The sequence below is a fragment of the Helicoverpa zea genome, chromosome 7 (genome assembly GCF_022581195.2).
Source record: "Helicoverpa zea isolate HzStark_Cry1AcR chromosome 7, ilHelZeax1.1, whole genome shotgun sequence".
Lineage (NCBI taxonomy): Eukaryota > Metazoa > Arthropoda > Insecta > Lepidoptera > Noctuidae > Helicoverpa > Helicoverpa zea.
This window is the reverse complement of record NC_061458.1, coordinates 4,325,628-4,469,806: the sequence shown is the minus strand read 5'-3', so window position 1 is coordinate 4,469,806 and position 144,179 is coordinate 4,325,628. Positions and strand designations below refer to the sequence as shown.

Here is a 144,179-nt window from a genome sequence, read left to right as displayed (position 1 = left end):
TATTTAAATTGTAAGTTAATGTTAGTACAAGCAGGTACATTAATCGAATTGGACGGGTACAAGTAAACAGAACAGACATGATATTTTTTTGTGTGAGCGCCCAGTATGTTGTGACTTGATTAATATTTAGCAGGACATTTCAAAATAAGCTATGAGACCATAAATGTTACGCAATCATATGAAAGTAAAACTATTAAATTATTGTTTGAATTCTAATATGATCTGTCTTACTTTTTTCTATTGATCACCAATTAAATAAATTAGGACTAACAGAAGAGACCATTAAAGACTGAATATTATCTGATATTTGACTGAATATTATCGGAAATTGTTACTGCCTACGGGCTTCAAATTAGCAAATTAGTAAATAAAAATTAAATAGTTTCAATTTAGATAGTTAATAATAGTCTTTACTGTTTTGTTAATTTAGTTTAGGTAAAAAACAAAAATGTAGATAGTTTTTATTACTGGAAATATAAGGCTTTTTTATTTTATTTTATTTTATTTATTATCTGATATTAAAGTAACTAAATTAACCTGAATGATTAAGTTACTTCAGTAAAACCAGTCGATAAGTCGTGCAATTGGAGACAAAAACTTAGGTTTAATTTCTAAAAACAAAACGGAAAAACATGTATAACCCAGAACGAAATGCTTAGTATAAGCAAAATTGCACACGAAAACAGGGTTATTTAACTTTATGCTATATACTCTCCAAATATTCCGTACTCAAACAAAATATATCTTGTCTTTGACGCATTGGGATGCGTCATAACAAATTTCTGGAGCCGTAGCTAAGTTGGTGCAAGCCCACGAGACCGGCGGAGGGGGATGCCGGGCGGCGCCCCCACCACCCTCTATTTCCCACGCAACGACCTTTGTGCCTCGGCGATGCACTTTGACAGACTTTACTAATTCAATAGATGGACGCTGTGTGGCACGGCTCTTTCCGTTACATAATTATATACTTTGTTTAACTTTACGCTGGATAAGGGTAACCTAGCTGTTTATTAAACAGTGATTAGTCAGTCAAGCGTTGAATATTGCAATTTTACGATAGAGCTTTTTCTTTAGTTCACCTGAATCACGAAAAAAACATACTTTAGAAAGTAAGTAAGTAGGTAGCTTGCAAAAAGTTTTAAACAATACAGTTTTTATTGTGTCTTTCGGTACAATCCGTATCAGCCTGTGATGTACCCAAACCGCTACATTTAGAGCCATAAAACAAACATTTTGTCAAGAGCAGACCAATTAACAACGTATTATAACAATGAGTAATCTCATAGTCGCATCTGTAGCAGGTAGCATTATACATATTTGTACAAGTAAATTGGTGTAACTACAGCGTGGCACACGGGAACGCGGCGACGACGAATTACGACTATATCGCACGTGCGAAATGACGACACAAATGTATTCTGTTATATTTAGGTACCTTGCAATTATTTGTATAGGTATTACTATACACTTTGCTCACCTATAATATCATGTTGGTACCTATATTGTGCTGAAGACTTTGTATGATGTCCAGATAAGATAATTAATTAAGTTATCCGCTTTTCGAATTAAGTATTTCGCCCAAGAGCTTTAAGAAGTCTTCAACCAGAAAAACTTTCTGAAACAGTTTTATGCAAAAGTCGATTATATCTTTCAGGTCATATTATAAAAAGCTCATATAATTAAGCTTCATGGTTTTGCATATTGCATTTAATTCTGCTCTTGGTACAGATAATATCAATAATTATATAGCGTAGGCCCCAAGAACTATAAAAATATGTATCAGTAAATTCTTTACATTGTTTAATGCAAAGTGCCTACTTTCGGGAATGAACTGTTGACTGGAATATCAGAAAGTAAGCCGGCCCCGACGTTCATAGTCGAATAATAAAAAAGCAATGATATTTTATTCTTACGGGACGGTTTTGTCTGTGATCCTTCTGGGTACACTTATTCCATCAAAACTAGTGTAAAATAACAGTGCGAAAGCTGACTATATTGTTTTATAACCCATAAGAAAATTTAATGATTATTCTAAAGACAAGTATACAAAGCTGTATCAAAGCGACGAGCAATAATTACTAGATATATCCCAAATAAATTGGGAGTTTCCCCGTACCATCAGACTAGTGAACAAGGTAGCGACAAGCATCGTTTGCGCGGAGGTTCGGGCGACGCTCGTGGGGAGGTTCGCTTGTTTTGGTCTGTTTGGACCGAGGACGGCCGCCACACAAAGACGACGACCGATCCGCACACTAATTCAAAGGAGATCGATAGTGCACCCACCCAGTATGCCCTTTCATGTAGACCTCATCATGCGCCGCGATAATTAAAATGTTTTGCTCTCGATAAATATTTGGCGTCGCTAATTATTTATGCTGTTTTGCATTTACATGTCGTGTACCTACGTATTTGTTTTCCATTATTGGCGCCCAACACCAGGGCAACTAACAGCTTTATAATGTAGGTACTCACTTAAACTTAGTTTTTAATTTTATGGAAGTATGTACTTACACGAAAAGGTAGTTAAGAAATATTATACCGAAGCAGTTATGTCAAATAGTAACAAGGTCTCTAACAAGTGTTTAGCCTGTCAACTTGTTATTCTAACAAATTACCTGCGCATTGAAAACGTAGAAACCACCTGCTTTGTATTTACGTAGCATTACAACGAAAATGGAAATTTCTCGTATCATAATAATATTACAAAACGTAATACAAAATGAAAGTGTTTTAGTGCAGCAGATTCATTTCTTCTAAGAACTTTGAACGACCTTCGAGGAGGGTGGTTGTTCAAGTTTCAGTTTCAGTTGCAGAGGGCGCTCTCCCTCCCATCTTGGAAAATTTGCATGATTAAACGCGCTGCCTTATAAGAACGCAAGTAGAAATAACTAATTTAGGAATACAATAAAGCACACGAAAGCTCTAGAATACCTAGCGAAGCAATGCAGCTGGGAAAATTAAACAATAACAAAGAAACATTTTTGTCTAATTAAAAGTAAAAGCAGGCAAAAGAAAGTAAAAAAAGTATTTCCCGTATGCTGAAACCCCACCGTGCATGTACATCAAATTCTTACATCGATACGGCAATAAATTAAAGGCAATATCGGCAACATTTTGCTGTTCCAAAATTGGAATCCACAACAAAGGGACGTCAAAGAAACTAGCAAGTGCACGCGTGCAAGCGGGGCCGGGTATAAAGAGTGAGCGCAGCACGGCCGAGGAGCCTCGTGCGTCCATTACCCCCTCCCAGTGGGGGCGGGGGGCTGCCGAAAGTGCGGGGTGGCAAGTGTCTCGCTCACACCCAAAGATGCATCGAGTTTCTGGACGAAACCGCACTGCCGCTGCATATAATGGTAATGAATTTCGTCTCCATTTTATTTAATACGTACCTATATGTTAGCTATTGATTTCTCCTGAAATCTCGACATGTTTTACAAACATTACGTCCGTTCCGTTGCAAGCTCTCTTCATTTGAAATTCTGGGTATGTACTTGATGCTGCTTTTATGTTGGATATTGGAATATCACTTATCAACGTTTCTGAAATGCTTCAAAGAGATTTCACGTTTGTTTCCGATATATTGGTATATAAACCTGAAACATACTGAACTTATGAAACACTTAAGTTAGTTTTATCTTAGAACACTATCCTTGTTCGTACGTACAATGACATCCACCTAACTACTGCACATAGTCGTATTTTGTTAAAGTACCTACCCCAGTCACGACATGCCCCTGCACCGATAAATCGCATTATGGCCCACGTGTAGGGAATACATTTTTAATCTTGTTTCCTTTATATCATGCGGCTCAGAAAAGCGGTCGGTGGGTAGAGCGCTTCTGAAAACTACCTTTCTAAAAACGAGGTTTGAAAGCTAAACGGTTATTTCTAATTTTCATTGCCATCTATCGGATAGCATTAGTTACCACAGTTAGGAAGGAATATGAAAGTTAAAAAAATATTTTGAAATTCGGTACCTATTGACTCAAACATTTTAGACTTTAAGTTGTAAAGTTTTCTTTGCATTTAACTTATTGCAAGTACTAATATCTCACAACAAAGCTAAGTTGCTAGACCAAAATGGAGTGCACATTCAACACGTAAACATATCCTCAACGTTACCAAAAACAAACACGTCAAAACAGCGCGGTAACGTTAATAACGCTCACGTTGCCATCCATAGCCCTTTTCATTCGGCACGAGCCGGTGCAGCCTGTGTCAAAGCACGTAATTAGTATTTAGGAAGGTGGTAAGAAAGGCGAGGTCGTGGGCCAGACGTCGGGTATCGATCCGACGACCTACCCCACGCTCTACCTCCCAAAAGGGTGAGAGGGGGAGCCACGCACATCGAGCCACCAATTGACACACTTAAGGTAATACTTGGCACTTACGATGTCGCCTCACCGTAGGTATGGTGGCCAGGAAACAAAGCTCCTGTGCCAAACTGCTTCAAATATCGGAACATTTCTCTTACCAGCTGAAACTAAAGAAAACGGGAACAAAGAAACTGCAAGTCACTTCAAAAAAACAATCGGATAAACCGAATCATATTGAATCTACGATTATTGTTAGCGGAGTAGCAGAAGTAGCTGAAAATTACAGAAAGCTCGACCCAGTTGGCGCTGAGCCCGCCCGTACATCGGAACATCGCGCACTTGCTTATAGAAGATACGTATCTATTTTATTTAACCTTGGGGAACTGTAAACAAATTATGTACACTGCATTTGTATGACTGCGAATTGACAGAAGTATTAGCGTACTTGCATTAACAAAGGGCTTTCATTCGATAGGATAAGATAAATTAATATCTTCCCTAAGTAAAAAAAGATAAAGTAGTGCAATAGAAAATTGAGTAAGAACTTAGATGTCATTAGGGTGTAAAGAGTTGAGAACCTAAGAGAAGTCGATAAAACCGTCCTTGTGCCACGGACTAGACAAAAAAAAATTACTGGTCCGTGTTTTGTGCAAATATTATTTTGTGTAGTAAATTCATCCTAATCTCTCTATTTAAAGTCAATAGAAGATATTTCACAAAACTTCGTGTTTATCCTTGTCTTGAATATATTTTAAATTCAAAGTAATTTTCGTCGAATGTGTTGTGTACCTACCTTCGTGTCTCTGCATCCTATTAGGTTTCGTCAGTCGCAATACCTCTAGAGACACCCTTCAGGTATATTAATAGACAATGACGCGTGCATATAGCCGAGGCATCTTAACCACCGCCTGTACTGTGCCAGGTAGGTACTCCCACGTTTGTAAGCCGTTGTTACAAAGGTGCCCCTTTGTTTTAGTAATAAGTTGCTGCATACTGTACTTTAGTTATATTTTAATAGTATTTATGAATATAAATAAAATTTTAGGTAGGTACCTACATTTTATAAGGAAACAAAGGTTTGTAAGTATGAAACTCCCTAATGATGATTCGTTTTAATTTTATATCGAAGTTTTCTTCTCAAGGCTTTATTTAGACACGGCACCGACAAAACTCATCAAAAACACCTACTTAATTCATAGCACATTCAATTCCTTTTATCTCGGTTTTCTCAAAACTAAATTCTCTGTTCTTTATAAAGGCAATTTCCGCAAAAGGAATTACTGGTGAAAATAAGCAGAGCACGCAGATTGTCCGGAGCGACGTCGCGTCGGAGCTGCACTTTGGGTTGAGGGTTGGGGGGGGACAGACATCAGGGAGGAGGGTGGTGTAAAATCACCCGCAATCATTTATACCCGAACTGCCTGCAGAATTACTAGCCGTCACTAAATTCACGACACCACCCCCTTGCACCAACTTTATTATGGCTTTCTCTCACAGTATAAAATTGAAATTGATACGAATTATTATTTCTTGGGATTTGCGTTTGCGTTATAGTTGTTTGCTGTTTTGAAGTATGTTTTTTTATAAATTACTATCAATAATTTTACATTAAAGTATAACTTTCAGGTTCGGGCAAATTCCTGGTGTGGCGATTACCGAGAACTTATCTGATTTCTGATAAAATGAACATGGTATGCATGTTGTGTATAATGATGTTTTATTTAGCTACCTACTCAATTCAATTTTAATTGAAAAATTATATCCATTTATAAACATCACATAACGTGTGTTTATACATAACTATTGCGGGGAATTGTTGTTTCGGTTAATTTAAATTGTATTTTTGAAACGTAAGTATTATCTTAAAACTGCTCCACCACAAGACATTCTGGAAGGTTTAATACCAAATAGAAACGAAGTTTTTCGATTTACCTACCTAAAAACACAAGTCAAGTACATAAGTACCTCCCTAAATCCCACTACCATATAAGCTTATATACCTACACGGATGTATTACATATACCACCCCCACACAAGTACATAGGTACATTGACAGCATTTGAGAGGCACGAGGCCACGTGGTGAGATGCGACGTAGCTATTTGTGTCAGGAGCTGTACCCGTGACCCACTTCTCAAACACCCCTTCCCGCGTACACTAGCGAATTGTGAGTACCGACACTGCCGTATATTTTGGTCTAGGTTATGTCAAGTTATATTGCCGCCATTACTGTGTTTTATGTTATCCTTGGCTATGTCGTAAGTGAGGCGGCTTTTAAACAAGTGCGAGTGTTGATTTTGCTTGAGATTGACAAATTGGATTAAATTATTAGAAACAAAAATACCCGCCTGCATGAAAAAAAACTCAATAAACGAACTGAAAAAGCCTACAACTCAATAAACAAGTTGAATAATCGCAATAGGCATGGCGAATAAGAACAGGAATTAGTCCGTCATTTAAATAACACTTAACTAATAGACATGTTTTTTTTTTCTCACAAACAAATAAAAACAATGATAGGACAAGACTGAATTTTGCGTTACGTCACTTTAAAGTACAAATTTTACATAGACGTGACGTCACGAGCCCCCACTCACAAACTTTGTTGAGTAATATCTCAGTAAAAATTTAAATTTTTTGTTAATATAAAAAATAAGTGTCTAATACTTTTGCCAATCTAAAATGTGGACTAATTAGAATCACTATTTTTAACCCTGTCGTCTCGCCTATTAGGGGACTGTTCTATGGAAAACTTCTTCATCTAGCTGCGAGGTCACCCGTCTACGGTTGCAAGTTTCTCTTTCACGCAAAAACTGCAGACTGGTTTTTGATGAAACTTGGCAGTACTCAATATAGCTTATCTACATATCAATATTATCATTCTTCTTCGACCTGCCCTGTTCCCAATTTTATTTACGGTCGGCGCCAACATTAAGTTACGCTAAGTTACGGATAAAAAAAAACTTTTTATAGATGACATATGTAAACCTCCGGGGGCAGCAGCTAGTATTTTTTAAGTATAATACTTAAGGCGAAATAACGATATCTATAAGGTATTATAAGTACATAAAGCATTGAACATGTTTCTACTTAATTGCATGCTATCATTAATGGAATTTTCATGAGCCGTGGCTTGTTTATCCGCCGCTGATCCCGCCAATTACAGAAGTACCAGACTGGATAATAGCGCCAGTTTATTTTTAATTCACTTTTAATTTTTTCGCTTCTGATTTCACACGAATCATACTTAAATATCTTAGCATACCAAATTACACGTCTACCTAATTCGTGGCAAGATGCACTTTTACATAGAATGCGCTTGCGCCGGCACGTCGGAGCTAACGGTTCAAATTAGCATTCATAATGGATGGTTCGCACCGACTGCAGTGTCACGATAGCCTCTAATTGTGATACCTAATTAAACTGAATAACATAATAATTGCACGCGGCTCACACCGCCGCCGGTGATCCAACCGGTAAATTAGCCGCATTCATTCGCCAGCCAGATAATTGATTAATTAGTAAGTTCATGTATATACCATTTATCGGCAACTTAAGTTTCCGGAAACTGGCTCGATTTTTGGCATCTGATTACACTTAGAATATTTGATCTCAAATGAAACAAACATAATTTATATCCTTAAATAATACTTTTTACTTATAAATGTCAAGAGTTGTGTCTAGCACAAAATTATATTCACATAAATTTAATTGTACAATCAGAATGAAATTACTTCTGTATGTGTCTAACACATATAAATATACCTTCATAACACTGTTCGAATAATACGAAAACTTAACATTTGTCCACAAGTTCCCTCACTGGCAGGTACATATATTAGTCCACTAGGGGCCATGGAGTTTCTTCAGTACTGATTCTATATCAATATTCTGAATATTTGTAGAATTAAACAAATAACTAGCTTCTGGTTTCGTTTTTTTACTTTCATTGAAACCGTCTTCGGAGCTATTACTATTTTGCAATCTTTTTCTTTTCTTAATGTCAGCTTTATCCTTAGTATCTACTTTTTCCTCTTCTAATACTATTTCTATCTCAGTAATTGTCCGTTCTTTATGGCTTGGGCTATTGACCTTTAGAGGAGTATCTAAGCTTGTGAGTGTGGAATCAAATATTTCGTAGCACTGCGTTTTGTGATCTTTCATGGGAGTGTATAACTTATCTATATTTGATATTGAACTTACAGCTACTTCTGTTTCCATGAAACTATATCCCAATTCTCCTTCATTATCTGGATCATTACTAAATAACGTAGTACAATCTGTTGCTCTTAATCTAATCGCTACTCCGTCGTCTATGCACACTTCCATAGTAAACTTATCTTTCAACTTAATAGCCTGTTCCTTCCCTCTATCTTTGGCGTCACTACTACATTTAATGTAATTACGACTGTCTTCGTGACATTCATACACAGATAATTCGAATTCGTCATCCGACTCAGCATCTTGCACTATCTGTAATTCATTCGTACTGCTTGCATCTGGATCAATACTCTTATTTGATGCGTGATCGTTTTTCTTCGGTTCAGTAACCACGACCTGAGTCTGACATGCTACCTCTATGCTAGGCGAATCCAGCAAGTCTCTTTCAATAATTTTTGCAGTTTCAGCGTCAAAGCCTCTTTTAATTAAATCTACTTGCAAAGTGCCGAGTTCGGGTTTACTGTTAAGAGAAGTTTCAATATACTGTTTTATTTTTGTTATATCTTCACTTTCCGTTTCTTTTGGTTTAGCATCTTGGGAACCGTCATCGGACCACCTTAACGCTATTTGTTCATTATCGGAGTCGTGCGAGGACACAACTGAAGCTGTGTTCGGTTCTGGCATTATGTTATGTTTAGCAGACGCATTAGTATCCGGCGATTCATGACCAGAACTTTCCGAATTAAACGTTTTGGTACAATGCAGTTTTCTAGGCGTTGATGATTTTCGACGCGATTTTGTAGGAACAGGATTTACGACGGGAGTAATATGCACTTTCTTTTCTTTAGCAGTCGGTTTCTTTTTTGTTTGGGGTTTAGATGTATTATTCTGTGAAAACACGTCTGTTTTCCTTCTTGTTCTTTTACTTGTATTTGCTTTCGTTGGAGTCAACCGTCTTGGTTTTATTTTCATGAATGAATTTGACTTGTCTTTTTTCATTGGAGATATTTTTAGTTTTTTGCTCGATTCAATTTTTTTCTTAGTTTCCGATTTAGAACTTACTTTTATTTTACTACATTTAGGCGTTTTAACATTAATTTGTGTACTTTCCATAGAAGTATTGGCACTTGTAGAATCACTACAAGAAGAGGCTACATCGGTTTTATCATCATTCACTTTAGTTTTAGTAGCACAACTATTGACGTATGACACATTTTTCGTACACTTTCTAACTGGTCTCGAACTCTTCTTATTATCATTTACTACATCCTTGGACTCTTCGACGTGTGGATCCTCTTTCGATGATGTTACTGGGCATTCTACATCCACGATTCGCAAATAATCTTGCTCATCTGGTTTATAATAAGAGCCTCCGCTAGAATAATCAGTTGGCCGCGATGAGTAAGAAGACGGCGTGGCGATGGCAGGTTTGGGAGTATCAAAGAATCGAGGTGTTGGAATACTCATAATCTTGATATCTGAAATAGGTTCATCTGGCAACACAGAACCTAAAAATTTTGGTGTTTCCATTTGGATATCATAGAGAACTTGTTTATAAGGAGTTTCGAGAAATTCTGATATGTTTAATCTGGCACCTATTTCATTATGCAAGCATAATCTCTCAGCTTCAGGAGTATCGTTAATTTCTTCATTGTTAGACTTGTTCTGATTTTTGCTGCTTTCAGCGTTAGCTGGTTTAGTAGTTTCGGGTTCTGTGTTTCGGTTAACATGTACAACATTGAAGGTCGGTTTAACAGAATTGCCACTTTCAGTACTAACTGTCGATTGCTCTTCCTCTTCTTCTAGTTTCTGTTTTTTCTTTGATTTCTTAGGTTTGGGTGACAATTTCCTTTTACTGCGTGGTTTTTTATCTTCAATTTTATCTGGGGCTTTATCTTGTTCAGGTTGAATTACAGGTTTAATAGTTTTAGGTTTTTTAGGTTTAGCTTTGGATTTCGGTGGTGGCTTATCTTGTTGAGGCATCGCAATTAGAGCGCGCAAATCAGCATCCCAATTACTTTTCTTCTTTGGAATTGGATTACCATCATTACTGTTTGTTAGTTTATTGTACTGTGAAGTTTCAATTTTATGAACCTTCACAGTACTCATATCAATAATGTCATTAACACTAGTTCCTGTTTCGGGAAATACTAAATGAGAGCTTCTGGTGACCACAACTTCAACAGGGTTATTCTCAGTTACTTCGTTTGGTTCGTTTGGGACTACTTCATTTATAGTCTCATGTAATATTCGCCTTGGAGTAGTGAAGTCTAATACTCTGATATGAGAATTTCGTCGCGGTGTAGATGAAGACTTCCTGACAGGCGCCATGCCTTGAGGAGTTGTCGTTTGAAGTGAACCTGATATGACATTATCTTTTGGAACCGAAGCATTTTTCATTACATCAACCGTTCTTACTAAACCAGGTTCAACCGCTTTTACTAATCCAGGTTCAACCGTTTTTACTAAACCAGGTTCAACCGCTTTTACTAAACCAGGTGCCTGCGTATTTTGTTGTATATTTGAATTGGAAGACTCATTGCTAGGTTTAGGTGGACCTCCAGTACTGCTAGATGAAATATCTATTACTAGAGGTCTAAGCACTTTTGCCGTCGAGGGTTTCGTTTTTGTTTTTTGTAACTTTTGTGTCAGAACAGGTTTAGTTTGAGTCAAGTGCGGTGGGGGACCTGTAATATATAAATGATAAACCGATAAAACTTTGAAATACTTAACATTTTATCTCATAGTAATTTGACTTTGTAATCTTACCTGATGCTGGCACAACTATGATAGTAGGCATTGCCATTATTTCATCCTTTGTGTAGTTATTGCTTATTGGTGGATGGTTATGTTTATAAGCTGGTGTACCATTTATAACAATTGTTTGCATCAACGGTGTTGAAGTAGCATTATTTATTGCTGGAAATGGTTGGTCCACTTTTACGTCGGAAATTATTTTAATTTTGTTATCCACGCCTTTAGGTTTAATAACGGGATATCGATATTGGTTGTAATTTTCAAACCCTAAATTATCACCACTTTTTGATACATCATTCAAATTGTTACTTAGATCTGTATTCTGATTGCTAGCTACTGAAGGCCTGAAAAAATAAAAAATCGAATATCTTCATTGCCTTTCTGCATCACTCTTTTCATTTAATATGTGAAGGCTAAAACCGAAGTGCGACTACATCTAACGTTTAGCCAGATACATTTTTAACAATTTCTTACGTACTTCGTCTATGTATGTACTACCCTTGTGTACTCCCTTATTATATTTACTGAAAATTTACACAAGCATCTTTGAAAAATAATTAGATATTATCTGCTAATGAAAGATGATCTCTGAAAGATCAGTAGGAAGAGACAAGATGATATGCAATAATCCAAAATTTGTTGTCAGTGTTTTACTTAACTGAATCTAAAACATAGCTCTAGCCAACGAGAAATCGGTTACGCCTGACCTTTGCTACAGGTGTGCACCTACATCAACTTTAATACTGCACTAAAGTGACTACACTTGTAATCACTTTGATGAAGGCTACACATTATTCTTACCGAAGATATAACTAAGTTAAGCTAAATACGGCCGGTTACACCCAGCTGTAGCTCTAAAACCGGTTAAACCTAGCTGTAGCCGCACTTCGCGTTTTAGCCTTAACATGACACATACATACATTGTTTATCCGGAATTTCATATGCAATCAAAGTGATACGTGCGGTTTAAAAAGTCATTTCAATGACGGTTTATGTATTTAAAAATACTTTTTAAAAACTTACATAGCTATTGAGGTTTCCGAAGTGCTTGAATCAGGTACAGGATTATTCCGATTTTCGTGAACTAAAACAGCAAGGATATAATATTATTCATCAATTTTCTGAAATATTGCTTCTTTCTGCTATTTAACATCTTTAAATACTTACCACAAACTCCAGAAGCAAAGTCTTGGAATGAGATTGGTATGCTTTTGTTCAGAAGTTCTGGCTGGGACATACTAAAAACCCTAGTATCTGCTTGAGACTTATTCTTACAAACTTTATTCAGAATTTTATTGAATTCTTCAATCTTCTCTCTGCATTCAGGATTTTCAGAAGGTTTTGTCTGCAAGTATAAATACATCTGATTTTTAAATTCATATGTTAGCTTAATTGATATCAAAACTGGATGCAACTTTATTAAATATTGTGATAAGATGATAAGTACACGATTAAGGCATTATCATACCATATGGTTTTTAGATAATACTGCACATTTGAAGTGACATACACAAATTTAAAACTTCTCTAGAGCAATTGAGGTGCTAATTTACCTCTGACTGATCTACATTAATTCATCTGATTTAATAATATGTATTGCAGAAGCAAACTTTTGTAGAAGATAATGCTTAATAGCCATAAAAATTCGCTTTGCAGGTAAATGCAAAAGAAATGTTTACATAAACGCATGCATGTTTTCTTCCTGGCAAAGTTCCAAGCTCCCCAATATGCAATAGTTCAAAATTAGTAACAGACACTCTTGTTGCCACATAAGCATGAATATATTTAGATTCACACACCCAAACAGATCATATTTTTAATGTTTAAATATTCATATTACACTTCCTTATCATCTGTTTATAGATAATACCTAACATTCTGTTGCATATTTTGTGATATTTTAATTATTATTGAGCTCAAGGAAGGCAAAAACCAGTTTTACACTCTATGACCTGTACTCTATGACCAGTTACTTGCTGAATTGACTAAATTTTGAAAAACAAATAGTATATTTAAAGTACACAATAAACTTACCATTGAGTTCAAAGAATGTGTAGACTGACCACTTGGTTTTATCTGGGAGCAATGACTATTAGAGTTTAACATATTCAGTCCGTTGTTGCTGTTGTTCAACATACTAGAAGATTGCTTTGTAATTTCACTTACTCCTAAGGTGGCCTCACTAGTTTCTTTCTCAAGAACTTTGACTTGTTTCTTTCTTGTTGTAACATGATTTCCTGTAAATAACAATAGACAAATGAGTATTTTGAATATCTACATGTTATTTTTTCATTGAGTTCAAATTATAAGGCAGCTTTAACTGAAGTCACATTCCAAATACAAACCTGGTAGATCTTCCAAAGCTGTGGTCTCCACTGAGCTCTCCAAAGTACTTCCTTCCACATAACTGGCTGAATTGACAGTAGATTTGTGTTTATTTTTACAGGAACACCCAGACAAACTCGATGTGTTACAGACTTCACAGTCATTCTGCTTGGAATTACCTGATGCATTCTGCTTCACCAAACTGAAAGGGGCAGAACAAAATAAGTATTTATGGAGCACTATAATTACGTTATATAATTGTTAACAATTAAGCATTTGTTTTAAATGTTTCATAGATAACCTAAAACTCAAACTTTGCAGTTGCAATATCTGATTAGTTATTGTACTTATATTTAAAGAAACTAGTTTTTCAAAGGCAATCCATCAGTGTTTCTTATTATGCATAGATTAAATGAAAGTTACCTGTACTTCTCAATGGAGGAGTCCTGTGCTTGTATTTTGCTTATATCTATATTGTTCACTAAGAGCTTAACAACGTCTAACAAATTAGTACATTGCACCACCTTTTTCCTTAATGCTAGTGGCTTGCAGGTTTCCACTGAAAAAGAAAAACATTAGAAGCGAAGCAGTAGATTCTTGTGCACTAGCATTTTGATGGTTAAATCAAGAATGGAATTAATCTAGCAAAGGTTTTTTGTGAATATAATGTAAAGGGACAAGTCTTCTGCATTCTAACATGCATTTTATCATATATCTGATAGTAAAAATTACCAGTCAATTATCATTTATGCTCAGTGGTGGTTACTTTTAAGGACATATCTAAACATACAACTTTTACTACCTAAGTTACAAAAGGATTTTGGTTTATAGTATGTATTGTATTGTAGGTATTTAATGTGGGCCACATTGGTTTACAGAACCAGGCATAGTAAAATGACACCCTGTTATGTTTTTCTGTTTATCAATTACTGTTAACCTACTAATAGTCTAGTGAACTTTTTGTAAACAAAACTCAGAAATAGGTGTTCACAGTGTACCAGTGTTTAGTGAAATGTTTCTCATTAGCCATCATCATCATCCACTTTAGTCCAACTTTCTCCAATGACCTTTTCTAAAGGACTTCTACAATACTACTATTCTGAGATGCTATTGGACATTAGCTGCTTTCTAATAAGCTTTAATTTTACTGTTCTTTCTACTCTGGGATGCACATGTTCAATCATCATAAACTGTATACAATGAACAATACTAAATTGGGTTACTATAACTGTGACATAACACAAATTGCGTGTTATAAACATGTTTAACCAGATAGGGGCATACAAAAGCTACACAGAAGTATCAGTGTTCAAATTTCAATGCATTTCAACGACAAAAAATTAAGTACGCAGTGGGGGAAGCACCCCTATACTAACCATATATTTTAACAGCCCTATACTCTGCCAGAATATTCTTGAGTGATGTCATAAATATCCTGTCATATTCGTTTCTGAGAGCATCCAGGTAAGGACTTGCTTGTAGAAACTCATCGTAAGCAGTCATAAGCTGCTCCTCCGCAAGATATCCTAAAACAAGAAACAAAGAACTCAAACATCAGTCATCCCGTCCGTTAATTGGGATCATGTTCCCGCCAAATAGTCAACATACCAAGAACTAGCTTAGCCAAATCTTGTGAAGGAAACGGTGGTAACGTCATTTTAAAAGAAAAATTAACACTACACGACCTTAATTACATGCAAATAACGTTAAACTTATCATAAAATTAATAACAAAATCACAAATAAACACGCTCTAAATTCGTGCACAAACACAAAACACACAGACTGCCACAGATATAGTAAAATAAAAATATGCAATAACAGTTAAAACTACACAGACTAAAAAAAATAAATTCTTGTAAGGATTTGTAGGATTACTTAAAAGCATCTATATAGTACATAAGTATAACCATTGGATACATAGCACATTGAGCAGCATAGTAGCCTATATAGGTAGGGTACTCAAAATGATTCATTATTGAATGACAGAAAAGGATAAAAACGTTTATTTCAAAGAAAAAATAGCGGAATGCCACATACGTTTCAATCGTAATCGAGTCGGGATTGGATCGCAGTCGAACGTGAATCGTATGTTGTTTAAGTAAAATTAGGAGAATCGGACCCCAGGTGGAAGGAAATCAGGCAGAGCAAGTTCTTAACACCGTTTGTCCATAGAGGCTACACGAGCGAGGAAGCTATTCCTGCTTTAAACAAAGAAGATGTTCCGCTAGCAGATCGAGATCGAGGGAACTCGAATTTTACGAACCAGTTACCTCATTTTTGAACACATTTTATTCGTTAAAGTGTGAGGAATTTTACACCCCAGACGGAAATTTAAGTATGTTTATAAGTACCGCACTCACTTTTTACTATTATAAGTTAACATCAGAGAAACTCGACCCTTCAGTTTTTGATGTGTTTGTTTATCGATAAATAATGTTCATTCATTTTCAGTTTATTTTTTAGATTAGGCGATGTCACAAATCGACTACTTTTTAATTTTTGACAGATGAGTGACATTGGCATTAAAAATTAAAACACCAATTCGCCATATTTGCTATTGGTTGGTTTGGTAGCCATTTTTCAATAATTGTTAAAATTTACGCGTTTGTAATTTTGTATTTGTAATTCAGTGATCACAGTCTATCATTTTTGACTATTAACTAGTTTTGTTTGATTTTGATAAACATGAGTAACACAGCATCAACACCGCTTTTCGCATGTTCGCGTTGTTTCTCAAGACACCCTTTCGAAGAATTATCAACTGGTGAACAACTTTGTAAGGTACGTACGTCACTTTTAATGAATACAAAATATAGTATTGATCTGATTATTACTTTCTATTTTAATGTTCTTGGGCAATACAAACGGGATTATGTGTGTGCGTCATAATTTACTGTTATTTTGACGTCAGTAAGTGACGCGATTGTTGTGTGATATTTCAGGAATGTCGTGGATCATTCCCAGTCGTCAAGTGCACGTACTGCCGCTCCGAGTTTCAACAAACAAGGTCAGTGTCACCTGCCAAGGCATGTGCATGAATTGCGTATCAGGGCATAGATGAAGTTGCAATAACTATCTAGATCGCGACATTCTCTCGTATACGTATTTAACAATGGCCAAACATCACAATCAGCTGACATAGTAACAGCCAACTGTACTGGTTGTAAACCAGTTTTATCCTTACATTTATTCTGAGTATCAGTTGCTATTTTTACCTACTTTATCTATGTTATCAAACAAATCAGCTGTGTTTCCAAATAAATCTATAATTTAGATATCTCTATTTTGTAGCAAGTCAAACACTTCATCAATTTGTAAGAAGTGTGAAGCCAATGTTAAGGCTTATGGCAAGCCTACAGCCTGTGAATATTGTAACATCATTGCTGCGTTCATTGGTAAGCATATTATACTAAATTAAGCAATTTGCTTATTGTTTTAGGTAAAACATGCTGTAGTAACTAAAGTTGATCCTGTTTATTTTAACTTTTGCCAATGATGAATTCTGTTTTTTGGCCAGTAACATTTGAGCAACTTTGCATATCGACAATCCTACAAACTAAAGTTGAAACAAAGTTAAATAAATACTTTTTTTCTAACTAGGGTAAATACGCCAAATGTCGGCCAGGTTGCCCAAACTTCGGCCGTCTGTACATTTTCAGCTTGCATTCATTCAAAAGGTAATTAAGTGTTAGTTTTGCTCCTCGAATTGCAACCTTGGTTTATACTCTATACGTACAAATCGTTACTATCCGATTCTGTCACTTATTCTTCTCATACTGAGCGTCACTAGCGATTGCGCCGTTGAAACATCAAATTCGCACGTAAAGTAGCTTACTCGAAGTGAATACTCACATTTTGGGGATTGATATTAGAACGATAAAACATTTATTTATTTTTGTTTTAAGCTTGATTATCACTAATGGGTTATTTTTACTATATTTTAAGATAGTTTTTTCAGCGTTTTGCGTATATTTTTCAAAGAAAAATAGGAGGCCGCCATTAGGACAACAGTTTTGACTTAAAACCGGAGTCTCGGCCGTGGCCGACTTAAAGCAAATGCAGTCTATTTTATAAATTCCTATTGTACTAATTCCGTTGGCTTAACAAGAGAATTTGCAAAGCTTATAGGCAAATAGATCTATTTTACGTTTAATAGCCAAATAATGGCCGGGGTGATATTAGTTGAATCTCGAGAAATAAGGTACAAGAAATAGGGGCCGACATTAGAATCGTAAATAATCGTAATGTCGACCAGCCTCGAACTCAAGCGCCACTATACAGGCTGATGAAAAAATACTTTTATATTTTTTCATTTTCTCAAAATGAAATAATTTATTTATTATAATTCATTATATTGTATAGGAGTTAAGTTTAAATGTAGGAGTTGACAGTATTGTAGGCATGTTTATGGTAGCTTTATAGTTTGATACTTGCTATCTATTAAACCGTTCTTATTAGCTTAAAAAATATAAATGGTTGGTCGTGAATACGACTTTTTTTGTTTAGGGGAAACAAAAAAATATTTTACTATAAATTAAACAAATACAATTACAAATGTATACTTAGTATTATATTATAATTCTGCTAAAATAAATCATGTTAATAATATTTGTCACTGCCTTAATTTAAAACAGCCTATACCCGGCCGACATTTGGAAAAAACGCGACCGACCTTGGGCCGTGAATGGCCGACTTTAGGGTTTTTCTGTTCTCGACGTTTCTAAGGCTTATTACTTTTTTCTTTTCGTAGAAATATCAATCTTATGCCTATAAACATGACATAGATTAATCAAACTATCCAAAACCGCATCAGAAACTATCTTTCGTTGGAAACTGACAGTGCTATAGCGAACCGCAATCAGAAAATCGCTAAGGGGGCCGACATTTGGCGTATTTACCCTATACAAAGGCCACAACAGAAGTTTTGTTTGTCATTGCAGGGCAAGTCTATTCCATTACAAACAAGGCATTGTTTGGTACTTTTGCTCATTAAACATTGTCAATAACTGTTACAAAATATTTCAATTGACTCCCCTTATAGTGGACAGGAAACAATGCTGCTAAAATAAATAACGAATAAGCATTAAATACCATGCTTGTTCAAGGATTTCTTAGAAAATTTATTTCAATAATACACTGGCATTCAAAACAAGATTACAAAATGTTTATGTCTTAATTAAATCTGTTAAATTTTTAAACTGTGTACATATAGCATATGGAAACTCCACTTTACAAAATAAGGTAAAAATAAATTAACTAATTCGTTGTAGGTAATGCTCATGAATGGCAATATGGAAACTCCACTTTGCAAAATAAGACAAAAATAAATTAACTGATTCAAATCTTAAAATTAAAATAAACAAAAGAGTGACGGAATATTAATGGTTTTGGACGACTAACTGCAATTCCAGTAGCTTTGGCGATACATGTTTCTATTACAGTTTGAAAGTTATGTTCTGACACTCCATTACAATTAGGTAACAAATGCCAACGGTGCGCTAACTCTGAGCGCAAGTATGGCCCAGCCGTTACCTGTGAGCAGTGCAAGCAACGCTGCGCTTTCGACCGCCACGATGATAGTAAAAAGGTATAAAATTTTCTGTGATACATTTAGCAATAGGTCTCATTATTATACATCCAGCATCCAATGAAACATGCCACTGCAGTAGCATATATCCATTCCCTCAAATCTACATTAGACTGTCTTTTCACCTAATTCATTTAAATTAGTTCTCTAGTTTCGGTGTGAAAGCGTGACAGATTAACAGACACATAGTAAGGATTTATCATAACACTTGCCAAAAACTATTAAACACAATTTATCATTTATAAAGTAAAGCTGCAGCATTCAATTGTTTATGCAAATTAAATAACTAACAATTAGATTGTTTGAGTTTTGACCTAGAAGTTTCTAGATTACGATCAAGGCTAAGTCTCAAACAATGAAGTAGTTTGGAAACTTAATGCCATTTTATGTGTAATTGTATGAGTTGTTAGCTTCCACCTGTGATTACAGTTAGGACCTACTTTCCGCACATGAATAAAAAAATAGCCTATATTTTATTCTGATTAAAGCTATTTAATATCTTCCTTAATTAGAGGGCGCCTGTGCTTGACTATGTGACGATTAAAAGCTATGTTACGGCCAAGTTTCATCATAATGGTACATATATTTTCATTTGTCTAACCGCCCATTTGACCAATGGGAGCAACTGCCCTTAAGTATGTACTTTAAATGTGCTATGTAAAGTCCCGCTTATGAATTTCCAGGTACTATTATTATTTAGGTTTTTCCTGCTATAAACATGATTTGTTCAATATTCGTTATATTCAGTGAAACGCTACGAAAATAGCAATGTTCTGGCTTTTGCATCTTCTTTTTAATAATCCATTAAGAAAAGCAAATGTTTAACTTGAAAAATCTACATTTTCACCTCATGTTGAACATAAAATATTTTTAATAGCTGATAACAAAATGCCACAGGCATGTTATTACAGATTTTTTCCAAACATTGAAGCAATGTAACTTTTTGTATGAACTGTGTAGGTATATTATTTATGGCTTTATTCTTATCAATACTTTGAATTGTTGAACTGTTTATGTACAAGTTTCCACATGGAATCTGAAATAAACTCTTCTACTAGTACATACTAATCTCTTAGAAAAGAAATTGTAGGTGCCTAGTATTTTTTATATTTGCTGAATACTCATCTAAATAACAAATGGACTGTATATTGTTGCAGGTGGATGGAAAACTATTATGTTGGCTTTGCACCCAGTCCCTCAAGAGGGCGTTGGCCAGGACTAAGCAGCATCTATCATCTGTGGACAAACACAAGCACAGGGGACACAAGTAAGTAAATAAATATTTGTAATGCTTACAGATTCACATTGTTTGGCAGTGTGTAAAAACCAATTAACCAACAGATATCTACTAGACCGAATAAGTGTGTTGTTCTTGTGCCTAATATTCTATAACATAAATTAGGAATGTATCTAAAATTGACAGACAGAGTTCAATATCATTAGTAACACCTACCTTAAGTTACCTTATTCTAGGAAGTTCTAATGCTTTAATAACTTGCAGATCCAGGAGCGGCCACAAAGAGAAGCGTAAGTCCGACATGATGAAGTCAATGAACTCCAACGACTCATCGCTAAACGACTCGCAGCCATCGGAGAAGAAATCCAAGATGAACCCAATGCAAGGTAAATGTCATTCAATAAGCATTTTATTTTAGCAGAATTAATCCATTTCAATTTAAGGAATCTGCAGACGACTTAGTCAAGAGTTGGCCGACTTTAAATTAAAAGGCTACTTGTATTACGTAACGAGGTTGCATAGGTAAGTGACGTCACATGCCACGTTGTGCGAACGAGGCTTAATAACATCACTTTTGCAAGCTTATTTTACATTTTTCTGTTATTGTTTTCGTAATATTTATACCGCGACACGCTTCGCCATAAGTAGCATTACTTAGCTTTTCTGTATATTGAATCAACCAATAAGCTATACTAAATAGTCCGCCAGTGTCGTCTTTCTAGTATTGTTCGCATATAAGATTAAGCTTATTTCCTCATGAGAACTCTCACCTTCAGCCACCTACATTTTAGTACCTGAAATTCTTGTACATAGATTCTTGATTTATAGTTCGGCCATTCAGAGAATGCGTTCCTGACACGTCGCGATTGAACTGACGACGTAACTTTGCAATGGCGTTGCAGTTACGATAAAAATATTTTTGCTGGTTGTTTACCGTTTTAACAATTGAGGAGCATTAAAACAACATTATTATATCAATAATCAATGAATGTAGTTACGTCGTCAGTTCAATCGCGACGTGTCAGGAACGCATTCTCTGAATGGCCGAACTATAGTACCTACTATTAATTCTTCTTTCTGTTTCGCATTAAACTCAACAAACGTATTTTGCATGCACGAACCTTCCTTTTTTACTATTCTGTTATAATACCCTCGTTGTGAATACAAATAATTTATAATTTAATTTTCTTGTTTTTTTCTTAGTTGTATTTCGCTCCATAGGTGAACTGGACCCCAACAGTTCAGACCATGTGGTAGCGATGACTCAACTCAAGGAGACAATTGCCAGCCTACAGAAGAAAGTACAACAGAAGGATAATGAATTACTTTCCAAAGACAAGTTGGTACGTATTCTGCCGTCGTTATTAAGAAAGGCACAACTAACATTTTACAAATGTTGAGAAAATCGAGTTTAAAATATTTTTTGAATTTTGTTAAAAAAAACACGTTTCAAATGTGTTTTTTGAAATTGTTAAAATGTAAAAAATTGTGTTTTTTTGGTATGTACACAACGATAACAATATTATATTTTAATTTAAATGGATATATTTAATAATTAGCATTATTCTTTTTAACTTAACATAAAAAATAACAAGAAAGGAGCAATGTTATGTTGAAAAGGCATATTTTCTTAATTGTGTCTTTTCATTGTAATTTTTTAAAATGAATATATAGGAGCAGAAAATATTAGAATGAATTCATAACGCCGATGTGCCTTTTTTATATAACATTTATTAGCGTAGGGGTAAATAGAAGGGCATAACTGCCAGTTGTGACTTTTCTTTCTACATTAATTGCCAAAATGTTCGTTCCATTAAATATATCGATAGTAAAAAGGTAAAATAAAAGTCACATCATACAATATGCCTTTTTATTGTAATAAAACTTAAAAAGTGATGTAGTTGCGCCCTTTAAGCTTATGCTATCTCTGTTTATTTTGCAGCTAAAAATCCACAAAAAATCAGGCAGATAGGCCTTTTTTTCCTGATTCCGAATATGTATATGTTATGGACCATGTGATTAATTCGGGCATTATTTATAATGCCCGAGCATTATGAATAATGTCTAGCTTTATCGGGCCAAGTGATTAATAACTATCTTAACTTCATTATTTATCACATTGTACGGGCATTATTATATTGCTACATGACAGTTGGGCAATTTGATAATAAAGCTATATTTTATGCGGTGCGAGGGTGGCAGTTGTTCTAATAAATAAATCCTGTTACTTGCTACATATTTTATGATTATTGTTTTAAATTATATGTTCTATTTTAATGGGAAATTATAAGTCTAGCCACAAAACTATTAATTGGACAATTGTCATCTAATTTACTAACTCGGCCTCGTTTTTCGTGATCGCATTTTTCTTGGCTCGTTTTTTTATGGTAGAATTTAATTTGGATTCAAAACATTGTATTAAAAACTGAACTTAGTGACGAAAACGAATCGCTGCAAAACCGACTCCACGTAGTCTTGTCTGCCCTACCCCTAGAGTGCAATTCAAAACCGCGTAGGCACGGAGGGGCGAGGCGGCCTGCGAGCTGAGGCGCAGGTAGTTGAAGCGCTCGCCGCCGCGGCTGAGGCTGGCCGGGAGCCGGCCAGCAAGCCGAAGCTGCGGTGGTGAGCGTGAAAACCATCTGCGACGATAAGCTCGCATGGGACCGCCGGAGCCCCGCAGCGCCGGAGCCGTGACAGAAGCCATGCTTGCTGCATGTTGCATGCTTACTTCTATACTCTGTCAATTGATATGGGATGTGTTATATTTAGTTTATTTTAAGTTAAATGTCAATAACAATAAAAAAATGAAATTAAATATGTTTGTATTACTTTGCCCAAAAGGTCACGGGCAATATGTATAGTGCCCAGTGAATTTGATACTTTGAATAATTATTATCAAATTGCACTCTCATATTGGGCATTATTCATAATGACCGGGCATTATGTATACTGCCCAATTTATCACTTGGTCCATAACATATATAACTCATTTTGACAAAAAATGTTAGTTGTGCCCTTTTTCGGTACCACGGCAGTATTATTCACCAATATTGAAATATTGTAATGGTTTTGTAAAAAAATACTTGACTAAAATATGCGTTCTATAATTTCAGATTACAGAACTAAAAGCTCAGCACCTAAACAACACACAGGATCTAAGGAATGAAATGAAAAACAAAGAGCGACTTAACGAAACAAAGTTTAACCTTATGAATACTAAAATACAGAATCTTTTAAAAGAGGTTGCAACACTAAGCAAATCTGCTAAAAAAACTAATAAGAATACGAAAGCGGCGCTAGCGAACACAGAGAACAGCGGCAGTGGCACAGACAGCCCGAGCACCAACTAGAACAATTTTAACCCTTTCATTTCTAGGAATATTACTTGAAAAACAATGGAAACATTTTCCTCTTATTTTTTTACTCTACAAATGGTTTTATTTGTAGACTTTTTATAATGATAAGCGTAAGTAGGTTTCAATTTGATGACATGTTAGTTTTTAATTTATTATGCAACATTATAAACGTTTTTACCGATTTAACTGAAGTACATTAATGTTAATTTATCCAGTAGCGTCAAACTATTGTTACGTGTATAAACTGATGCGGGTTTAAAAGGTATTAAGTCTATGACTACTCGGTTATCAAAGAGATGATGATAAATATTTGGAGATTATTTTTTGTATAATTTTTCATTCGACTCTCCATCAGAACTGAACAGCTTAGCAATGTTTTATAAACCGTATCATTATCGTTAATAGACAAATGCATAGATTAGTATAGTGCACAACCTGATCCTTAGGTTATTATTCTGTTTTATAGAATTTAATAGACTAAATTAAAAAATCTGTATCATATCGCATTTTATTTTTATTTTTGTATCACTTCAGTTTTGTTATTATTCCTAAGTAGTTGTACAGTCTTGTGACAATGAATGTAGCGTATACCTAATAGGTAGATCACTTTGTATTTTAACGAATACAATATTAATTTATTGGCAAACATATGTCGATGTGAAATAAAATTAAGAAATCGAAAAAAAATGCGTGTCGAATTAAATGATTGTTAGTTAATTAGTCCGATGAGAGGAAAGAGGTTACAAGACGTGGTTTTGTAATATTGTTGTCTGTATTTATTCTAATTCTAATATAGACGAAATTCGTTGCAGCTGTCAATAGCAATCAACGTTTTATTTTCCCCGAAACCGCGAAACTGACTGATTACATTAGCAACAACCACTTAGTTTTGAAGCATTCTTTATTTGCTGCTGCGGCGAACCTTCGCCTATATTTTAATTAGTTTTGTAAGTTTTGAGTATACATTATCATGTTAATTAACCTCTTTCGTCTAATGGTGCGTTCATATTGCTAAATCATACATCAAGTTACTGATTGGAATAAAAGTTCCTCTTTCACCAATGTGAGCGCACCCTAAAGTGATCATAATATCCCCGGACTGAATAAATTTTGTCATATCAATGTTAACAATAATTATGTTTTATGAATATACAGTGTTTGATTCGATTCGATGTATGTGTGAGAAACATGTAGACTTAATAATATTCAAACGCGACACTAGGTACATACCATATTAATGAAGGCCTTAAATTAATACTACATTTGTATAATTGGAATAGATCACGGCAAACATACATTTTGTGCTCTTAAATACAGGAACCTATAATTAAGAACAATTTGCATAAACTACAATAAGCAAAATATTGCTGTGTTGAGACTTAATCATTTGTTAATTAGCTGAAATAATATTGATTTAGGTTAATTGAATAATGTGTAAAATAAAATGTATTTCATTCATTGGTTAAGAGTAAAAGTATTCAAAGCGTATATTGTACCCACGAGAAACAAGACAAGAAATTATAAAAAGATATTTGAAATTCAGTAGCCGTAAGATTTTATTGTTTACGAAACATATTTTGTGATAATTTTTCGAGTGCTTTCAAGCAAACTTAATATTTTACCACGTGACGCACAAAGCGACAAATAATATGCATTTAATTAAATAGTAAAAGATACAGATTATAGTGTATCTGATATCGGAGAAGTATCACGGAAGTATATGTTATGAAACAATATGTGTTACAGCTATGCAGCCCTAGAACTGAGCGAACTCACACAGGTGTCTCATTTTGTAAGTGTAGGAATTCGCTTGCTTTATTATTTAGTTCTAACCTTAACCTTCCGCCATGTTCAAAGAAATACGATGCCAATGCACTTTTGCACGTTGTCAATGCCTATAGTCGTTGATAGCAATACTCACTTGACTTGAAGTCTCTTCTGGCGTTCAAAAGGTTATTAGAATTAGTTTAATAAAGCTGCCCAGCTGTAATGCTCTTAAATAAATTGAAAGTCGTGATAAAGTTACAAAAGCATCACTGAACATAAACTCTTTTTTTAAGTTTCTAGACAATGAATAGATACGCTATCGGCTGATATAACCTGAGTAAACGGTCGCTTTGACATATTTTTTCTTTACAATACAAGCCAAAGAATTTAAATTCTTTGTAGATAACAAATGCATCTTATTAGGTGAATTCCTAATTAGTAAAACTTTTTAATTAATGTCCATATTAAACTGTCACGTGTGTTAATGTTAAGATTAGAATATAAATTATTGATAAACAATTTCAAAAGATGTTCGTATAATATAAAACAAATTCTTAATGCTGTGGAACAAAATATTCCAATAGAATTATGACCTGAGAAAAATAAGTATACTTGTTAGTGAAAAATGAACGAAATAAAGTGTAAAAGTAAATAATTTATTTTATTTATGTTACAGCTTTTATATTATCATTTAAAAATAGTTCGCAAAAAGTATTTACATATTGCTAATTTGCACCACTATGCGCAAACAATTTGTGTGATGATGACTGATGGCAGTGATAATGCAAATCTCTACGTTGGACAAGAATATTTTATTTATTTAAATCAGACATCTAAGGCCCATCTATATCTATACCTACATAAATGTGAATTTAGATTTCAAACCACATCAAGTCCAACATGAAGTTAGCTTTTATTCTTATTTAAAAAGCAGGGGAAGTATCTTTTACAATATTTTACCGAATTGAATCAAGTCCCTGTAGTTTGACATGTTATATTATCAAAACGCAGCAAGTCGCACTGAGCCAATTAGAGCGACGTGATCGTTCAAAATGGCGCCCAGTTGTGTGTTGATTTTGATTCAAACTGCACTAAGTCCAGTATTCTGTTAGATCAAATAAAGCTAAGTCCGAAGGACATGGTTCATTTTGACAAAATAAATCCAAATTAAAAATTCGTTTTTCTCGTAATCTTATAAAAAAACATAGAAACAATGATAGAAAGGATGATAGAGAATCCGATTTTTGATAGTCACGCCACCCTCAAAATCAGATAATAAAAAGTCTTACCCGAACAGAAAAGAAAACCACTTTTTATGAATTAAAGAATTTTGGACATACTTTAATTTGAAATCTAACGTCACATGTAACAGAATGATAGAAAAGTCAAAACTATACATTGAATATATTTTTTTTGAAGGGTGATCTATAAATCGATTCTGACGTTTGTTGCCCGTGGTACTACCAATAGTACTACCAGTAGTACCACGGGCAAATTTTTCTTCCCGTAGTACTACCAAGCGGTCTGGTAGTACCACGGGCAAGAAAAAACTACCCGTGGTACTACTGTCAATATTTTAGGTTTTTTTCAACCCTTTTGTTGTCACAGTTGATGTTGTCATCCTAGAAAGAGAATTGAAATATATATTTTTTTAATGTGGATATATTTTGGTACTATTTCGTAAATAGATCTGGTAGTTGTGAAATTTTTCATTGCTCAAAATCGACAAGAGTCAAAAACACTTAGTTTTTTTTTTCACAAATCAGAATTGAATACCTTGATCTCGTGGGATTTACTTGATGTATTTTATGCTATCCTGGTACTTGGTCAGCATTTCCGTCTGGACATTGGAATACTCAGGTAAGTTATGCTGTCTTGGTACACGGGGAGAGCAGTTGCATCGAAATTCCGAGATTGGTAGGTTTACTTTTTAACTCCGGTGATTGATAAAAAGTTACGTGTTGCACTCGAGTGCAAAGATTTTTCACCTTGTGCTCTTTTGATTCTTTCGCTATCGCTCAGGATTCTAAGTTTTGAAACACTCGCTACGCTGCTGTAGCGAGTAGGCAAACAGTCAAAGTCCGAACTTATTTCAAATATTTTTATATACATCATCATCCTCCTGCCCTTATCCCATACAAATATTTATTTTAGGCTCATGATTTTTCAAAATAAAAAAAAAATAAAAATTTTAAAAGTAATATAAAAAGTCAAACAAAAATAACAAAAAAAAATATGTAAGAAAGAGTCACCTACTCCAAAATAAATTATAACAAAGAAATTTATTTGAGAAGAGCACCAGTTGCGAAGTGCACCATTTGAGCATGATGTATAATTTGAGAAGTGCACCAAATGCGTCAAATCCTATGATTCTTTCACTGTTAGGAAGCTACACTATCTGCGCTGGACGCAAAGTACGTTTTAAATCTAATTTACAGAAGACGGCCGAAACAAAAAAGTAAAGTACTAGGACAGCATAACTTACATGTTCATATCAATACCTACTCAATGCGGTCGATAATTTTAATGAATAACACTACCTACTTAATATAATACTTATCTACTTAATATAAATAAAATGAAAAACGTAAGTAGATATATAATTCTGATTTGTGAAAAAAAAACTAAGTGTTTTTGACTCTTGTCGATTTTGAGCAATGAAAAATTTCACAACTACCAGACCTATTTACGAAACAGTACCAAAATATATCCACATTAAAAAAATGTATATTTCAATTCTCTTTCTAGGATGTCAATATCAACTGTGACAATAAAAGGGTTGAAAAAAAACTAAAATATTGACAGTAGTACCACGGGTAGTTTTTTCTTGCCCGTGGTACTACCAGACCGCTTGGTAGTACTACGGGAAGAAAAATTTGCCCGTGGTACTACTGGTAGTACCACGGGCAACAAACGGATTCTGAACCCAAATATGTAGTTTTTAGAATTTTTGTGTTTGTCTGTAGGTATGTCCGGAGTAAACTCAAAAAGAGTTACTGCACGGATTTACTTCAAATTTTGCATGAATATTGCTACGAGGTCGGATCAGGACATAGACTATACATGATCACGCTATCACCTACGGGGGATGAGCATTGCACCATTATTTCTGCTAACGTTTCTGTAACAGCGTATGCAATAATAACACAAATTTGAATGTTGTACTTATATTAGTTATCGGCCTACAATAATAAATTTTTACACAGAAAATCACGCATTGCACATTTATTATGTTGTCATGTGAAATAATACACCACGCAAACGAAGTCGCGGGCAACAGCTAGTAGAAAATACAATACATAAATATAACATTAAATTATACATCTATATATATAAAAGAATGTCGTCTTAGCTTACGCGGTGTCCTGCGTGAGCGACGAACGCGACGCGACGCGACGCAACACGACGCGACGTAATGCGACGCGATGCTATACGCGACAGATGTCCTACGTGATTTTGGTCATTACTTCTCAAATCATGGAGAAGTTGTGTTACAATTTTGCTTAAAAGTTCATATTTAAAGTACAGACAGCAACAATCTTCCAACTTGTTTGTACTAATAAACGATTTCTTTAATATTTATGTTTTTTTTGTCCCACAACAATCAACGCTTCTGAATAGTTCGCGGTGTCGCGTCTGGTCGCCCTCAAAACAAGTACGCGTTACGTCGCGTCTCGCCGCAGACTGTCACATAGGCCGCATGTAGGGAATTCCTTTGAGTTGATCGCGTTCGTCGCGTTCGCAGCGTCGCGTCGCGTCGCGTTCGTCGCTCACGCAGGACACCGCGTTAGTTACTAAACGTTACTCAAGAACGGCTGAACCGATTTAGCTGAAAATTGGCGGGGAGGTAGTTTAGAGCCAGGAGAAGGACTAGGATAGGTATATTTATCACCATCCGGCTACGGGAAGCAGTTATCTCGGGACGCAGGTGAAACCGCGGGCGGAAAGCTAGTATTTCATATAAATAACTTAAAACTAATGCACCCTTAGTAACGGCGTCGTGTTACGCTTCTGAATGTTAAAAGTATTCATAATTAAACCGTTATATTTCTCCTGTTACTATGCAATTTTGAGATTAAGTATGTAATTGCAATTTAGAGATTTAAGTTTAATTAAGTATGTAATGCTATTGTATACTTAACTATAGAACTAATTCTAAAATTAGCTTGGTACGCTTCTGTTTGACGGTCAGCAAAACTGACACACGATAATAACAAAAATATAGCAAAACATGTTTCGTTACAAGTGTAAACAATGATGTCTTTTATTGGGCTTAACGACACGTTTCACTCGTAAAGGCTGACGCTGTCCATCATTCACCATCGACTCATTCTTATTATCAGTTATTGTTTCAAATTCCTTCCAAGCTACTCTTAAAAACAACTATAATGAACAATATGAACATGTCGTAAGGAATATGAAAAAATAGGGTTGTCAAAACTTTTGAAGACCGTCCAGCGGCCCGATTCTCCTAATAATGAATCGCAATAGCAGTTTTAACCATAACGGACATTCTGCTACTAATATAAGACCAATCGTATTCCAACGACATTCGATTGGTTTGCGATTGGTCTGCCATTTTGGTATATACGGTAGTTAATTTAATTTAGGTATTTTATTTACGGTAGTTATTTAAATTAGGAGAATTGGGCCCATGTCTTGAATAAGAACAGTGCCTTGGTTGGGTAAAGTGAATGATATATTTTCTGTCCAAGCTGTTTATTTCGATGATAGACTTGCCCAACGGCTAGCAACGAGATCGAACACGTGAACCCACTCCCAGATAATTACAATTTTTACTTCGTTTTAAAACGAATCATGTTTCTTTAAAAATGCAACACCTTTGAATCAGTCTAACTTCCTGTGCCGCTTGTTATCACCTAATTTTTTGACAATACGTATGCGTCACGGTTTTTATAGTTGCAGCGCGCAATGCCCATTCAATCTCTGAAATTCTGTCAATGTGCTCCGTTTCATTAACTAGACGATATTTTGCAACGTAAATAATAATGGAATCATTGTTCTTCTCTAGCCCTTTGTAGGCCATCAAACGTTACCGATGGTTTTTCAGACGCGCGTATTACGCGAGTTAGAATCTTTAAAAACGAACAAATAAGCATTTACGACGCAGAACACACACACAACTAAATAGCTATCTACCTACTTACTGGAATGCCGTGAATTCCATTACTGAATAAAGCTAGTAAGGAATCTAATTTTACGGCAGATACGAAATACTTGAGCAAAACTATTTTTAAGCAATATTAATCTATGATGACAACCCGTGTTTCATTTTTAAAGTAAGTTCTGGCACCCGGCAAAATTGGATTCAATAAACGTCTGTCTAAATGAGGTCCGCTAAGCTATTCCACTTCCAGGATAAAAAAGGATATCTACCTACTAATTGGAGCGATTAAATTGCGCATTAAACTTCGCCTCAGACTCGTTAGTAAAGTTTAGATACCTGGTAAAATTGCAGAACTCATGAACTCCACGCACCCAAGAAAAAATCCAGCGAAATTCTTAATCGGTAAGTCGTTTAGTACTGAGTTTTATTTAGGTATCTAGGTGTAGGTAGGTGCCTTCTTAACCCAGTTTTCTCTAAGGCGATATACTCAGAGAAAAAAATAATAACAATCTGTTTATTCTTCTCTCGACCTCTATGATGAGTAAAAACATACTAAATTCGGTATACTTAGGTACAAATATTACCAATGTCAACATACGGAACCGTGTCTTTAACAACAAGTGTTTGAACACCGTTTTGTACTACATAGTAGTAGTATATAACTGAAGTAGCCTTGTTTTACAATCAAATCGCTGTCTCGAATTAGTCGGTTTGCCAGTCCTAACAGTTGTGCCTATCGGAACAATGGGGTTGAGAGTGCTCTTTATTTTGTCTTTCATTGCTATCGTACAATGCAAATGTTAGTTCATGTTATCGATATTGCTAATATGTTGTTTGAATTTTGGGCCAGTTTCAGTTAAAGGTTATTTTTTGTGCATGTATAACCGCAGTTTAATAAAAGAATCTTGTTGGTTTTAGTGGTACCGTTGTCATGTAAACAAATCCGTGCGTTCGTCGATGGCCACAATTCCCGACGTCTTCAGGTAGCCAAAGGAAAACTGCCTGGACAACCGGCTGCGTCTGAAATGAAGATGATGGTTTGTTAAACATTTTGTCCTTTAAAATGTACTGATTTATATTTTTATATTTACTAATTTAAATATTTAATAAATGAAATGTTTACCTACTTAAAGTTTTAAAATTGAGTGTGTCAGTTATTTAGCTTTTGATTTGGAGTTCAGATGCATAAATAAATAGGAGGGTACCTACCTGAAAGCGTTCTGTAAAAATATTCAGCGTTCAGCGCATTAAAGTGCTATTATTCAAACATAGGTATTGAGTTTATTTTAACATTAAATTAGGTAGATCACTTAACAAGTGCTTCCATATAAATATATAATAGAATTCTACAGAATAACAACGCGTAGGTAAAACGTGTAGGTAGGTATGTAAGATGTGATTTCATGAGGTATCAATTTGACTACTCTGTTCCCAGGTATGGGATGAGGAGTTGCAAGCTAAAGCGTCGAAGTGGGTGATAAAAAATCTTAATTATCACAACCCGGAGAGATCTGTCCGTAAGTATTTTATTACCTACCTATTAGGTATAATTAACTCCTGTCAAAAGTAAGATGTGTTATCCAGGGTGTTAGTCGTCGCCAAGCAAAAGGCGATTCTTGATGATGTCGATGTGCCTGATGTAACAGAACTTCAAATCCCTTATTACAATTTCATTTAAACTTTTTTGTTGACTCTTCGTCCAAATTGTCATTAAATTAAGAGACATTCTGAAATGAGACACAAGTTAACACAAGCATTCAAGTAACTGTAAGAGTAGGTATGTAATCACTAAGGAGTACCTACGTGGTATCCATTGTGCTTTAAAACCGTTTGCTACAATTATAATGTAGGTATTTGTTGAGAGAGATATTCTAAAAGTTAGAAACAATAGAATGTGAGTTGGCTTTTTTAATTTTTTAAGTGACTTATTATACGTCTGCTTAAGAGGTAGGTATACTAATTAATTTCGTTTAAACAACAGTTGGGCTAGCATATTATTATTTTGGTACTTACCTGCAACAAATTAGTGGTAAGAAAAAATATTAAAATAACGAATAGACTTATTGTTTCATACATACCACATTATGCTTACCTTGAATATGGTTAGGTATTTAGTTGGCCTACAAAATCCTTCTTTGCAAACGGATACCTACTTACCGGCAATTGGTGGAGACCACTTCCGCAATTTTTTTTCTTGCAATAAAATTGTTTTTTGCAGAGTCCGGAAGATTTAAAACAGGTGAAAATTTATATTGGTATTCCACAACCGTTAATAGATACGAACTGGAACCAGATTCCGCTATTCAGTCGTGGTTCAGTGAAAACGTAAACTTCACTTTTGGTCCTCTACAGCCCAGCGATTTTGATAACTCCAAAGACTACGATATTGGACATTACACTCAGGTTTGTATACCTACTTATCATTTTTAACCGACTTCCCAAGAAGGAGGAGGTTCTCAATTCGTCGGGATTTTTTTTTTAACTTTAATAGAAAGGTGTAGTTTTAGCTCAAAACAAAATTAATTCCCAGATGGTGTGGGCCAATAGCAATTACCTGGGTTGCGCAATATCCCAACAGTTCAAGAAGGGGTGGAACAAATTCTTCGTCGCCTGTAACTACGGACCAGAGTGAGTTCTTCAAACATAATATTTAGTAGGACACAATTACTATTTACTATGTTAGAACCTCAGATCAAAGAAATAGGTTAGAACAAAAAAAAAAATGTCATGAAACCTCACTTTTACCCCTTTTACCACGGTTTCCAGAAACATGACACAAGATCCATGATCCTGCCCCACAAATCTTTTTTATTATATTTCCATCCTTTATTTTTTCAGAGGTAATTATTTAGGTAAAAAGCCGTATAAGGTGAGCGATGGTCCTAGTGGAAAATTAATCTGTGGCGCCAAGAATTGTGACCAGCCATATGGCCCAAAATGTAGAAAATTATAACACCAGACAATGTGGATGCTGAAAATTAAGTTGTGTTTTAAGGTTTAAACTTTAATAAAGTATATTAATTTAATAGAAACTGGTTTTATATGTACCTACCTATAGTTCATTTTTCCAAACATACGGTTTTGTCGTTTGATAAAGTTAGTGTTTGATTTGGGCATACCTACCGTATATTTTTTCGTAATATGGCTGAAAGCGGACAAAATAATGGCAAACAAGATTTCAGAGCTTTAACATAGATTACTAGTATTAACTTATAAATATCTAATGTACCTACATATAACGCATCTAGTTAAATATCTCCGGAAAAACCGTTAAAAACTACGCATAACATCAGCTTTTAGTGAGGCCCTACAAACTATCTACTGTTATAATAAATGTTGCAACTGAATGCAAGGATTCCTCGAGTGACGTGTGAAGATGCTGCCACGAAGATATTTTTAGAATATCAATCAATCAGGTCAGTTTTTGTAGCAGATATTGACCTTACCACACAATGAGATGAGGAAAACTTATTGAACTAGAATAGAAGCGTTAATTAATAAATTCCTAGATACTTAGTGGTTATTTAAATTGCCTTCTGGAGTCGTTTACAAATAGATTGACGTTTGTATGCGATATTTCCAATTATAGCTATCATCGCTGTCAAGAAAATTAGATTATCAATTAAGTAGAAGTAGCTGCTATAATGCCTTGAAATAGAGTAGCGTCAGCTGAGATCGCGCATTGAGTAGTTTACCTACATTGCATTATTCAAATAGACTATTCGTGAGCCGTACTTACTTAGGAATCCTTTGATTTATATACTTATAACGCGATCTCTAACAGGTTGAGTATTTTTTTCAGCGTCACCAGATAATAAGGCTACCTAGCCTATGAGGTCAAGGTAGAAATATCTACGTTAATGTTAAATACTAGTTATCTCTAGCATTTTGGGTCTTATCATAACAATGCGTAGGTTGGTACCTACAATAAGGTAAAGTAATTATGCAATCTCATTAATGACTTCGAAAAATATACCTACACAGATATATCCGACGTTGCGTCTCGAAGTGAAATAAATTAAATGAATGTGGTTTAACATACTTTCACGCATAAATAAACATTTATAAACCCAGGTTTTATATTACAATAGGTAGGAAATGAAGGTACCTACCTACCTATAAGAAGAGGGACGATAAAATAAAATCATAATTAGTTTATCAATTAGACTTGAAGGTCTTAATGTATGAGTAAATGAGTAATGTATGGTATGAGTAACGTAATCTTGCCTATATCGATAACGTCTACTGTTGTACTTAAGTGCCAAATAAATAACACATTAATTAAATCAGTCGATATTATAGGACCTAGGGGAAAATACTATTTACCTACATGTGAACCACCCTGTATCAATCAAATGATATATTAAGTTGGAATTATCATAATCGTCTCTAATGATAACGATAATTCTATTTGTTATCGAAGTTATTTCGTTTAGATAGCGCAATTAGGCTATCGAATGCGCGTGTGATATGTTAATTTGTTCAAAAGAAAATATATAAAATGGTAAGTAAACATTTAATATTGTAATTTACGGTTTTGTACGAAATACAGATTGTGAAATTAGATACCATTCGATACCAACATTAATTAACATAAAATAAGTTTTAGTTAGTGATCTTACCAGGTACTTTAAAATTTTCAGATTATCTTCCTACTATTCCTCAGTGTATTTTCGCCATCATGGGCGAAGGAGCCCAGGCTCGTAGAAATGTCCCTGGGAATAGACATGAAACCCCCTGAGGAGTTCAGCAGACTGCCTGCCAGGAACGTTAACACAGCATGGACAACTATGCCACTAGACCATTTCGATCATCAGAACCCTACCAATTTCTCTATGGTAGGTACGCTAAATTTATTTGGGTCCCTTTTTATCTTCTAGAATTTCACAGTATTTTTTGTGTTCTCCAATTAACGCGATAACCAACTTGCAAAGTATCACCAGCTTGCTAGTGATACTTTGCAAGTTGGTTGATTGGTTTTCGTGTTTTTTTTAATCAACTACATAAAATATGGATCCTAATACTTTAGGTACATAGAAAATTATAGAAACACAAAAAACTTATCTTTGGACTTTTTAATACCCACTCTCAAACATACAATGACACAGACTTATGAAAGTACTTGCATAGGAAGCTGCTCATATAATATTTTTTTGTCGTGAAATTACAGAGGTTCATGTTTAACGAACAATTCTTTGGTGGCGACGGCTATCCTATATTTATCCTGGTCGGTGGAGAATGGGACATACTTCCTGGCTGGTTAATGGCTGGAAACATGTTTGAGATGGCGAGAGAGAACAAGGGGTATCAAGTTTACACGGAACATCGCTATTACGGAGCATCTAAAATCTTTGCGTAAGTTGAAATCCATAGAGACACTTGTAGGTTAATTCGCACAAGGACAAATAAAAAAACATTTCTAAAAGCTAACATACTGTAACACCACTTGATTCGCGTTGGGAGTTAACATGCGCTGCGAAGCAGCCGAAAAAACGGGCAGTGTTCCTGTCTTCAGTATATTCGCTACGCGGCTACGGCGTAGTCAGAACTGGACTACGTGATTTTAACTTGCGTAACATACAAACAACTACCTAAGTTAGCATTATTATGAAACTGAATTACTACCTCAACCTTGATTGATAGGAACTTCACAGCGGAAAACTTACGATTCCTCAACATTGACCAAGCGCTGGCTGACCTCGCGTACTTCATCACGGACATGAAGAAGCAGCCGCGGTTCGCAGATAGCAAGGTTATACTGTACGGAGGCTCATACGCTGCCAACATGGTCATGTGGTTCAAAATGCGCTACCCGCACTTGGTGGTGGGCACGGTCGCCTCTAGTGGCCCTATCCTGGCGAAAGTTGATTTCTTTGGTGAGTACCTACTTACTCATGTTATTTTACCAACGATTAGGATACGACCGCGAATAAACGTACCCGTGACCATGCCCTGCAACTGCAGAATAGAAGAGGATCTATGTATTATCATGCTGTTTTATTTAATTTTAGAATATCTGGAAGTGGTACATGAAGCTTTCTGGTTGGAGGGTGGAGAACAGTGCATAGCTCACATTCGACAAGGCATCGAGGAAACAGTAGCTTCGATGCAGACTGAAGAGGGCAGGCGCCGCTTGGAGCAAGCTTATAGGCGAGTATCTCATATCAATGTCTTTTCTTGTGTAGAAATGAAATAGGTACATAAGGCATTTATTATACATATTTGATTTCAATTAAGTTTGAAAAGATTTACATTAATTTTAAAAATTAAAAATAAACTTATATATACAACTTAAAACTAATACATGCTTGCTCCTCATCGCTGTCACCGGGTAATGTACCCAGAAGGCTGGCAGCATTGCCACGTTGGATGGCAATGCTCAACCTCTGTGCGAAATAAAAGCCAGCCCTTGGGTCACGAGAAGTGTCAACAAGGCGCTTAGAAATTTCCTTTGCAAGCGCGTGAGCACTCGGACCCCACGGCCCGAGAGTTTCAACCCCAAACGGCTCAAACATGTAATTCCCGATAAGGCTACTATATTTGCGCCGTTTGAGGTCTTCTGCTTGTGAAGCGGCGGAGCCGACACAACACGCAGTTCTAGGAAGATGGGATGGCGCAAGAGTGTCGACGCAGGTCGCGTCCCACACTAAAGTCCTACCCATCTTCCACGGAAATAGCGACATGCCGTCTGGTCTCTTGCCATCGTCGCGTGCCAAACCATTTGGTTCAAGTACGGCTGGCACGCCGACGGCAACAAGAGCCCGACGGATCACGTCGTTGATATTCGCATGTCGTGGTATGCGGCCCGCACTCCGGCTGCACGACAGGCCGTGGTGACCGAGGCTGCTGACAGCTTCCCCGCAGTGGCAGCGGTGAGGAGTGCAGCATGAAGCACCCAGACGCAGGCAGACAGCGAGTCTGAAAGTGGTGTCGTCAAACATGGTGCCTATGTTTGCCGACGGAAATGCGTGAAGCCAAAGACCTGACTCCCATTCACCCACAGCCAGTAGGCGTGCTCGCTCCGCAGAAGTAATTGACGTATCAATGAGATTTTTCCGTATTACTCTGCAGAGCGGCTCATCCCACTGTCTCTGGGAGGATGGGTTGGCGGGTAGATCGGTATTCGGGCATGTGACTTTCCAGGCATTAATAGCCTCCGCCAGGCATGGCACCTCAAAATTGATCAGTGTAATAGGTAGGATTTTCCTGATCAATTTGTCAGTGCCATGGACGGAGGAAATAAATGCCGGTAAACTAATACTGGAAATTTTGCGGACGCCAAGCCCTCCCATACGGATGGGAAGTGTAGCTTGAGACCAAGCTTTGTCGTCCAAGGCCACATTTAAAATTGATGAAAGTGTGTGTCGAATTATTTTATCAATTTGATCCAAAAGGTTGATGTGCTTCCATAAATGAGAAGCACGCAAGATGTAGGTTAATTTGGGGCCAAAGCAGCAGTATCGTAGGATGGTGATGGCTGAATGTATATTAATTTTGAATAACCTTTCCGAAATATCATTGAAATTTTGAATTTTGTTCTCAATAAAATCCGAAAATGACTCTTCTAGTACTGGTGACCCCAGGAGGCAAAGAGAACTTTTGTCTATTATTTTTATGCCATCGGCTACTGCGTTAAAATTTTGGAGTGTCGTCTGTCTGTCGGTTGTGTCAGATATAAATAGTTCGCATTTGGAAATGTTTAGGTCAAGGCCAATGTTATGGAGTTTGTCTCTTAGGAAAATGAAATCATTAAGTACGGTATCTCTGTTGCCTCCCAGGGTCCCATCGTCGAGATACCAGACGTTAAATTCAGAATTTAGTTGCCGAATTATTGGGTTAATTGCCAAACTAAAGATCACAGGCCCGAGGGGATCACCTTGTTGACAGCCAACAGCGGATTCTAATAGGTTGTCCCGATAAAGTAATTTGGTTGGATGTCTGTAGCACTGCCAGAGGAAACTAAAAATTTGGGGTATTTCTTTTTTGGCTTCTGCCAGCAAGGTGTCCCTGTTCACCGAGTTGAATGCGTTCTTAATGTCAACCTTCAAGATGACATCTCCGTTCCCATAATTTAGGTAGGTCGACAGGGCGTGTACGGCAGCCTCGCAGCCCCCTTTCGAGCCATAACCTAGCTGCAGGGGCTGAAATTTTTCCGAAACGTCCTCACTATAAAATTTACAGCAGATTTTGGCTGCCATACGACGATAGGTGGTCCCCACGGCAATTGGACGAATACCGCCATCCTTCTTGCGCAAAGCACAGAGGTTTGCTCCATACAAAACGTCTATGACGGTTTCGTCCACCTTGCCGGAGAGCATAAGGTTGGTCAGGGCCGTAAGCTCCTTCAAGAGCGACTCACCTGCTTCCCCGGCGCTTGGGCAGGTGAGATCCTTCAGGTGTTGCGGACTCAAGCCGTCGAGGCCGCCTGCGGAGCCGCTCCTGAAGGAGCCTATGGCTGTGACCAGGTGTCGACCTGAAATTGTGAGGGTATGTGCGTCTGAATCAGGAGGGTCGGGAAAAGAGAGGCCATCTGCTGGGGCTGGGTGTTTACTCTCCAGAGCGGAGAGCGTGTCTGGAGAACACGGAGCCACCACATCACTGCTAAAGAGAATTCTAGCAGCCCCCCGAATGTCACCCTCGCCTAGCTTTGATTCCACTAGGCGGGGTATATTAGAAATTCTTTGGGTCGGTAATTTGGTATCGAAATCTTCTTGGCCTAAACTTACGCAGTTGTCTTTAATTTGTTTTGTCAAGGACTTTTTGTTTGCCAAATTTTTCTGAACGTGTAAAACTCTATATGGGAAGGTGAGCAATTGCTCCCAAGCACGTTGCGAGTTCTCCCGTGCAGCCAGGCGAACACAACCTGCCAAGTGTTGAGCAACCAGGGGCCTGGCTCCACGGGGAACCCGCTTTAATACCGGAGTTGAGTTTTTTAATTTAGATAATTTTTGCCAGAAAGGATCGGTGGTTGGTGTCGGGTTTGTAGCGGTCGCATTAGCCGAGCCTGCACATTGGGATTTGTGGATCTTCCCAATGTGCACGCTCAAGCCTCGCTTACCTCTGAAGAAACGAGCTTGGGGGCACAGGGGGCATCTCTCTAGGGCATCCAGTGATCCAGAAGATTGACATGCACTATAATCCATATCATTCCCGCTGCGCATCTGCGTGCTGCGGCTCGTTTTATTTACACTTATAGGCTAAAAACACTAAAAACACTAATATTACAAGAAAAATAAATCCAAAATCACACAAAAAAAGTCAAATTGACGGCGTCGCTTTGGCGCTGTCAGGGGCCGCGCCGCCGCACCGCGTATAACAGCGGCATCTCGGCACAGGCCTCGCCGGCCAGTATACAGCAGCTTGGAGCTGTCCAGCTCGCCGTGGAGTTTATAAAATATTTTACATCGGAAATCCAGATGTAATTTTGTTAGATTGTAAAACTATGTTACGATGTCTTCGTATTTTTTCACCAAATATTACTCATAGGTTTTCTTTCCTTTTTATATTTGTACACCAGTAATGGTAAAACATGTTGGTTCAAACCTAAATATTTTTAGTTATATTATAATTATAATTTTAATTTGTTTAAAGAGACATTTGTTCTTCAATCGTTGCTGTAAGTGTCCAATTCAAGGTACATAAGCCTTTTCCAGAGGTTTTATATAGTATTAGCTCCCATTGTTATGCTGATTGATAAATCAATTTATAAGTCATAATTAAACCCTTCCTCCTGTGTTTTCCTGCAGATTGTGTGAACCATTGAACTACGACAATGTGTACGATCTGGGTCAATTTTCGGGGCTCATAAGCTGGACGTTCTCTACATCTGTACAACAAGCATTCCCCGGGTCGCTAATTTCAATTTGCAATAATTTTAACGATAACACTTATGGTGAGTAATATTTTCGTAAAATTTATCGAATTCATGGTTAGATACTTTGCAGATTGGATAGGATTGACGGTTGTTTATATAGATCTTGTTGCTAGCTAAGTATATTAACAGTTTCACCCTTTCAGAGATGTACGGCCTAATAAATTAGGTAAAATGTTCATAACATGTTAATATTAATTTTTTTTTTACAATGCATTGCAGGATCGACTCCAATGGAAAAAATCGGCGGTTACATAGCCAGAATTCGGAATTTGAGTAGCAACTCGTGTTGGCAAATTAATTATCAAAGTTTCCTTGATAGCTACATGCTTCCTACAAATTGTAAGTGTACATCTTATACCCCGCTTGGAGTTCTTTCTTTCGTTCCCCTTATTAACAATAACATCTAGTCCGCTTAAGGATTAGGGAAATTAGACTAAAGCTTCAAACTGATCTCAGAAGGAATATGCACTCATAAATGTACCTAGGTAATAAACTCGAACAATGTATTCAAAAACTTGGGAGAATTCGACGTTACCACTCTTGACCCTTATGGAAAATGTTACCTTCTATCTTGTCTACAAAAATAATAAAACGAAAATCATGATTTTCAGCTCGTGCCTGGTACTATCAAACTTGCACCGAATACGGTTTCTATCAGACGGCGCCAACATCGGGCACAGTGTTCGACGGTCTCAAGTGGCTTAGTTTGGATTTCTATGTCGATATTTGCAAAAAGATTTTCGATGAAAGGTGGGTAAGATAGAATACAAGCTCAGAATCGCTAGAATATCAGCTATCATTCCTATTATTGTTGGGACTTCAAACAAGAGTGCGTTCATGCGTTCTCAATTTTTTTTTTTGTAAATGAAGCAACTCAAGATTGCATTTCGTTTTACAGATTCGACGAAGCTTTCGTGAAAGCCGGAGCTGATAGAGTCAATTTAGTTTTCGGTGCCCTCGCGCCTGAAGTAAAGAATACTATAAACATTCATGGTTACATCGACCCATGGCGGGCACTCGGCGTATACAAAGAAGATGTTTCCGATACATCACCTACTTATACCGTAGACAGGTAAGTTCATTAATAAATATATAACTCTAGACAAGTATCTTTGCCGCTCAGAACTTGGCTGCTATGCTAGTTTCTGTGCAAATTAATATACATTAAACAAAACACCTGCGCAAGCGCATAACATGAAATGGCTGACGTTAGAACAATAGTCGTTTATGGAGAGCTGGGGCCCGATTCCTCTAATTTTACTTAAGTGACATACGATCCACATTCGACTAAGATTCAATCCCGACTCAATTACGATTGAAACGTATGTGGCATTCCGCTATTTTTTCTATGAAATAAACGTTTTTATCCTTTTCTGTCATTTAATAATGAATCATTTTGTCTGCAAATGATTTACGATTGCAATATGATTGTAGAGCAAACTACCGTATAGACCAAAATCACCAAAACAGCAGACCAATCGAATGTCGTTGGAATACGATTGGTCTTATATTAGTAGCAGAATGCCCGATATGGTTAAAACTGCTATTGCGATTCAATTTCTATTCGATGTTGACATTATTAACTTAGGAGAATCGGGCCCCTGTAGTGTACAGTTCAGAGCAGCCAAGTTATTTCGGTGAGTTCTGGCAGTGAAAAGAATTTTCTTATGAAAGCCATATGCAAACGATTTTCGTCCATTTTCACAATCACATACAATCGAATGTTTGTTTGTAGTTACCAGGCTGCCTATTTTACAAACAATACTAGTTTGCTATGTGGTCCGAATATGTATGCATATCTGTTATTGGTTTGCACGTGACATACCGTACGAGATGTAAAAGACCAATATTTTTAATTTTTCAGGGCATCTCATTGCTTTGACATGCGAGCTTGGTCTTCATCAGACACAATTGCGATGACAGCAGTACAGCAAAGAGCTAGAAGAATTGTAACTTCCTGGCTCTCTTAGATACCTTTGTTTCAAAAAACGCTCTATGCAATAAATTACCTGCATGCTGTACCTATGCATTTAATATTTTTTATAAGAACAGTTATGTATCGTATATTTTTTTTTGTAAATATCTACAATCTTTTACTTATAGTTTTCAAGCATTTTCTCGTAATAATTCCCTGTATCAAACAAAACTTATATGCTTAGTGTTTGTAAACAATAAATCATTGCAACTACAAAGTGTAAGTGGCATGGCGTTAAATAAAAGCTTGGGTTTTTTCTCCCGCTAGTATTTTGGGAGGACATAATTTTATTAAGTTTAAATTCCACAATCTGACAAATTGATAATCCACAGAAGTTAATTAGAAACTTTAAACAGGTCGAAGATGAAACAGATCAAAAAATATAATCGGAAATACTCACTAACCGTCCTAAGCAATAGTTTAAAACTATGTTAATTCCTAATGTCAAATGTACGGTTAGCATTTCGCCTAATTAAAACTACCGGCGGAATTACAATTATTACAGTAAGGAGTAAATGCACAGTGCACTACTGCCCTGGTCTGGTCGGTGTGTTTTCAAAATGGCTCTTTTCCACGACAATCCTTTTCGGAAACACAACACAAATTGTGCTGCGCATGAGATGGAAACTAAGTCGGTTACTAACCTTTAACAGGAAGCAAGTCAGTGTATTTCGTCTAATATTGGAAGTCCTAATAAAACGATTAGAGTGCCCATCTCCACACAGCACTAAGTATAATTTGCAGTGAAGCGAGGAACAGCGGAACCGGCGGTCCTGCCGCCACTCGCTCGACTGTGACGCAACCAGGGGAGTAGTCTACTCTACCGATAAATCATAGCTCTTACATCGTAAAGCGTACAGTGAAGAACATTCGAGAGTGTAGGCAGTCCAAATTTAAATTGTACATAAATATAAAATCATATTACTTCATGTTCACTGGAAAGTTCATTTACTTAACTATAAAAACAATCAGGCAGTGTAAAAAGCAAACAAATTCATTTATAGGAAACTGAACACGTAATCTTAAATAAATAGGACTGCCATTTTAACCCCTGAACTAACTCAAATTCAGAAATGACGGCACCATGTTAAACCTATGTGTCTAATAATCTAGAGAATACTTAAATATATAGTGAACCTCGTAAATGCAACTGTCACGTGTTGTTAGAGCGTCGCATACAGTTCCACTGGCGAGGTTCAACACGAACATATTAATGTCTAAAGAGAGACATCAGCAACATTCCCTGCGCCCTCGCTACAATTACACACGTAGATTAAGTGTTTATAACATACTGGTGAAAATATTTACAATGGTCTAGTGCTTAAGTTTCAAGTCATTCTACAACCAACGGTTTGGGATTCTCCCATGGAAAACCTTCTCGTCCGAAGTGACCATAAGTACTGGTTCTCTGGTATATGGGTGCTCTGAGGTTCAATTCCCTGAAACAGAAAATATTTAATATTAGCATTTTATACAAAATAATGAATAACCAGCCACAATTCAAAACATTGGTAAGAGAACTCACTTGACAATTTTGCCCGGTCGTAAGTCGAAGTTCTTTTGTACAATAGCGAGCAGTTGCTGCTGTGTCTTGTGGGAAGTTCCGTAGTCAAATACAGTGATCGACAGCGGCTCAGCTACACCAATGGCGTATGCGACCTGTCAACAACATACATTTTAAATATTGAATATTGATAATATGAATGGATGACGTTAAAAATTGTCATTTTCAGAATAGAGCTAGTCAATAGAACATTCGAGATAATCATCTGCATCTGCATAATGAATGCGTGTCAAAGGACAGATGATTGAACGGGGTTAAAGTACAATGCGGCGCTAATAGACAACCGTAACAAATACGTCAACGGAAACGCACCGCTGCGTCACGACACGACAATACTGACGAAGTGTGACGTACACTCATCGCCACGAAATTTGACGCAACATTTATTTGGATCGCCTACATCAGAGGTGATTGCCTCAAGATAATTTGTCTGAGTAAACAATGACCACTGAAAGTACAAGTTTGAATCCGTGGAGTTTATTAATCTAGACTTTGATAAACGTTATGACGTACAGTGTAGCAATGTGGTACAAGTTTTTGGGTAATAATCACCTGCTAGTAAAGTCAGACATACTGGTTTGTAAAAGAACCGTGCACTTATTTTGGCAATTTATTATGTGGGTCAGAAACACGAGCAATACCGCGTTGCGGTTAATAACCTTTTTCGTCTGCGCTTTGTTAGAACATGTAGGACACGCTAATATCATAGTATTTAATCTGTTCGCTCCTAAGGCTCATTGTGATACAGAATATAGACTACCCAGATTGTGGTTTGACAACCTGTGTCCGTAAATAATGGCTAGTTACGTCAAAGAAGTAAGTTCAAACTATGATATTTTATTATTATTTATTTTGCAAAAAAGTTGCAAACACGTAACATTTTCATAAATAGCAAGAAGAAGTCGGTATTGCCTATCTGACTACATTCAGAAGAAACTATTATGAAACAAACTCAAGGGCCACATAAATCTGGTGGTAATTCTGGACTGTGGACTCCCTAATAACAGATACCCGACCTGAATTCAAGAGATAGAATCCTTGAAAACCATGTGCTATAGCTTACCTGCACCATGCAGCGGCGGCAGAGGCCGGCCTTGACGAGCGACTTGGCGACCCAGCGGGCGGCGTAGGCGGCGGAGCGGTCCACCTTGGTGAAGTCCTTGCCGCTGAAGGCGCCGCCGCCGTGCGCGCCCCAGCCGCCGTACGTGTCCACGATGATCTTGCGTCCCGTCAGACCCGCGTCCGACTGCGAAACATATCATACATTATTACAACTTTCCTCTATACTTGTACCTTGTACCATGGAGAACAAAATTACTAGCGGAGATATAATAACGCAAAATCCAAGAAAGTAGCGCGCCAAAATGCAGATGTTCGCGAGACGAGCATAGTTACCAGCTCTGCCCTCGTACGTCTTCTTTGGAAACCGCCCATTTCTTTTAAACCAGATTACTAATTAATCAATTGACAGATGTATCAAGATACCCGAACGCCTCGTTAGTATTAGGGTTGGTCACACGTACTGTCCCACTAATTGATCTACAAGAAGACGCCAGACCTACCTGCCTAATGGCATTTCCGCTAATCTTTTAGGGCTCTAAAACTATTGAGATGATTTGAAAAATTATTTTATTATTGGGTAGCTTGACTATCTCCAAGTAACCATATTTTGTGCAGATACGAGGAAAAGTTTCCGAAACCAAGGGGAAACAAATATATTGTATAAATCTTCGTACAGAACGATAGATTAGATCAGGTGCATACAATTTTATCACGCGGGCCGACTCCTGCCCCACGAAGCATTAAAAGTGTATTTACACGTAACTGACTACAATACACTAGAACGCCTTGTCTTAACTAAGCTCTACGATCATTTGTTGATTATGTAATTTATTTTGCAATGTATTAAATATTTATTTTTTATTTATTCTTATATATTGATGAAATGGTAAAAATAAGATTATTAAAATAAAATATAATTGAATATTCGAAGAAGCCGAAAATCGATCTCAGTGGCGTGCACTTGGAGAGGCCTGTGTCCAGCAGTGGACTGCGATAGGCTGATGATGATGATGAATATTCTATTGCTTTTGCTATGTTACATACCTGTGGTCCTCCAATGATGAATAGACCGCAAGGGTTGATGTGAATGACAGTTTTCTCATCGATGTAGTGAGCTGGGATAACTTCCTTAATAACCTTCTCCCTGATCTCTTCACGCAACGTCTCCAGAGTGATCTACAAAATTAATTTCAATAATCAACTGTTGTAATCGCCATGTCGTCACAGGTCACGGCCTACTATTATCAGATGTTCCTTGTTTAAAGTATAACATTACCTACGAAACTTACTTTTTATTACACAAGCATGACGTAATTAGCTGATATGTAGCCTAAAAACTTATCTCCATGAAATGGATACATTAGTGATGCTATGATTCACTTGTGCGTAAGGTTTATCAAGAAAATTACTCGTGTGCTAAGGAAATTATTCACAGATGATAATGTGATATGACGAAATATTTAATAAAAAGTATGTATGCTATTAAAGAAATAATTGATTTTTTCTTTATGTTCCGTATCTTGATTGTGTTAAAATGTTTATGACTTTGGGTGCCTGCATAATGAGTACATTATGTGAGTATTTGTACCTTTTCTGAGTGTTGCAGGGAGACAACGAGAGTGTGAACTCTCTGCGGCACTGTGGCGCCACCAGCGAACACGTACTCGCAAGTCACCTGTAACAAATCACAACGTTTATGTATGTAGTTTAATGTAAATGGTAATGGTAGTATATAAAATAATTAAACGGAGGAGGAAGGCCAGATTGTATTTGCAGCATTAGCTACAGGATATTTTTAAAATTCGACTGATTATGTGATTCGTGGCCAACAATCCACCCACATTTTGGTAAAACTATTAATTATATTATTACCTACATATTTCAGGAAGCAACTGACTTTATTCCAATTCAGAAATGAAATAAAAACGTATATCACATTGTATTTTTGTATTTAGAAATACTTTTTTAATTACCTTGCATTAAGTTTACTGTTTTAAAATATATACGAATAACACATGAATAAATAAAACGTACATGTAAAGATAAGAAGCGCGTAGAAACTACGACTTAACATTTTTACATTCTCATTGTGTGGCGCTCATACATACTCCCACTTATAATAGACGATCTCAAATGTCGCTTGACACTGGTGTCAGTTTTATCACTCACTCATTAAACAACAATTGAAATATTAGACATTGATTACGTCATGTGATCTTTTGCATGAACAGGAACCACATTATAAAGAACATGATACTCTTGAGTTTTGTTTAGTAAGCTCATCGTAAAATTCATTGTTGAACATGGTGGGTCCCAAATTAAAATATGCATGGCAACTGGGCAATATGAATAAATAATTTGAGTAAGTATATCAAAATATTCCCTTCCCTATTTTGGATTCAAAGGCTCTACCATCTCACGTGTGATATTATACCAGAATATGATCAAGACAGGAAAAACACCAAAGTGACAGAATTATTGAAGCAGTTCACCGTTACTTGTTCTGATTTACAAGGCTTAATTGGCCTGCAGAATACCTAACTGTCTCGACACCAATATGCATCAATCAAAGCTACTTATAATGTTGCACAGCAATAGGGTCAAAGAGCGAAACAATGTATTGTTACATTGTAGCAGACAATTAGCCTTTGGCTATTGAAATGACCTGCTGGGTCTGCTCAACTTACAATTTCGCACCATGCCAGCTATGTATTTTAAATTTTTCTAGGGAGTGAAAGACCATAAAATTATTGTAATTCTTAAGAAAAAAAATGGAACCGGAAGAAGTATCATAGATCATAATTATTATGACTTTAAGCCTAAAGTTTATTCTTGTTTATGACATTCTATAAAGATAAGGTAAGTTTACAAAAATAAAATAATCAATAATAATAAATTTTAGCCTTTGACATAAGTAAGCATGCCAAATAGCTGCAGAGGTCATACAAATACTTTTATCTTGAGTCAGTATCAGTCTGTTTGATACAAATACAGTGTTTTAAACATTTTTTATCACAGTTACAGTAGGGGCAAGTAAACATTACAGATACAGAATATGCATGCAGTAATTATTTACCTGGGTCTTTGAATCCGGGCGGGCCCACCAGAACTCGCCGTTTCGTCGTAGTTCAGCTATTTTCTGGTTGAGTCTGTGTGCAAGCACAACTGTCAGAGGCATGCATTCTTCAGTTTCATCTGTTGCATAGCCAAACATTAATCCCTGGAAGAAGCAAATAAATTTAAAATGGTATACACAAATCACTGTAGGTTTGATTTTGGATTATTAGGTATTTTCATAATCTCGATTTTTTTATTACAACCAATGTTTTTGATTGCACACAATAAATATTACAAGAAAATCACAAGACACCCAAGAAGCAAGGTAATAAGGAAATTTAGTTATCCTCAACATTGCACAATAATTGCAAACAAATTTTCACATGGATTTTTCCCAAGTGAGAGGTAAGAAAACATTATACTTGTGAATCATATTTATCAATCGCATAACTAAGTTACAAGTGTATTATATGAAATCATTGAATGTTTCCTGGATTTTTGTTAGTGATAACCCTCACTGACAATTTATAGATAGTGGCTTAACTTTTGTCAACTTTGTTAAATTTTGAAATGAATGAATACCCTTTTTTTAATAATGCTCTGCACTGAATACCCAGTTCATCCCAAATGGGTATATTAATGTTATGGTTAGACATGATTATTTGAACATACCTGATCTCCTGCCCCAACTTCGTCATCATTTCTGTTCTCATGCACACCAGCGGCAATGTTTGGAGACTGCTGGTCCAAGGCAAGCATCACGCAGCAGGTCTTGTAATCAAAACCTGATCCCAACATGCTTATTTTAGTACAAATTAATGGCAAACTTATGACTATGATTATAGAGGATCAAATGACACTTTGTGCAGTCAGACAAACTATTAAAATATTCATGCACCATCATATTATACTGTCTGACAATTGTAATGCATTGTGATTGACAATTTATGATTTTTATGACAATAGTGATTTATGAAAACCCATAGTTTTTATCATATTTCATTCTGTAAATCATGCAGAATGTAAACCGAATTATAGTCCACAAAATAGCCAATAGACCCAAGAGTTGTTCCGTGCAGCAATTCTTATTCAATTTGTACCTGATCTCCAGCCCCAATATCTAATTCCTCTCTTTGTTGATATACTCCACCAGCTATGTTTGGACTTTGCTCTTCAATAGCCACTAGTAAATTTAGTGTTCGCCAATCAAAACCTAGTGTGCACGGAATAATATTCATACATTACTATGAGGGAAGTTAAATTAGAATTTGTCTACATAGCACTGGCTAAAAGCCAAAGAGCTGCATCTGTGTACCTCTGGTAACGATCAGTGGTCCAAGGATAATGTTTACATACCTTTGGAGGAGTCATCATAGCCAATGTGCTTCACCGTCTCTCTGACAACCTTTTGGTAGTCAACATTAGCTTTGGAAGTGATTTCACCGCACAATAGCACCATTCCGGTTTTTGTCACCGTTTCTGATAATAAAGCACCATAATTAGCAAAACGTATTACTATATTTTTATGGAATAATATGATTTCACGATATTATGACACTTACCGCATGCTACTTTTGCGTCAGGGTCCTGCCTCAGATGTGCGTCTAAGATAGCATCACTAATTTGATCGCACATTTTGTCTGAAATAAAACAATCATAATAAATAGTAAATACAAGAAAAAGCGCAAGTGTATAATTATCATTAAATTTCAACGTTGTTTGGCCCGGACCACGTGTTGCGATTATTTTGACAAATGTAAATTGCGATAATAGCTGCGAGAACCATGATGTAACAAAACATTGCCATTGAATAAAGCATGTCAGCAAGAGTGTGTTATTGCCGGACAATCCCTGCTTTTCTAGCTCTACTGCAGGTAATAATGTAAACAAAAGAAATCCTATTTATACTTTATCTACGCACATGCTAAGGCGGCCATTTTTCTACGAACAATTCCTGCATTAGTAGTTATTGAAGAAAACTAACCTGGGTGGCCCTCGCCGACGGATTCTGATGTGAATAAAAACACTGATCCTTCTTCCATATCATAGCTGTGTCCGTTTGTTTTTGCGTATCCATTCATTTTTGAGGTCTCCGGCATTCTGAATTTAGAGTTAGCTCACAAAAATAACCCGAAAGAGTCCCCTTGAATTAACACTGTGGAAAAGAGGTCTGGTTTGTGATCGCGCCGATATTTATAAGGTCGGAGAGGCGCCACAGAGCAATTCTTATTCACCAATCAGAATTCTCGCAGCCGATGGTGCTGAACGCTGCTATTGGTTGAAATCTGATGTTTTGATTTTGTATAATCTGGAAACCAAACGCGGTAAATTTTGAACATTCGCATAATTGTATTTCACAATTTAAATTGTTTTTGTTGATTTTTTGCTGTATAATGCGCTTGGAACTGAAGTAACAATTTTAGAACACATTGTTTATTTATCTAATGTAATAATCACTGCAAATCGAAATAAAATTAAGTAACACACTGGAGTTATTTAAGAGTAAAATGAAAATAACAGTCATAAAATTTCTTGAAATCGCTTATTGTGCTTCGTAAATATTTATAGAGATTTAAGACATTTATTATCTTAGGGATTCTGTTCAAATTATACTCCATTCCATTATTTCACTTAATTGCGACTTACATAGATCCTGCGAGAATGTTATCATCCATACACACGTGGCAATAAAGGTCAAAGATAATAATAAAATGATCGATACAATAAGAAAATAGATAGGTACAAATAAGTAGGTACAATAGATTGTTGGTAATCTTTCGTTCCTAAAACGAAAGATTTGCAACGTCAAAGGGGCTGTTTAAAAATATAGCATTTTATTCAGGTTCTTAATTTCCGACTGACTACTTAATTATTTACTTTATTTATTCCTTTATTTCAGGCAACTAGGGCCCATAAAAATGCAAATACACATATATCGTACATTACAATACTTAATAACTAATAGGTACATACAAATTCACCATACCAATATATTTACACAATACTGCATACTGTTACTGTTGCACAGAGCATTTATTGTACAAAACAAACAATGAAATAATATAATTCTGAATAATTTAGTTTCTTTAAATTCGTATTAATCTAAACTCAAAAATACTGGTCAGATTGGGAAAAGTAAGTAATTCTAAGTTAATAATTTGGAAATAAAAGGAACATACCTGTGAATTATTTTTTTAAAATAAAAACTTTGCCGTTTCACCACAAAATAATACTGAAAACTTAGCACCACTTTATAACCGAACCGTAGAGTATTTATATTGGTATAATATTTTGCTAGATTTCTATTAGTAAGGCTTGGTAGGTAGTTTCCCACAAGAAATCTCGTCGTCAACTGAGGGCAAGTTTGTTGATTCATCTGTACTTAAATACTAACGACTAAGCATTAAGTATTCGTTTAAGAGTTCGCGACTTTTTATCGAATCATTGTGTTGAATAATATTAAGATAAGTGAGTAGTGTTTAAAATAATTTAATGGCATTTTCGCACGTTCAGTAATTAATTGGGCCACTATTCATTGACTGGTGATTCTACCTATTCATTAATCAGAGTTATTGCATAACAAAAAAATATGAATTTTCTCGTTTTCATCCATCTATTTTACTTAATTCTCGTGAAAAAACATAAAACTATTTTAAACGACATTTTAACACAGAAAAGATCTTCAGTTACAGGAAGGATTATTTTATAACAAATATTTATTATCAGGAGGAAAAATAAGAATATTGGAATAAGATCTTGAGGTAAGCATGTTAGATAAACTAGAATTTCACCATTTCATTGCCGAAATTGCGGATCGGTTTGCTTTTCCCAAAAAGAAAATGTTAGGGAATATTTGAGATATTTTCGCCGTTGGAAAGTAGTTGAGGGGTATTTAATCTGTCTCTATTTTTTTTCTGGTTGATAAGTAAACTAAGTAATTTATGCATTTTTGAGCAGTGGTGAGTACCGTGGTACCTACATATGGTATTATTCAAAAATAAATAAATATCCTCATAATTTGGTTCTTAGGCGATTAGTATTTATCTAGTGTCTAAAAATACTTACAACAGTGCGCTACTTCTTACTTTAGCATATAATGATAAAAGTTAATAGGTACGGCTTTATAATTTAGCGCAACTACTCGACTAGCATAGGCACAAGTAAGTTCCTAGGAATAACATGTTTTTTTTAATAGTTGACCTGTAAACTGTTGGATTATATAAAGCAAAAACTAATACCCCTAACTTTCGATAACATTGTTCTTTGTTCTATCTGAACAATCTACTGTTTATTTAACTCTACACACACTGCGTCACGGGATCTTGTTAGACGGACGTATTGCTTCCAAGTACCATTTAAAGTATAGAATAAATATTTCAATATCAAATTAGTATATTATTTCTTTTAATCCCATACCTCCTATAGGTTATGGGCCCAGTGCGAAAAAGGACATTTAGTAGTGAGAACATTCAGTAGTGCGTAGTGACAGTAAAGTGCATAGTTGTAAATAAAAATAAAGTTGTGACAATGGAAAAAGTGAAAAGAAACATTAAGCCTTTTAATGGAGAAAAGTACAGTGTATGGAAATTTAGAATTCGTACACTGCTTTCAGAGTTAAACTTGCTCAGTGTTATTGACGAAGAAATTCCTGGAACGCGATCCGCTGAGTGGGAAAAGAATAATAAGGCAGCCAAAAGTATTATAGTCGAATATTTGGCGGACTCATATCTTAATTATATTAATGAAAATGGGACTGCTCAAGCAGTTTTTAAACATTTTGACGCGATCTATGAAAGGAAAAGTGTAGCAACTCAATTAGCGCTGAGAAAACAATTATTGGGATTAAAATTAAAAGCCGATATACCCTTGATCAAACACTTCTCAACATTTGACGATCAGCTGACAGAATTATCAGCTGCTGGAGCTAAATTAGAGGAAACGGACAAAGTAGCTCATTTATTACTTACTCTCCCGAATACATATGATGGCGTTATCACTGCAATTGAGACACTATCTGAAGAAAATATCACTCTCGGTTTTGTAAAAACTAGACTATTAGATCACGAAGTAAAATTAAAAAACGAGAGTCGTGATACCAGTTTAAAGATACTCCATGTTGAAGAAAAATATAATAAAAACAGATACAATCGCACAAAACAAAACTATTTGAAGAATACAACATTCAAGAAAACAAACAAACAAAAATTTGTGAAATGTCATTACTGTGGACGCAAAGGACACAAGAAACAGGATTGTTTCTATTTCAAAAGACAGACAAATATACAAAACAATGCCCCAGAAAGGACAAGACAAGTCCAAACTATTGCCCTGCAAGAGGGAACGACCTCGAATTCTTCTTTTTCAGGATTTGCGTTCATGACAAGCGCATACCATTATGAAAAAGACCACTCGACAATTAAATTCCTATTAGATTCAGGAGCGTCTGATCACATCACAAATAGAGATGATCTCTTCACATCGTTTGAATGTTTAAATCCTCCTTTAAAAATTTCAGTAGCTAAAAACAATACATTTATTTCAGCAACTAAAAGGGGAAACATAAATCTTATCAGTCAAACAGAAGTGCAAGGAATACTGGTAGGTTATGAACCCAATGGTTATAAAGTTTGGAATACAGAATTCGAAAAATATGAAACTGTAAGGGACGTTGTAATTGATGAGACTAATTTTATCGAATCTAGGCCTTCATTACGACCTGAACGGAGTAATAATACATATTCCCAAGACGAAACTGATAATGACTCCGTAACAAAATCAGTGTCTTATAAGTCTCATAGTTCTGGCCCTAAATCAGATAGCTCTCAATCTGATGAATGCAGTACAAGTAAAATTCGAAAAATCGGTAGTCATGAAATACCGAATGAACCTGAAAATGAATCTGAGAGTAGTTTGAAACACAAAAATCAGGATAAACCTGATGAATTTTTAAATTTACGAAGAAGTGAAAGACTGAAAACATGTTCGCGTAAATCATATAATGAAAATGACTATGATGTCTATAGTGCGTTATCCATCACAAGTAATATACCAAAATCATTAAATGAAATTAAATCTCTGAACGATAGGAATCAGTGGGAAAAAGCAGTCAGAGAAGAACTCAATTCTCTTTAGAAAAATAATACATGGACATTAGTACCAAAACCATCAAATAAAAATATTGTAGACTGTAAATGGATATTCACTATTAAAAATGACGTTTCAGGTCAACCTTCAAGATATAAGGCACGTCTTGTCGCTAGAGGTTTCAGTCAAGAATATCTTAGTGATTATAATGAAACATTTGCACCAGTTGCTAGAATAGCAAGCTTTAGATTCTTAATTAGCTACGCAAATCAATATAATTTACTGATTCATCATATGGATGTAAAAACAGCATTTCTAAATGGTACACTAAAGGAAGAAATCTACATGAAAGTTCCTGAAGGTGTAAAATGTAAAGATAATTACGTATGCAAATTAAACAAAGCTCTTTATGGCTTAAAACAATCAGCTAGATGTTGGTACGAAACATTTGAACAATGTCTCAAAGAAATAGTTTTTCAGAACTCCCCAGTAGATAGGTGTATATATATGAAAGGTAAAGGAGACATTTCTAAAAATATTTACGTAATCTTGTACGTCGATGATTTGGTTATAGCATGTGCAGATTTGCAAACAATGAATAATTTCAAAGCATATTTAATGACTAAATTCGAAATGACCGACTTACACGATATCAAATTATTTTTGGGCATTAAAATAGAGAGACACCATGATAAAATTACTTTAGACCAAAGTGCTTACATTAAAACCGTTTTGAATAAATTTAATATGAGTGATTGCAATCCTATAAACACACCGATGGAGCTTAAATTAAACTATGAAGCTCTTAACGCTGATAAGAAGTGTGACGCACCATGCCGTCACCTGATCGGTTGTTTAATGTACATTATGCTTTGTACGCGTCCGGACTTAAGTACATGCGTAAATATTTTAAGTCGGTACACAAATAAGAACAATAAAGAATTGTGGTTATGCTTAAAGCGAGTTTTAAGATATATCAAAGGCACAATTGATTTGAAGTTAACATATACAAGAAATAATTACAATAACATCCTAAGTGGATATGTCGACTCAGATTGGGGTGGCCACGATTGTAATGATAGGAAAAGCACTACTGGATATGTGTTTAAATTATTTGATCAAAATACAATTACATGGTGTACAAAGAGACAAACATCAGTAGCGGTCTCGTCTACTGAATCCGAATATATGGCTTTATATGAAGCTGTTAAAGAAGCATTATGGCTTAAGTCTCTGGCAGAAAGCATAAACTTAAAAATTAATAAGCCCATTATTTTATATGAAGATAATAACGGATGTATTAGCATAGCTAATAATCCAACAAGTCATAAAAGGTCCAAACACATAGATATAAAATATCATTTCTCTAGAGAACAAGTTGAGAAAAATGTAATAAAATTAAATTATATTTCCACAGGTAACCAGTTGGCAGACTTGTTGACAAAACCTTTACCAGTCGTGTCTTTTATAAGACTGAGAAAAGGATTGGGTATAGAATAAGTTTTAATTTAAGTACAATTTCATTATGAAATGGTCTGATCAGGTTTTTCTGGGTTTTCCCTGATCCTGTGCAGCAAATGTTGGACCATTATTGTACAGTTGTCCCAGACCTTACTTGGAAGTATAATATGTTACGTCGTATTTATAAGTTGGTATTCACTTTGTAATGTTGAATTGTAGACTAGATACTGTATAGTAAACTAACGAATGACTAAAAGTTAGGGATTAATTTTTGAGGGGGCGTGTTGGATTATATAAAGCAAAAACTAATACCCCTAACTTTCGATAACATTGTTCTTTGTTCTATCTGAACAATCTACTGTTTATTTAACTCTACACACACTGCGTCACGGGATCTTGTTAGACGGACGTATTGCTTCCAAGTACCATTTAAAGTATAGAATAAATATTTCAATATCAAATTAGTATATTATTTCTTTTAATCCCATACCTCCTATATAAACATACGTAACTTCTCTTTTATTACATTCGTTGATAATAACCGGATCGAGGGCATGACAATTTCTGATGTAATTTAGTAAATGTTCTGCATAGACGTCGTGTGGATAGCTTCAGATATTTCGATGATAAACAGTATGGTTAACTTAAACAAAGTGGCATGTTAACCCGCAGACAAATTAATTTAATAAACATATTTATATAGTTGTGTTATAAATACCATTTTTTATATGCGGAGCATAAATACGAGAGCCCTATTAGCAAATCTGAAAAACGCTGAGTAAACACGGAAAGTTTCCGATGCCACCCAGGTGAGCCTGGATGCATTTAAATTTTGACAGTTTTGAGATTTGTACTTTTTATACATTTTTAAGCAATTTGTCTTATGTACCTACCTACTGTGTAAAGATCAATGTCAGACGTCCATAGTAACTTAGGCTCAATAAAAATATTTCATGTACAGTGAAAATTCTTACAGTTTTTTGTGTAGTTTAATGTCAGAAGCTTTTCTATGTTTTCCACTTTTGCATTGAACTTCTCAAAACCAAATTATTCAAACGAAAAACCTGAACTCGATAAACAAAATAATTACTTATTAACATGATATTTTCTTTTGGAAAAGTTCTAGGTAGATAACAATTAACTATTTTATAAGAAGTTAGTATTTTATATGTAAATTGTTGTAGTAAAGAACTTTGTGTACGTGAGAATTCAGTTTTAAAAGTTGATTGGGTGGGCCGAAACCTGACATTGTTCTTTGAGAAGTGGTGATGAAACGGGGAGATGAATACCTACTTTTCACAACTACCGCGGTCTTATTTGTTGCTTAGTTCTATTTCTTCCACCTTAGCATATAGGTACCTTGACTTTTATTGTTAGTTTCCCGTTGGAGTTTGGAGGAAGGAAATCCCCACCACCTAATACCGAGCTACCTATCGGTAACTGTTCTACTTACTTACGCATTATTATGTACTTTCTTGTATTATGTTTCCTTGATAAATATTTGCATTATTTTTGCTGACTAGGTACATCTATCTGTACTTATTATAGGACCATTGGGAGATAGATCTATGCGTAAATTAATTGAACAGATATTGCCCGTGGTGTCACCCGCGACCCAATAAGGAAACTTCCACCTCCTGCACTCATTTCCAAGGCCGTAGGTCCAAAAACACATATTATTCGAAAAAAGTGCCTCTTCAGTTCCTATACTTTGAAAGCGCAAGAAAGTAAATACCCTCCGTAAAGATAGGATCGATTGTTTGTTGAGAGGAAGAATCTATACAAAACTGTAGGACCTATACTTAGCTATGTGGACCTAATGCCGGTACCTTAGCAGGCGACGCCAAAATCGATCGACTAACAAGGCAATTATTAATAGCAAACGTTACGCCCTCCACCCCTGTTAATTTAGAACGCGACGTTATTTTTTTGTAAGACGTAAGTAAGGAGGTTCGTTTACCGAAGAAACTCGATACATTGTTTAGACTACTTACCAAAATACTATTACCAAAAAAACCTGAAGAGTAAGTACTTACGTAAAATTTTGATAGGAAAGTCGCTAACACACTTCAGTGATGCTGCTAGACAACACTTTCACACAATTCTTCTTATATAAAGGAATGCATATAGTTTTCATAAAGAATCAAATAATTTTATTAAATATTGTTAAAATAACTTGAGCAAAAATGCACCGCAGCTAACGATGGCTCAAATTCTGCAACAGGCGTGCAATGTTAAAGGTTGTACCGTAGAAGGTACCGACGCCGATGGAGAGAAAATCAAATTTTACTACAGCTGCTTATAATTTCCACTTTTCAGTTAAGCGTGATCCAGAAAGTGCTGATAAGGCTACTTATAACAGGAAGTTAGTGTAGGTACTCGCGGAATCTGCGGAAGAATCTGGATTCCCGCGGCCCCGCGCACACGTGCAAGGAGGACACAAGGGGGTTTTAGCCGGTAGGAGTCCGGCATACCCCTCCGCCTTTCCCCAGGCGGAGGAAGTCCATGAGGATTTCCCCCTCCCAAAAAAAAAAAAAGGTACTCGCGGAATAGATAAGACGGCTCACATCTTAAACATACTAACACACAAACAGCATAGTCATCCTTTTGGACAAATGGCTCATTGATTAAAGTCAACAACGATAAACTTTAAACTTTCAAATACAAAGCTATCGCAATAATATTAAATATTTTGATTCTGACGCAACTTTATTTGCAATTGATTGAGAGTCATACCTATCAAAAGCCTAGATTACATATTTTTGTACAAACCGTAGGAATACCTATACCTAGGTATAAAGCATTCATGCATGGTGAGAGAATTCTGATTTTTTAGATCTACGCAAACTGAGAAAAAGGGTTGCTCTTAAGGGATTCTGGAGTACAATTGCTGCTAAGTCCAGCTTTCGCTTAAGCTGTGTTCGCTACTGCATCTGTTCGAAAAAACTAGCGTGGATCTTTTTGTGCAAAATTCTCTTTTCCAATCCAAAAAAATCTCAATTTCCAATCCAGATACCCCAACTTGGCCGCTTTCACAGTCGCCTATCGTAGTATGGAGTCTGGGGATCTGATCAAGGTTCTAACTCTTGCGAAAGCTGGATTAAGAATATAATGTGAAGAAAGGTTCAACTTACTGTGATATTTGATCAGTGAAAAGCATATGATCCACGATGATCGGTCTTTGCTGTGAAGAGCACGACGCGCTGTGATTTAAGCCCGACATGACTTTGTAACGCCTGGTACCAGAGTTTAAAAACCTTTGTGTCGTAAGTCTAAATCTGCTAAATGGTATTTCCACGACTGTCCTCTGCCTTACAGCACTTAGACTAGGAAAAGCACTAATATTTAGCCGCAGTTTGTTGCTGGAACCCAATACCAAGGGACTCCGAAAAAATTCGAATGTGATGACGGCTGTCATAAAAACAAACAATGCAGATTTGTTTTTTTTTTTATATGACAATGGGATAGATTATAGACAAACATAGGTACAAACATAGATACTTTAATATTTATTATTACACTACGCTGAAAAAGTTATCGCATACTGCTGTTATTGTAAGGGTTGGGTTATGTTTAAATCATAATATTATATTACGTCAGTGTTGTCAACTACTTATTTCTCTTACCTTGCTCCTCTAGTTATAATATGAAGGTTTTGTTTTGGTTCACACACGTTGCTATCGGGATTTAATCAGTGCGTGCATGGTTGACTTATTATGTAGATATTAGGCCCGGTTCATATTTAAAATAATGACGTCGGTTAACATTAGTAGTAAATGGGTCACGAATGCTGCAAATAAGTACATAACATACATAAGTAATTGCTAGAATCTAGATTATTTAGAGAATAAATAACAAACTAGACTATGGTCAACATTCTCAGTGTATTCGATATTAATAAAATAAGTAGATGCTGTAAAACAAAAAAAATCGTCACATGTGAAAATTCTGGCCTACACGCTACCTTGTAAGGTGCGCTACGCATTTAACCGTAGCTCAGGCGTAGCGTGTAGCACGGCTACTGGCTACTGTTCTACGCATTACCATAGAGTTAACATTTAATTATACATAGTCTATTGTTTATCCATTTTTATAATTATAGTTATGTCTGTTTGTTATTGTATGTAAGTTGAATTGTATTCCTGCCGTACAAATAAATGCAAAAAAAAACTGAATTTATAATTTTTGTATGCAAGAGATTCATGATTGTATTATGACTGTATACTATATGCAATGCTAGGGAGTGTGTTTGTAAGTTCTTACTACATATCTAATACCTAAATACAATATCAATTATGAATATGGAAATTACATGTTTTGATCCAGTCATGCGCATTGAAGAATATTTTGTTATTATCTTATTTAGTTAATAACATCATGACGAGTTTGATCATTAATTAGTTCAAATACATCTACGTAGTGGAAAGTGAATAGTAATTATTGCTAGCTCATTCATACATGACATGATATTTTCTTATTAAGTATACATACTAACATATTTGTATTTAGAATAAACAGTAGGTACTTTAGGCCAAGGTTTTAACATTATGATTTATCAATTAGTGTTCAAGTCATGACCTAACTCTTATTTATCAATATCTCTCTAAATTATGCATGAAATAGAATACCAAATATTGTTAATAAATATTTATATTCCAATAACGAATGATATACAAAACTGATAAGAGATCAATTATATAGCAAGTTATTAGCGGTATTTAAAATGCACTATTAGATAGTATAATGATGTGACTCATACAATTTCAGGATTTCAAGTTAAATCCAAAGCTGATTTGCGAAAATTACTGAAAACAAACAAAACCAGTCATTAAAGAATGCTTATGGATATACTTTTGACATGGTTTATATAAGTAAAATAAAGAGTAAAGAAAGTGAAGAGCGTGAAGTGTTTGAAAAGCTCAGTTGGAAAGCTACACTCTTCCCAGTAACGTAGGCTTATATTTTATCCCACGGGATGCGGGAAAACGGCTTGATAAGTTTATGCTCAGTTTATAGTAAATACTGAAGAACACTTAGATAATATTCTCTTGTATGTAAGTGGGTTCAAAGGTTCATAACCACACGTGTCCCTATTTTGCATTTCAGCTTTCAGTAGCTATCTATTTCTATTAGTTTGTCTATTCCTTACCTACTCTATATTTATCAATGATCTTAGAACGTAGTTTTTTTTCTATTACATACATTGTTGTATGTATTAGTTTAGTTTCAAATGCAAAGTTCATACAAACATATCAGAGCGGAACTATATAGAATAGGTGTTATTTTTGTGATTCATTAAAATGAAAAGAAATATGAACATTGTTAGGGCACTATCTAGATTGAACAGAAATAGCCTGAAGTAGTTTAAGTGATTCACGTGTAGTTTAATATTCAGTACACAAGGCCTTTACCTCGAAGTGCGTATAGGCCTTTCGGCCTATACGCACTTCTTCCAGTCTGCTCCGATTTCCGGTACCTCGGTTCGCTTATTCAGGGCGATGGCGAAATAGATCGGACAGTTACGCACAGAATTAACGCAGGATGGATGAAATGGCGGCAGGTAACGGGAACAACTTGTGACCCTCGTATTCCCCTTAAACTTAAGGGGAAAATTTACAAGAGTATGGTCAGACCTGCTGTCTTGTATGGATCAGAGTGCTGGCCCACAAAAGCGACGAATGAAAGACAATTGCATGCGGCAGAGATGAGAATGTTAAGAGGTATGTGTGGAGTTACGCGAATGGATAGAGTGAGGAATGAGTATATAAGAGGAAGTTTGAAAGTGGCGCCGGTATCAGAAAAACTGCGTGGAAACCGGCTGTCGTGGTATGGGCATGTGATGCGGAGGAATGAGAGTCATGTTGTGAGGAAGGTGATGAGTATGAACGTGGACGGATATAGTGGAAGAGGAAGACCAAAAAAACGATGGATGGATTGTGTGAAAGTAGATATGGTAAGAAAGAATGTTACTTGTGAGATGACGGGAGATAGAGGAGTATGGAAGAAGAAAACATGCTGCGCCGACCCCAAATGAAATTGGGATAAGGGCAGGAGGATGATGATGATGATGAAGGCCTTTACCTCGAATTAGCATCACACAGTGTAACATAGTGTTTCTGAGTTATCGTTATTAGTAATATACAACCTGGGGTTACCGATATTTTGCAGTTTGCCATGAAGTGAAAAATATTTAGAACCACATAAAGGTAGTGCGTAGTTGGTTTTTTCCTACAGCTATTCAATTTGTGGTCTCTGGGCATACAATTTCAGAAGTGCCTTATGTTACAGGTAGGTTAAAAGAGAAACGACTTTTTTACGATTGTTTTAGGGTACAAAAATCCTGGTAATTTATAAAATCGCTCGTCACCATATGATTATGTAAGACCCTTACTACACTCTTTTATATTATCTATCTACTTACATTCATAGGTTACAAACACATAATACATAATACAGGCCCTATTTTTAATTACTTTGCTAGAGTAATAAACTTATCAAACACATTTATTGTTATTGTTGTTTATTTGCCCCATATCAAAATAATTTTAAATACCTTCAAAAGTTGAATCTAATGTTAGCTCCTATCAGTTTTGACTTCAGCTTCTTATCTGGGATGACGAATAAATTGCTCGTACGTGATTTCCGAAGATCGAAGACATTGACCTCTGGTTTGGCAAGGTCACTGATTGTATTCGAAGAGCTCGTTATCACGTCTTTTGGTTTTCAGAGCACACGCAGCTATCTATGACTAAAAGTATAATGAGTTTGATGAGCGTTAGGTTAGGTTATAACATCATAAAATACTGGCCAAGTGTGAGAGGCTCGCGTGTCAAGGGGTTCGTGGGGACCATCGTAAAGCTTCAAGTACCAAGTTAGGCCGCATCCAACCCACGAAAAAGATTTTAAAAATCCAACACTAGCATTAGATTGAGGCCAAGAATCTAAAAAGAAAACTTTTCATGAACTTCTCAAGTTTAATATTCCAATAGTTTATGTATTTGAGATAGGATCAATAACTCCCATTCTAACTACCCTTGGTTTTACGAAAAAATTATATGCTCTCGCCCTCGATGTATCAACTTTAAGTTCAGAAAAATATAGGTACCGTTGGCCTATTCTTCTTCTTCTTGCTTGTTATCATTCGGTTCCAATACCCTAAAATATAGACAGTCAAAACAAAGAAGCTAGATTAAACACTAGATTAGTAACATCTACAAAACTGCAACATTATTAAAAAAAAGAATACCTATATAGGGTGTGTCGTTCATAATCACATTAAATGAAATGCGTTAATATACAGGTTAATATATGTCCATTAACACAAATAAAAACGAAAAATACGTAAAAATAAAAAAATGAATTTTTCAAACAAAGTAAATAGAATAAAAATGTGAGAAAATTAGAACACCATATAAAAGTCAGTCATTACAAACAACTGTAATTCTCCCTTGAAAACTGACAGCTGTCAACTGATCAAAACATTCGATACTCCTAACTTTATCTCTGCTTTACACATGATGTTGTAAATTATAAAAACGAAAAATGACTCCTGTGGCTAAACCACTGAATGGATTAGGTTATTTTTTTTACAATTCGCCATAGAATATCATAAAGTATATGTGATAGAATTTAATGTGATTGTCAACGACACACCCGATAAGTATATGTTGTTTCTTACCGTACCTTTTTTTTTTTTTTTTTTTGTTGTCGCTGGGCTAAAAATGCTATTACGCATCCCCTTCCCGTCGGGGGACGGGAGAGAGGTATGTGGGACTCCCCGGTAAAGACGTTCCCGGTATACCCACTAAAAAGGCCCAGCGGCACTCCGACCTCGCCTGAGTGGAGGGGGTCTGGGAATATATGGCGTCCAGTCCCCCACCGGCGATTGCCCGCCTAACGGCAGGCCCCTCATACCTCCCTCCAGTGGGGAGGGGTCCTTATAACGGCCGGAGCACAGGGGGTGATCCTTGTGATGCAGGCGGTGGCGCCTCCGCGCCTGTCGCCCGCTGATAACCCCCCAGGACGGATGGGGACCGACGTTGTGTTCCCCGTCTTCCACCCCTTCTTCGTCTGCGGTGCGGCGCCGCGAGAGGGTCGCTCTCCCGCACGCGCTCCGCCGACTCCTTCTGTGACACGACGTCCTCACAGAAGGAGGCCACCGCTTCCCTTACCGTACCTGGTTAACATTTAGTTAAGCATGTTCTTTTTAAAGATCCGTTAGTTTCTTCTCGTATAGTTAAATAAGAGAACGAGAGGGCGAGACGAAATGTTGTCGATGAAAAACATTTTAATTATAAGATATCGACACAAATCACGACAAGCTGTACGGCTCCATAAACATGTAATAAAAATTACTTATCATTGAATTAGGTACTGGTAAGGTATTCGACGTCAGGACTGGGTGTTAGGTACGTAAAAAATGCTTAAGTCTCCCTTGCCATCGCTGGTTTACCTGTGACAATGCATTACCTATCAACAGACAATCAACAATTCTTCCCAATTGCTGAAATTCGACAACATGATCTCATACGCTTTGTTTGAGAACAACACATGTTTTCACCAATTTTCAATCACAGCCGAATATAAGTAGGTCCATAACGTGATTAATCTATAGTTATCTATTGATTGTGGTTGCAGATAATTTGTAAACAGTGGGTTGTTTAGCACAATAATTAGTACGGCTGTCGCCACGAATGAAAATACATTCAGTCCTGAAGACAATCAACAAAAGCTGTTTTGGATTGTACTCGTGCCGGAATGTTTGACGCTATTCAGTTTCCAAACACTTTCGTGGAGTGTCTTGTGTTGGTGTAGAATACAAATGGACGTCCCCAAATTTAATCTGACATAACTTTTGTGATTTTTCTCAGTGATTGTGCCTGGAAAATATTTTCAATTATGTTCAACGGGTGCAAAAAGAGTGATTTATGGAAATTATGCAGGAACGTCATTTAATAACTAACTTCGTTTATTTTGCCATATGGATTTCGATTTTACATGGGACACAGGTAATTCTTAGTTTTTTTTATGACGTTACGCGACCTCAAAACAATTATTTAAAATTTTCTCACATTACATAGTTACCTAATGCAGTAGTCAGAACTGCATATTTTTATTTATAATCACCAAACTGCCCAAAACACGTAAGTACATGTAATTACATGACTAAAACATAATTGGTTGATTTTTTATCTTTTTTAAGCATGGTTCTAAAAGGTCATTGTATTTTTCACTGATATGACTAATTAGTAGCCACCCTAATTAAGAGTGTCTGAAAATGGATGATAACATACTTAATTAAAATTAAATATGTAATAAAGAGACTTTTTGTACATTGATGCCCGGGGCCTAAAACAAAATCGCTCTTCCTAATATGGTTTGTTGCCTACAGTGCAGCAGTGAAGATACAAAAGTCCTCACTATTTTATAGACAACATTACAGGCCATTTAAGTAATTATAGAAAAGTGTTTTTGATTATGTCGTCACCATGTTGTGTGTGATGCGGATCGGCTATCTGACGAATTCCTCTCTTCCTTCAAATCAGATTCCAGATGTCCTTTTTCGTATTTTATGCACTTCTCCTTAATAGTTATGTGTATTCAGAACTATTTGTTAGTGGTGAGATGGATGTGTGGTGTGACAAGAATAAATAAAGTGAGGAATTATTACTTCAGAGGAAGTCTGAGGGTAACGTCAGTTACAGAAAATATGAGAGGCAAGAGTTTGTCACGGTATGGGCTTGTGATGAGGAGGGATGAAACATTAAACAAAGGTGTAGATGAATGGAAAGGGAGAGGAAGACATAAGCAAAGATGGATGGGCTACCCGCAAGAAGACAGCAATAAGTAGTGAGTGAGTGTTAGTATGACGAGTGACGATCCTAAATAAAATTGGGAACACAGTAGAAGAGGAAAATAATTTTATAGGTGTAAACTGAAATGTCGATGACTTGTTTCTGCTATCTGTGACCCAACGATGATATACGACGCCATTATGTAGTACGCTCTATAAAAGATCGTAAACTTACCAATATGTAGTTCCTACCTGTGTGCTATCTGTACTTAAATTGTTTATGCCCATCCCAAGAAAGATAACAAAACACTAAACAACAATCCAAACACCAATAACTATGCGAAGTACCTGTAAGATTGTTTTGAAGACTTCGATATTTGGTATGCCTTACTGGAACTTGGATAAGTTTAGTCACGATAATACGAAATTATAGAAGGTAAACAACTAGCTATGTATTATGAAAAAAACGCTTAGGCTAAAGTTCCTCAGAAGTGAATAATTGCACCATATCAAGATTGGAAATTGCAATGATAGTATCTTCTGATGATAAATGCGTCCTGCATGCAGTACATAATTCTTTTTTTTCCATGTACGTAGATAAAGAAAGAGGTGTGCCCTACGTCCTTGTTAGGTACCTATTTTCCGGTTATCAACGATTAGGAATTCTTTATTTTACGGAAAAAATAAATATTATTTTTATTCCGCTCACCAGTATAGAAATCGTACAGGTAGTTTAAATAACGGTAAGGTATTATTTTCAAGGCATTGTAGTGCCCCCACCAAAGTAGAGCGGAGCGGAGAAGTTTTTAAATAACCAATAGCAGTCCTCTGTTTAAGGGATGCTACTGAGTGGGTCTTTATCTGGAACTGTGTCAAATATTTCAAAAAATTACCATTCTTACTATGGCTTACCTGTAGTAAAATATTGTATTCTAGGTGAGAGCCCACCTCAAAGATGTCCTGAATCCAGTGAACGTAGACTTTGATGTATGGCACCAGCGTGACACGCGAGTAGCCATCAGGGCCAATGATCTCCTTGCTTGCGAGAGGCCCAATATCTATATCTGTGAGGTAAGTCCCGTTGTTTTGAAAACCATTTTTGCAAAATCTGTCAATATCTTGAATCACTGTAGGCCTAGCGATATGCGACATAGATTGTTCCTCTGCAATGTTAGATAGACCAATATTGTATGTACATAAGTATAATATCGAGAGATCAAGTACCAATCTCCGAGTATCTGACAAATAAACACAACTTATGTTGTGGTACCTAAATAGATAGACTAGCTATTCAACTGCAATGTGTTTATATGGGCCAGTAATCACCATATTTGAAATTTGAAACAAAATTGAACATAGTCCTCTATCTACTTACTATGAGATAACTAAATAACGTCTTAGATTTTGAACTTGTTAATATTATGTAGTGTGGGAGGGTTTAAGAAAAGTTTACCCTGAGACCTACTTCTAACCCTCTAAAGAGAGACTCTAAACCCTTGAGAGGGTTAGAGGCAGATCTGAGTCTAAACTAAACTTTAGATTTTAAAAATAATTTCAAAGGCCAAAAAATTTTCAAATTGGACTATATCTCCTGACGTCTTATAAAAATTAAGCTTTGGTAAAAATTAGGAGCCTCCAGAGACCGTTCCACCAGACGCCAGAAAGACCTGCAACTATCGCAATGTTCGCTACCATGAGCAAGTGTTCCGCTGGGTGGCGGGCCGAGGATGCCTGCTTTACACTCCTGACTTCCTCTTCGTGGCCGGCACTAACACCATCAACTTGAACGCTGGCTGCTTCTACGGGAACTGGTTCGCACCCTGTTTGGAGATTGTGAGTATAACTCAGTAGATATTTTTTTACGCGCATTTTATGAAATATTTTCCCAAAGCCCGTGAAGCTTTTTTCAACTTAACTCATACTTGTCATTTATTTATCTTTCAACATATTATTTATATTTTTAAATATTCGATTATAAAAATAAAAAAAACGTTTAAAAATTAACTTAACTTATTATTATTGTTAAAAAAGTACCTTCTTATGAAAGCCTACTTTATTAGCTTTAAGTTAATTACAACCTAAGATCTAATTTAGATGAGATTAATGGGACTGTGGAAGGACCAGCAACAGGACGCTCGGGGAACCACAGGAATCCGCTGGTAACGAACATTTCGAGTCAAGTGCACTACCGAAATATCACAGTGCGATGTCTGCAGTTTTAGGTGTAGGTATCGGAGTATCTCCAAATAAACGATACGCTCTTATCTTTTACACGATTAACAGTCATAATTAGTTTTGGAAGTCCACGAATCGCCTGTTGAAGCAATTGTACTGATGACAATCGCTGTGATATTGAATCACTGCCAAAGATAATGGATTTGTGATTGGTTTCAAACAATTTGAGTAAATTACCTACACATGTCTTGGTATGTAACCTTGTACTCGAAAGATTAATCTAGCTATAGGTCCCTGGTGCCTATGTTAGGACAGGGTGGGTACCTATATTATTTGCAATGGTGTGCTTAGATGGGACACCAAGATTATATGTTGCATTATCTTACGAAATAGGTACCGTGAAATGAAATGATTCAGTTTTATGTGTGTGTAACATTTACTAATTTGTCCTTTGAATCAACGTGACCGACTAGAAATAAAACCAACTGAATTTGACGACAACTACAGTGAGTAGTATTTTTTCCAGAAGTAATAGGTGATTCCAAAAATTATATTCAAATGTACGTTTTAAACCATTAACTATTAAAGGTCATGGTACCATGATCTAATAATGATTAAGCATGACTATTGTTTTATTTAATGTTTCGATTGTTTATATAATAAACAGAGGGCCCTGTCACACTGCCCTGGGGCACGCCGTATTTAATTGTCCGATGATCGGACTTGAGAAGCGTTTTCGTTTTTAAATTTTTCCTAGTTCTTCAAATTAAATGATCTCAAAGAATGTGGCAAGAGTTTAGACCTGACTAGAGTTTTACACCTTTTAGAGTCTGTTTAGTTTTTAACTGTTGTGAAAATTGTATGAGTTAAATATTAATTAGGTCAGGTAACAGATCAGGCTAACAGAGCCAAGCTACAAGAGCCCTGCGTTTAGACAAAGTTGTTCAGAGTTGCTGTTGTCGCAGGCTAAAGAGGACGGGTCATGTGGCTGCTATCCTTTCGACCCTGGTTTAGAGGAGGTGGCTGCCGCGGTACACGAGGCGTTGATACCAGCAGCTCAGGGAAGGTGGGAGCGATGCTTCTACGCTGCCAGCGATTGCTGCAGCCATTATATGCCTGACACTCTAAATGTATCCGGTAAGCCGAACTTTGGTCTACATAAATGAAGGCATATTGGTGCACAGATTGATCTTTTTAATAGTCGTCCCATTGATTGGAGACGTAAATAAACATCAAGGGACAGGTCATCCTATGCGCAGTGGGAGGACCCTCGTCCGACTAAAACTTTCGAGGCAGTGTATGAATTTCATAAAAGTTCAAAAATCTCGGCTTTTGTTTATTTGTTCTGTGAATGGAATATTGTTTTACTTTTAATTTATTATACTTTTGATTTATATCTACCAATCGGAGAGACATAAATACATGGGGTAACTGAAAAAATGTCTAATCAGAGAGACGTCTGACAAGGTCTTTGACCTGAATAACTTTTATTTTTAACGTTTTAAGAATTATGTGCAGTGGGTACCCCTATCTTTACTTGTGTTACCTTTTGCAGTATCTACATATCGTTATCTTTTAGATACCAGCCAGTGTGAGGCAACGTTTGACGGCTGGACTTGCTGGCAGGAAGCGTATGTGGGCGCGTTGGCTACAGAAATTTGTTCCGAGTTCGCTTATTCTAATACCGGGCCTTCTTGTCATCGTATGTTCTTATTTCTTATCATTTATATCACTAAGCTTAGTTTAAACTTTCAAATAATATTCACTGTTGCCTTAGCTACTATCATAGGTAATTGAACTTGACCCTATCTCTTGAAATGTAGGTAAACTGAAATATCGATGTTTTGCTCGTCGGATAACTAAGGTAAAGTATATATAGTATATATATAAAGTATATATAAAGTATATATATAAAGTATATATAGGTCAGTATAAAATAAAAACAGACTGAAAGGTCTAGTCTAGATATTACCGGTTTGAAAGTTAAAGTAAATATTGTTGATGTTGTCATCTTCTACAGCTCTTAACTTTTCCAATGATCTTCAATTGTAGATTTTTCTTAGCTGAGCAAATAATCGCTTAGTACTTAGACAGCCCAATAACGTTACAAACACTTAAGAATTCATCTATAAAAGGTTAAAATTCCAGACTACAGCAGCAAGCAATGCCATACAAACGCAACATGGGAGCTACAGACGGACTACAGTACGTGCAGCATCACGCCTCGACTCCTTCGCCGATACCAGTTTTATATCGCCGTGCTGTCCATCTCCATCATCGCTTGTCTCCCCGCCGTGTTCATCTTTTGTTTCTACAAAAGATTGAGGATCACCCGGGTAGCACTACACCGGAATCTTCTCATTGCCATCATTGTGAGGAATGCGTTGGTGATTGTCAGCAGAAGTGAGGTAAGTGGAAACAATAGAATGACGTTATCGAGACGCGATTGTTTTCCGACGGACGAATACGAGAATTTTCAGGTGTTATTTAATAATTTAGGATTGTTTTCTTGTGTAAAATAAACACGAATGCGTGATAGCTATCTATTAGGTACTGCTATCAATTTTAAATGCTTGGTTTGTGTTTTTCCAACCAACCAGTATAAAATTTTATTTCTCGACATTCTATCGATTAATAGTCAGCTAAATGATTTTACGGAGACCATTTTTTTTTTTGATAAATAACATTACAATTAAGATCCTTTTCATCATCATAATCAGCCCCTTGATAGACCCACTGGTATCTTCTAGTAGAGATGTTCTAGTCTTACTGTAACCCCAATGGTATTCTAGATCTACATAGACGAGTTAACAAATGCTGGCGAGACGGTGATGTCATCTCACGGCGTTGCGTGCCGCGTGCTCGCGTTCGCCGAACGTGTCGCAGGCAATATCGTGTTCGTATGCATGCTCGTTGAGGGGCTCTACTTGCATCGCTCGATTGTTGCCGTGTTCAAGCAGAAGCTCAAGATCAAGTGGCTGTATAGCATCGGTGCAGGTTTGTATACTGCCGTCATTGTGACTATTCTGCTTACTAATATAACACAAATATTGCACCTTAACATGCAATATGTTGCAAGTTGTCGTAAATTTAATTTAATTTTATTTAATATCAAAAAAAAGACCGACCTCATTACAAACATTCATCAACTTCTTCATAAGGGCATTACCACTAGACTAACATGCTGACTGGTAGACTGTAGTAAAATGGGACCTTTAATCCGCAGTCATAGCGCTAGCTCCAGCCATCTCCTGGGCAGCAGTGATGGCAGTGCACAACGACCACTCCTGCTGGCTGATATACACCGTGAAGCACGTCCAGTGGATCCTCGACGTGCCACGCATCACCATCCTACTGGTCAACACTGGCTTGTTCATCGATGTCTTGAGGGTACTCCTCACTAAGATCAGAAACTCCGAGAATGCTAATCAGCTGTGAGTACAATAGTTTGTATTTTGTTTTGTTGGGTGGATGTCAACTGTGAAGGAAAGAGCAAATGGCCTGTTCACCGATTATAGTTAGGTATAAGATTATAGAAACAAGGTTTCTGTGTTTAGATATTATCAATTAATGTAATTCTGAATAACAAGTCGCAGTACAGCTAAATTAATCGAAATAATGAAGCAACAAATAAAGTTTGAAACAAACTTGACAATATTTTAGAGAAACATAAAGGTAGATATTTTTATTTGCATGTTTTAAGTCTTAATTTTTGTGATCAAAAACTGAGCGGAGTTGTGTTAATTAGAGCGGAACTTTAGCGTTGCTGAAAATTATTCATAAAGTAGAATTGAGTTAAGGTGTCTACACACCAAAGCCGCTGACGCCGGCGGCACAGCTCGGCGGCCCAACCCGCCGGCCGTATTTTGTACAATCATGCCGCCGGCTTGCGCCCGCGCGGGCAAGCCGACGGGGCAGCATGCCGATGCCGACGGCATCCCTCTCCACGCACTCAGTCAGTTGACCGCCGGCTTTCATAGAGTATTTGACAATTACTAGAACACCACATGCCGCGGCAGTCGTGCCGCCGGCATTGCCGCCGGCAAAGTCATTCGGCTTGGATATTCTGAAGCCGCCGGGTTAACCCGCCGGCACTAAGCCGCCGGGCTGTGCCGCCGGGTCAGCGGCTTTGGTGTGTAGACCCCTTAATATTCACATCTCAGATACATGTATTAACTAATACGTAACAAACAATTTTTTAATAACTTATATAGATTTTTTTATATAAATGAAAAAATATGTACAAAATACGTTGCATTTTTTAGCGGACTATGTTTGAAATGAAAATTGCAACATCCCAGCAATGAGGGAATTTTTCATGTTTGTTCAGTACCAAGGTTAGTTACGGAGCAAACAAATAAACAGCTTATACTTTTCTAAAAACCATTTGATTACAGGAGCACAGCTAAAGCAACGCTGTTCCTAATGCCAATATTCGGGACACAGTTCCTGCTGACTGCATTCAGGCCTGCCACTAACAACTGCACTGAGGAACAGATCTATTACTACGCCTCGTACACCGTCGAGGGGCTGCAGGGGCTCATTGTAGCTTTGCTGTACTGCTATATCAATAGAGAGGTAGAAATTATTAAATACATTAAAAGAAAGAATAACTGTATTTAAAAATATATAGGCACCTACTAATTATTTTATTTATAACAGGTTCACAGCCTAATCAAAGCAACATACAGAAAAACAGAAACTGCAGTAGTATCTCGTATTCGAAGTGACTCCACCTACCCACGAATGAGCATGGGCCCAAACTCTGACAGAAGAATTACCTGCAGCACCGGACTGCCTTCCAGTCAATCCGATGACGCTAAAGACCAATACGCAACAATAAGACCCAAATTACATGTCGCTGAAATCATCTCAATACAAGCTAGCGAACGATTAGCCGAGATTTTAGAACCAGTGTATGAAACGATACAAAACGGAGTGACCAACGAAGGTTATGACTCGCTTGACAGATCGGACTTAGACAATGATTCCGGCTTTATAGCCAACAGGGATTTCAAAGTAGAAGATTATTACGGATTCACGAATGCATCTAGTATATCGATCGATTGTCAAGACTGGATTCGATGCGTGTCGTCGCCTTCTAGCAGCGTCTACAACAATTCTTTGACCGATTACGAAACCAAATATTTAGAAAAGAAATTCGCGATTCAATCGAAACTTCGTGAAATTACTGAAGTTCGTGAGAAGAATTCCGATGAAATAATTGCGAATTGGGATTGTTTGGGCTATAGAAGTTCGCAAGCGGACTCTGAAGAAGTTAAGCAAGAGGTTGGCCCTGAGAGAGAGCCCGTCACTCGGAAGACGACCGACGAAGCTTTATACGACGACTGTGAGAATATGCTCGAAGAGATAATGCAATATATGGAAACTACGGATTCAGCTAAAGTCACTTTAGATCCTAACTCTCTCGCACCGAATAGACGCGATGGAGATAGGATTATATTTTTAAATAATGAATAATTACTTACACCTTGTTAACATTATCATAAAATCCATTATCTGTAGAATTAGATGACAAAGTGCTCCTGATAACGTTTTCATCGTGATATCCTGAAATCAATGGAACAATTTATGAAATGTGTGTATATCGCCTAAAATTACTAAATAATTTTTAATTTCCAAATCAACACTTGTCTAGTGAGGAAAAGGATGCTTTAACTTATTTGTTAATCCTTTTTTCTTAGTTTTCAGATTTTTTTGATATTATTAAGATACTTAGATACTTTATTCTTCGTAAGTTCAGTTTTATACCTAACTTATTATGTAACAAACTTTTTTAAAAATAAATAATAAAATATAAGCTTCATACAATTTCAATTCTCATCTACGCAAGTCTTTCAAATGTGCATTTAGATAGTAACATGTGCGCAATATCTGCCACGATATGTGTAATTCGGCACACCTTACATCCTACGAGCAAAGCCAAACATTAATTGATCTATCAACTTGTACAAAGATCTAGATCCTTTCGAAGGGGGCTTACAAAACTGAGTGCGGCAACTTACTCCCGCACAGTCGAGCGCGAGGTCTATTACCTTTCAAATCAATCGTACCATTGCCGAAATGTTAAAGTTTCTCGTAGGGTTAATGTTGTGTTGGCTCGTGCAAAGCTTCCCGGACGGGGCACCGATAGACACGTGTGTGAAGAACCGTGCTAATCAGCCTAATCATGGACAACACAGGACGCAACCCTTGTCCAGTCTACCGTACAGGGTCACGGCATCAGCTTTGGGTTACGGTCCAAATACTCCGGTCACAGGTAAGGACATAAATAATTTCTTATTATTGTTTTTATTCTTTAGGTATTCAAGTTTACTTATCTCAAGATGTCTCGAACAGATATTACTCATAACTTGGTGTCATTCATGTAGGTATACCTTTCTGTTTTAAATTTACCTACCTATTTGTCGATTGTTATACGTGCAACGAAACGATATGAGAATTTTGGGGATAAGAATCGGTTTTCTACTTAATTGCATGAACTGGGCCAAAAGGTAGATTCTAAGTTTCGTACTCAACGCATTTGGTGTTTATCCATCACAATGTGTCATTGGTCCTTTCATAATATACACATCATCTATGTTCACCCAACAGCTTTTAGACAGGATAATGGTTGGGTAAATGAGCAAGCCACAATTTTTCCAAGTACATATCAAATTTAATAACAAAGAAGCCAATAACGAGTTTAGCATTGTAAAAGAAACCAAACATTCATTCATGATTTTATATTTCCTTTTATTTTTTATAAATTTTGGCGTTGCACAACCACAGTCCAGTCCACATTAGCACTCCAGCCAATCATAAATCATGATGATGGTCAAACTATTTTTGCAAGATATTAATTTTACTTGCAAATTAACAGACACATCAAGATTAGGCGATAAAAGCGGAATAAAGTAGCATTCATTGATAAAATCTACCGGTGTGCAGTGAGTGCGTAATACACACAAGTTCGATTACGCAAGACGTATGGGTATGGTATTGTAGGTCAGGCAACTTATGGTGGTAAGACCGGTTCGCTCCCAAAGATATGGGGTAACCGGATAAGACCTTGAAAAAAACAATAAATTAACATTTCGACAGCTGCGGAATAGAAAGGATGGGGATGGAAGCCAAATCTCGAAAAGTAATTTTTTGTTTGCCTCGGTTAGCAAATGTGCAACCGCAACTTATGTACAGATTACTCAATTTATGGTCAAGTAAAATTGAATAAGTTTGAAAGCTGAAACTTTTTCCTGTTTAGTGAAATGCGAACGGTACGGTAGAATTATCGATTTGCTTCTATCTTAGTGCGTGAGTCACAACTGCGTATTAAGGCCGGGGCATACAAAGCCGGACAATGTGTCTACAACCGACGAAAACTTTATACACTAGGTATCTGGTAAATGACTGCGACTCTTAATTTCTTTAACCACTCCGAATAAATAATTAAAATTGCTAAAATAGTAAATTTTAAGCATGTGACAATTGGACCCATGCAAGATCCATTTGAAAGAACCCAATGCAATTAGCAACAAACTACTCAAAAGTTTGATGACATTATTCAAAATTTCAGTGACAATAGAAGGCTCAGAGCCGTTCAAAGGGTTCTTCATTCAAGCGCGTTCAGTGGAGCACGACAACTGGATCGGCGCGTGGGAACCGGCGCCCAATACGACCATACATCCAGAATGTTCTTCCATCACTCATGGAGATCCAGAGTTCAAGACTAGAGCTACTCTTTTGTGGAGAGCGCCCCCTGATGGCCATGGAAGGGTCTATTTTACGTAAGTTTACAGATATTAGTTCTAAGACAAAAGTTGAGTCGAAGGTATAAGATTCAGAGGCGTAGTGGATAGTGTTCTACGTGTTTCGGATTCGCTTACTTACAATAATTTAATTTTCGATGATGATAGTAAATTGAGGTATTTTTACTCAGTTTGTTCTATGGCAATGCCTAATGCAATATTTAGGGATGCAGTTTTTGGATAAAAGATGGCGTCGTTAAATGAATGTACGCAGTGCAATAAGTATGTCTTGCTAAGTATGATCTTCCTTGCGTTGACATTTGATGAAGTTAAAGGTAATTGCAATGTAATTTATGTTAATTTTCAGTTAATGTCTGTAATTTAAGTTAAATATTTCGCAATGCTCACTGCTTAGCGTAATTATAACTGTCAATCTAATTCAAACGAGTTAATCGATGTAGTAAATCGGCTCCCATACTTGGGTTTTGGGCCAAAGCGTGATAATGAGGTTGTCGACCCGTGCCCTACCAGCACTCCTTTCACTGCACATACATATGTAGCACTTGCGTAACATCAATGAGCCGTCATGATCATTTAACGTGAACTGACCTTAAGATAAACCCGGCTGCGTCGGATGTGTATCAATCGAGAATGATCATACGTATCAGTTAAAGCGCAGACATAATTAGCCTTGAAATAATATTATGAAGTGATTGCGATGTCGGACATCCAGTGACTTGCGCGTTTTTTTATAACGACCATGTTTTGATACTCCGTTTTGCAATCATTTATTGGTCATTAATCAGCAATATTTTTGCTGCTATTGAAACGTACCTTGAGTGTTTCACAAGCTTTCAGCGAGCGTGATAACCCGGAGATGATTGTAAAACCAGATTCATCATGTTTGATTTTGGTGTGATAGGTCAACATTTAATCGTGCGAATATGAAAATTTTGTTTTGTTCTGCACATCCAACATCTTGTTTCGATTGCTTTATGCAAATAATTAGGTATACTGATTATGATGGTTGATTGTTTATATTACACAACTATTTGAGCCCAATGCACTCATGTTTGCAACTGAACCCATAGTTCAACTCTGGTAAAGTCGGTTATTCTAAGGCAGACGATAGATCAGACCAAGTGCATTATTTAGGCGATTATCACACTGCCCCGCATGATGCAGCGTAGTGCGTGGATGCGTTTTTTTCCGTTGTATGGAAATATCTCCGTTTGTATGGAAAACACGCATAGTCCAACACACTGAAAATGCATCCACGCGCGTTCATGCGGATCACGCACATACATGCGGAGAAACACGCACCCCCGCGCGTAGGTGCGGGGCGAGACGCAAGGTATGGCACACTGAATCCCGCAATGTCGCGCGTGATTTTGAATGGGCGTGACGTGTATATTTGAAAATGGAACTCGCTGTGCGTGAATTTACAAAACGCACCTACGCGCGTGAGTGCGTGAAAAACCCGCACGATGATGCAGATCTGCACTCCCGCAGGAACGCGCGTAGGTGCGTCGACACGCAAGATGCAGCGTGATGCGGGGCAGTGTGAAGATCACCTTACACATGTTATGCACAAATACGATGTGATGATCATGACGATGTTACCAGTTCCGTGATTCCGTTACTTGTCACATATTACTTACTATTACTTACTATTACTATTACTTACTATTATGTACTTGTCACGTATTTAATGAAGGAGTGATTTAGAAAAAATAGTTTTAATAAATAGTTTTTTAGAGTTGTACAGTAGGTATATATATGGGAGAGTTCTGCATAATATAGTAAACATCTAGATTTATGGCTGTTCTATTTTTAAGTATTATCTCACCCTAAGTCAGTCGTGCTGCCTCATGTAATCTGACCGATAGAATAAACATAATTTACTTACTGCAGACTGATTCTACAGTTTTCCTTGTATGACTTGCAAGTGTATTTACAATAAATATTATAATTATATCTGTTTTCAGGGGGACAGTTTTGAAGAACTACGGAACTTTTTGGTCGAACCTCATTGCCGAGGCACCCCAAGACCCTTCACAACTTCAAATACTTGGGTGAAGTGTCAGAAAGCGGACCAGCAACATATTGTCAAATGATTTCTAAAATTTACTTTTTTAAATCAATTGATATTGCTTTAAAAAGTGTTGCTTTTAAAATTTATTTACGTACGTATTACGGTAGGCTAAAAATAATTGTAAATAAAACTAAATATAAATAAATAGATAAGTATATTAGTATTACATTGAGTAACATAAATGCATCATTTCATATCAAGATCAACTAATACATTTGTGTGAGAATCTCGCAGTTATCACAATTAGCAAAACGTGTTCAAATCATTATCTGGCAACGTGTTAAAACATCATTAAAATGTCAAATGTCGTTTCTGATAAGCTGTATAAAAATATGAATCTCATATTTCTGTAAAGGTACGTTTTCACCAGCAGAGTCAACAATCCTTAGAACATCTTTGCAAAATCTCCAACAGTCTTATTCGTGAATTACATTCTTATCGACCACAACAGTTATAATAGGTTTAAATTGTAAATTAATGCCATGATGATAGACATCACATTTCATCATGAGCATTGTCAGTTTTCACAAGTTTTTTAACATCTCAAACAAACACACATTTCCAACGAACTATCGTTCACTCACACATCAAAATTCCCAACAACACAGCTCGCGTAGTGAAACCGTACCTTAACACAGAAGTTCATAGCACGATATATTATCACATTAGCAAGTAAATATAATTATCTTCAGCAGTAAAAAAGTGAATAATATGCAGCAACTGAAACAGCTGCTAGCAAATCTATCATAATTAGAGACCGAATTAAATACTGATGGAAACAGAAGTTCAATCAATGAGCAAAATTATAAGGCGTCTAATTTAAAGTAATAATAAAATTTTGTTCAGCAAATCAACTTTCGAAGTAATTCCGAACAATTTAATAGCAAGAAATTAAAAGGAATACTGTTATAGAAATACAACCTATAATCACAACGAACTATTTTCCCCAAATACTTGGTAAATAATTCGGTCTTTAACAATTCCATAGAATAAAGCTAATCATTATCAAGCGTTAGTATTGGAGCCTACAAAGAGTTTACGCGCCCGCCTTTTGTTTTAACACGGGCCTCTTGATGTCCATAAGGTCGCATAGATCATTCCTTATGGGCCTTAGCTCTGAAACTTCTTGCTCCCAGTCTGTTTCAGCTAGAATCGACATTACCTGGTGAAAAAGAAATCATTATTTTAAAGAGCTGTTTTTCATTTTAGAATTGGGGTTACGATTTGTAAGATTACCTGTCCGTAGGTGCCTGTATGTGACTGTAAGTGGCTTTAGGTGACCATGGTACCTAATAAGATCTGTACTTTTCGTAAATAGCTAGTAGTTGTGTTAAAAAACAAATTCAAAAGTTCACAAAACCAATGTTGGCAGTGAACAGTGAACTTGACAGTAAACATTCCTTTCATATGACCCTGTTTCTTGCAGTTCAAGAGTGGTTTGGCATAAAACCTTATTAACAAAATGCTGAATCATAAAAACATCTTTATCGGCAGACATTCACCCGTTACGTAACTTATGTAAATATAATACGCAATTCATATCGTGATTACGTGAACGAAAAAAATATATCTACAAAAACAATGTGGCCTTTTTTTTATGTTAACCTTTTGACTGTAGACGATAGGAATTTCGAAAGTATCAAAATATTATTGTCTTGTTATCTCAGTACTTTAGCCACGTTTTATCTATACCTATCACATGCTAACTAATGGTTTCTTTAGCCTTAGGGTGCGTCCACATCTGGCGAATGTGCCGCGAATGTGCAGCTCGCGAGCCGTTTGCTCGCTGCCCGCGAGCTGCGCGCGAGCATTTTTGATCGTGCGCCGCTTCTGCGCCGCCCGCGCGCAGTTCGCGCGCGACCTAAGCGCCGCACGCGAGCGGCGCGCTGGCGGCGCGCGACGTCTGCCATCTTCGATAGTACTGAGCCAATATACGGAACTGTAAGGGCGAGAACTGATTGCGCGCAGATCGCGCGCCGCTCGCGCGCTCTATACGAGCCTTGCGTGAGTTGCGCTAAAGAGGCACACCAAACTATCGCAGTGACTGCACGCGCGCAGCTCGCAGGCGGCTCGCAATCGGCTCGCGTGCTGCGCATTCGCGGCACATTCGCCAGATGTGGACGCACCCTTATAGAAAGAAATGCATAAGATAATAACCTAGTGACCATGAAAAAGGTTCTTTCCGTTCCCTATAAAAGATCCTGATGCACACTGCACTTATTTTTATGGAGTTACGACCTCCATTTGGAAGACGCAACAACTGTCTTTTTTATAAAATCGACCTTTTCAATAAGCACCTACTGATTTTTAGCCTACTTTGAATAAATGACGAACCTTATTAAAACATAATAAAGTCATTTCCAGCTTCATTCATATGAATGATTTTGCAAATGTAGAGTGGATACTGGAGTTCTGCGAAAAACTATTACGGAATGGCACCGCGCCAAAATAACAACTTGCTCCAGATTGCTGCAGTTTTCAAGGTCTAGAGTTAACGATTAAGAAATTGACACCTATATACACGAACAATAGTTTATGATGGTAAAGTAAGATTTTAAAAATATAAATTTGAACTGAAAAAAATATTGATCACAGATAGGAACTTGATGTTATTCGTATTTCCAAAATTTTCAACATTTTTGTTTGAGAAGGCAAATGTTGGCTATGAGAAACACTGAGAAAATCTTCGTAAAGCACCAAATTATGTTTGAAAACTGATAACATCCCTGAACATCATTCATTTTATTGTAATACAGGTACACTGGCACAAACCTACTTCAGGCACCAGTCTCTCACAAACTATATTCTTGGCATATACTAAAACTTGTAAATGAAAATGTCACTTTTTTGGAAAGAAATGAATATAAATGATTATATTTTTCCACAATCTTACCTGATCGATATTATCCTGCGGCACTGAGCACACGTCGCCGTACAACGTGAGCGCTTCATACAGTCGCGCGGCGGCGCAGCGACGCACGTAGCGGTCGGCGTAACACAGGTAGATCACTAGTTGTCCTAGAGATCGGCTGCAAACTACTCCTCCCACCTAGGGAAATTTGTGGTAAATTAGTTTTTGTTTTATTAGGCTCTGTTAGCGTTTGAAATATCGGTGGACACCTTTAAAATATGTATTTAAATTGTTATTAAATAAATATCTGAAATGCTAGTATGTAGGTAACCGTTCCCCACATCCTAAGAGATATACCCTCTTGCACCGGATTTTTGCCGGGGATTAACGTTTATTGTGATGTATGAGAACAAAGTTATTTTTGCGTTCTGAGAATAGTGCTCAAGTCTATAGTTATTTTATTAGTATGTTACAATTTTAAAGCTTTTTAAATGATCATCAATTAATTGGCAATATGATTTCTACCCCTCCTAACGGAAAAAATACTTTAAAAAGGATGTAAAATAGTTTCATCTTAAATAGACTCAGCCGATAGTTAAATGTTACATACCCATTGATAAGGACTGAGATGCGGAACCTACGTAAATTCATTTCGAATCTCCTTTATTAAATGGCTGTCAAAGCGAAAAAGCTAAGACGACATTCGCGTTCGGTGGTTGATTTACTAATGATGACATTTTTAGAACAGTTTTCATTTACACCAGCATTTGCTAGGTAGGCAGGTTTGTGATTTAGAATCATATCCAATATCAAGAACAAGAAATGAATTAGGTAATAATATATTTTTTGTAATAAGTCCCCGTAGACATATTGCCGTCGCATTATCAAAGCAAATGGTCCATACTGAAATAAATTGCGAACTTTATGGGTCAATCGACAATTTGGCGAAAGATATCCGGGGTGGCACGTTATCGAACACGCGGTTGATTAAGCAATAAGCGTGCTTTAATTATTGTCCGGTCATGTTTCATTAAAACTGAAGGGTTCATAAAAAATTGGTCTCTGACCGTGACCCAGTTATCTAGAGAGGACTATGAATAATCATTGAAAGTTTGTACTTGTAAAATCACAGAATGGCTTTTGATACCACTTTACAGTAGAATACATAGCTTATTATTTTTTTTTTAACAGGTAAATCCGAGATCAGCAGCTACTTAGTGAACATAATTATTTTTTAATCAGCAAACGGATGGAAGGATAATGATAAACTCAACCGTATTGTAGCTTATTCATCAGAATAACACATTTTTTATCTGGGTTCTGGAATTGATCTCCTTAGAACACGGGTAAAACCTCTTGCTAAAACTAGTGATTAATTACCTGAATCAATTGACACAAAACGTTGATGGAATCCAAGAGTTTGTAAATGTTCTTCCCTCCTCGCAGTTCCAATTGTAGATGTTTCAATATGTCCATAGCAAAGGTAGACTCCGGGTCATCTAGTATTGGCGAAATGGACCCTAAAAATACAATATGAATGTCAATTATTGAATAAGAAGTTGGTGGATTTTATGAGGAGCTAGGTTTTTGCAAAATTTGAAAGAATAATATATTTCTCTGTTGGGAAGCTACGGCTCCCCGAGTGACAAGATTTATATTAATTTAATTTCAGAAAGCAATTTCCATTTGACGCGGGTTGAAACCGCAGGAAACAGCTAGTTATTACTACATCCAAGACTAAAATATTTTTTTTAATAGAGTTATTATTTAATGCTTACCCGAACTCAGCAGTCTATCTAGGAAGTTGAATATAGGTCCAGTAATTCTCTTGACATGCAAATTGTCGGCAAACACTTTGATGATGGTGTCGCATATAGACGTAAGCATCGCTTTGTCAGTGTGTAGAGTATTCAGGAATGAGTAGAGGGATTGAGTTGTGTGTTTTACCTGACAAAATTATTATAATTAATATCCATGTTATGTTCATCCATCTTTATGAATATCCGAATTACAAGATAGCTTTCAAAAAGTCACTTGTGTGATAAAATTACGTTCTTACTAATGTCATAAATGCGCAAGTAACTTTGTCTGGTCTCTCACACCAAAACTACTGAACCTATTTAAATGAAATCCGGTATACATATAGTTAAGAGGCCGGAAAAAGAGCATAAGCTACTTTTATCCGGGTGCGGGAAGTCGCGGTTGCTGTATAGAATAGCTAGTTACACTAATAAAGTGGTCTGCAGCCATAAGACGACATGAAAATAACCTTTTGTTAAATGAAACAAACATAGACATAACTATTTACTTTTATGTTCGATTGAAAACCATTAATCATTAAAAAACAAACGATTACGAATACATACCAAACTCTCAGTCAACTCCCCACCGCTGACGATGAGCCCTTTAATAACGCTGTACCTATAGTCCGGGTACGTCAACAACTGCACGAATCGCGGCATTGTATGCCCCGGGAACAACCACAGCACTACGTTGGAGTTCTCGCTTGTAGCTGTGAGTTCAATATCGTCGGTATCCTTAGTGGGTTTTAGTTCCACTTCCTCGCAAGGAAATATGCGCTTTAAGGCGTCGTGATGAGGGATGTTTGAAATTGGTGGGTCGCTGGAAAGTGAAATGTTTAAAGTTAGCCTTGATACTCTTGATGTACCTAAGCTGATTTGGGAGGATTACAATATTTAGGGGGGAGTTGTACGAAATAGTTAATAATATTTTATGCAAAAGTATAGGGATAGGGTAGTCAAATACTAGCCAGAATGAGGCAGAATGAAAGATAGATCACAGTGGGTAATGGGCCCGTCGTAATTGGGTTTTACATTGTAAAAAAATGAATAAATATGTAGAAGAAGTAGGTAGTTAATGATTAAAATGTAGACCATATCGGATGGAAGAAAAAGTGTGCGATAATCATCAACCCAACTGCAGTCATCAACTCTATACCTGAGCTATTTTACATGCATTAGATACATTTTTTATGCAAAATCAAACAGGCCTATGGTAATCAATCTAAAATAAAAACACTGTTGTTATATAAACACTTACTTGTAAATCAAAGAGGTGAATATCCTCCCGGCATGAGCTCTAGTGCGGTCGATCTTCTCGACGGCCTGCTGCGCCACGCCGCGCATGATCTCACGCACCACGCGCGGGGAGTTCAGCTGTGGAGCTTCTATAGCGCATTGCCGGCAGATTGACAGAAGGCCTGAGAAGATAGTTTATAAATATTGAACATAATTTGTACAACTGGCTACTAGAATTTGAATCGATGAAGATAAATTTGGATTGCAGAAAATTAACATGGCTTTGATACCGCTAATTTATTATTTTCTGTGGAAAGCAATATATAAACAGGTCTATGTCCTGTTGTCTTGCCTTCACGCAATTAGGCCAATTTAAAAATCTTTAATATATATTGTATCTTACATAAATTATAATAATTACTAATACCCTATAGTAAAATACCCTATAATTACTAATACCTATATTAAGCACAGTTCTAGGCAGTAAATGTCAGTGCATAATACCTCCCAGATTTATAACAAGCACTCAATCACACAACTCAAAAAAACACCGTCAAAAAAAGTAAATCACTAAGCCACTGACCTGTCATGCTAGCTTCTCTAACCCAAGCACCGATATCTCCTCTCATATCAATAGTATACTCCGACAGACTATCCAACAGGGCCGCTACGATATCCCCTACATAATCTTCTACGCCGCCAACTATCCCTTGCGTTTGACACACTTCTGTGAGCCCTACGACCGCGTCGCGACGCCCTTCGGCCCATTTCTGCGTCCCTTCCGTCAGTTTCGTGCAGTCGATCAAAGATTGGATAACGGCTGGTAGGTGTTCTGTTAGAACGAACTTTGGGAGGGAACCTGAAATTGAAGGTTTGGTTTTAAATATTTAGATTGTTTGTGGTTAATGCGCAGAGAAACTACAAAAATATAGAAATAGATATGATAAACTTTCTGATAAATAGCAACAAGCAAAATACAAGGGACTTGTTTTACTTGAATCTATAGGCGTATTGGGTATATTTTTTATATTTTGCAATTTTGCTGTTTACACACATCAAGAAGATCTTTTACTAAAAAGAAATAGTTTCATCAATTTATCTTGGCAAACATTCAGCAAGGATGCATTTTAAGCCGATGAAGTCCTACCAATTTCCTTCAATCTTTAAAATAGTAAAAACATTTTTCTCATATAACTCACCAACAGCTCTTGCATAGCCCATCCTCAACACAAGTCCATTAACACCGGTATTGCTCAACTGTTCGCAGTACTTATCCATCAAATGTTTGCGTTTCTCCTTAGCGGTCACTTCGCCGTACTTGAGGTCATCATCACGTAGGTACTGATCGAATACCAGAGGTAGAGCGTAGATGGCCTTCTCTCGAATAGCTTGGACTTCGTGGGATAGACACTCTTCGATTAGGCTCAGCCATTCATCTAGAATCAATATTATTATGATCAAAATGAAATCGAAAAAGCATTTATTTTAAATAGGCTGAAAAGGGTCCCCAAAAATCACCACAACTTCCCCCATGTTTTTCTGAGCAGAAAAAGTGGCGCAACAAGTCTGTCTGTTAGATTTGAAGACATAATTTAATATGGATTATTTTATATAAATGTTGACATAATGTGAAAGGTGTACTATAACTGCTGTATTAATAACAAAATTACTGAATACATTGAAATTAAATTTGGCCCACAAATAAATAGTCTAGATCTAGAGAATGAGGAAGGACATTATCTAGTTTTTATCGAGATATGGGACGGGCAAAACTTTGTAATAAATTAAATACTTTAAGATACTCACCAATAATAGGATGTCCATGATAAGGCGCAGCAGCGAGCGACAGCGAGGCGATGCACTGGCAGCACGCCTGCCGCATCAGCTCGCCGCCCAGCCCGCGGAACTGCTGCCGGGCACGTAGCGACGAGACCAGGGTGCGGACCGATATAGATACCTGTTCCGATATTAGCGAGTCGGCAGTGTTGCCTGAAAGGAACAAAGGTAAATCATTTATTTCATTCAGACCCTCCATAAGAACTTATGAAGTCATGTAGACAAGATAGATGGAGTAGGTACCTATATAAGGCACAGTAAGTGGGCACTGCTACTAAAGACGGTGTCAAGATTAAAAACTGAAAGCTCTATCGTAGCAAATACTTTCTTATCTCGCATAAAACAGTAAAAAAGAGGTGATAATTATGGAAAACGTATTGTTTTTTTATAAATATGCACGCCAAAATGTTTTATTTCTAATATCAGAATCAACCCTCCAAATAAAAAAAACCAAACACTCCTCTCTGACTTCACATACCATTAGGCAACGTTGATTGAGACAGCGCGTAAATAGCCTCCCCTATAGCTAGGATGGCGCCATGACGCACGTTCAGGTCAATGGACTCTGTCTTCTTCACCAGTTTCGGCAGTACCACCGTCGCAACGTAATCCGGAATCTATGAACGAAAGAAAAATATATGTTATCATCATCATCTCAGCCATAGGACGTCCACTGCTGAACATAGGCCTCCCCCTTAGATCTCCACAGATACCTGTTGGAGGCGACCTGCATCCAGCGTCGTTATGTTATGATAGAGGAAAACAGATTATTAATTAGGTTTCAGACGCAATGAAATCAATGAAATCGGCAAAACCAACTTACTTCCCGCATCCTTAGGTTCAAAGATTTTCAAAAAATGGTGAATGGCTTGTACAAAACAAGGGCACAGTAGAACGGGTCAAACATCAATAAGAAGATATTCATAAAATAAAATAAAAACAAAATTAAAACATAACTAATCCTACTTAACCTAAGTAGCACAGAAAACGAACTGTGTCAAATTGTCAAGAAATCATTTTGATGTTCTACATTTGAAAATGTTCATATAGCATTTTGTAGATGGCCAGTTCAAGAGAAGATAAACTTCTTACATGAAACTTTTTTCTTAAATTCTTTGATGCTTAGATTTTATACGAGAGCATGGAGGTCTGTAGCTAAAATGGCCTTAAATAACACATAAATTATTTACAAACCTTATAAGTGAGCTTATGAAGCGCCTTAGCAGCGATTTCCCTGATCGCACAGTCCCAGTGTTCCACCTTAAGGTCCACCAGATGATCTATAAGTGGTTGCGTATATTCCGGGTAGGCAGCTACTTGGGAAGCTATGACTAAATAGGCGTTGTTTCTAGGCCCTACGGACTGGAAGTCGGCGGTGGTTAGAATGTCTATGCCGTGGGGAAACATTCCGTGTCGGCCGACGTTCTCTTGGTAGGCTGCTGAAGCTGCGCGACGGCAGTTGATCTGGAATGGAGTAGATTGCTTGAAATTTAATTTGAATTATTTATTTATTTTATTTTATTTTAATTAAAATTAGATGTTAACATATTTTTTTTCTTGTATTTGAGTAGGTTTGAAAAAGTCAACAATTAATTGAGACAATTAAAGGGTAAAAAATACCAATGCAACTTTTCTAAGTCTGTATGTACTTTCTAAGTATATCTTAGACACCATTGGCTGTGTTTCGGATGGCACGTTAAACTGTAGGTCCCGGCTGTCATTGAACATCCTTGGCAGTCGTTACGGGTAGTCAGAAGCCAGTAAGTCTGACACCAGTCTAACCAAGGGGTATCGGGTTGCCCGGGTAACTGGGTTGAGGAGGTCAGATAGGCAGTCGCTTCTTGTAAAGCACTGGTACTCAGCTGAATCCGGTTAGACTGGAAGCCGACCCCAACATGATTGGGAAAAAGGCTCGGAGGATGATGATGAAAGGGTAAAAAATATGTCTGGGTTGGGAGTTTACTTGTATTTCATGTGCTAAAAATAAAAATATATTTTCAGTGTTAAAGAATTCTTTCTATTCCGTTTACAGCCAAAAATAATCGTTTTTGGTTCATTACTATTTTTTGTGTTTTTTTTTTTAAATGTTTTTTGTATAAAATGTATACATGAACGGCATGGCAGAGCGCAATTTTAACCTATCAATTAATTTGTCATTTGAATTTGACCCTTGAATCGTATATCGTAAAAACATTTATAACGTCACCTAGCTTCTGAAAGAGCTGTGCCGCATCTGCGCCGTACCATGCCGATCCTATGTTCAATGACCTCTATGCCGTACCTCTCTATCAAAACAAGCAGTAGTGATGAGCGCGTGCGCGAGAGCAGTGGCGTGTGGCGCCAGCGCGCGCGCGTCGTAGGCCCGCGCGAAGGCCCACGCCGCGTGGCACGCCGCGTCCCGCGCCGCGCGCCCGCCGCCCGCGCCCGCCGCCGCGCGCGCCTCGTCGCGCCGCAGCGCGCACACCACGCTGGCGATGCCCGCGCCCACCTGCGCCGGCGATAGCAGCCCGCGACGTGCTGCGGAAACATTAGCATTACTTTCAATGCATATTGTAACAGAACTAGCGACCCGCCCCTTCTAGTTCTACGCACGGGATAACAGTATTTCCCCACTATTTAATGTATGTTTTTATACATATAGGGAATCTATCAAACAGGGAGAAGTCACGCGGTCAAGCGTTTAAGCGGTCAGTTTTGCGTTCGAGCTCTACTACTACAACTTCTACTTGACCGACGCGATTAAAATGCCTCTTGTGTGAGTATATCTATGTGATGTAATATTACACAAATAACGCAAAACTGACCGCTTCAACACTAGACCACTTACCGCTGATAGATCCCTAAGCCTTCCTCTTCAATCACTATAAAAAAAAAAACTCCATGAAAATGGTTCCATAGTTTTCAAGATTTAAGCGTACAAAGTAACATAGCCATGGACAAAAACAGCAATTTTATTTTATACCATGTAGTGAAGTCTCCACGCCGCGTGACACGCCGATTCACTCACAAAGAATTATGCAAAATATCTTAATAGATAATACGCCAAGTTCAACAGCCTCGCGCTTAGTGACCCACGCCTTCATCAGCTACTATGACGTGATAACCTCACTACAGAACTAATATGTAGGTACCAAGTTCCGCTAACGCCATACAGCCGCCATGCCAGGCGGTCTCCCGCTCGTTGTCAGCGAAAAGCGAGAGCACACTATCGCAGACATCGGCGGCAGCCAGCGCGGGTAGCCGGGCGCCGATGCGACCCACGCCCTTTGCCGCCGACCACCGCACTACCGTGTCGTCGTCGCGGAGAGAGCATAGTAGGAGTTCTACTACGTCCTCAACCTGCAAATATAAAAAAAATCCTGGTCAATGATGTGTATGTATTAGTACAGTGGTTATTCGTAAACATTATTCTGTAAAATAAGACTTCTCTCAATGCAGCCATCTTAATTTACATAATAGGTGAGTGCACATAAAGGTATGATGATTTTATCTTTTCTCGTCTCAGAGACATGTGAGCTTAAATTTTTAGGAAAATAATCACACATAATAATAACAGACAAACCTGGCATTGTACCTATTGGATTTAGGAACCAATAAGGTCAAAGTGGTTGATCATCAACTAATTTTAATTTCTTATGTTTGCCTCATAGAACCCTCAACTATATCATATCTGTACTACAATGTAACATAATGTACCTCTTGAGGAATATCCTGATCATCATCATCGGGAGGCGAGGTGATGGGCTCGGTGTCCCCGGCAGCCGCCACGCCGCCCAGCGTCACGGCCAGCGAGCGGGAGCCGCGCGTGTAGCGCCATGACACCACGCGCGGACGCAGGAATGTTAACCCTGGAGAATGATGAAAATATTAATTTTGGAAAAGGACTATAATATTTGTGGGCTTGTGAATAGAAAAAATAAACTAAGTATTTTGTGAGATGGTAACTTATAAAACTATAATAAATAAAAACAAACTAACTAAATAAAAGAAAGAGTAAAACTGTAAGAAATTGCGATGCCTAAAAGGCCACTATAATGTTTAGATTACGAATAAAAATCCAAGATCATGTCTGTATTGATAAATAACGACAGGTATGCTTTTGAACACACATAAATTACATAATCACTGCCTAAAAATATAATTTTATTTAGAGCAAAATTGACAACTTACCAATCCTTTGCACAATCTTCACCCCATACTTCCTAACAAGCATCGCCTTGTGAGACTGATAATTTTGCTTAGTAACCCACGCAAGTAACTTGGGAGCAAGAGGTAAGAGATCATCCCTCTTGCCATGCTTCAGTACAGCGGCTACAGCTGCCAGTACTCCATAGTGAATGCTTTCCTCTTCTTGTAGATTGGAATGTAGATCACAAGCCCAGTCGAAGAATGCACCCATGTATAGCTCTTTTACATCAGACCTGCAAGATGAAAGATACTTTGTCAATATGACTTTTTGGATTCATAAAGGCCTTCAGAAGAATGAAATTATATCCATTAAATTGGTCGAGAACTATATTAGCTGTATGGGATATGCGATCGAGAACTAAAAATCTGATTAGATTTTATTGTCATAGGTAAGTATGGTGCTACTCAGAAAACAATTACTTAGATAATTTAGTAGTTTAATTAATAAATATATGAATGGACAGTTTAAACATTTACCTGATAAGGAATTTGGAAGCTAAATAAGCACTGGCTTCAGCACATGAGTCTTTAGTCAATGCATAGGTCTTACAGATATTGAAGATTCTCTCCATCACTGTCAACTTCTTTGAACCATCAGCAGCATCTGAAATAATAATTTAAATTACTTTTTAACGCTAGAAGAACAGGTAAAAACTTTTTAACAGGTTTTCCTTTTATGGACACCAGCATTTGTAGTTCATTTACAAACATAATAAATGAAATTCCAGGTATACAAATGTGTATAAACTGAAATTTAGCTCAAACATTTTGTTTTTCAAAATTCCCACAAGTAATAGTGAAAATGATTTCAACAATACCAATTAATTAATTAATTTATTTATTTATTTATTGGTTTACCAACAATTGAATACACTAGCATAGACATAAAAAACAATCAAAACAGATAAACAATAGTGCACAACCAGTTACAGGTAAACTCAGCATTCATATGGTAGTTGTACGTATGCTAAAAGTAAAACGATGAATTATATAGAAACTACTACTAAGTTACATATTATATAAAAAAAGAATACTAAAACTAGGTACGTGTTTGACAATATAAAAAAATAAATAATTTAAGCACAGAAAAGTATGCATACTCAATCCTTTTCTAGACTTATCAAAGTCTTTGACTTTAGAGTGCACAGAGAGTCAAAGTGTAGGTCAATAAGATCGCTACAGTCATTAATGGTCTTGCTTAACCTCGCAACAAGGGAGTTAGCACCTAGCACCGTTCATCGGAGCGGTGGACAGAGCGGTGTTATGGGTTTACGCGGAATCCTCGAAGGCTCTCAACTCTTGATTAACTCAAGATAAAATCTGCTAAAAGAGCCCAGGTAACTAAGTGGATTGAGGAGGTTAGATAGATAGTCAATTTATATAAAACTACTTCTTAAGACTCATTCCATATTTTTACTAAAGTGATTATTATTTATTTTTTACCACTGCTGAGGAAGAGGCCAGACAGATAATTATATCTAAGCTAAAATATCCACCTGGTTGTCCAGGAGCGAACCCATCAAGCCGGCTCATGTGGAATGGTATAATCACTACAATTGAAAGCCACAGCAACAGAACAAATCTGCTCCTCCATGTCTCCTTGTCTTTTGGATCTTGAGCTTCCAGGAATGTCAGTACTGTCAGGAGATCTGAAACCTAGAAGAAATAAAAAATTTGTTTATTATTGAGAAATTTTGCTGACGTGGATGAAACAGTTGTGTATGGCCCTAAAACTCATTGATTGATGATAGATAATATAATATCCCACCCAAAACAAAAATGTGAAAGACTGCCAAGTTCGATAATATGGGAATGCTTCGCCTATAAAAGAAGTGAGATCTGAATAAGTACCAAGTTCCATACACATACCTCAGTTAAAAATAGTTACTTTTTAATGATGTTACTTGGCAAGTTTTCATACACCGTTATAAACCTACTAAACGCAATGAATCAAGTATTTAATTTTCTATTAAAACTTGCCAAGTAACATCATTAAAAAGCAACTATTTTTAACTGAGATATGTGTATGGAACTTGGTACTTATTCAGATCTCACTTCTTTTATAGGCGAAGCATTCCCATATTATCGAACTTGGCAATCTTTCACATTTTTGTTTTGGGTGGGATTTCATTTATTTTTGTAAGGTTGTTTATTTTTATTTTTTCTTATGATGAAGTTAGTTAAAGAAATGTCTCATTTATACCATCTATTAGATTTTTTTATATGCACTATGTTTCTTACAAAGAAATGAACTAGATTAAATAAATGGACTAGATTTACCAACTGACTGACATGACATGTTATCATATATTATGTTCGTGGATCAAAGTTACACATTCGTTATTTTCGAAAGTGATTCACACTTGGCCGTTTTCAGATTTTTACTTTACTTTGACTAAATACAAACCTTTGTACCATTCGAAGATATATTATATAAATATAGATAAATTTAGTAGTTTTAGTTCCTTAGGGGTATAAATTTACACCGGGTATAAAACACCTTCATTATTTTGAAACCGACTCACACTTGGCCATTTTCAGATTTTTCCCTTTACCTTGACATAAAGACCTACCTCCATGCCAAATTTCACGTCAATACGACCATTGGAAGTGGTCTAGGTTTTTGATGAGTGAGTCAGTGAATCAGTCAGTCAGTGAGTGTATAGTAAAAATAGCTATTTTCTGATGTCAATATCTCAAGACCTACAATAGGTATATTAATGAAATTTTGTATTTTAGATAAGTGAGGGGGTCTCAACAGATACTAGAAATTTGATATGCATAAATAAAATAGATTTTGAGTTACAGGGGGGTCGAATTTGGCCCGAAATGGTTCGTGTAATATAACCCACGGCCGGTGTGTCGCTTTTTTTGCTCGAACTTGGCGGACACACTGCTGTGTGTCTAGATAGTGACTTAAATGCTGTTATATTGATGTTGAATGATCCTTAAAAATAAGTGCTTGAGAGGATAACTTAAATATTACTTACCTCATGTGGAAGATGCCTTATAACAATCTTATACCCTCTTACTCTGATAATTTGATACATATAGTTGAATGTTGCATGCTTTAGCTCAACCGGCGAGTCTTTATCCTTAATGAGGCTCAGAAACTTGGACAACATCTTATCCAAGTGGGGATCAAGCAAGTGTGGTTGCTCATAGTACTGCTTCAAGATTCCGTAAAGTTTATCATATTCTACTTCCAAAGCTGGTGTGTTATATATATTTTTAACATTATCAATCATATTTAACACATCTTCTACTTCAGAAAAGTGCTCTAACGCACATCCCAGGCCAATATTATCGCATTCGTCGTCCCGGTTCATATCACCATCGAGCCCGACCATTTTTCAAAGAGATGTTTTGAAAGATATTACTATAAAATATAAATCTCGGTAACTTCAAACAGTTATCGCTGTGGTTGGACACTTATTTATCGTGGTAAATATTATTTCCCAACAACTTTAACCCATGGAATAAATCACAAAAACAATATTGACAAGGCGATGCTTTTGTTTGAAATTGACAATGACATGACCATCTAAAAATGACAACTACTCACTTTTCATGCTTAATATCCTGAAAAGCGGAAACGTACACAGAGGAATGGAACGCAACATTATCATAGACTATAGACCACTTAAGAGAGGTGACAAATCCACCGAGCATAAAGCAAACAACGCAGCGCAATGCAAACCTAACGCAGTTTGGTGTGACGATGAGAATATCATCCATATTTTGAATCTGTTTTCGAGGAAAAGCATTTTTCAAAAGCTTGCAACATTATTTCTTAATTTCATGGAGTATTAGAATCTATTTGTGTGAGAAATTCAAGAAATAATGAATTTATTCAACTAAATGTGGTTAATAAATGAAAGCTTAAATATAAAATGAACAACCGTAAGTATTTTAAATGTATATTAGATGCTTGCTGCATCGGTATTCACAATATTGACATGGCGTAAAAATGAACAAAAACGAAATGATACTTTTTCAGAGAGCCGAGGCCCGGCTAAGCGTAAAGTGAAGCCGGTTGAGCCGCAGTCGCTGTTAGATTTTGATCTTGGGGAAGGCGAGAGTTCCGACGACTCCGACTTTCGGATAGAAGACCACCCCGAAGAGAGCGATGATTATTCAATAAACACCGATGATGAAGAGAAGAGTAAGTAGTTCTGGTGCTATTTAAGACCTATAAGACTGTTCCTTCTCAATCTTACTTTTGACTGAAGTCTCTTCACGATACACAGTAATTGAATATTCTCAGACTCATGCTACCATGCCTGTTCTTTGTCCTTATGCTGTGTGTGCAGTACTGGTTTTAAACGAGGATATGGTTCCTCGAGTCTCTGAAGGGACTCCTTCACCGATTTTCACCTCCTTATTTTAACTAAAACAAGCCATTTTGCATGACAGTGCTCATGATCCCCTTCAAGCAAAAATAAAAGTTCTATATTATTTATCTGATATAGTAGTCTCTATTTACATGCATAGTTATATTTTAGTTCCAGATACATTTTTCAAACCAACAAGAAAACTACCTTGATGATTATTACCAGATTGTAAATTTTGTTATTTCTCTTTCACAGAAGCAGCAGTACAAAGTGAGTCCTCAGAAGAATCGGGATCAGACATTGATGATGAATTCAAAAACGCAACAAACAAGATCGGAGAAGACAAGCCTGTTAATGATGTACTGGAAAAGTCGAAACATAAAGAATTTAAGGTGTGTATAATTTATTTCTACCAAGTATTCTATTTAATCATGTAGAATTGTAGAATAACCAGTGGCAGTATATGTACTCTATGCATGTATTATACACATAAATAAGTGCAAAGTTTTAAAGATTTAAGCATACAATCAACAGAAAAAGCAACTTTGTTTTATACTATGTAGTGAAGCCTCTTTATGTGGTCCAATAAGTACTAATAGAATATTCTAGTAACCTAAGTTGGACGTAGTTATGCAGAAACGTTCCAACCCACAAGTCATCCGAAATCGAGTTATTGTGATTGAACAGCCTAAAATTTAGCATATGGTTATCTAAACTCAATATAATTCAACAATAAAACCTCTAGTACCTTTACTAGTTAGAATAAAAAAGAATACAACTTGAATTTGAGATATAAGCATTTACGCGTACAGTGGGTTGGAACGTTTCTGCATAACTACGTCCAGTTGTTATAAATGTCCATTGTGTCACCCCTTTCTATTGGTTCTTGAATTGAATATTGTGTAGATTTGGTATAGTAAGAGAACTTTTTACTATTTAAGTTCAGTGCTTCAGTGCTTGAACAGATATATTTTTGAATGAGTAATGTGATAAATTTTTGTTATTTCAGTTTCCAGTTGAATTGGCGAATCTGTTGATATGTGCGGGCTGCCTAGGCTCTAGGAGTGATGACTTCAATGAGATTGTTGAGTGTGATGGTTGTGGAGTTACTGTTCATGAAGGTATTTTTTTTCTCTTATGTAGATATATCTTAATTCGCTTTTGCCTTTGCATTAATCTGCATTCTGAGAGAATGTCCTCAGAAGGTCTTAAATTTCATCTTTATAGTAAAAAATACACAATATTATTCTATGTGAATAATAGTATCAGAAATATAATATTTTATTTTCCATTCCATATATTTTTTCTGGAGATCAAACATGATACTTCGTTTATTTCTGATATTCTGTCCATATGTACCTACTATTGTGTATAAAATCAGATTTTTTATGAAATTTTCCATTTTATTTGCAGGTTGTTATGGTGTGTCCGACACAACCAGTGAGTCTAGTACGGTCAGCTCAGCGTCTACAGAGCCCTGGTTTTGTGAAGCTTGCAAGGCAGGGGTCACTGACCCCAGCTGTGAGCTATGTCCGAACAGAGGTAAATGTTTCATTCTGCATTGCTGTACATCAATCAGATATAAAATATTATGAGTAAGGATTGCTTATGAATTAAACCTTTAAAGATTTTAGGCATTGGCATCGTGGTATGGGCATGTAATGAGGAGGGATGATACGCATGCAACAAAGCTTGTGCTAAGTATGAATGTAGATAGATGGAGAGAGAGGAAGACCTGAGAAAAGATGGATGGATTGCCTATAAGATGGCATGAATATGAAGAGAGTGAGTGTTAGTATGACGAGTGACAGGGGAAAATGGAAGAGGATGACATATTGCACTGACCCCAAATAAAATTGGGAACAGGGCAGGAGGAAGAAGAAGAAAGATTTTAGGCATTAATGCTATGCTTGGTAGGCCTATGCCTAATACATAGTTTGTTATATTTCAGGTGGCATTTTCAAGGAGACTGAAGTAGGTGCATGGGTGCATTTAGTATGTGCGCTTTATGTGCCTGGAGTGGCATTTTCAGAGGTAAGCTATATGCATTTTGAACATTATGACGTATCAGTTGTGGGGAAGGTCAATAATTTACAAAATATTAAAGTTAGTTACCATCCACGGTTTGAAAAGCGATTTGAGGGAAAACATCTAGCCGCGAGATTAGCGAGCGCGAACTTTTTGTTAGTTTGCGGACTTAAAAAGTAAACAGACATAAATATACATTTTTATTTCAATATTTCTCTGGCGCTTTTGTAATGATTGCACTCTACATGAGCTAATATTTCTGTAACTCTTGCGCATTTTCAATCCCAACTTTATTTTTTCTCTGTTTACTTTTTTGTGTTTCGTGCTCGCTTCTCTCGTGCTTTTTTACAAGAGAGGTCTAGATGTATCTGCAAGTATCAAAGGTCTGGTTCGTCAGGTGGAGCGTCTGTCGGGCGTGACGCTGTTCGAGATGGCGTACTCGCGCTGGGGGGCTCGCGCCTGTGCTCTGTGCGACGACGCCACGCTCGCGCGGACCGGCGTCTGTGTGGGCTGCGACGCCGGACTCTGCAAGACGTTCTTCCACGTCACCTGGTCAGATACATGCACTATCTATACGCCCGCTGAGGGGAGACATGGTCCTCAGATATATTATATGCACTATCTATGCCTATGGGGAGACATGGTCCTAAAGCATACACAAAAACAAACCTTTAAGTAGATCCCAAAAGGCCGTAATGCTGTAACAATCAAAATTGTAGTTAGGGCTTATTCACACAAAGATGATTTTTTAGGATTCGTTATATTTTTACCTAATTTTAAATACTCCACGTTCACACTGTTTACAAATCTTGAAATATGACTGATACGTCTCTTAAAAATAACGAATGGTGAATGGTTTATCATTATGACGGATATTTCACTGGGTTTATCACGGTGCCGTTTTCATTATGGCAAACCATCTATGAACGTGTTTTTTGACGAATCATCAGAGATTTATCCCATGTGAATGAACCCTAACTTTATTAATGTTTGTGTAATTAAAATATAAATATAAATTCCTTATAATTGTAAGTTTACTATGTAGCAAGAAATAAAAGGCTTATTCATTGATTTTTTATTTTTAAATATAAAATATAAATTAATTTAAAAAACCAATTATTGTCACAGTGGACAACGCGCTGGTCTTCTAGCAGAGGCACACTCGGAAGAGGCTGAACAAGCCGATCCGTTCTACGCACACTGCAAGTTACATTCCGATAAAGCTCTAGTCAAGAAACGCAAGAGGAACTGGCTTGCTTTGCAGTTGAGGACTGAAAAACGGTGAGTAGTATATGTCTGAGTTTCGTTTAGCTATCATATCGTTTTTAGCAAATTTAATGTACTTTCGCTGGCCCAATGATACATATAAGAAATAGATTCTGCCAGCGGTTTCACCCGCATCCCGTGGGAACCTCTGCACGGATAAAAAGTAGCCTATAGCCTTCCTCGATAAATGGGCTATCTAACACCGAAAGAATTGTTCAAATCGGACCAGTAGTTCCTGAGATTAGCGCGTTCAAACAAACAAACTTTTCAGCTTTATAATATTAATATAGATGAAAGAATCAAGAAATTAAGTAAAAATACACTAAATTGTTTTGTTGGAGGTAACTGCTTTACCAAACAAATATGTATGTAGTTCATAATGATCACATTCTCAATTTTTTTTTTTTCAGTTTTTAGTGCCTCCCATTGCCTGGGCAAAACTACATACCTGCCTATATAATTTTTCATTTAAGTAATAAAATGTTATCTTCTAAAATTCTAGGCGATTGGAGTTGCAAAACAATTTAAGTACAGAAGAGAAATTAAGAATACAACGCAAGTTAGTGAAATACAGGAAAAAGTATCTAATACAGAAGGAAAACAGAAATCCACCGTGGGGTAAGATATTTTATAATTACAAACAGAGAATCAAAATTAATTATTTTGTAGTTATGTATTTAGAACAATTAAAATTTTATTAAAATTCCTTTGATTTTTTACATTACCTAATTGTACTTTGAATCTTTTTCCAAAATAAAAAAAAATAGTATAAGCAAATTTTTTCCTTCAGTACCAACACAGAAAATGGCTCGACTGCTTTACAGCAGTGCATCTGCTATGAGAAAGTTCCAGAAAAAGGCAGAGTGTATGGGCATCGATACACACGCTTTAGAGTTCCAGGATGCACAGGTAAGAAACTGACAATGTGGATATAGCAGAATACAGACTATATGATTCCTTAAATCACATATGTTTCTCTTTCAAAGTAATAAAAATCTACCGTTTTTCATAATCAAAATCTATTGATAACTTCGCCTTTCAACAGCAGATGACACTAATGTTTAGCTTTGTCAAATACCCAGTTAGGACCTTAGATCATTTTGGATCCGCTAAATGTATTTGTGTGTTCAAATACCACCCTTATTTAAAAAAATATACATGTTGAAATTAATATTCCTTATAATATTTTTCAATTCACAGATGGCAGCACTAAAAGACGTGTCTCGTCGTTGGCATGTTCCCCCGGCCTTCTCCGTAGAGTTCGTGGGGTATTACCTAGAGAGGAACACGAGAGTGTCCTCCCTCAGGCAGTCTCTCGAACGTCTAACTAAAGAAAACGAGAAGTTGTTGGCGGACGATGATAAGCTGAGACTGGATTATGATGAGGTGAGTGAGTTTATTGTCTATAGTTTGTTGGGATGTTACTTAGAGAGGAAAACGAGAGTGTCCTCACACAGGCAGTCTCTCGAACGTCTAACCAAGGAGAACGAGAAGCTATTGACTGACGATGATAAGCTGAGACTGGATTATGATGAGGTGAGTGAATAATTCATTCTCTGCGTAGTGGGATGTTACTTAGAGAGGAACACGAGAGTATCCTCACTGAAGCAGTCTCTCGAACGTCTAACTAAAGAAAACGAGAAGTTATTGGCAGACGATGATAAGCTGAGACTGGATTATGATAAGGTGAGTGAGTTTATTGTCTGTAGAGTCTGCTGGGTGTTACTTAGAGAGAACACGAGAGTGTCCTCACTCAGGCAGTCTCTCGAACGTCTGACTAAACAGAACGAGGAACTAATGGCGGACGATGATAAGCTGAGACCGGATTATGATGAGGTGAGTGAATAATTCATACTCTGTAGTTTTTGTGGCATGTTACTCAGAGAGGAACACGAGAGTGTACTCATTAGACGCAATCGAGTTGTTTATATTTAGCCAGTCTCACACTTGATCAGAGTGCTTAGTGTGAGTTTTCGTGAATTTATTTACGGACTCACATGAGAGCGCGTATACTAAGATTTGTATGGAACAAAAACAGCTCCGCCTAGTGTCAAAAATTGGAACCTAAAGTAGCGAGTGCCAGTTTACAAATTTTCGAAATCGAATCGCTCGGACTCTCAAGTGAACGTGACAGGCACGGGATTGGTTTATTTCTGCCGTGATGCGAGTGCGAGATTCAGATTTTGACAGATCGAATAGTAAATAAATACAAACGCGATCGAATTTAACCAAAAAGTTCTCACGAAGATTTTTGTGGTGAAAGTGAAGTGAGGAGATATTCGTATATCAACAATTAAGTTTTTATTTAGTGAAAATAATACCAAAAATATGGCAGGACGCTTTTTCTTTGCTCGGAGGATGTTTGCGGCCGCAAAGGCCCAAGATGAACGCAACAAAAGCGCCAGAATTGGGGCAAGGGCTTGCGCATTTTTTAATTCGTTAGTTCACCTCACGGAGACGCAATTTAGACATAGATATAGATTGTCCAAGAAGATTTTTAAGTTCTTGTGCAGTTAACTACCACTCTACGTGTTTCCTTTTATTTATCAATTCATGTAAGTTACAATATCAATTTCCAAAACAAAACTAGGTATGTATATGATTGAAGAAACTTTCTCCTTCTTTTATTTGCAGGTGCTTACCGCTTTATTCTTTTTTGCCACTGGATCCTATCAAAGGCCAATTAGAGAAGCAAAGCACGTATCCCAAAAAATGTGCAGTGTGTATTTAGAACAAGTAACTGAGGTTCTGACTCATAGAAATATATAAGCTTCCCTAGCACTCCAGGTGCTAGACAAGAACTTGTCTTCATTTTAAATTAATTAATTTAAAACAACTAAAAACTTTTTTCGGGCGTCGCGTCAAACATAAACAAAACATCCAAACAATAACCCCAAAAATTTTGAAAGACAGTCGTCCCATACGATTACATGCCAAAATGACGTCTTTCTAAATTTGGTAGGTTTATCCCACCAAGCGAACGGAACACCAACCTAACAAAAATGATCATCGCTATTCGCCGTGAGGGAACGTGATGCGAGTAATTTGCGAGATGGCAACTCGCACTCGCTTAAATATTGCATTCGGTTCGTTTGAAGTTGACTCGCTAAACTCGACAGTGAAGTCATTCGCAAAATTTTGTTCAACTCGCACTAGGCACTCAGACATTCAATATACTTAGATAAAATAGATTAAAGCAGTTCTGATCTAAAAATATGTACAAAATGATATTATTTTTGTTGTGTCGGCCTTTCCCATTGAGCAGTATTTAACAAACGAGCAGGTTTTAACACTTACAACAAACCTGCTGTAAGAACTACTAAGTAGGTATCTACTAAATTAACATTGATAAGATCTTTACAAGCATTACTTAATCTCAGTGACTTGCTTAAAATTACACGTGTATTGCTTTCTTTGAGAACAATAATGACAAGAAAACAATTAAGATCACTATCAACCAAAACACATGACATGACATGTTTGTGATGAATTTGCACTTTTTAATCTAATTCTATTCTGTACACAAAGCTCCAAATACTTTTATCAATAACAGGAAAAGATAGCAGAATAACTTTGACCTCACAGCTTTTTGTGGTTTGGAAGCTACCTACAAAAGTTACAAACGTGTTACAACAAAAGTAACAAAGGAGATTGGGCAAGAATGTATGAAGTTTGGTCCAAATGTCCACCACGAACGAGACCTATATAATTAAATAGTCCACTTAATTTAGAGTAACTTTTACTAAGAAAGAAAAAAAAAATAATGTCAAAAAAAAGGTATTAGCCAAAAATTTATTCTTAATTTTTGGTAGTTTTTGTATGTAATCATTATTACTTTTTATTTTATTGCACTTCCATTTCCGCACTTTGTCTAAAACTAAGATGAGTAAAACTCATTTGCATATAAACAGCCCATATTTTTTTGCCCGATGAATGTACGAATCACTAACCAATTGAGGCGCCAGAAGTGCCTGAATATACTCAACAGCGCCTGGATCTAAGAAAGTTCGATGTAACTGGTGGTGTCTTCTCTCTAATAATGAACAATTCTATTTTTTCAGAAGTTACAAAAAGTACGAAAATCGAACATCACGAAAAGTAATTGAAAAAATGAAATTGAAAAAATCTATAAAATGTTTTATTTGATTTTGCTATAACTTTTTTCTGGCATTATATTTTTTTTTACTTTCATAACAAAAAATGTTCTATATTTAACGGGCTATCTAGCCATATAGGTCTCGTTCGTGGTGGACATTTGGACCGAAATCGCCCATTGTCCTTTATATGTTCTTCTCAAGGTGCTCTCATTACGGAGTGTTGCGTTCTGAGTAGTTCTGACTAACAAAAAAAGAAAACATTTAAGTGGGAAAGAAAGAAAAAAAGAAAAATTACAGAATTTACACAAACGACGCAAAAGCAACAAAACGAAACAAATAAAACGCAAAGCGCATTTGGTTTTAATCCTTTCATGGAAATAAGCTAAGATTGAGATTTAACTTTGACATGAACGTGGGTTATAGATGCAGTGGTAGGCAATTTTCATAATCAAAATGCTTGTAGTCTTCCGGGGTGCTGGTTAAACATCAGAAAGTTGGAAGTTTTGAATTCCCTCAATTCATCGACTCCATAAACAATCGAAGCAGACTAGACTTACTAAAACATACCTACTCGCCTTACTCTACTCAACTTTAACAACTGCCAAAACCTCATGTTGTCTACGTCACACTCAAGTTAATTTCATTAGAACTTGATGGTGGGGTATTACAGTATCAATATTAGTCAGAAAATCTATATAAAAATATTAATATTTTCACTTCTCTATGCCTAGGCCTCAAAAGAGAACACGGACGCCCTGGCAGCATTAACATCAACGAGGCAGGCATTACAGAAGATATACGACGCTATAATCGCGCTATGTCCCAAAAGGACGCCTCCCACCATCTTGGAAGATAAACCCTTGGTACCACCGGAGTTGCCGCGGTCCACGCCCAAAGTGACTCCTCAGCAGCTACAGAAACGGTAAGTGATCTGTTTACTTTGGAAATTGGATTTCAATTTTGGAATACGTCAAAGATGACTTTCGGGTTGTTACCAGCCAGTACTCCTTCATTGTAATGCCGGCCATACACTCTACGGTCTACCGGAGAGGTAATCTGTGCAGGTATGCCCGCGCAGGTCAACCGAACATTGGTAGCGTGTATGGGGACGTTCCGGTGTATCGGAGCGGTCTTCAGTTCTTTTTGCGATGGCATCGAATGTGGACGATGACACGCTGGCATTGCTAGGTCTTGCTTTAATTTTGAAGATGAATAATACGAAAAAGAAGCGAAAAAAGTGGTGTAAGCATTGGTTATTGAAAAGAAAAACATATAGTCATGTTAATTTATTAAGTGAATTGAAATTTGAACCAGATGAAACGCCCGTTTGAAAGAAACACTAGAAAACAACTGACGCGACCTGCGCAGGCGACCGGAGTACACGCACACACGCACAGGTACACCGTACGGTGTCACTCGAAAGAATCGATTTTCGATCTTGCGCCGGTTGCCTGCGCAGGTTCAAAAAACTACACAGGTCTATTCCCACACACATTCCGGTCTACCTGCGCAGGCATACCTGCACAGGTGGACCTTTCCGGTAGACCGTAGCGTGTATGGCCGACTTAAGGTTTAAAATTTTCGTTGCAAGAAGGTTGGTTAAAACTTCCTTATCTCAGAATAGAACATTTAATGCAAAGTTTGCAGTAAAAAGTCAAAGTCAAATCATTTATTTCATTTAGGCTTTCACAAGCACTTATGAACGTCAAAAAATATAAATAAAGTTGATTCTAGTTGCCCATTCCAAAAAAAGTATGAAACTTAATGAAATATTAACTAGCAGCTTTACTATTTGGGGTAGACAACCTTTTTCATAGGCTATCTATATTATCTACTTAATCAAATCACTAGTTATTAATCAAGATCATAATGATGCAAATAATTATCCTATTAACGTCAATTGGTCTTAATCGCCTCATATATTGATTAGGCAATGACAATGGTTACATCATGGTGGAGAAATATTTTCTTGATTGTTATCTGAAAAGGAAAATACAAAGTATATTATGCATAAGTTCACCTTTCACGTGCTTCATGAATGTTGTTAACGTGACAATTATATTCTAAATGTGTTATCAAGAGGCTTGTTTTGTTCAATTGACGTCTTTATTAGGATATTGGTACCTACAGGATTATGTTCTAGATACCTATAGGTATAATCCGTTCACTGTATTAGTGTATGTGTGGTGGCCTTATCGTAGACTTGACCACTTCATGAAAAGACTCGACCATTTCATGAAATGGTCGCGTTTCATGAAATGTCTCACTGTCTATTGGCCACATCATGATGTGGCTTGGGCAAATCAATGATAAGAAATCGTTTCTCGATATGTTCAACTGAAAGCTCGGCTTCTTCATGAAATGGTCAAAATTAATTGATCACATCGTAAAATAGTTATGTAAATTGCCCCTAGAGGCGCTGCCAGCGCTTTGTTTATGTTTGAAGATGGCGGCCGTTGATTGCAATGAAAATTTTCGCAGCGAAAAATTTTGAATAACATCATCGTGTTTTTATGTAACTGATATAATTCTACATTGGAGAATTATAACAAAGTTTTATTATTTATTAGGTTATAAAACAAATCAAGAACAGTAGGGTGACCACGCGAAAGAATTCCATGGACTATTACTGACTGTCAAAATATGTCGTTATGGAAACTGCAGACGAGGAATATCTTATATTTAAGAAAAATATTGTCGACGATCCTACTATCCGTATAATTCCGATGGAGAAGTATTTTGAAATATTAAAGGAAGTTCATAAAACTGTTGGACATGGTGGACGACTAAAAATGATTCAATACATTAAAAATAGGCTTTATAATGGCGTCCACGCCCGATTTCAGCCACGGCGGCTGTTCTCATTTTAAGGAGATCAGCCAGCTGCGCAGGACATATTATAGTGCACGAGCATTTGCGCAGACACAGGTGCACTCCCTATTCCTTCACTCCCAGAACCCGACACGGCATGGGCATGGATGGGACGGCAATCCGACACGACCCGAAGGAGAGCAGGCGTAGGACGGACATTTACGTGCTCTCCGATGCACGGGTGAATCAATCACCAACTTCCAGACTACGGGCTGCTTTGTGAAAGTCTCTAAAACCCGCAAAGCGATTTCGGCCGGACCCGGAAATCGAACCCGAGACCTCGTGCTCAGCAGCTGGGCTTGCTATTGCTAGACCAACCAGGCAGTGAACCTACAGGTCACGCCATTTTAGATTATGTGTTTTAAGATTCCTAAAATGTTACTAAAGTTCCTATTTTATTTAAATAATAATGTACGTCGGACTTAAAGGACAATGAACAAGTTCTTACTCTTAATATTTGCAACTGAAGTTGTGAAAAAGACCTAAGTTTTTTTGCCTCCTGACAATTTTGAGCTGTGAAAAATTTCACAACTACCAGATTTCATGAAATTAAACTCCAACGGGTCTACGTGAGTCTTCCCGAAGCCAAAACATTCTGGATTTATATTAAACATTTTATGGATACCCTCTTATACCATAAGGCCAGACGTGGATGACAAAATCGAGAAATGGTGACGATTTAACGATCTGGTCAAATTAACATGAACATTTCATGAAACGCGACCATTTCATGAAATGTTCAAGTTTTTCATGAAGTGGTCAAATCTACGATATGGCTACGACATATGTACGACCTAAATTTATCTTTTTACCCAGGAGAAAATTTAACATTAGTGGAACTTTTATTAAAGTCACAGTAACGGGTCCAAAACTGATAAACAGATCTCTCAAATTTCTTAACTTTATTATTTGAAAAAAAAAAAATATATATATATATGCTCGATTTTTCAACGTACGGCAGATGCGCCGTGCGTTCAAAAAACGTGCAGTGACTAACCCCCGCACTCAGAGATAAATAATGGCTACTTAAGTCATTACTTAGTGAAGGATTTCTTTGGCAACCCGTCACTAAGGAAGTAAATTATCATTAAGTAATCATTAAATGTGTCTGAGTGCGGGTGTTAGAGCTCTTATATATGTTGTATCGAGATGTACTGTATCTACGGTCGGCCAGCAGGTCTATGTCTGTGCCAACCGCGGCTGCACTTAAGATGGGCGTTGGTTTTCCTCTTAGCGACAACCCGGACGCTCGCCAAGGAAAAGTTTTGTCAACCTCTTTGGAAGGTAAGTATCGTTCTACGTTGCTTTTGTACTGTTTATTACATATATTCTAACACAGTTGAGTCAAGCTACATAATGATTGAATATTGTTAGTAAATAAGCCAGATGACTGTTAAAGATAGTCCTTTACATTTCCATCACTTGATAAGTTTTATTATTTTTATTTCCTTCCATCATATCCAATTCACTATACCCTTCAATTGCCATAATTACCTTCCACAAAAACGTTTTTTTATCATTTATTAAATATATAAAAATCAATCTTTTTTCTTCTCCATAATAATTGAATGATCTCATTATAGTACATAACTTTGTACTAATTCGCATCGTAGTCAAAAAACAAAATAGTTTTTATTGGACGCTTGAACCATAGTTATACAACTGATTGGCTTTTTATGCCCTAACAGTAATTGACAGAGTTATACATTTTCAAAAAAAACAATGTACCCTAAATTCCTTCTTTTTTGTGCAGAGTTGGACTTATTTACTAGATTATATAATTATGTTTAAGGGTCAATCCCCACTGAAAGAGCAGCGGCCGGCAGCGGCCGCAAATGCAAGTGATTGAGCGCGAGCGCGGCGGGCCGCGCGGCGCCGCGCCGGGCCGCGCCGCGCCGTTCTCTTACATTGTCCGTGCTCTTACGGCCGCTGCCGGCCGCTGCTCTTTCAGTGGGAATTGACCCTAATGATGATTCCGGGAATAACCCGAGTGACACTACTAAAAAATAAGAGCTTCTGTTTTCTATCGCATGTAGTATTACATATTTATATTATGTTGCTAAATCTGAGTTACCAAAGCAGTGTTTAAATTATAAAAGAATGCTTATAAGGTACTCAAAGTTTTCCTCAGATGGAATTTTTCTATCCAAATTCATATAAATAGGAACCGTTATTCCCACAAAAATCTGAAAATATTATTTCAAACCACGAAGGTTAAGTTTACTTCAAAAGCAATGAATGGGAAATTGCTTGTCTTTGTTTATTTTCCTTATATTTTGATCTCCAGAAATAGCAAGCCAAGCTTACTATGCATAAAGAATTTTAGTCCGGGGTCAGTGCAAACACGACAAGATACATATTTATTTACTTAACGACAACTATCGTTATAATTACTCCCGGTGACGCAGCAATTATATTATTTATCTGCGTAGGTTTTATTGTGATGTTATCAATTTGTCCATAACAATAAATACTTAAATTAATTTAAAAGTGCTAAGTAATGGTGCTTTCGTTTCAAAATTGAGAGTCATCGTGAGCTTTATGTTATGTTAGGTTAGATAATCCAATTTTTGACGAGTCATGATGGCTTTTTGATTCATTGACCACTGTAAAATATAAGGAAAAAACAATTTGTTATGGATACTGGATTTGTGTAGGGGATTTTATTTTGTAGGATATTTTTATCTTGATCTTGTAATCTTTTAATGTTGTAGACTTCTCGATTAAAGTCTGGTACCTACCTCTATGGTATCTACCTACTGATAGTTGTAAACTGTTACTTTTAAAGTGGTTGTTAGTTGAATGATGGCCTCTTAGAACATTACTACTCAGTATTTTTTTAATAGTACGAAGATATGAGATCCTTCATGAATATCAACTTACTATTATAGTTCGGCCATTCAGAGAATGCGTTCCTGACACGTCGCGATTGAACTGACGACGTAATAACATTCATTGATTATTGATATAATAATGTTGTTTTAATGCTCCTCAATTGTTAAAACGGTAAACAACCAGCAAAAATATTTTTATCGTAACTGCAACGCCATTGCAAAGTTACGTCGTCAGTTCAATCGCGACGTGTCAGGAACGCATTCTCTGAATGGCCGAACTATACTGCAATATATTTTTCTGTTTTCCATTTCTTTTTTATTTCCTTTTTTATGTTGGTACATCTCTTCTTATTTATACATCAAATACATATATTCATCCATATACCTCTTTGCATGCCCTTTTCTAGAAAAACGACCAACCTCTTACTTTTATACCGACTTAAAAAAAGAAGGTTATCTGTCACTGGCATTGCTATAATATGTACTCGTTTCTCACAATATTCAATATAGAAATAGAAGGATAAAGTCTTTTATCATTCCTTATAGATATTTTTATCCCACGAAATACGCAAATTGAGATTTAAATGATAAGACTGTTATCAAACACGACATGCACTAATAAGTTATTTCCGATTTTCCTTCTTAAATTGTCAACGTATGATGATTTGCTAGAATGCTTATCAAATACCTAACAATAGATTTTATAATAATAATATTTTTACGACTGATAACGTAATTCTGCATTCTCATTGTACTTGGCCAGGTGGAGGAAATTGTATATTAAATGTACCTATGTGTTATCGTAAGAAGCGACAATAATCGATGACACTGGCAATACCGGGGTTATCACTTTGTTGATAAAAATATTTAAGTATAGACATTTATTTGAAGGCAATCACACTTGTTTCGATTTACATGTATTTGCATTATTTTTTGTAAAGGTTTTGGTTATATCTTGGCTTTTGTTGAATCGATTCAAGTAACATTTTGATATCTTACGATAAAGTTTTAAGCACCATAGTAGTACCAAGTACAGAAAATCTTCAAACTAGCAGTTCTGGTAAACCTCAAACTCAATAAAGCTTATTTGTGGATGTCGTGTAAAATATAATAATTCTAGACTAGGAAATATTATGTCATTACAATTCGTTTACTATAGTTCGGCCATTCAGAGAATGCGTTCCTGACACGTCGCGATTGAACTGACGACGTAACTTTGCAATGGCGTTGCAGTTACGATAAAAATATTTTTGCTGGTTGTTTACCGTTTTAACAATTGAGGAGCATTAAAACAACATTATTATATCAATAATCAATGAATGTTATTACGTCGTCAGTTCAATCGCGACGTGTCAGGAACGCATTCTCTGAATGGCCGAACTATAACATTATTAACTAGGTAGTTAGGTACACTTTATTGGTACCTACTAGGTATCACTATCATACCTACCTACAGTACCTACCAAACTTCCAACAGCAGAGATTTACTACTGTGTAGGCAATTCTGCTGTTGTATTACTAGGTCATGTCAAATAACTTTGCCCTTCCGAAGTTAGCAACAAGATTTACGAACAGAATAAGACACTTATGAGCGTGAAATCAATAGCTTCAAGGGGACAAAGCTATGTAACACTTAGTTGTACAAAAGTAGTATGGTAGCAATAGAATCCGCTAAGTATGTGGTTGTGTCAGCCACATCAGGGTCACTGGCGGGACGCGAGTGCGCGGCATGTGGGCGCAGCTCGGAGCAGCACCTGATGGCTGCTTGCGACACGTGTCACCATCACTACCATCTGCATTGCTTGAAGCCGCCGTTGCAACGCCCGCCTAAGAAGAGCAAGCTATATGGATGGTGAGTATTCTTATCTATCTTTATTTTTTGTTTTACATTCAGTTGTATCGTTTTCCCCTGTGTTTTGCTCCTTAAAACGGGAATCGTGCATAGGTTTAAGAAATAAGAATTGTATACGAGGTTATATGCTCGCTTTGGGAGAATAAACAAACCGTTGTTTGCAGCTGACACTTTAATAGCTTCTTAAATTGTCATAGATAAGAATGAATTAGAAGAATAGTCTTAAGTGCGATGTTGACAACCTAGATCTACGAATCCTTGTACATTTTTTAGAGTTAATATGGAGAAAAACTGACGTCTTCAATAATATTTTGAATTACTATAATTTTTGTTTAAGTCGTGGTGGCTTAGTGGGTAAAGGACCAACGTCAAGTATGAGGGCACGGGTTCGATCCCAGGTCAGGCAAGTACCAATGCAACTTTTCTAAGTTTGTATGTACTTTCTAAGTATATCTTAGACACCATTGACTGTGTTTCGGATGGCACGTTAAACTGTAGGTCCCGGCTGTCAGTGAACATCCTTGGCAGTCGTTACGGGTAGTCAGAAGCCAGAAAGTCTGACACCAGTCTAACCAAGGGGTATCGGGTTGCCCGGGTTACTGGGTTGAGGAGGTCAGATAGGCAGTCGCTTCTTGTAAAGCACTGGTACTCAGCTGAATCCGGTTAGACTGGAAGCCGACCCCAACATGATTGGGAAAAGGCTCGGACGATGATGACTATAATTTTTGTTTATCTTATTCCAAATAATTTTTGAAATTACGCTATCAAGTCAATTACTACTAAAACATAATGTCTGACCTTCTTTGTTAACCATGTGATTAATCTAGTAATATTATGAATACCTCTGGCCTTGTTATTTATATTGCTTCAAGGCCTAATATTCGTAATTGAATCAATATATTCGAAGATATACTTCCATTAATGGAGAAATGTTCCACAGGCAATGTTCGGAATGCGACAAAACTTCAGACTCAGAACCCGAGCTGCTCGAAAAGAAAGTACCGCGCCGCTCTCGAATCCGCTACAGCAAAGACGGCGCCATTATCACGGAACCACATAGTCCTTCGTCACCGCCTAAACCCGGCTCAGAGAAATATCACAAAGTGGAGAAATCATCCAAACTCACCACTCCTGAGAGCATATCGCCGATCAAAGTGACCATCAAACCATTTGAGTTCAGCAGCGACGGCAATGAGAGCTCCGAAGTCAAATTGAAAAAGGAAAAGAAAATAAAGAAGTCGAAACAGAGGGATCATGCGTCCGCGTCGGCCGGGGAGGGTGACTCGCCAAGTAAGAAGATACATAAACGCAGTTTCACGTCACCAACTTTGACCAACACTCCTTTAATGTCAATAACCCCCATCGTCGCCGACAGCCCCAACGATTCTCATAACGAAAACTCAAACGCATCCACTAATATTGCATTAACCAAACGAGAAGACAGTTTCGTACCACAAAATCTATCATTCTCATCTCTTCTTGTTGAAGGTAAAGAAAGGGACAGCAAAGCTATCGAGAGTTCAATAGAAAGTACACTAGCGAATCTATCGTCGGATATAGCGACGTACAAAGCCAATAGGAAGCGGAGGAAAGAAAAGCATAGATCTAGGTACTCGCCCGACTTGCTGCGCTCGCCTTCCAAATCGCACAAACATAAACGGAAGAAGAAGACGCAAGACATGGAAAATCCTGATCCGCCACATCCTAGAATTACTATAAAGGTAAATAACTATCGAACTAAAAAAAATCCTAAAAATATTTAGAAGTACGTAGGTACAATAATGTCTTATTTGTTTTAGATCAAGCCTATTCCTAAGCCGGACGGGTCGCTAGACACGCAAATGTTTTATGTACCGACCGACAGCAACGATGGACCTCCACCCGCAGTCATGAAAAAGTTATCGAAGGTAATTATTTCCGCAGATTAATAAATGTAAGAAGTAATTACCTCCACCTGTCAATATAATATCTACTTTATGTTGACAAAGAGGCACTTCATTTTGATTTAATTTGATCGATGTAAAAATAAGTTATCTTTCCTAATATAGCACGTGGATCACGAAGCTACTAAGCAGCCACCGCCGCCCGTTGAAGAAGTACCTCCTGCGATAGAAACACCTGATGCATCAATGGTAAGTACACATAAGTTCGAGAAATCGATGCCCTTTTAAATGTCCTATTTTGATGTCCTGATCGATTTATAAAATTCGATAATATGGTACCGATACTAAAGTTGATGATTAATAATTTTCTAATTGGAAAGTTGATATGCACAACAGTTACAAACTTATAACAAAATCATTTTAATGTATTATTTGCACATTATGGACTTTGTTGGTATATAATATTACTTGATTAAAAAAATGCCGTATCGTATAATTTCATGCAAGCTTAACCCTGTGGAGGATAAACCAGTGGAATTGGTTGAATCAAAACCAAAGGTAATTATAATTATATTTGAGTAACGTGTCTACTATTTATACCAATTTTATTATGTTTTGCATGCCTTTATAGTTCTCCAACCTTTGGTTCCTAAAAGTGTACACTCACCTAACGGTGACAAACGAAACGTCTTTTTAGAATTTTTGCTCGAAAAATTAATTGTCTAAATCCCACCCAACGCCAGAAGAAATCTCGTATGACTTAGGTGTACTCAAATGCGCTGTCATTCTATCGGTTGCGTAGTTGAGGCGCGGTCCATTTTTCGGTTGCGGATAAATGTGTGCGAGGCTTCATTGATTTCGATTCGTGTTGTCCATTTATATTTCGGTAAATGATCGTCCACCTTGGCAGCGAATGCCCAAAATTCCCTTAACACAGTTTAACCTCAAAAGGATCTTTCTTTTAAATATTACTATGGTTGAATATCTTTTAAATTACGTGACTATTATGATCGCTTATGGGGATCGTTAGGAACTTATGGCGTTTGCATAAAACGCGCGTTCAACACACACAGGGAAACCCGCCATTCGTTCCATGATTATCATTTTTAAGGGAGTAGGTTTTAGTACCTTGTCGTCGAACTAAAAATATAGTTTTCGTAAAAACTTACAACCTGTTCAATTATTTATAGCAAGATAATGGACATGATGTGAACATTTCGCAATACATAAGAAACCGAATTAACCACTTACCCTTGGGTCACCGAGATTTTACAGAATTTGTTTTATTTTTTGTATTGATTTGTTTTGATCTGTGGGGAGTTTTCAGTTCAGATTAAAAATGTTTTTTCAAGTATTATGGGCAGTAGGTACTTTACTGGAGCCGGTGACGAAAGTACTTCCTTGTCATTGCTTTCTTATGTGAGGCACTACGGGGAGTCACCTTGGCTCAAGGTGCCTTTGCTGAAGGGTAATTAGACACGGTGTCCTTAAATATATTTTTTCAATCCGATTATCACTTAGATAACCTTCATCAAAATATTCCATTTTTTATCTATAAGCTATGCGCCATAACTTTAGGCGATACCCCCACCAAGCGTCAATTTATGTAATCAATTGGGCGGTGCTTTCTAGTCATTGGTCCGATTTTTACTAATAAAATAAGTACCAACCCACAACTTTGCTTGACAGATAAGATACGCAAGTGTTAAGACATATTAATGGCAGGCAGTCCTAAGTGCGTACTTCCTTGTCATAGGCGTTTTAGGCCAATTTGTTAGTTGGGAATCCCTGAGATCTTATGTAATAAGCTGCGGATTTTTACATATCTATCTTTTTTTTTTGCGATTAGAGATATTCAACCTTTATAGAGCTTATGTCAAAATTCATCTTTAGTAGGAAAACGGAGTAAACGGAGGTCGTAGCAATCCACCGTTAATTAAGAATGAAATCATCAAATGAGGATACCGCAGCATGAATGAATGCCAGACACTTACTGACTAAAACCCCACCATGTTCCTCCTTGAGCCCTTTATGTACCAGGGCCGCGGCAACTCTTTCGAACAATCCCGTAGCCCGGCAGGCTTTGACCCCACTGATTATGAATGCTTCACGTGATGTTGTTTGTATGCAGAGAAATCGTGGCGAGCGGTCTCGTCGCGGCGGGTCGGGCGCAAACAGTAGCGGTGCCGCGGCTGCCGCTACGCCTTTAACTCACTGCGACGTATGCTTACAGCAAGGAGATTATACTAACCTTGTTAGGTAAGGCCTTATGGCATCGATATGTAATCCTTAATATTTCAACAAATATGGGTTGTATAGGACGGTGCCCACTTGTGAAAGCTGTAGCTTAGCTAAATGAAAGAATATCAATGTACCTGTAGAATATTTACAGATCTTAATCCATTTTGTTTGTTTTCCGCAAATAAGTCTTCAAAATTAGGAAATAATATTTTATTTTTGCCGGAACCTCTTAGCATAAAAATGATGCACCTACCATTCTAATATTTTAGCAGTGGTTGACACTTTACTTATTTCCTTAGGTGCGATGAATGCTCGAAACGCTACCACTTCACGTGCTTGGAGCCGCCGCTGAACAAGAATCCCAAGAAACGAGGCTATTCGTGGCACTGCGCAGACTGCGATCCTACTGTAAGTTACGTTCAATACCTGTCACAGTATACTAAATACTCTGGTGGCATTGCAGGACCTATTCAAATTATTTAAAAATTACATGAAATTGCATATTCGTATTATTCATTGTAATTAATATTTTTGTAAAGAGCATGAAGATATTTCAGAACATAAAAAGGAAATACTTCGAAAAATAAGGACACGAGATAAATTATCATAACTCCGGCCTCTAAATCCATTCAGGTGCTTAATGGTGTCACCTCTAAAAAAATGAATAGATGCATTAGAAAAGTAGATCTTGGTAATTTATCATGAAAATCAAATGCAGTTTCTTGAGGGTCCAGCAAATAGCTCCTAATAAAAGCTTATAAAAGCTGTCTTCAAAATTATTGAAAAACATGGTGAACATTGTGTAATTGATCGGATGATAAAAATCCGGCGCAAGTCGGTTAGTGACAGATAATTAGGTATAGTAAAGTTTTTCATAATAAGGAAAAAATACCATTAATTGTATTTACATTGTCATTGTGAGTTGATGGAAATCTTCCAATATATGGCACCAGATAAGGTTATCATGTTTTCAGCGGAAGAATGCATAATTATTACTATTTTCACTGTTCAAAAAATTTACGACTCATGATCCCATAGATAGGTTTTAAAGTTTACTCTAGTAGAAATGAAAGCTCACATAAATGTTTCAAAATTCACTATGTTGTCTTTGTGGTCCTTATAATTATAAACCTTCTGTCAATTACATTGTTATTTTTTTTGTTTCTGCAGGATATCGAGGAAAACAATTGAATCTGCTGAGTATTGTCGACGTGGAATAATCTCAAAACGGTATTATTAAGTTCGTTTACGTACATGTGTATACTTTAATCTAAGTTGGATATTAGTTTTTATTTTTATATGTATGGATTATTTTTAAAATATATGTGTTGTATTAGAAATACATGCTGAGAATACTGCTTTTACAGTGAAGATTTACTACATAAGTAGATAAGATTAATTCTATGAAATTATAGACAGATGAGGACAAACACAACTTGTTTTTTATTTATCCGCTTCTTTTTTCTCATCAATCTTACAAAACGTAAACAAAGTTTTAAAAAATGTTTTACTATCGGAACATGTGACACGTGCGGAGCAAGAAGGGTTTCGTACGATGGCCTATGCTTAACTTACAAGTCGCTGTCGCAATTATATTCGCGCGGGCACAGGTGCTTCTTAGCCCGATGGATCGGCAAACCGACGCAAGCAATATCTACGAGCTCTTTTAGTAAATAGATCATCAACGTTCAGAATCCGGACCGTTTTTGATAGTTTGTTAAAATTAACAAAGCGATGCGAGAAGTCGAAAATCGATTTCAGTGGCGTGCACTTGGAGAGGCCTATGTCCAGCAGTGGACTGCGATGCGAGAACGTACTAGGAATGAACCCGAGATCCCGTGCACAGGATTCGACTACTGTTTGATAGATTGGCAATGCCTGACAGATGTATGGTACGAGTCGAAAAATCGACCACTCTAGAGGACCCGTTTGTATCAAAAGCGAATTACTACCAAACTCGAGGTTTGAAAAATATATTAAATGTTTTACGACCATTTTCAAAAAAACTCCACAAACACTGATTTCAAGTTGAGGGAAACTACAAACAAACTACACACTCGCTATGAAAAAATCACTAAACTTCTGTTTCATTTTTAGGTTCAATAAAAACCTTCGATTACCGATCTGTCGACTATTCAATATAAATATAAAGCACAGTAATTGACGTGGTATGCGACTACTAAAGGTAACGTAGTGTCAACCGCTCTAGCAACAGCGAAACGACGCAAAAGAGTGGCAAACAAACACGAGTAATGTTAAATAATAATGTGTCTTCGCGAATTATTTAAGTTTCCCTTTTCCTGTTATTTTTGAACTTCTGATTATTTTGTTAACGAGTAACAATGATTTGCATTAATACGATATAGGGTCGTATATTTATTATTTAACTTAAAGCGATAAGCAGTAACTTATTATGAAAGTCACAATGACTTACCACACTGTTTTTTGGCGATGCGTACAAGTAATTTTTTTTTTAATTTTCAAAATTACACAAAACTTCTAAATCGGTTGTTGAACATATATAATGGAACTTATCACAAACGGAACTTGGCAACCTTCGGATTCCAGAATCCTGCCATCATTCATTATTAGGCAAAATTAATTTCATACTTACGTTGTAGTCCCCCGACACGTCAAAATTTAGTTTAGTCTGAGAGTCTGACATGCTTTAGTTGGTACTAACGAACCTGGGGTTAAAAGTTATTTTTTGCTTTTTATAGGGTTTAGCGTTTTTAACCTTTTGTCATAATAATTGCGCACTTTTTTTGGGTCGGGGGCTTTTTTATTTTATTTTGTTTGATTTTATACATTGTTTCTACCCTTAATTTAAAGCTAAAAGTATAGGCTTTCAAACGAGACCATTTAACTGTAAATATTGTATCATTGACAATCGTTGTAATTGTATAGCGCAAGGGGGCAGTTCCATTTTTTTGCTCGGGAGTATCTATATCTATCTAACATAATAAAGAGAAAACATTTTCTTGTTTGCTCAGATTTGAAAAATTCGTCCACTGTTGTGTAGCTATAGGCTATAATATATTTTATTAGTACGGGCAGTACTTCTCACGGGACGCGGGAAAACAGCTAGTATTTCATATTCATTGAGAAAATGATAGGCTGTTTATTAGGGTGTGTAATGGAGTTGCTATTTGCTGGCCAAGGGTGCACCAAGCAAGTAAATAAATATTACGTTCATAATTAAAAAAAAAACCCTGAGTAGGTCTGTAGCCATGTTCTGATAGCTGAACCCTAAAATCTACCGATCATAAAATGACGTCTTATAGTGATCGCGCATAATATGATAAGAACCATATATAAATTGCAGACCTCCATGTGCTTTGACACATTCTGAGTCCGAATCAAACAGTTAATTTTTGAGTTGCAAAGTGTGGTGTTCAAAATGTTTCTACCCATCATTTTATCCGGCCTTGTCGTAGTGTTAACATGGTACGTAATGGGAAAACGCAATGAAAACTACTGGAAGTCACGTGGTGTGAAGTTCTACGGCAAGAACAAAGTGACAGGACCGTTTTGGGACTACTTCGCAACTCAAGGCGCATTGTTCGAAAAATTTAATAATCTGTATAATGAGTTCAGAAAAGAGCCAGCGGTAGGCCTTGGACAAATTTTAACGCCTTCATTGTTCGTCATAGACGCCAAGAACGTCCAGCATGTCTTAGCACATGACTTCCAGTCTTTCTATCACCGAGGATTCGACCCCGCGGAGGATGACCAATTGGCCGATAGTATAACGATGATGAATGGACCCCGATGGAAGTTGATGAGAAAAAGTATGACCCCATTGTTCACGGCAAACAAATTAAAGAACATGTATTACACTATGGATAAAAGTGCCCAGGATTTTGTGGATTATTTGAAAGCCAATCCTAACAAGTGGAACGGCGATTTTTACAACTCTGCCATGTTGTATTGTAACGCGGCTATATGCAGTGCAATTTTCGGGATTGGAACAAAATCAACATTTGATTCACCCTTCCTTGAAGTAGCCAGAAACATATCATTTTCAGGTTTTAAGAACAATATGAAATTCACTCTCCTAAGTCTTGCGCCAAGTTTGATGAAATCTTTGGGAGTTAAACTTTTTAAAGATTATGAAGACTTTTTCATTGGTGCTATAGGCGAAGTTATAAAGAATAAGGAAAAAGGAATTACATCGAGGAACGATTTCGCTGATTTATGTATCAGCCTTCAAAAAAATGGTACCTTAAAAGATCAAACGACTGGATATGAAATGGAGCCTACGACTGGTCATCTAGCGGCACAGGCATTCTTCTTCTTCTCAGCGGGTGTAGAACCAACCGCAGCTGCTATCTTCTCAACATTTTACTGTATGGCTCGACATCCTGATGTATTAGAAAAAGTTCACCAAGAAATTGACGAACATTTTGAAAAACACAATGGACAAATAACTTACAATGTCATTAGTGAAATGGAGTATGTAGATAAGGTGATAAATGAGGCGATGAGGATATTCCCCCCTATTGGGGTTTTAACTAGAAAATGTGTTCAAGACACTGTTCTACCTGTCGGCAATATCAAAGTAGAAAAAACCGGCCAAGTGCGAGTCGGACTCGTGCACGAAGGGTTCCGTAAATTACAGTTAAATCAACCTATCTCAAAAACTATAAGAGATACTTTGATCAAACCAAAAATCGTTGAAAGAGTTAATTAGCATGCATCACCTCTATTTTTTTTAGAATTTTATACCCCGTAGTTATAAAAATAGAGGGGGGGGACATACTTTTTACGACTTTGAGAGCTGATATCTCAAAAACCGTTCACTTTAAGAAAAATGTTTTTTAGAAAACTTTATATCATTTTAAAAGACCTTTCCATTGATACCCCACACGGGTATGTACATCGAAAAAAAAAATTTCATCCCTCAGTTACATGTATGGGGGGCCCCACCCCCAATTCTTTTTTTTACTATTTAGTGTCATATTTTTGTAGCGGTTCATACAACACATATTCCCATCAAATTTCATCACTGTAGTACTTATAGTTTCCGAGTAAATCGGCTGTGACAGACGGACAGACGGACAGACGGACAGACGGACATGACGAAACTATAAGGGTTCCGTTTTTGCCATTTTGGCTACGGAACCCTAAAAAGGGTCAAAATTATTCACACCTATTTATGCAATGCATCATGATCCCACACTTTATCCGGATCCAGAAGTGTTTGATCCTGAGCGATTCTCAAAGGGCAGGAAACCAAATGATGATATTTATATGCCATTTGGTATGGGTAACAGGACATGTATTGGAAATAGGTATGCTAAATTACAAATGGCGGCTTGTGTAGTCCAAGTTCTGCGGGCTTTTACTGTTAAAGGTAAACAACTAAAAGGAAAAGGAAAATTGACATTCGAACGTCATGCTTTGCTTTGTAGGCCAGATGATATGGAAATCCATCTGATTCCCAGACCGTTAAAATAAACTTAATTTGTTATTACATGTTAAAATAATTAAAAGACGATGTCCTCCAAAATGTTTACAATTTCGCTTTGTCCCTGTGGTGCTGATACTGTTATTTACTTAATCTTGTAAAATAAATGTTGTGATGTTTAGAAGCTGTTGGTGTTTCTATTTTCCCTATACCTAGTGTCCCTAAGGGCTCTAGTTTGTTCCAACCCCTAGACTATAATTCAGAATCGCGAAGGCGCTTAGGGATGAGGTGGCCTGCGCGCTGAGGACATCCTTGGCAGTCGTTACGGGTAGTCAGAAGCCTGTAAGTCTGACACCAGTCTAATCAAGGGGTATTGGGTTGCCCGGGTAACTGGGTTGAGGAGGTCAGATAGGCAGTCGCTTCTTGTAAAGCACTGGTACTCAGCTGAATCCGGTTAGACTGGAAGCCGACCCCAACATGATTGGGAAAAAGGCTCGGAGGATGATGAATTATTAAACAAAAGTAATCAGGTACTTACCTAAATATCAATAAAATACGTCTCAGAAGTTTAAAAAAGGTACCGACACCTTTTGAATCTATAATAATATTAAACAAAGTGTGTCGTACCTAATACATAGGTACGTTAATTTACTGTTTGATATATGAATGTCAATTATGTGATTAGGTACGGCACACCCGATATTTCAGGAATGATTAGTCTGATTTCCAAAATTATTTCAGTGTTAGACAGCCCATTTATCGAGGAGGCTATTAGGCTATGACTTTATACCAGGGTTCGTGAGGAAATTCCTACGGGACGCGGTGAAGATGTCAAATACCTATATAATGTTTTGACTTTTGAACTCTGATTAATACCTAAATAAGGTGGGTTTACCATGAAAGGCCACTCTAAGAAAAAAAAAACATTTTTTTATTAGTTTGGATAAATAAAAAAAAAAAACAATGATTTAGTAAGTAGGTAATACTTAGTTTTATTATGTGACATATTAATCTCTTTTTAATTTTAAATGTTGTCACTATTTATAAAACTTAAGTCTTATAAAGCTCTTCCAAATGACCTTGCAAGGAACGGTGCACCATACAATGCCAATATTATAAATCAGTCGATAAACTTAAAACTACATTTTTAACAATTCATATACCTATCTGCTTTTACTGCAACTAAATAATAAGCTCTTTTATTTAAGCGAAACGTTAAATGCTTAATTTTTATAATCTACAAGCTGTTGTTTGCATCCGTGCAAAATTCAAGGACGTAATTATGCCAATGATTCTCGACATAAATACATTTTATCAACTTACTGAAAAAAAAAACTCGGTTTACCAAATGGACCGACTGTTGTGAGTGACCGGTGTAAAGTCATTACATAATTATCTTCCATAGAAGTTAATACGCAGAAAATGTATTAGAAGATGTATCTACCTACCTAACCAGTTTAAAGTGTTATGTAATTATTATCTGTTTACTAACAGTAAGCCACGAGCAAAAATCAGATGAAATAATATGCAGGCGAGACAGACATAATAATTACGCTTCGTAACAATGATTCGCAGAAACCAAACACTGCGTGATAAGAAATCTGTATAAATAACGAGAGCTTAATATTTACAAACACAGTTCGATCGCAGTTGTGAACTTAGCTAGTTGTATTGAACTTTATTATTTTATACTACATCTCTAAGTAAAAGTAACAATGTTACAACTACCACTGATTTTATTAGGATTAGTTCTCTTACTAACGTGGTACCTAATCGGTAGACATAATGAAAACTATTGGAAGGCACGTGGTGTGAAGTTCTACAGCAAGAACAAAGTGATTGGACCATCTTGGGACTACCTCTTTACGAAAGGTGCAATGTTCGAGAAATTTGGTGAACTATACAAAGCGTATAGAAATGAGCCGGTTGTAGCCATTGGACAAATCCTGACACCTTCATTGTTCGTCATAGATGCCAAGAACGTGCAACACGTATTATCCTCAGACTTTCAATCTTTCAATCATAGAGGACTTGATAGTGTGGAGGGTGACCAACTGACTGAGTCCATAACCCTACTAAATGGACCCAAGTGGAAGTTAATGCGAAAAACCATGACTCCATTATTCACATCAAGCAAATTGAAGAACATGTATTACATTATGGACAAATGTGCGCAAGACTTCGTGACTTATTTAAAACGTGACCCCAAACTATGGAAAGGCAATTTCTTTGAATCTGCCATGCTTTACTGCAATGCTGCCGTTTGTGCTGCTATTTTTGGAATCGGAGAACAATCAACATTTGAGTCCCCATTTCTGAAGTTTGCTAAAGATGTGTCGATTTCATCTTTCAAGAATAATATGAAGTTCACATTCTTTTCTCTTGCCCCGAAGCTATTTACGATGTTAGGGTTGAAAGTGTTTAAGGAGCATGAGGACTTTTTCGTTGGAGCAATAGGTGACGTAATTAAACAGAGAGAAGAAGAGAACGTAAAAAGGCACGATTTCGCTGATTTATGTGTTCAACTGCAGAAGAATGGTACTCTGAAGGATCAAGCGACGGGTTATGAATTGGAGCCTACGACTGGCTTGTTGTCCGCGCAGGCATTCTTCTTCTTCACGGCGGGTGTGGAACCGGCTGCCGACGGCATTTTTGCAACATTCGCTTTACTCAGTCAGCACCCAGAAATTTTACAAAAGGTTCACCAAGAAATTGACGAATATTTCGAAAAATACGACGGGAAAATAACATACGACGTTGTTTGTGACATGGAGTATGTAGATAAAGTGCTTAGTGAGTCGCTAAGAATGTTCCCACCGATTGGTTTTTTGACTAGACAGTGCATTCATGACACTGTGCTGCCAGTTGGTAATGTCAAAGTAGCTAAGGGAACAAAACTGTTCACACCTATTTATGAAATACATCATGATCCCAAATATTACCCGGACCCTGAAGTGTTTGACCCGGAACGATTCTCTAAGGAGAGGAGACCCAACGATGATCTTTATATGCCATTTGGAATGGGAAACAGGACATGCATAGGAGCCAGGTATTCTAAATTGCAACTTTTGGCAGCTATAGTTCACGTTCTTAGATCATTTACTCTTAAACCTATCCCAGAAAGCCAGCAGAAGAAAGTAACATTCCTCCGACATGCGATTGGTGTAAGAATAGGAAATGTAAAAGTGGAGCTTATTCCTAGAGATACAAAATGAGTTTTTCAATGTACCTATTTTATAAAATGGATTTATGCTCTGGATTCACGAATCAATATTCAGGCCTGTATTAATGTTAGTTGATTTTTTTTTTATAATTGATTAAATATTTGAATGTTATTGGTTTGTTTTATGATTTCCCTTACACATTTGGTTACAACGATTACCGTAAATGGCGGGTTTTAAATTAAGTTTACAATTAGTAGGTAGGTAGATGAAGTAGTTGGTAAAAATTGTTTCGAAATAAATAAAAAAAATATAAGCCAAATTATTAACAAGAACTCAAGTCAATAGTCAAGTCGTGCAAGTTCAAATCCATAGAGATGGCTGTGAACTCTCATTAATCAATTCAAAACTTCTATCATGCAAAGTCAAGACTCGTTTGTTTAAAATCATACAAATATTTGGCAGCTAGGTACTTGTACCTAACATAGTCAATGTTTTGATATTCATAAGTTCATATAATCTCGGGCCTTTTTTTTCCGACGTTAAAAATCATCAAATGACCCCTCCCGCTGTGGGTTAGCAGCGGTGAGGGAGTGTCAGACTCTTACTGACTAAAAACCGTCGTAATAATGTCGGGACACCTTTTTCACACACGGTCGGTTAGCCCCATGGTAAGTTATTTATTAACTTGTGTTATGGGTGCTAACACAACTGATAAACTACATATAGCTACATATATACATATTTATAAATACATATCATAACACCCAGACCACGGCCAACAAGCATGCTCATCACACAAATGTCGACCGAACCGGGAATCGAACCCGGGACCTCAGGTTCGGCGGTCCGGCATGATGACCATTGCGCCATCGAGGTCGTGTTCCGTCATAGGCCTTTTATGTACCAGGGCCGCGGTATCTCTTTCGAACAACCCGCAGCCCCATAATCTCGGGCCTTAGCCTAAGTAGTAGTCTTGTATCTAAATATACCTATGTATGTTTTGTCGTGTATATAAGTGGTTAAATTCGTTTGTTGCCCGTGCCCCATTAATCATTTCCAAGGCTGACTTCTTCGCCCAGGCTGTTCTCAAATACGGAGATCAGCCAGCCGCGCATGACATACATAGGTATATGTATAGTGCATGAACATTTGCGCAGACACAAGTGCACTCACTATTCTTTCACTCTCATAGCCCGACGGGATGAAAAATCTGACATGACCTTAGATAGACCAAGCGCAGGACCGTCATTACTGTGGTCTCAGATGCACGGGTGAATCTAAACTCACAAAGAGAAATCGAACCCGAGACCTCAAGCACAGCAGTCGCGCTTGCGACCAGTAGACCTACGAGGCAGTCATAGCCTATTATCGATTAGCCCGAAGATAGGTATTTTGAGTTCTGAATGGGGACTATAATATGAAATTGAAAACAAATCCTAGCAAAATTATGTTCAGGGCCCTAAGCCTGGGGGAGACCTTAACGTATTAGGTGATCTTCACACTGCCCCGCATCACGCTGCATCTTGCGTGTCGACGCACCTACGCGCGTTCCTGCGGGAGTGCAGATCTGCATCATCGTGCGGGTTTTTCGCGCACTCACGCGCGTAGGTGCGTTTTGTAGATTCACGCACGGCGGCTTCCATTTTCAAATATACACGTCAGGCCCATTCAAAATCACGTGCGTCACTGCGGGATTCAGTGTGCCATACCTTGCGTCTCGCTCCGCACCTACGCGCGGGGGTGCGTGTTTCTCCGCATGTATGTGCGTGATCCGCATGAACGCGCGTCGATGCATTTTCAGTGTGTTGGACTATGCGTGTTTTCCATACAAGCGGAGATATTTCCATACAACGGAAAAAAACGCATCCACGCACTACGCTGCATCATGCGGGGCAGTGTGATAATCGCCTTTAGATTCATTAAGAAAACAATGTTTTTGTTTAGTTACCCGAATACTTTTATTGCAAAGGAAATACGCTATCACTATTTGTTGCCAAGTTGCATATACCTAAACTGGTTCAGCAATTTTGCCATAGAACCACAAACTACTAACGTACACAGTTACTTACTACTTCAGTGACGGCAAATAAAAGTAAAGGAATCCGCAATTTTGGTGAAACAATAACCATTTTAGACGAACTAAGTGCTCCATTATGAATCGAACGTAGATAAATCAAACTAGCAAACATATTGTACCTACAGATTGCAGGCTGAATAGATGGGTAAAACATGAGTGAACTGGCGACTCTGCGGATATTCTATGTTTCACATAATATAGATAGATAGACCAATGAAATAGGTGTGAGGTGTGCCCCACGTGGTGAAACGATGCTTAATCACTAGACCAAAAATAACTTCTTCTTCTAAACTTCTAACATATAAGATTCTTTCAACGACCATAAAAACCTACTTTAATAGTATTTATTATAAATGCGAAAGTCCGTTTGTTTGATACGCTTTCACGCAAAAAATACTTTACCGATCATCATGAAACTTACACATATCGTTGGTGGTACTAGAATGAACATAGGATGCTTTTTATCAACACATCAAGCGGGCAAAGCCGTGGGCAGAAGCTAGTCTTCAGTAAATATTTTCTTTTCCAACCTATTTTCATGTAATAACCGAGTTTTGTCACGAGAATTGAAAGACAATCATCATCATCATCCTCCGAGCCTTTTCCCAACTATGTTGAGGTCGGCTTCCAGTCTAACCGGATTCAGCTCAGTACCAGTGCTTTACAAGAAGCGACTGCCTATCTGACATCCTCAACCCAGTTACCCGGGCAACCTAATACCCCTTAGTTAGATTTACTGGCTTCTGACTACCCGTAACGACTGCCAAGGATGTTCAATGACAGCCGGGACCTACAGTTTAACGTGCCATCCGAAACACAGCCAATGGTGTCTAAGATAAACTTAGAAAAGTTGCATTGGTACTTGCCTGACCTGGAATCGAACCCGCACCCTCATACTTGAGAGGTTGGTCCTTAACCCACTAAGCCACCACGACTTTTTTTTTCTTGAGAATTGAAAGACATTAAGTACCAGAAAAAAAAAACGCGTTCCCTAGTAGTTACCTACGTGTAGGTAGCGGTTAAATCAATTACTTAGTGGTATTTGGAAACAAATCGAATACTTACACTTCGTATCCCTATTTGAGCACCGAACGATTATGGATATAAATTATATCATGACAGTTGAAATGCATTTAAAAGCATGAAAAACTCTTTGAAGGTAAAAGTTTTTATTTTAATCCATTTGTACTAAAAAAGCTTTTACGGCTGCAATTTAATTAAGGAGCTCAAGTTTAAAAAATAAAATGGGACAATATTAATATGAGAATATTTATTTAAAACTCTCCTTATAGGTATATAATTACTAGCTTCGGCCGCGGCTTTGCCCGTCGTTTCGCGTGGTGTGCTCATAAAAAGTAGCATATATGTGTTAATCTAGGGAATGACCTATCTATATACCAAATCGATTCGGGCGTTTTTGTATCCATCCTCCCAAACTTTCATATTTTAATTTTAATAGGATTACCAAACAAGTGAGTTACTCATTCAAGTAGAATCAAAGCAGCTTGTTAGCTATACGACCATGTACCAAAAGATACTCAAATAGTATTGTCAAGCAGTATACTATTCAAAGTTGGCTTTTCCAAAATCCAAGTAGAAGCTCCTTAGGGAAAAGTCAGTGTTTAATTATGTGTATATTTAATTAGGTAAATGAAGGTGTCCAGATACAACATGTTTAAATCTTGATGACGTGCAAAATCACTGCGGAAAAATATAACATTATTACCTACGTTTTGTCTTTCCAGGTCTGATTAACAAATATGGAAATAAAAAATCTGGTTTACTAAATGGGTCGACTAATGTGAGTGACCGGTAAAATCATTACATAATTAAGTATCTTCCATAGAAATAAATAGGTACGCAGAACGTGTATTAGAAGAGGTTACCTAACCGGTTTAAAGATTTATTTCATAATGAAATGATTATTATCTGTTTACAAACAGTAAGCCATGACTCAGCCAAAATCTAAAATAATATGCAGGCGAGCTTCAGACGAGACAAACATAATAATTACGCTTCGTAACAATGATTCGTAAAAACCTAACACTGCATGATAAGAAATCTGTATAAATAACGAGAGCTTAATATTTACAAACACAGTTCGACCGCAGTTGTGAACTTAGCTAGTTGTATTGAACTTTATTATTTTATAAATAAGCACATCTCAAAGTAAAAGTAACAATGTTACAACTACCCCTAATTTTATGTGGATTAGTTCTCTTACTAACGTGGTACCTGATCGGTAGACATAATGAAAACTATTGGAAGGCACGTGGCGTGAAGTTCTATAGCAAGAACAAAGTGATTGGACCATTTTGGGACTACGTTTTTAGTAGAGGAGCAATGTTCGAAAAATTTGGTGAACTATACAAAGCGTATAGAAATGAGCCGGTTGTAGCCATTGGGCAAATCCTGACACCTTCATTGTTCGTCATAGATGCCAAGAACGTGCAACATGTTTTGTCCTCAGACTTTCAATCTTTCAATCATAGAGGACTTGATAGTGTGGAGGGTGACCAACTGACTGAGTCCATAACCCTACTAAATGGACCCAAGTGGAAGTTAATGCGAAAAACCATGACTCCATTATTCACATCAAGCAAATTGAAGAACATGTATTACATTATGGACAAATGTGCGCAAGACTTCGTGACTTATTTAAAACGTGACCCCAAACTATGGAAAGGCAATTTCTTTGAATCTGCCATGCTTTACTGCAATGCTGCCGTTTGTGCTGCTATTTTTGGAATCGGAGAACAATCAACATTTGATTCCCCGTTTCTGAAGTTCGCTAAAGATGTGTCGATTTCATCTTTCAAGAATAATATGAAGATCACATTCTTTACCCTTGCCCCGAAGCTATTTAGGATGTTAGGTGTGAAGGTGTTTAAGGAGCATGAGGACTTTTTCGTTGGAGCGATAGGTCAAGTTATTAAAAAGAGAGAAGAAGAGAACGTAAAGAGGCATGATTTCGCTGATTTATGTGTTCAACTGCAGAAGAATGGTACTCTGAAGGATCAAGCGACGGGTTATGAGTTGGAGCCTACGACTGGCTTGTTGTCCGCGCAGGCATTCTTCTTCTTCACGGCGGGTGTGGAACCGGCTGCCGACGGCATTTTTGCAACATTCGCTTTACTCAGTCAGCACCCAGAAATTTTACAAAAAGTTCACCAAGAAATTGACGAATATTTCGAAAAATACGACGGTAAAATAACATACGACGTTGTTTGTGACATGGAGTATGTAGATAAAGTGCTTAGTGAGTCGCTAAGAATGTTCCCTCCGATTGGTTATTTGAGTAGACAGTGCGTCCAAGACACTGTGCTGCCAGTTGGCAATGTTAAAGTAGCTAAGGGAACAAAACTGTTCACACCTATTTACGAAATACATCATGATCCCAAATATTATCCGGACCCTGAAGTGTTTGACCCGGAACGATTCTCTAAGGAGAGGAGACCCAACGATGATCTTTATATGCCATTTGGAATGGGAAACAGGACATGCATAGGAGCCAGGTATTCTAAATTGCAACTTTTGGCTGCTATAGTTCATGTTCTTAGATCATTTACTCTGAAACCTATCCCAGAAAGCCAGCAGAAGAAAGTCACATTCCTCCGACATGCTCTTGGTGTAAGAATAGGAAATGTAAAAGTGGAGCTTATTCCCAGAGATATAAAATAAGTTGTATATACAATGTATTAAAATAAAATAGATTTATGCTCTGGACTCACGAAGTTATTTTTAGGTATCTATATGTAATTTATAATGTTAGTTGAATTGTTGATATTAATTAGATATTTGAATGTTTTAACTGAATGTTCTAACCTAACCTAACATTTACTTTAAATTAAGTTTAGTTTTACAACTAAATAGTAAATAGTTAGGTACATAAAGTTGGCAAAGATTGTGTTCTTAAAATAGGTATCCAATGGTCACGTAATAAATAAAATATTGATAAGCCAAATAATCAACAAGAAATCAAGTCGAATCAAGTAACTGCAAATCCAAAGTGATGGCAATGAACTCATTTTACCAATTCAAAAACCGTTATCACATAGGGGTCAAGATTCGTTTGTTGATAATTATATATAATTGATACTTAGCTGCTAGTAATATACCTAGCGATGTTTTTGTATTTGTAAGTTCGTAGATATAATGACTGGCTACTAGTAATATAGCGATATCTTTGTATTTGTATGTTCGTAGATATAATACCTAGCTGCTAGTAATATAGCGATGTTTTTGTATTTGTAAGTTCGTAGATATAATGACTAGCTACTAGTAATATAGCGATATCTTTGTATTTGTATGTTCGTAGATATAATACCTAGCTGCTAGTAATATAGCGATGTTTTTGTGTTTGTAAGTTTGTAGATATAATTCCTAGCTGCTGGTAATAAAGCGATGTTTCTGTATTTGTAAGTTCGTAGATATAATTAGCGGTCTTATTTTTATAGATTGATATATTATTGATAGATATTTGATTGTTATTTTCTTGACTGCTAAAATAACGACATCAGTAGTAGTTTTGTTATTATATATTTTTTTGTTTTATAATAATAAAAGTGGGTGAATTATTGCAATATATTCTTTTTATTAAAAAAAATGAAGTACCTACTAAAATCAGAACCTATCATAGATTAGGACGAAGGTAGGTATTTTGAGTTCTGAATGCACACTATGTGAAACTAAAAACAAATCCTAGCAAAATTATATTCTATTCAGACCAGAAGGCCCTAAACCTGGGAATAACCCAAATTGATTAGATTTATTAGAAACAATATTAGTATTCCGAACACCTTTATGGCTAAGGAATCAAGTTTCATATAGGTACCTAAATTGGTTAAGGTATTTTACCATCGAACCGCAATGAGCAAAGACATACCTATACTTGTTCTTAGGTACATTATTAGTCAGGATTGCTAATTTATAGCACAGTTACCTACTGCTCAATGACGGCTCATAAAATTGAATCCGACATTTTGATGAAACAATAACCATTTTAGACGAAGTACTCCACTATGAATTGAACGTAGATAAATCAAATTAGCATATTATACAGATTAAGTACAGGCTGAATAGATGGGTCAAACATGAGTGAACTGACGACACCGCGGATATTCTATGTTTTGGTTGTAGGTACTAATACAATACCTATATTTTCAAGTAGAATCAAAGGCTCTACACAAAAGCAGTTTCTTAGCTATACGACCATGTACCAAAAGGTACTCAAATAGTATTGTCAAAGTTGCCTTTTCTAAAATCCAAGTAGAAAGCTCCTTTGGGAAAAGTTAGTGTTTAATTTTGTGCACATTTAATGGTTTAATGGGTTCCAAGCGAAGCAGCCAACTTTGAGATGTCTTTTAGTACCTAATTATAATTTTCCTTAATGAGGTCGGTAGGTACAAGTATCTAATATGTGATTTTATCATAAAATGATTTTCTCTCAGTCTCGTTACTTTATTGTTATAAAGAAATTAAATCACGATCTCAAACGGCTTTATGTTACAAAAAATATTGAACCCATTTCTGTATTTAATTTTACTAACTGAACCAATTTAGTAGTAATGAGTAACAAATTGAAATTTTATTGTTGTTGTTAATATTATGATAATAAATACCAGAAAAATCGACCACAATTTTTCACTATATAATTTATGGCTATTTGATCAAGCAAGTGAAATGTTCAGTAGGCATATTATGTTTTTTCCATTAGTGTGAGAGCTTTTAATTATTCAAAATAATTGTTAGAAAGATCCCATACAGAAAGTGAAGTACCTATACCTACATATCCTTTTGAAAAAATCTGTTATTTTCAGAGGTAAACTGTTGTTAACATTAATTTCATCTGAGTCTAAAGGTATGATTCCGAACCACGCTGCACGCAGCAGTGCTGCCGCGACACTACTGGTCCCCGTACAATTTCTATTGGCTTATATGAGATTACATTCCGAGCTAGGCAGCATTGTCGCGGCAGCACTGCTGCGCGTCAGTGTCGCCCTGCCGCCGCGACAGACCAGTAGTGACGCGTCTGCCGCCGCAGCAAGAGTACCTACTTGAATGTTTGACACGTAAATTGACAACGCATCACCACGAACAGAGCGACACTGCGGCGTTGCTCGGAATCAGCGTGGCAGGCAGCACTGCTGGGCAGCACCTTAGTGGCAGCACTGCTGCGTGCAGCGTGGTTCGGAACCATACCTTAAGGCCTCAATTTGTATAAACTCACTTTTTAAAAAATGTTTTCATTTATTATTTTTTTGCACTCAGTCCAAAAAAATAATAAGTGTCGGTGTAATGACGAACCCATCTCTTAATTGATTTGCCGATATATTTTATCAATAAAATATAAAACTTTATGAAACCTATTCAATATATAACCCGTATATAACTTCTATGAAATTGTATTTTGTTTACACACTTTTATCAAATCAAGTAAATTGAATCTTTCAATGTCCTTATTTTATAGTTACTATGTTAGATTATTGTGAACAAAAAAGTCTGACAACTTGTAACTTAACAAAGGCTGGTAACATGGGTTGAGGAGGTCAGATAGGCAGTCGTTACAGAGTAAAACACTGATACTCAACTGCATCCGGCTAGGTTGGAGTCTGACTCCAACATAGTTGGGAAATTAGGCATTATAATGAAACTGATTTCTATCTAAAAACATTTACTTAACTAACTTCTGATAAAGGTTTACTTACATTAATTTGTAACTGCGGATGTAGCCATATCAATATTATGCAGTCACGTAGGTAATATTAAAAAATATCTTATAGATTAAGTCGTTGTATTCCAGACTAGCTTCTGCCAGCGGTTTCACCCGCATCCCGTGGAAACCTCTGCACGAACCCGGATGAAAAGTAGCCTATAGCCTTCCTCGATAAATGGGCTATCTAACACTGAAAGAATTTTTCAAATCGGATCAGTAGTTCCTAAGATTAGCGAGTTCAAACAAACAAACAAACAAACTCTTCAGCTTTATAATATTAGTATAGATATCTATACTTATATTATTAATGAATCATTATTTTGTTTGTTTGTTCATAACGTAAGAGCTCAGAAACTGCTGCGCTACTCAGCTTAGCTTTAGCTTAGATCATTCCAAGTTTATATGTAACTTACTGCAAAAGCCTGCGCTATTGAAAGTAATTTAATGCATTACAATCAACTTTATTATCACGCAATATTTTGGTATATTATACAACATAGGATAATCATTGATCATATCGGTACAATTTGACGATAAGAAAAAATATTAGCAAACATACAGTCTGTTTCCTAGATCTTCTGCGGAGTAGGAACAGTCGTATTCTAAGAGCTTTATGTAAGTTCAACTCAGTTGTGCGCGCGGCCTTATGTGTGGGTAACCCTTGTACATACACAGTAACTTTGTGTGCGTGACAAGAGGTACAGTCGGGTACAATACAGTTATTTAGGGGTTGTATACGAGGGTTTAAAGAAAAACAGTTATTACGTAATTTAATGTTTATTTATTTATAATGATTACGAATCGCTATTTGAAAAATCAAATGATGAATTTTCGGATTCGCTACTCTCCAAGAAGAATTATAAATTCTGACTCCAATGTCAAAATGTCTATAGTATTCTTCTTTTTTCTTTTCTACATGTCGACAAGTATTACGCCACATCCCTTCATCAATTTGACTTAAACGTTCATTTATGAGTTTCATTATTTTGTTATTTTGGTCGACATTATGCGAAGCAATATAACTTTTTAAAATTCCCCACACATTTTCTTTACATTATTATACTAGATTATATCTCTTTTTACATTCTTAGTCCACACTTTTATTTATTGTCCACCTACCCCGAGCTAGAAAATATGTACTTAAGGAGTATTCAATTCTTAGATACTGTCAATGTCAATTTGAAAAGACGTATGAAAAACTATATTTAATAATAAAAAGCTTTGAATGTCGTTTTATTTTTTGAAACGCTTTATCTGACTCCTTAATAATTTCTCCGCGAATAACTAGTATTTTCGTAAACGACTGTACCCATAAGAAAAAGTGATAAGAACACGTCATGCTCGGACGACGTCACTGTCACACGAATGAAAGTTGTATATTTACAAGCCGACGCACACATAGGGCCGCGCGCAAATCTGAGTTGAACTATCTATACCTCTGACTGTGAGTACAGCGCGCGGGACTGTGAAACTTACTGACTGAAACCCACCATAGTAGGTCTTTCGAACAATCCCGCAGCCCATATCCTAAGCGCTGTTTTGGCGAGCTTCACCCCTAACATTAGAATTTTACAGGGAATGCTTACGTAGAATACTTACCAGATTTCATGCCATATCATCCTTCGTAGTAGGTAATATGTTTTATTTTATGGTGTCTATGTTACCAAGTAACACAAAAATAAAATAAAATATTTTCCATACTTACAAAATGAATCTCTGTTATCCGAAAGAAATAAATTCAAATTTGGATTTAACTTACCAGCAAAGAAAAAACTTCGTTTATTTACAGGGAAGTGTTTCAAGCTAACGATGCAAACAATGTAAGCGCGAAGCTATTTACACGTTTAACCCAAAACAAGGCAACACTGACCAGAGTAAATAGCTCGTAATTCTTGAAACTCTGCACTAACTATACCTACTATACTTGTATCATAAGTATAAACTGAAGAGTTGGTTCGTTTGTCTGTTGGGTTCAGCGCAGTAACACCAAGAATTAATGGGCCGTTTTTTTTAAATCTTATAGTATTAGAAAGCCCATTTATTGAACAGGAATATGTGCTTTTTGTTTGAGTAATTCTTTTGAGATTCGGTCGGGTAGAACCGCGGGAAACAGCTTGTATGAATGCTTGAAAAATTTGATAAAAACCAGTTGGACGTGAAAAGTTTTCGTTAAATCACTGAACATTTTGTATATTTCAGTGTCGGAATTCTCCACGTGATACGTAAACGGATACACGGAATAAAATTATAAATATTTTTTCAGTAACAAACTGTGGCTTTACTGTTTTTTTGTTTACGAATGTTGGGCGCACGAAGTACAGCGCACCTGTATTTGTAGGCAGAATAACAATAGTTGCTGTAAGCTGGAAACGTTTAGAAAATCCTCATCCGTCCTCCGAGCCTTTTTCCCAAACTATGTTGAGGTCGGCTTCCAGTCTAACCGGATTCAGCTGAGTACCAGTGCTTTACAAGAAACGACTGCCTATCTGACCTCCTCAACCCAGTTACCCGGGCAACCCGAGATGTTTAGAAAATCCTATTGGAATGAAATAAACTTTGCTAAATATTTATATGTATATGAAGAAAACAAAGGATTTTAAGGTACTTCATCATCAGCCTATAGCAGTCCACTGCTGGACATAGGCCTCTCCAAGTGCACGCCACTGAGATCGATTTTCGGCTGCTCGCATCCAGCTCCTGCCAGCCGTCTTGCGCAAGTCATCACTCCACCGTGCCTGAGGACGTCCTACACTACGTTTGCCGAGGCGTGGTCTCCACTCTAGAACTCGTTTACTCCAACGGTTATCGGTTCTTCGGCTAATATGGCCAGCCCACTGCCACTTCAGCTTGCTGATTCGGTGGGCTATGTCGATGACTTTGGTTCTCTGACGGATTACCTCATTTCTGATGCGATCCCTCAGAGAAATGCCAAGCATAGCTTTTTCCATAGCCCGCTGAGCGACTTTAAACTTGTGGACCAGCCGTACCGTCAGTGTCCACGTTTCGGCTCCGTAAGTCATGACAGGTAGGACGCACTGATTGAAGACTTTTGTCTTTAGGCACTGTGGGATCGACGATGTTAGGACTCGACGTAGCTTCCCAAATGCAGCCAAACCCAACTGAATTCTCCTATTCACCTCGTCCTCAAAGTTGTTTCTACCTAACTGCAATGTCTGCCCGAGGTATACATATTTCCGAACTTCGAGAACGGCGCCGTGTATCGCAATGAACATGACCTTGGTTTTGTCCAAGTTCATCCGTAGGCCGATGCGTAGAGAAGATTCAGCCAGGTCGTTCAGCATCTGTTGTAGGTCCTGCAGCGTTTCCGCCATGATGACGATATCGTCAGCAAATCGCAAGTGAGAGATGTGTTCGCCATTGATGTTGATGCCGCGTCCTTTCCAGTTCAGCGTCTTGAACATATCCTCCATTGCATTAGTGAACAGTTTCGGGGAAATAACATCCCCTTGTCTCACTCCTCGATGCAACGGTATGGGCCTTGTTTGCTGATTCTGTACTTGGACCGACATTGTAGCGGCTTCGTAGAGACATCTCATCACTTGGATGTATCGCCAATCTACTTGACAACGCTGCAGGGACTCCAAAACAGACCAGATTTCAACCGAGTCAAAGGCCTTCTCATAGTCCACAAATGCTAGACACTTTAAGGTACTTATTACTTCTTTTTTACGAAAACTCATTACTTGATTCCATTAATTGACAGACAAAATCTGCAAATATGTTTTTGTGTAGTAATATAAAATGGAAAAAAATATACAAATGTAGGTACTTACATTCAGTGCATACTATTACCGGAATTGATTTTGTAACTTTATCTAATCATAGCACTTACACTTGTAGTTATTGATTTTATCATAAGGATTAAATGGTAGGTACGATAAATTTAAGAAATCATTCAGCACTTTTAAAACAATTAAAAATAACTTTTTCCTCAAACAAAGTACCTAATTTGCACTAATCTTCAGAAAATAATCGTTTACGTGCCGCTTAGTTATTTAAGATATTGTATATCTAATCTTATTATATTTGTTATGTAAACATTTATCTTAAGCTAAGCTTTATTTACACTATCATAAAGTTGTTATTCTTGTTGAAAACGATCATTCATAACAGGTCTAATGAAATACCTACAATGACAACAATTAATTTATCAGTTTAAACTTTATTTGGTAGACAGGTAATATAAAATGCAGAGAGAAATTGATCCTTAAGTAAATAGACCGAAAGTTGTAAATATAAAATTTTCCTCGTTTTCCTGTGAATCTAGGAAACAAAGTCTTTCCATTAAATTGGCGAGCCCATACAAAGGCCGAGTACTTATTGTTCTCCGCCCAGGACATGAATTTAATATCGCCGCGGCCGTTGCTACGGCATCGCACTGTTCTAAGGTAATTACAACAAAGTGATGAGTTGCTACGTCGTAGGCCTAAGGCCTCATTTACGGAGACGCAGGGCGTTGCGCGATGCGTTGAGCGGCGCAGCCCGCACTGAATTCAAATGTATGGCGTTGTATGAGTGCGTTTACGGAGAAGTGATTTTATACGCGTTTGATTGAATTAGGGCGTTTTTAGCGGCCGAGCCCGCGGATGGCACCGACGCGTCCCACGATGCGTTTATCGCGGCGGCGCACGCAGCGGCAATTATAATATGGCTCCCATCTCTCGCCAACATAAAACTAGTCGATTCGATCGAGGCGAGCGTGCGCCGCCGCGATGCCCGCCGCGTGCTTCGCTACACGCTAGAGGATTCGCCGCGGGCGCCGCGGCGGGCACCGCCCCGCTTCCCGTCTCGCTTCTCTATGAACATGGTCGTATATTACTATAAGTTTGTGTTTACGCGTGCGATGATGCGTGCCGCTTCACGCGCCGCCCCACCGTAAACAGAAAAAACGCGTCGCGAGACGCCACGCCACACGCGACGTAAGACGCCCCGCGTCTCCGTAAATGAGGCCTTAGGGTGGTTGTAACTCATTGTCGTAGTAAAATCTTTAATCATCCTGCACGGGATTTATTATGTCTCACATGTGTGCTATAGTTTGGTGAACGGTTGGACTGATCACTGATGCTTAGTTTACACATTTTAGTAGAGGAATAAATCGATTTAAGATAAGAAATAGTTAAAGTATGTTTTTACTTAAGCTATTTACTACATTTTGTCAAAAACAACAAAGCATTCAAAGACGTCGCTTAATAACATAATAATTAATTTTGAATGCCCCTCTCAACGAAAGCGTGTATTTTTAGTAAGAAACACAGATTTCATTAACGTGTTTGTAGTATTGTGTTAAAGTTTGAGAGACGTTATGAATATCGTACATAATTATAGCGAGGAGTTTCCAAAACTTTGTGCCGAAACTTCTTTGTTAAACTTACAAGAGGGGGGGACGGAGGGGGAGGGGTGTGGGAACAGTCTCTTAGAAATGCTTTGTTCTAGGATTCTCGCGAATCTCACGTTGAAACTGTGGACTGTATAATGAATTCTAATATCGATGCAGAACATTCGAGTTGGTTCACTCGTGTTTGACTCATTGAGTCAGCTGCAGTCAAAATGTCTGTCTAGCTTCCAAACTATTAACTTAATGCGATAGATTGTGCTGCGTTGACGCCTGCCTTTTAGATAATGGCAAGCAAGTAGTTTATGGAAATTTTGAATGTTTGTTTTCGCAAGAGCTAAGATACAGATTTACACATTTTAGTCAAACGTCATGTGGAAAAATTAGTGTTCATCGGTGGAACCCTCCACTTCCTTTATGCGCACTGTAGTCGCAAAATCGCAACAAGATACAGTTCACAAAAAGCTCAAAAGATGTCGCTACGCGGAGCGTTGCTCGTTTATTTTAGCAGGAGCAAACATTTTCAGATAAGTTGAGTCAGTTAAACAAATGTAAATTATAGGTATCAGACTAGCTGTTGCCCGCAACTTCGTCTGCGTGGGCAATATAGAATCGTCAAAATACTACATAAGTGCATTTTTTCACGTGGCAATATAATTAGGATTACCACTTAGCAGTCGCATAGATTCATTGATCAAGGTTGCGTTGTGGATGTGTGAGCATTTATCTAAACAAAAGAAGTAAAGTTTGTGACGTTGTGAATATCTCTGGATCTAGTCAGCCAATTTGGAAAATTATTACGTATGGTCAGGCCTCTGTCACTCGACGTACTTGCGCGCGATAAATGCCTACCGCTCGCTGGGTTACCGGTAGCCCCACGCGGCTCAGGGCTTTCAACAGTCACACGCGCCGCGCGCGCTCTAATATTATTATTTTTATTTCATGGCATGTTATGCTGTTGGTTTTTATTAGGTTTTTTAAGCTACCTCACAAACTGATGGATTATTTTGAGTTGTGTTGGTTTATATGCTACTATTGTAAGATTTAGAAACATTTTATATGTATGAACTTATCTAGTAATTCTATTTTTTTTTATAAATTAATACATTTCTACTTTATGATTTTAACAACAGAGATCATTAGGTACTTATTTTACTTTAGATACCTACGTAGTTAAATGAACTGTATTGTGAGTTTTGTAGCTCAAAACACATCTCGAGTGTAAGTAGGTATAGTTCCAACTTAATGACAACTCGGAACATTACGCGTGTCGCTACGCAGAAACCAATTTTAGGTATGTTTCAACACACTCGACGGAGTTGTACCATATGGGGTATGGCACTTGTGCTCGAAAAATAGTTGGAAACCGACTTTGATTTTGACGAAAGCTTTACTTAAGTACTTACCTATGCTTACGTATTAGGTAATATTTAGTTAGTAATATATACCCATACTCCATTTTAGTAGGCAATACAATAGTTAACTAAAGAAAAATATTCTTGATATTACTTTTTATTTAAAAACTCAGTTTTAAAAATGGCTCTCTTAAAATAAGCGTAACTTTGTTTTCCTACTTAAATATTAATAAATTGTAAGAAGCAACCCTAAGCACGGCCACGGCACGGTTGCGGTCACTGAACTGTGCGCTATCGCATTGGAATAACAATCAAGCGCTCGAGCTTTTAAGGTTCATTTTATAACGCAGATAGGAATTTGTAGGTAGTTGGGGAACTTGTAGGTGCTTATAACAGTAGGTATGGACTTTTTTGTATGGAGTGATTTATCTGTTACGTAGTAACTATTATATAATCTGTGGTATGGTGCGTAAGTAATTCTCACAGGAAACAGCTATAATCTATGTATATGCTGTGAGTCTGACAAAGCTGTCATTTGTACATTTTCTGCAGCTGCTGCGACTAATCAGAATCCAGAAAGTCAGTCAGTCTTTCCATGGATAACGTCTTGTGTAGTAAACTGGATTGAAGAGATCAGATAGGTAGTCGCTCCAAGCAAAATATTGGTACTCGGACAGATTCGGAGACTGGAAGTATGCACCAACATAGTTGGGGAATAGCTGGATGGATGATGACATGAGTCATCATCATCAGCAGGCGCATAGCGTAGGATAGTTTCACTACAGAGTACTACACTACAGTAAACACTTGTATGACGGGGATTTTCTGTGCACTCACTCACTATGTTAAGGCGGGACTCCACCGAAATGTTTGCATTAGTTCACGAATAGGCAAAATATACGTGTATCTGTGAGAGTCCACTTCATGTGTTCGTACTTGAAACCCGCAGTTTTGTCAAGATTTTCAAAATGTACGCTCGCAATTTGTCACTTCTTGGTGGAGCCAGCAAATCAAAAGCAAACATAAGTGTTGTGTAATGTGCGTCACTACCGCACACCGGGAAATTTTCGCCTTTATGTATACCACAAACGATAGCTCTCTTGCGGAGGCCGTTTAAATACCTATCTCATAAAATAAATAAAAAAAAAAAAAAAAAAAAATATTTTGTGTCACACGTAAACAGGACGACAGTAAGTATCCACTGAAACACTTTCAAAGATCTGATGAACGAACTAATCAGACCTGACTTGGTCACCTCGGGCCAATCAGAACTTTATGAGGCGATCATTCGCTTTGGCTCCTACTGTTATTGTGGTTTCTGAAAATGTATCTATTCACTCATTCAACGATGAATGTAATTCTGAAGGTGCTATTAAGAACACATGCTTAGCGCAAAAGCTGTTGTTGGCAGGCCGACTCTTTTGACTTCTCGAATAGGATAACATTGGTTGCATGCTAGATTTCGATAGGATATAGGTAGATAGGATTTGCAACAGAGAACGATTCTGTCTTTGTAATTAAATGATATCAAACGTAGTCTATACATATAATAAATCTGTAGAAAAGTAATTTTTGTACATTGAAGAAATTGACAAAAAAAAAATAGCCAGCATGTTAAAGGATAACTAACAGAACCCATTTCCATCATTTTTGTCATTTTTGTCTGTTTGTCTGTTTGTCTGTTTATCTGTTTGTTTGTTCGGGATTCACGTAAAATCTACGAATTAAATGCAGACAATGCTTATATACAAAAATTCTACGTAACTTGGGGTATTACTTAGTTTTTGTTTCATCGAAATCGATTCACTCTATCAAAAGATATGATTAATTTTGTGAATTCAAGATGTAAAATATTACGACACGCAATCTATTTGTCAAAACTGTACATTTGAATGTTGTACTTATATTAGTTGATCGGCCTATTATTAATCTTTACACAGAAAATCACACCTTTATAAGTAACTTCGGAAAAAAAAAAATGAAAATTTTGTTTAGCCAAGGTTAAAGTAGCTCCATCTGTGGTAAATAAAATACATCAAATTTGTCAAAGGAGCGAGGTGGTAAATGACAATATTACCATACATTCTTTATAGAGGATTATTATTTCAACAGATGGAGTTGTGTATTTTCCGTAATTCACCATATTTTACAAACACACATTTTTGTTTTGGGTGGGATTTCATTTATTTTTGTAAGGTTGTTTATTTTTAGTTTTTCTTATGATGAAGTTAGTTAAAGAAATGTCTCATTTATACTATCTTTTAGATTTTTTTATATGCACTATGTTTCTTACAAAGAAATGAACTAGATTAAATAAATGGACTAGATTTACCAACTGACTGACATGACATGTTATCATATATTATGTTCGTGGATCAAAGTTACACATTCGTTATTTTCGAAAGTGATTCACACTTGGCCGTTTTCAGATTTTTACTTTACTTTGACTAAATACAAACCTTTGTACCATTCGAAGATATATTATATAAATATAGATAAATTTAGTAGTTTTAGTTCCTTAGGGATATAAATTTACACCGGGTATAAAACACCTTCATTATTTTGAAACCGACTCACACTTGGCCTTTTTCAGATTATTCCCTTTACCTTGACATAAAGACCTACCTCCATGCCAAATTTCAAGTCAATATGACCATTGGAAGTGGTCTAGGTTTTTGATGAGTGAGTCAGTGAATCAGTCAGTCAGTCAGTGAGTGTATAGTAAAAATAGCTATTTTCTGACATCAATATCTCAAGACCTACAATAGGTATATTAATGAAATTTTGTATTTGAGATAAGTGAGGGGGTCTCAACAGATACTAGAAATTTGATATGCATAAATAAAATAGATTTTGAGTTACAGGGGGGTCGAATTTGGCCCGAAATGGTTCGTGTAATATAACCCACGGCCGGTGTGTCGCTTTTTTTGCTCGAACTTGGCGGACACACTGCCGTGTGTCTAGATTTTGACGATTCTATATTGCCCACGCAGACGAAGTTGCGGGCAACAGCTAGTTTTATATAAAAGGTGTTTTTTTAGATTTGGCTCGGGTCTTACTGAGACTGTTCGTAATCGTGAACAGTGTATTTGCAATCAGACGTTGAAAGTAAGCACCTACCTATGTTTCTGTCATGCGACGCGTAATTTATACGTTTTCAGAAGCGATAAAGCGTTTTACGTGCGCATGGTTTTACATCGAGAAAGCTCCCATTTCTTATCTGCACTTTGTATCTGGGCTCGTTTTTAAAGCTACAGAAGCCTACATTACCTCACGCTTAGCAGCGCTTGCGAGAGATAGACCCTCCTTTCTTCTAGGATTCTTTCTTCTTCAATTTAAGAGCCCAGCTCTTGTCGGTGCAGCTCCTTCCATTTACACCTATCTAGCGCCAACTCCTGAACTTCCTTGTACGTCACAACATTCACCTTCTCTTTAATTTGATGTAGCTGTACCTTGGACGACCCCTTCCTCTCTTTCCTTCGACTTTCCCTTCCACGATGTTTTTTATAAAATCGTCATGACATATAAGGTGTCCTATCATGTTTCCTCTCCTGTTCTCTATGCTATGCAATAGTTGTCTTCTACTCCCTATTCTATTTAGTACTTCTTCATTGCTAATTCTTTCCGTCCAACTAATTCTCTCCATCCTCCTCCAGCACCACATCTCAAAAGCCTCCAGTCGGCTTATATTCTGCTTATATACTTCTAGGATTAAGTGTACATATTTTGCATCACAAAAAAATAATTAAGGTCTTCTTAATGCGGGTTGTTCGAAAGAGATACCGCGGCCCTGGTACATAAAAGGCCTATGACGGAACACGACGGTTTTTAGTCAGTAAGAGTCTGACACTCCCTCACCGCTGCTAACCCACAGCGGGAGGGGTCATTTGATGATTTTTGACGTCGTTAAAAAAAAGGTCTACTTATTATAATACTACTCATTCAAAGTAATTTGTTGGAAGATAAACTAAACTATGTTTATGAAAAAATGCACAACTCCATCTTTGACTTTAAATGATAATTAATTGGTCCACTAATGTCATCATTTTTACATTAATGTTGAAAAAACAATTTAGATGGCACCGTTTTAAATTTGGCTAAGAACTATTAATTTTCCTTGCATCAAGGTAATAATTATAGTTGGATTTTGATGTGATACGGCAAACTGACAAACACTATTGAAATGTCTATCGAAAAATTACACCCCTGTTTAAAATAAGTAAATTACAGAAAAGGCACAACTCAATCTATGGTAAATGGTAATTAATTGTTATTTACCACCTCGCTCCTTTGACAAACATAATGTATTTTATTTACCACAGATGGAGCTACTTTAACCTTGACTAAACTCAATTTTCATAAAATTTTATTTTTCTTTCGAAGTTACTTATAAAGGTGTGATTTTCTGAGTAAAGATTGATAAAAGGCCGATCAACTAATATAAGTACAACATTCAAATGTACAGTTTTCAAATTTTCAAAAGTAAACAGATTGCGTGTCGTAATATTTTACTTCTTGAATACTTAATATAATCATATCTTTTGATAGACTGAATCGATTTCGATGAAACAAAAACTAAGTAATACCTCAAGTTACGTAGAATTTTTGTATATAAGCATTGTCTGCATTGAATCGTAGATTTTACGTGAATCGCGAACAAACAAACAGACAAACAGACAAAAATGATGGAAATGGGTTCTGTTAGTTATTCTTTAACATGCTGGCTATTTTTTTTCTTAATTTCTGCAATGTACAAAAATTACTCCTCTACAGATTTATTATATGTATAGATAGAGTTACATTTTAAAGTTTACCTTAATGTTATAGTTTTTATCAGTTTTTTTTTTACGGAAAATGAATTCATTCACAACTATTGCGATCATGCTAACTACCTTGTAGAATCTTACAACTGGCAAAGCAAAGATATCAGTTTATAAACCAGAATCCCACAACTGGAGGGATAAAAATAATGAAATGAAAAATTAACGTAAGTTACAACAGGTAGCACCGGTCATTGGTATTCAAGAGGCGACTGAAAGCTCTTAATTTACTCTCCAGCTGAGATCAAAATTTAGATTTCAGTGCTGCCCCCTGAATCATGAATCATTTGCATTTCATAAATATGCTGCAGGTAAAGTGATCGTTAGGACTTAGCTAAATGGTAGTAGGAAAGCTGAGTGCAGTAACTTATAATTTTTGATAGGAACAATAGGGTTTTGAGAGTTACGTAGTTTTTTAGTTACATAGTCGTTTCATACAAAACATTTTTTTTTGTTACAGCCTTTTTTATCGTCCCACTGCTGGGCTGCGGCCTCCTCTCACACGGAGAAGGATTGAGCATTAATCACCACGCTTGCTCAATGCGGGTTGGTGATTTCAGACTATAGTCCAGGTTTCCTCAAGATGTTTCCTTCACCTTTTTATCAGCCATTGGTGTCTTAGATTACTTAGAAAGTACATACAAACTTAGAAAAGTTGCATTGGTACTTGCCTGACCTGGAATCGATCCCACACCCTCATAATCGAGAGGTTGATTCTTTACCCACTAGGCCACCACGACTTTACATACAAAACATCGGTGGTCTGTATTTAGTTAGAATAAAACCCGGCACAGATGTAGTTGAAAATATTCAATAGTAAGGCATCAAAGAATAAAACAATATAATTAAAGGTGCAATAGGTATACATTTGTAGATTTATATCCCTTTTAATTTTCGAATCAGACAAATGATTGGCAGATACAGATACCGTTAATTCCCAACTTTTGAGCAAATATTTACATCAATCAGATTTACTGCAAATATCCTCATATAATTAGTAGCAAATTACGGTTGTGCCGTGAGCCACCGCTGCCAGTAAAATGTATTCTGCGGTTACGGCGCATTACCGTCGATAGCAATAATACGCGGTACATTAATAATGTATTTAAATATTAATAATGCTTCTTCATTATCTTTGAGAACATTGAGAATTCACTTCTTAATCAAATGTTAATACATTTATACGTCTTGCATGGATTAAATCAAAAGATTTTCTTCTGTAATGAAATGATTTCAGCACGAATTCCATGAGCGGTTTTATAATAGATAATGATAATGAAATAACGTGTTGTAATGAGTACTACGTTACTACTAAATCAAAATGTGACCTAGTACTTTCTTTGCAGGAAGGTTTTTGATCGGGATCGTAGAACAGTTTACCGATTACAGTCTTCCCCGTCTGTAACTATCTATATCTAGTGACCAATTTATTATACACAAATTCTTGTCTATACATAGTAGCTATGTCATAAAGCCAAGTGTCGTTAGAAATGCTTGGAATAACTCCTCGGTTTCAAGTGTCGATTAAGACGACCGCAATGCCCAGTTTTAGTGCAATCAGATGTTAGAGTATCGATTTTGCATCTTCTAGCATCATGCAGTATAGGTACTTCCCTGTAAATATATTCACAAGCATCACTTACATTTGTAATTACTATTGAAAACAAAAAAAAACATTAGATTCTACAGTAATAGGCACAACGGGCTTATAACTTAAGAGGTTATCTAACACTGAAAAAATCGTTCAAATTGGTCTAGCCGATCCTGGGACTTGTGCGTTGCAACATGGTTGCAACGAACAACCACACGCTTCAACTGTATGTATTAGAAATATTAGATAAGGTACCTAAATAAAATATTTTTTGTTTCTTACTCTTTTTTCTAATTACGTGTATGTATGCACTTCACTCATACAAGGTACTGATGATCGTTACAAATCTGATCTGCTTGCTGAAGCGACAAAATTGTTCGATAATATCAGCTCTCGTCTAGAAAGTAATGCCTCGTTAGACAAGCCACGTTCGCTCCTATATTAAAATCTATTCTGTTATTCCCTCGCGCCTTCCTGCCTGCACCTCAAAGTAGAAGAGCTAGATTACTTCATCAAATTCTCATCTAAAGTGGATCATGAGAATCGGCTTTGAATCGAGTACTTTGTTCAACATTTAACGGTAGGAGCGTTGGATTTTACTAGCATATAAAATCTTCAATGTAGATCTTAGTCAATGATTAAAAATGACAGAAGTTGATACACAGACACGACAACAATATAAAGTTCAATCGATATGGCTCACGTTTTTTGAGATCTAAATACAATCATTGGACCATTATAGTACATTTTGATAATTAATTAATCCATGTTTACAACGGTGAGGAAAACTAAGTACTCAATTAGCATTATTTTTATAATAATTAATTTTAGATACACGTGTAATATTAATTG

General features: G+C 36.9%; 12 protein-coding genes across 20 annotated transcripts; 9 read left to right on the top strand and 3 right to left on the bottom strand.

Annotated features, from left to right (window-relative positions):
* Positions 1–7,946: 7,946 nt before the first annotated feature.
* LOC124631832 lies at positions 7,947–15,350 on the bottom strand. Of its 2 annotated transcripts, none has more exons than XM_047166457.1 (9): positions 15,167–15,350; positions 14,935–15,084; positions 13,982–14,117; positions 13,579–13,760; positions 13,268–13,470; positions 12,401–12,596; positions 12,257–12,317; positions 11,246–11,577; positions 7,947–11,163 (listed from the first exon to the last, which is right to left on the bottom strand). In XM_047166457.1, exons 1-9 carry the CDS (start codon positions 15,213–15,215, stop codon positions 8,162–8,164), a joined length of 4,311 nt encoding a protein of 1,436 aa, XP_047022413.1. In that variant the 5' UTR covers positions 15,216–15,350; the 3' UTR covers positions 7,947–8,161. The 2 variants fall into 2 exon arrangements, with proteins under 2 accessions (XP_047022413.1, XP_047022414.1); XM_047166458.1 differs by having other exon boundaries at positions 12,401–12,578.
* Positions 15,351–16,087: 737 nt separating this feature from the next.
* Positions 16,088–26,159, top strand: LOC124631741 (protein FAM76A). 4 transcript variants are annotated; one of them, XM_047166315.1, is made up of 8 exons: positions 16,088–16,341; positions 16,503–16,567; positions 16,852–16,955; positions 19,038–19,147; positions 20,305–20,414; positions 20,649–20,770; positions 21,606–21,727; positions 23,498–26,159. In XM_047166315.1, exons 1-8 carry the CDS (start codon positions 16,246–16,248, stop codon positions 23,732–23,734), a joined length of 966 nt encoding a protein of 321 aa, XP_047022271.1. In that variant the 5' UTR covers positions 16,088–16,245; the 3' UTR covers positions 23,735–26,159. The 4 variants fall into 4 exon arrangements, with proteins under 4 accessions (XP_047022271.1, XP_047022270.1, XP_047022268.1 ...); XM_047166314.1 differs by having other exon boundaries at positions 20,302–20,414; XM_047166312.1 differs by having other exon boundaries at positions 20,302–20,414; positions 21,588–21,727.
* A 5,168-nt stretch (positions 26,160–31,327) lies between these two features.
* On the top strand, positions 31,328–33,663 carry LOC124631874 (venom allergen 5-like). Its single transcript, XM_047166509.1, has 6 exons — positions 31,328–31,434; positions 31,554–31,672; positions 32,071–32,152; positions 32,854–33,038; positions 33,166–33,263; positions 33,474–33,663. The coding sequence occupies exons 1-6, from the start codon at positions 31,380–31,382 to the stop codon at positions 33,586–33,588; spliced, it is 654 nt and encodes a 217-aa protein (XP_047022465.1). The 5' UTR covers positions 31,328–31,379; the 3' UTR covers positions 33,589–33,663.
* A 1,343-nt stretch (positions 33,664–35,006) lies between these two features.
* Positions 35,007–42,530, top strand: LOC124632138 (putative serine protease K12H4.7). Its single transcript, XM_047166824.1, has 10 exons — positions 35,007–35,139; positions 35,279–35,473; positions 35,806–35,990; positions 36,279–36,511; positions 36,647–36,785; positions 40,382–40,527; positions 40,729–40,848; positions 41,121–41,259; positions 41,408–41,581; positions 42,374–42,530. Exons 1-10 carry the CDS (start codon positions 35,137–35,139, stop codon positions 42,477–42,479), a joined length of 1,440 nt encoding a protein of 479 aa, XP_047022780.1. The 5' UTR covers positions 35,007–35,136; the 3' UTR covers positions 42,480–42,530.
* Positions 42,531–43,289: 759 nt separating this feature from the next.
* On the bottom strand, positions 43,290–51,516 carry LOC124632139 (S-adenosylmethionine synthase). Of its 2 annotated transcripts, none has more exons than XM_047166826.1 (11): positions 51,347–51,516; positions 50,152–50,475; positions 49,730–49,807; positions 49,524–49,646; positions 49,268–49,380; positions 48,187–48,330; positions 46,699–46,785; positions 46,155–46,286; positions 45,112–45,294; positions 44,010–44,143; positions 43,290–43,923 (listed from the first exon to the last, which is right to left on the bottom strand). In XM_047166826.1, exons 2-11 carry the CDS (start codon positions 50,264–50,266, stop codon positions 43,818–43,820), a joined length of 1,215 nt encoding a protein of 404 aa, XP_047022782.1. In that variant the 5' UTR covers positions 50,267–50,475; positions 51,347–51,516; the 3' UTR covers positions 43,290–43,817. The 2 variants fall into 2 exon arrangements, with proteins under 2 accessions (XP_047022782.1, XP_047022781.1); XM_047166825.1 differs by lacking the exon at positions 49,268–49,380 and adding an exon at positions 48,840–48,952 and having other exon boundaries at positions 51,347–51,515.
* A 12,860-nt stretch (positions 51,517–64,376) lies between these two features.
* LOC124631697 lies at positions 64,377–73,501 on the top strand. Its single transcript, XM_047166246.1, has 10 exons — positions 64,377–64,720; positions 66,442–66,576; positions 67,135–67,338; positions 68,646–68,817; positions 69,260–69,382; positions 69,829–70,088; positions 70,473–70,677; positions 70,907–71,114; positions 72,078–72,258; positions 72,343–73,501. Exons 1-10 carry the CDS (start codon positions 64,640–64,642, stop codon positions 73,159–73,161), a joined length of 2,388 nt encoding a protein of 795 aa, XP_047022202.1. The 5' UTR covers positions 64,377–64,639; the 3' UTR covers positions 73,162–73,501.
* A 149-nt stretch (positions 73,502–73,650) lies between these two features.
* Positions 73,651–77,984, top strand: LOC124631698 (putative defense protein 3). The gene is made up of 3 exons (XM_047166247.1): positions 73,651–73,960; positions 75,257–75,467; positions 77,417–77,984. Exons 1-3 carry the CDS (start codon positions 73,765–73,767, stop codon positions 77,505–77,507), a joined length of 498 nt encoding a protein of 165 aa, XP_047022203.1. The 5' UTR covers positions 73,651–73,764; the 3' UTR covers positions 77,508–77,984.
* Positions 77,661–92,966, bottom strand: LOC124631696 (tubulin-specific chaperone D). Its single transcript, XM_047166244.1, has 18 exons — positions 92,427–92,966; positions 90,933–91,092; positions 89,914–90,040; positions 89,419–89,669; positions 88,945–89,096; positions 88,380–88,587; positions 87,530–87,765; positions 86,443–86,712; positions 85,727–85,865; positions 85,219–85,401; positions 84,612–84,848; positions 83,996–84,271; positions 83,435–83,594; positions 82,741–82,996; positions 82,153–82,321; positions 81,755–81,894; positions 80,417–80,572; positions 77,661–78,685 (listed from the first exon to the last, which is right to left on the bottom strand). The coding sequence occupies exons 1-18, from the start codon at positions 92,784–92,786 to the stop codon at positions 78,560–78,562; spliced, it is 3,606 nt and encodes a 1,201-aa protein (XP_047022200.1). The 5' UTR covers positions 92,787–92,966; the 3' UTR covers positions 77,661–78,559.
* A 231-nt stretch (positions 92,967–93,197) lies between these two features.
* On the top strand, positions 93,198–114,277 carry LOC124631742 (PHD finger protein 14). 4 transcript variants are annotated; one of them, XM_047166320.1, is made up of 22 exons: positions 93,198–93,339; positions 93,437–93,601; positions 94,026–94,162; positions 94,780–94,891; positions 95,184–95,312; positions 95,722–95,804; positions 96,196–96,350; positions 96,927–97,079; positions 97,567–97,682; positions 97,855–97,973; positions 98,265–98,450; positions 101,893–102,083; positions 105,210–105,316; positions 108,568–108,718; positions 109,659–110,008; positions 110,207–110,439; positions 110,518–110,625; positions 110,767–110,850; positions 111,109–111,159; positions 112,733–112,860; positions 113,142–113,250; positions 114,013–114,277. In XM_047166320.1, exons 1-22 carry the CDS (start codon positions 93,330–93,332, stop codon positions 114,031–114,033), a joined length of 2,898 nt encoding a protein of 965 aa, XP_047022276.1. In that variant the 5' UTR covers positions 93,198–93,329; the 3' UTR covers positions 114,034–114,277. The 4 variants fall into 4 exon arrangements, with proteins under 4 accessions (XP_047022276.1, XP_047022275.1, XP_047022272.1 ...); XM_047166319.1 differs by having other exon boundaries at positions 108,559–108,718; XM_047166316.1 differs by having other exon boundaries at positions 109,659–110,439.
* A 1,608-nt stretch (positions 114,278–115,885) lies between these two features.
* Positions 115,886–118,436, top strand: LOC124631820 (cytochrome P450 6B2-like). Its single transcript, XM_047166434.1, has one exon. It carries the CDS (start codon positions 116,243–116,245, stop codon positions 117,533–117,535), a length of 1,293 nt encoding a protein of 430 aa, XP_047022390.1. The 5' UTR covers positions 115,886–116,242; the 3' UTR covers positions 117,536–118,436.
* Positions 118,437–119,889: 1,453 nt separating this feature from the next.
* LOC124631988 (cytochrome P450 6B2-like) lies at positions 119,890–121,587 on the top strand. Its single transcript, XM_047166642.1, has one exon. The coding sequence runs from the start codon at positions 119,968–119,970 to the stop codon at positions 121,465–121,467; it is 1,500 nt and encodes a 499-aa protein (XP_047022598.1). The 5' UTR covers positions 119,890–119,967; the 3' UTR covers positions 121,468–121,587.
* A 4,002-nt stretch (positions 121,588–125,589) lies between these two features.
* On the top strand, positions 125,590–128,076 carry LOC124631956 (cytochrome P450 6B7-like). The gene has a single exon (XM_047166600.1). The coding sequence runs from the start codon at positions 125,675–125,677 to the stop codon at positions 127,172–127,174; it is 1,500 nt and encodes a 499-aa protein (XP_047022556.1). The 5' UTR covers positions 125,590–125,674; the 3' UTR covers positions 127,175–128,076.
* The last annotated feature ends 16,103 nt before the right edge of the window (positions 128,077–144,179 follow it).

Coding starts and splice junctions, on each gene's coding strand:
- LOC124631832 (XM_047166457.1), bottom strand. CDS start 15,215: ATGACGTTACCACCGTTTCCTTCACAAGATTTGGCTAAGCTAGTTCTT. Junction 11,578..12,256: donor TCGGAAACCTCAATAGCTAT/GTAAGTTTTTAA, acceptor TTATTTTTTCAG/GCCTTCAGTAGCTAGCAATC. Junction 11,164..11,245: donor CATAGTTGTGCCAGCATCAG/GTAAGATTACAA, acceptor TATATATTACAG/GTCCCCCACCGCACTTGACT.
- LOC124631741 (XM_047166312.1), top strand. CDS start 16,246: ATGAGTAACACAGCATCAACACCGCTTTTCGCATGTTCGCGTTGTTTC. Junction 16,956..19,037: donor CATCATTGCTGCGTTCATTG/GTAAGCATATTA, acceptor CATTACAATTAG/GTAACAAATGCCAACGGTGC. Junction 20,771..21,587: donor CAAGATGAACCCAATGCAAG/GTAAATGTCATT, acceptor TTTTTTTCTTAG/TTGTATTTCGCTCCATAGGT.
- LOC124631874 (XM_047166509.1), top strand. CDS start 31,380: ATGGGGTTGAGAGTGCTCTTTATTTTGTCTTTCATTGCTATCGTACAA. Junction 32,153..32,853: donor CAACCCGGAGAGATCTGTCC/GTAAGTATTTTA, acceptor TGTTTTTTGCAG/AGTCCGGAAGATTTAAAACA. Junction 33,264..33,473: donor GCCTGTAACTACGGACCAGA/GTGAGTTCTTCA, acceptor TTATTTTTTCAG/AGGTAATTATTTAGGTAAAA.
- LOC124632138 (XM_047166824.1), top strand. Junction 36,512..36,646: donor GGCGAAAGTTGATTTCTTTG/GTGAGTACCTAC, acceptor ATTTAATTTTAG/AATATCTGGAAGTGGTACAT. Junction 41,582..42,373: donor CCTACTTATACCGTAGACAG/GTAAGTTCATTA, acceptor TTAATTTTTCAG/GGCATCTCATTGCTTTGACA.
- LOC124632139 (XM_047166826.1), bottom strand. CDS start 50,266: ATGCCGGAGACCTCAAAAATGAATGGATACGCAAAAACAAACGGACAC. Junction 49,808..50,151: donor CGTCGGCGAGGGCCACCCAG/GTTAGTTTTCTT, acceptor GTTTTATTTCAG/ACAAAATGTGCGATCAAATT. Junction 46,786..48,186: donor GCCCGGATTCAAAGACCCAG/GTAAATAATTAC, acceptor GATTTGTTACAG/GTGACTTGCGAGTACGTGTT.
- LOC124631697 (XM_047166246.1), top strand. CDS start 64,640: ATGGAAATTATGCAGGAACGTCATTTAATAACTAACTTCGTTTATTTT. Junction 68,818..69,259: donor TGACACTCTAAATGTATCCG/GTAAGCCGAACT, acceptor GTTATCTTTTAG/ATACCAGCCAGTGTGAGGCA. Junction 70,678..70,906: donor GCTGTATAGCATCGGTGCAG/GTTTGTATACTG, acceptor TTTAATCCGCAG/TCATAGCGCTAGCTCCAGCC.
- LOC124631698 (XM_047166247.1), top strand. CDS start 73,765: ATGTTAAAGTTTCTCGTAGGGTTAATGTTGTGTTGGCTCGTGCAAAGC. Junction 73,961..75,256: donor TCCAAATACTCCGGTCACAG/GTAAGGACATAA, acceptor TCAAAATTTCAG/TGACAATAGAAGGCTCAGAG. Junction 75,468..77,416: donor CATGGAAGGGTCTATTTTAC/GTAAGTTTACAG, acceptor ATCTGTTTTCAG/GGGGACAGTTTTGAAGAACT.
- LOC124631696 (XM_047166244.1), bottom strand. CDS start 92,786: ATGGTCGGGCTCGATGGTGATATGAACCGGGACGACGAATGCGATAAT. Junction 84,272..84,611: donor GGGCTATGCAAGAGCTGTTG/GTGAGTTATATG, acceptor CTTCAATTTCAG/GTTCCCTCCCAAAGTTCGTT. Junction 82,322..82,740: donor GGGAGTTGACTGAGAGTTTG/GTATGTATTCGT, acceptor TAATTTTGTCAG/GTAAAACACACAACTCAATC.
- LOC124631742 (XM_047166316.1), top strand. Junction 110,626..110,766: donor TCATGAAAAAGTTATCGAAG/GTAATTATTTCC, acceptor TTCCTAATATAG/CACGTGGATCACGAAGCTAC. Junction 110,851..111,108: donor AAACACCTGATGCATCAATG/GTAAGTACACAT, acceptor ATTTCATGCAAG/CTTAACCCTGTGGAGGATAA.
- LOC124631820 (XM_047166434.1), top strand. CDS start 116,243: ATGTTTCTACCCATCATTTTATCCGGCCTTGTCGTAGTGTTAACATGG.
- LOC124631988 (XM_047166642.1), top strand. CDS start 119,968: ATGTTACAACTACCACTGATTTTATTAGGATTAGTTCTCTTACTAACG.
- LOC124631956 (XM_047166600.1), top strand. CDS start 125,675: ATGTTACAACTACCCCTAATTTTATGTGGATTAGTTCTCTTACTAACG.